Raw genomic sequence first — 144179 nt, 5'->3', positions numbered from 1 at the left:
AATCACTCAAAAATATATGTTAAAATTCAAGTTATGTCTGATTATATGTGAAAATTTCATACAAATCGGTCGATAAATAACTGAGATCTAGCTTACCAGAGTTGGTCATTTTGTATGGAAAACCGTAAAAGTTGCATATGTTTTGTCCAATACTGTATATATGAAACATGTGAAAAAATATATACATACAGTATTGAACAAAACATTTGCAACTTTTTCGATTTTCCATACAAAATGATCAACTTTGGTAAGCTATATATCAGTTATTTATGGACCGATTCGTCATAATCATATCATCGCCAAAGAAAACTTTTTAACAAATGATGTTCCTCCGTTTGGGATGACATTGGGCCAAAAGGGTGACTTTGGATCACAACTTTCACAGCGAAATAATATCAGAAAAAATGCTTTGAATCTTTTGTAAATGTAATTCTAAAATAATGATTATATCCAACTTATTATCAGTGAGGCTAAAAGTTGGGCTAGATTATTTAGTAAATCGGTTGCCACGATTAATGCGTTATATGTTTAGGTTAAGTTAGGTTAAGTATCTTCAAAGCGTTTTTTTTTCTCTTATAAGCAGGTGAAATCAACTCACCTGTAAAAAATCTGAACTGCTACGGCAAATGGAATGTAATATGTTGTTAACGAAATGTTAATAAAATCTTAAATTTGTTTTACCAAATTAGGATGATAGTGTTGTCTAATAACACAGAACACCTAGATATAAGAAATGAATGTAATGTTTGGAATGATACTAATAAAGAAATTTAAAAAAAGTAAATCGAGAATTTTTACGGGTAGAATCTCATATCACATCTAACTTGAGCTTGAGCTACTTGAGCTTGAGATACTAATAAAGAAATTAAAAAAAAAGTAAATCGTGAATTTTTACGGGTAGAATCTCATATCACATCTAACTGTAGACTTACTTTAAAACTAAATCATATCATGACAATTTCAACCTCTAATATGGTACTATGTGCAGTCTGTGAGGAACTTTTCGGCCTGTCCATTTTCATGGTTTAATTGTCCATAGTGTCTATATTTTTATTGGGTAATAGCGCTTTTCTCATACAAAAGCTGTTCTTTCAAATTATGTCATAAGAACAAATAGCATTGTTCCAACTGATAAACAAATCCAATTCCAATTAGAGCTACTCCAATTTTTATAGAGAAACACCTTTCTTTTGAACATTTACCTTTCTTTCGGATTATGCCGATAGAAAAATGTTTGGCAAGAACGCTGCTAATATTAAACATCATAAATTTTCCCTTCCTTCAAACAAAGGTTATACTGTTGAACTATTAGAAAAAATCTGTTGCGTCATCGCAAATATTTGACATATTTGAACAACTCCCACCTTGTCAATTTTGTAATGCCGAAGACGCTTCCCACAACTCCATCCCAAACTTTGCACTGTGTTTTATTTTCTCGATTTCATGCGCTTTTTGAATAGCGCCCAAACCGTTGATTTTAGCGATATAGTTTGTTCGGAGAAGTTTCTTGGTATATTAAAATGCAACTTTTGACGAAAAAAGTTTTGTGATCAATCCACCTAGCAGTGAGATAGAAAAACTATTTTTTCAAAACATTTAGATAGACATATGGTGTCTTCGGCAAAGTTGTAGCATTGGCAATTTGAAACAATTTTGTCGAAGACACGATTTTTCTATCTCTTATACTTTTTGAGATATATGCCGTTGTATGTGAATGGCCCCTAGAAATCATATTTTTTATCATAACTTTTTTCCAAGATTTTTAACATTTTTTGTGCGTTCTACAAAGTTGTTTGTCATAAAAAAACCCGTGTTTTTGCTGAACATATCATCACCCTATCTTTTGAAGTAACAAAGTTATTCATGAATTACTCTTTTTTCAAGGAGTAGTTTAAGCCTCTATAACTGGCTTCGGCGCAAAATGGCGCAGACAACTCTTACAAATCATGAAAGTACCATATCTCCCCTTTCGACAGTTGATAACAACTTTTGTCTATAAGCGTCTTTGCATGGGTTTTTACTATCCAACAAATAAGCCTTATTAAAACGAATTCGACTGATAATTATTTTACTTTAAGAGTTAGAGGGGTACAATGTTCAGCAAAAACACGCGTTTTAAGATGTTTAACAACTTTGTAGGAGACATGAAAAATGTTAAAAATTTAAGTAAAAAGTTATAAACAAAAATGATTTTAAACGACTTTTCCCATACAAATTTGTGTACTTTATGTTAAAAAATTCGTAACTCTTTTACAAGATTTTTAACATTTTCCATATCTTCAACAAAGTTGTTCAACATCCTAAAACGCGTGTTTTTGCAGAACATCGCACCTCTCTATCTCTTAAAATAAAAGATTTATCAGTCGAATTCGTTTTAATAAAGCTTATTTATTTGTTAGTAAAAACCCATGCAAAGACGCTTATAGACAAAAGTTGTTATCAACTGCCGAAAGGGAAGATATGGTACTTCCATGATTTGTAAGCGTTGTCTGCGCCATTTTGCGCCGAAGCCAGTTATAGAGGCCTAAACTACCCCTTGAAATGATAGTAATTCATTAATAACTTTGTTGCTTCAAAAGATAGGGTGATGATATGTTCAGCAAAAACACGGGTTTTTCTATGACAAACAACTTTGTAGAACACACAAAAAATGTTAAAAATCTTGGAAAAAAGTTATGATAAGAAATATGATTTTTAGGGGCCATTCACATACAATGGCATATATCTCAAAAAGTATAAGTGATAGAAAAATCGTGTCTTCGACAAAGTTGTTTCAAATTGCCAATTCTACAACTTTGCAGAAGACACCATATTTCTATCTAAATGTTTTGAAAAAATAGTTTTTCTATCTCACTGCTAGGTGGATTGATCACAAAACTTTTTTCGTCAAAAGTTGCGCTTTAATATACCAAGAAACTTCTCCAAACAAACTATACCGCTAAAATCAACGGTTTGGGCGTTATTCAAAAAGCGCATGAATTCGAGAAAATAAAACACAGTGCTTTGGAATGGTATCATCTTCTTCTTTTTCTTTCTGGCATGGCGTTCTAACAAGGATTGAGTCTGCTTCTCGGCTCAATGTTCATATTAGTACTACCACAGTGATTAACTGAAAATGTTATTCGCCAATTGACAAAGAAACTCTATGTCCTCGAAAGTATAAGAATTTTCCTACCCGGAAAGATTCTCGATCGTCAGGATTGGTACCCCCGACAATTATCTGTGGTCATGCTGAATAATTGCGCGATAATCTCTACAAAAATTACACTCAGGCAAATGGACTATCGAAATACATACAAACCCCTTATAAAAATACGCCACGAGAAATTGGATTCAAATTCATACATTTGCCTAATGAAACCAAAATTTAAAAACAAAAAAGGTTTTCGCGGTAACCTGAAATCGAACCAAGAGCCTTACGATCGACAGGTCCGTGCGTACATCACTCACTTTTCACCGCTTTAATATAGAGCTATGTGTTAGCATACATAAAGCATTCTTATTTCAATAATCATTCCATCTTTCATAAGGCAAAATGTATGAATTTCGATAGTCCAGTTAGCTGAGTGTAGGCCTCTTGTAAGCTGTTCAGTTCTGACATTCACATCGCAAAAAATATCCGCGAATGTTAATTTTTGGTATTGCTGTTTGCATTTGAGATGCAAATGTTGAGTAAACGTCCACCAAATGCGGTAACACAAAATAATCAAAGGACACCTAGCAACGATTACATAAATCACCGCCGCCCTAGCAAGAGAAATCTATCTTTGACATCGCATTTCTTATGTAAAATCTTACCGCGTTTGGTGTTCCCGCATTTGATATTTGCATTTCAAACCCACACAGCAATACATTCCGGGAAGTGGCATTCCGGGAAATGTCATAGAATCCAATTTTCACAGGCAGCATTTAAAACGCCTCAAGGAAAAATACAAAACTATATTATTTGTTGCAGAAAATATTGTGATTCTCGTTATCAAAGTCGTTCCCATACTTTCTGGGACACTCTATAGAAGCTCAAACTATATATATAAAGAAATTATTATTATTATGATTATTATTTTTTTTGATCGTTTTGGACGCATGAATGAATTTGCCGCTTTGTCTCAAATTCCGAACAGACTCATACTCAGAAAACTTCACTGAAATATGTCATCATACTGCCAGGAGATGGCAGTCATTTGGAATTCAATTTAAACGTCTTTTAATCTAATTTATACTTTGGAAATTGTAATGATTCGCTAGTACGAGGTCAGTTAAAATAGCTCAGATAAATTTATTTACGAAATTGTTCATTTGAATGCGATTTGTTCATGCTGTTCGCAATATTTGCTTTTCACTGAGACAGAATAAACACAGTGTTCGGCATTCGAATCAAAATGTTATTACAAACTTTTACGTAAAAACGGTACTAAATCTAATTAAATCAAAATTATTACCGACACACCCTACTACCACTACTAGCTAACAGTTAAAATTTGCAAAGAAATTGAAATTTTCACAGATATCTGCTAATTTTTGCCAATCATCTGCATTTGAAGTCACGGTTGGCCTTAAATGTTCGGAATATGATTCAAAATGATACCTCTCTATGTGAATGTATTCTTCTAAACATGAAATGTTTCATTCATATTTTCTGCGCAAAACAGGTGCTTTTCCCCTACTGTGTTAAATGTTTTAATTACGCTTTGGCCAGTGATTTCAAACTGATGATTAAAAAAATTGTATTACAAATATCTTTAGCTCTTACATATGGCGCTTTTAATGCCACTTTTTAGAACAGTGACAAAAATACAACATTTGGCAGTATATCCTATAGAATACATAAGCTGAAGATTGAATACAGGCAATTTCATCACTTTGTACCATTTTTCGATACCATCGACTGGTGCTAAAATTTATTTCCAAGATATAAGTAATCGTACCGCATGATAAGGTGAGTCGCACCCACGGCCCTAATATTCTTCTTCTTGGCATTACGTCCCCACTGGGACTAAACCAACTTCTTAGCTTAGTTTTCACTTCGTGTGGCAGGTACGATGATACGTTGTTTCTAGCGAATTCAAGAAAATTTCCATTACGGAAAGATCCTAAACCGACCAAGAATCGAACCCAGACACCGCATGGCTTTGCTATATGACCGTTGACGCTACCACTTGGCAAAGAAAGCCTCGTTATGCATTGTCTGATTTAATTAGGATATTTTGTCAGAAAGCGGTAGTGTAATTTGAGTGCACGAAGGTACGGTGCTGCCATCTGGGAAAAGTTTGCTCGATGCGTGAAGTGTCGAAAATTTTACCCGGCAAGGTATAGGAAGCGAAATTTCAAATGCTCATATAAAATTAACTACAATAGTTATTTAAAATCTTTTCAGTATATGTTGATATACTTTTGATGGGCTACATTATAGGCATATAATTTTGAGTTTTATATTTTTTCTCAATATGCTGCTGATTCTATAGTTGATCAATAGTCTAACCCCGTACACTTAACAGAATTTAATTAAAAAGTGTTTTGAATTTTTTAGAAGCATTTGAAAATTGACTTCCTATGCTTTGCCATGTAAAATAATCGGAGCTTCACGCATAGGGTCAACTGTGGTAATTACCTTCGTAGACGCGAATGGTTTCCAATGTACATATCACAGTTGATTCTGGTAAAGCTCTTTAAAAAAAAACCTGACTATATAAGCACGACTCAGATGAAGATGCAAAGAAGCGAAAGCTTCGCTGACAAAAAGCTTGGCGACCAGAAGCTTTTTGCTATGCAATCTGAAGTCAAGAAGATAAACTATTTAAAGGCGCACGAAATGACAATGGGCCGGGATCCAAAACTAAGATTGGGGGATAAAGGTCATAATGAACACACACTGCGAAATGAATACCCTCTTATTCTCTGAGAATGTATTTGAAATCTGTATATGAATTGTTAGACGATATAAGCGTTTTTGTTTGCTCCAAGTGCTTTTGAGTTTTGACTTTAACTTTTTCTCAGCCTCAAATTAGAATATAAGCAAGGAGGCGAGAGCATTTTCGAGCGAATTAATGGACCAAGAAAAGCAGGTTTATAGAGATGATCGGTTTTCGAGTTTTCGAACAGGGTTCGGGTTGGGCTTGGGTTTGAAAATTTAAAATTTTTCGGATTCGGGTTCGCATAGGATCGGACTTGGTGAGAATTGTGAACAGAGTGTCAACCTGAAGGCATCCCTATGCATCAGAAACGTTGATTTTATCATCTCTTCGAACACGAGATTTACCGTTTTGCTTCGAATTGCCGGACGCTTCGAAAGCCGGACACTATGATTTTTTTTACATTTTTACATAACATAAAATTAAATTTTCTTGTAACACTTATGCACTAAATTATTCTTTACCTTCAATTGTATGTTATAGATCTTGATGTTTCTTTGTAGGCATCAAGATATTAATAACAAAAATAAAAGAACGAAATGCGTATCGATTCTCACACATTTCAGCACGTGTTGGACTGCATCTTATAGTTGCCATGAAGTGGAGAGTAGCAATTTTGCCATAATTGTTTTTACCTTTCTAGTAGCTTCAGAGTTATTTACGACTTGAAACTTTTGTGATTACGTGTAGTGAACTGTTCAAAATCCTGAAATATATAGTTGGTGAGTTGATTTTTTACAAAATATTCAATAATTTCGTCAAAAAAGGTGTCCGGAATTCGAAGCAAAAGTGTCCGGATTTCGAATCAACCTTATATGAGTGTCCGGATTTCGAAGCAAGACACATCTCTTGTTTTCGCATATTTAAACGTTTTTTGAATAAATAATCGATATTTTTATTACACTTTGCCAAATAATAAACATTTAACAACGTTTTATTTTTACGTACATTATGGAAATAATTATCATTAATTTTAAAAATTATGTTTGAAGTTAATACGGTGCTTAGGTGTCCGGATTTCGAGTCATAACGGTATTCAGGATTTTCTTAGAAAACTTTTTCGGGTTCGCGTTTGAACAGCGATTTTTTTTCGGGTCCGGGTCGGGTCCGGGTTCGCTTATCAATTATTGTGTCGGGTTCGGGATTGAAGAAATAAAATAAGTCGTGTGCGAGTCAGGTTCGGGGTTGAAAAATGTGAAACCCGATCATCTCAGCTAGTTTGGTTGAGGAGGTGCCCTTTGCATATCAGAATGATTGACACTACATTTTCACCAGGCTTGGTTTCCACCAATTTGCAATTTCGTTTTTCCAACAAATGAAATGATTATTATTATCATCATAAATTAATGCAGCCCATGGTCCTCAAATAAGCATTATTGGTACTTAAATTGACATAATACAAAAATCGTGAGCAAAATAAACAGTTTTGGAAATTTTATTCGAATTTCCGAAAATATATCAAAAAATAAATTAATGCAACCCATGGTCTTAAAATGAGCATTCGATTAATGTTCCCAGTATGACCTATTTTTAATTTTGTTTTCTCAACCTTAACTTATCTTGGTTATTTAGTAGGCTCGTGTGCTTTCTCGACTTACTAGGACATTATCTTTGTACCACACGATATACACATGCAAAAATGGTGAATAAGCAAAGAAAGTTCTCAGTTCATAACTGTGGAAGTCCTCAAATGAACAAGCTTTGAAGCCATAACTGTGGAAGTCCTCAAATGAACAAACTGAGAAGCAGGCTTTGGCCCAGTTGGGACGTAACTCTAATAAAAAAAAGATTTATAAAACAAAGATTGATAAGCTACTTGAATTACTAAGCTAATGGAACTTGATGGAACAGGTTGTGCAGAACCGTAACGGAACTGCATAACTCAAACGTAAACTTACATTGAAAATAACAAAAGCTGTATTAGCGGCCACTTTGTTTTCTGCAGCGTAACAGTTTCGTAGAATCATTTCGTAGATAATCTTGTATGTCGTTCCAGCCTATCGCATCTTCGATAAAACGCATGAAAAAAATATGTTTCAATGATCTTTCTCAATAGGAAATGAAATTATTTTGATTACAAAATACTAGGTGCAATATAACAATGGGTTAGATGAATGCCCTGATTCGCTACTCGCCACATAGTAACGCACATGCGCTAGTGTCTATGCACGAAAAATCGCTAAAAGTAAACGCGAAAAACATTTGTATGGCGAAATGCATCCAACGAATTATTTCTCAAAATTGGGAACTTTTTGCTAAAAAAATATTTGGTACCGGTTGTACGTGTTGGAAATGACTATCACGCCTACCAAATATTTTTTCGCTTAATGGTTTCATTTACGAGAAATTTGAAGTTAGATGCCTTTCCCCATACAAAATGAAACGGGAAAACTTCTGCTGGTCAATTGTGGACAAGAGCAAAGCAGGTAATCCATTGTTTGTTTCTAACTAGGAGGTTGACTTTTATTACGAAGCAGGATAGATTCATGTTAAGAAATTGTTTCGTATCAAAAAACTACGAATGATTTCGTAGTTCAATTTAAAGATTTCATTTTATAAAAAGAAATACATTTTAAATTCTTATATGAAAGCAGACTATGGAAAATTTAATCATTGACACACGAGCCATGATTTCATCCCATTTATCTGCCTGCATTCATACATTATGCATGACATTTGTCGTTCGTGAAAAATAACGAGCCATGAACGAAAACAAGACAGACACACCACCCACTGTTTGGCGCCGATCACTGTGTTTCAACACTTGTAACATCCGCTGACCCACTCTCATTCTGATCAAGATACAGAGGTGAATATTTTCCATATTTTGGGGGGGCCCAGATAGCCGTAGCGGTAAACGCGCAGCTATTCAGCATGACCATGCTGAGGGTCGTGGGTTCGAATCCCGCTGGTCAAGGGTCTTTTCGTAAAGGAAATTTTCTCGATTCCCAGGGCATAGAGTATCTTCGTACCTGCCACACGATATACACATGCAAAAAATGGTCAATCGGCAAAGAAAGCTCTCAGTTAATAACTGTGGAAGTGCTCATAAGAACACTAATCTGAGAAGCAGGCTTTGTCCCAGTTGGGACGTAACGCCAGAAAGAAGAAGAAGATTTTCCATTTTCTGTGCTATGTTTGCAACCCAAGAAGGCGTTTAATGGTAATTGCGATGTGCCACGATCTGTTATGGTTCACTAGGGACGTTCCGATATTGAGAAGTATCGATATTTGATTCGATACGATTATCGAATCAAAGTATCGATACCATCGATATATTGATTTAAAATATCGATATATCGGAATATCATATGATATACGTATGCGAATGGAACAAAATTCCTATATCGCTCAATGATCGGCCGTTTCTTGAGATTTGTAAACAATTCTTTGAACATTTAAAGTGCCCGGTCCCTACCAGAATCACATAACAAGAATATAACACATTTTTACCAACACCAGTTAAACATAACAGTAGTTTACATATTTTTGTTATCAACAAGACTTTATTATAAACTTTTTATACTTTTCTGTTTGACAGAAAAGTCACCAAAAATACCATTAGAAAACTTGGAAACAGTAGAACATTTCAACATACTAAACTCAAACCAACCAAAATATCACTTATCCCTTTTTGCGTTTTTTTATTTCATTTGTAACTTGTTGTAAAAATATCCAAAGTTATGAACAGTAACATAATTTGCAATAAATCTGCTATTTTTTAACATCCTTCAAAAATGTTTTAATTGTGGTCTAGTTTTAAAAGGATTGATATAGTTTTGCTCTATTTGGTACAAATGTTGTTAGAATTTTTGTTATTAAAACAGATTTTAACTTCTAAAGGTACATGTTTTATAACAACTGGTGATGCAGAAAAAATCATACCAGGGAAACACATTCTGTTACAATATTGTTACTTACGTCTGGTCTGGGTATCTTGACCGATATGGGGATAAATATCTGCTTTAAATATACAAAAAATACAATTATAAATTATTTTTGAAGGATACCCTACAATTAGCATTAGCATTAGCATTGAGCATTTCGCACAAATTCGTAGGTGGTACGGTCCTAGACCATTGTGTGTGTGGTTGCCTCCTTCCTGTCCGTTACCAAAGTCAGACATTTAGGATTAACCTCTAACTTTTAGACAAGATTGACGCATCCTCCACACAAAAAAAAATCCGTTCTTATATCCGTGAACAGCAGTCGTGAACTCGTCAACAAGCAAAAATACACCGTGAACTAGATCATGTATACTTATATGAACGCGTTGCCTAGTTCCGAGAACGTTCATGTAAACATGAAGGTAGTTCACGGGGTATTTTTGACAGTTCACGTTTTCCAGAAAGCTGGGGAACGGGAAAGGATGATTGATTGAACAACTACTTAGGAAGATGCAGAGAACTCTAAGACCTCTCATAGGTGTTACGGGATGTTGATGAAAAGGGTAGTGCCATAAGATACATTCGGTAGACGTTCCGACAAATGGTTAACATTTACGCATTGTGATCATGCTCACCAAATTCCTTTTTCGAAACTCTTCCGTTCATAGTTGAAGGAAACCATACAATTGTTATACGATATATCGGAAGAAAATATCGATATCACCGATATATCGAGTAGGAAATATCGATACAAAAATATCGAATATCAAAAGCAAAATATCGATATTCCGATATATCGGAAGTATCTGAACGTCCCTATGGTTCACGAACTGTTACATTCTACAAACACTTTATGAAAGCCATGGTGCCCAAAGGCACTACTTTTATAATTCTTCTCATTTCCGCCTATGCCGTCATTCTACATACATGATATAACCCACTCTTCAATCATCCTCTAGCAACTTGTATACAAGTTTGCAACTTGTATACAAGACATCAAGCATTACAGACATATGGATGTTTGTCTATGATGACAGATCACGGATTTTCATCTTCTTATTACACTGTTCGACAAAAAAATTTTTTTGGATGGATCAGGGACGCGTTTATATGGGTCTTGAAGTGCAAGAAAAATATAGAAAGAGGCCGTTTTCAAATGATTTGCAGCACCCCTGGATTATTTTTTGATAAAGCTTGAAAATTTGGCATTTTTAATCACAAAAAGTGTAAAAAGCAAAATATCAATATCTTTTAAAATTCAATTATACAACCATTGAATTTGTCAAATCAATATTTTTTAGCACTGGATGACTTCAGGGACTACTTTTTTTTTCTATTTCACACATCTGGCTCATTATATAATAATTATTATAGGTTCAAGAAGAATCTTGATTAGGATTTTATTCTTTGCTCCATTAGATAAAGCAATGAGCAATGCAATCCAGTAACATTTGATTTCAACAAGGATACGACGACTACGGAAAATTTATGTGTCTGTTATATTTATATGGGCTGGTTGGTCTAATAAACTCTTAGCAGTAATACAAAATTAGGTTAGACACTGACATGTAAGTGGTCTTACATAAGCTAGTCGGTTTATCAGGAACCGATGGCGAAGTCTATGAAAAATGTGACAATATTGTTATTTGCGATTTCCAAAGATTTTGATACGTACTCATTAAAAATAGATTACCTATCGTGAGGTCCATTTGTTATCAGAATATCCCTAAAAATTACAGACTAACGTTAAATAGCAACCAACAATTCAGTAATCAACAATTTCACCTTTGTTGTGACACCATCCGACAGCCACTCAGGCAGGCATGAGCTCTTTTTGATTCAGTTTGTGCACAATACTAATAATTTGTGAAAACTGGTTAAGTGGTAACATGGCAGCTTCTTACTTGTAATATGAAAAAAAAATCTGGCTAAACCATTTCCAAATCTTTTTTTTTTTTTTTGGTTCTACATTTTACATATTTTCGGCAATTTTAATCAAACTTTCAAATGGAGCGTTAGTTTCTTGTTCAATGGGATGTTTTCTTCAAATGGGTTTAGTTGTAAGCATATTGGAAACATAAAGAAGTCGACCATTAAAATTAATTTTAAGCTCGTTTCCCTTATGAGGAAAAACGTGTCCATTTATGAACCCCCATTCCCATATCCTCTAAATGAGTTAAAAATGATTTTCGATTAACTGAAGAAACAATTTATCAATACATTTATGATAAACAATTTTGCGAAACTTCACGTACTGTCTGTTTTTCTTTCTTTAAACAGGAATACATATAAAAAAAGTGTTTTTTATTCATTTAGATTATATCACAATTTTTTTGAGAAATTTATTCTAAATCTGAAAACTGAAAGTTTGATTAAAATTGCCAAAAAATATGTGAAATGTAGAATCAAAAAATAAAAATAAATCGGAAATGGTTTGAACAGAAATTGTTTCATCTTACAAGTAAGAAGCAGGCATGTTACCACTAAATCAGTTTTCACAAATGATCAGCATTGTGCACAAACCGAATCATAAAGAGCTCATGCCTGCCTGAGCGGCTTTTGCAGAAAAAATGTGAAAATGTGATTACTAAATTATTGTTTGCTATTTTCTGTTATTCTGTAATTTTTGTAGGGATATTCTGATGAAAATTAATCTCACGATAAGTAAACAATTTTTAATGAGAACCTATCGAAATATTTAGAAATCGCAAATAACAATGTTATCACATTTTTTACAGACATCGTTTCCTGATAAACCAGCTAGCGCATGTAAGACCACTAACATGTCAGTGTCCAACCTATATAAATTTTGTATTACTGCTGAGAGTTTATTAGACCAACCAGCCCATATAAATATAACAGACACATAAATTTTCCGTAGTATCTTTGTTGAAATCAAATGTTACTGGATTCCATTGCTCATTGCTTTATCTAATGGAGCAAAGAATCAAATCCTAATCAAGCTTCTTCTTGAACCTATAATAATTATTATATAATGAACCAGATGTGTGAAATAGAAAAAAGTAGTATTTATATGGTGCACATCCTCACGTACTTGCTTGATGATCGTTAACATTCCAAATTCATATACAAAATATATGCCAATATTCTTCTGAAATGGTGCAGGTTTCCCTGAAGTCATCCAGTGCTAAAAAATATTGATTTGACAAATTCAATGGTTGTATAATTGAATTTTAAAAGATATTGATATTCTGCTTATTACACTTTTTGTGATTAAAAATGCCAAATTTTCAAGCTTTATCAAAAAATAATCCAGGGGTGCTGCAAATCATTTGAAAACGGCCTCTTTGTATACTTTTCTTCCACTTCAAGACCCATATAAACGCGTACCTGATCCATCCAAAATTTTTTTTTTGTCGAACAGTGTTATTGCTTAGTTTTCAATGAGCACTTCCTCAGCTTAGTTTTCAATTAGCACTTCTACAGTTATTATCTGAGAGCTTTCTTTGTCAAAGTTGCCGTTTTCGCATTCGTATGTCGTGTGACAGGTACAATGATTTTTTCTCTGCCCAGGGAAGTCAAGGGAATTCCAATTACGAAAAGATCCTGGACCGACCGGGAATCGAACCCAGACACTTTCAGCATGGCTTTGCCTTGTAGCCGCGGGCTCTAACCACTCATCTAAGGAAGTAATTATACATATCAATAATACTCGTGCTTGTAAGAATGCAAGGATGCACTAATGGTGGTAAGCTCCATCGAAGTTAATTCGCCAATCGCGTATTAACTTCAATGGAGCTTACCGCCATAAGAGTTTTAACTTGAAAGCTCAAGCGTGTTACGAGAAAATGTCATCATAATAAAATATTAACGTTGTTACCCTTTTCAACCACCAATCATTACCCATATTAGCATCAATTTATTCATTCTTATTAGCAAGCTCGTAATCTTTTACGAAAAAAGTTTACCGCAACAAAATCGTAGAACCGAACACTGGACCACCGTAGGATATTCCCGTTTCGTAATACGACGGCACGCTGTAGATCGTCGGTGATGAATAATAGTAAGTAGGTGTGTAATAAGGAATTGCTCCGAAACCGAAGCCAAACCGTGGACCAAAACGATGAGGTTCTGGAGCAGGACCCGGTGCCGGCGCAGGAGCTGGTACAGGAGCAGGTGCCGCAGAAATAACCACAAACATTGCGAACAGGAACAGCAATTTCAGTGGGACCGCCATAGTTGTTGAATTTAGATGTTGATCTTTTGAAACGTACACTTTATAACTGGAGATTCGTTGATTTAAGCCTGCTTTTAAATCGATTGAACGATATCAATCGAACACTACCGGGGTTCATCGTGATCTTGAGAGTTTTTACGTTTCTCGCGCGCTAATTGGTTTGGAGATGTATTGCTACATCTGAGTAGTATCTAGTGGCCAAGTGCTAATTACATTATCTGATAAACTTCTACGCATCGATTACTATTTGTCATCTTTCTGGAATTTAATTTTCAGAAAAGAATCTATTAATGCCGCAATAAAATCGTATTCGATGCTATACCGTAGTGAATCAATACCCGGACACTTAAGTGGGCACAAATGATTGAACCCCATTTTCAACGGGTATTCTTGGTAATTGGTTGAAGTCTTTTTACCCAATGAACAGTTCAATGCCAGATCTTAGTTGTGCTGAATTTTTTTCTGATAAAAATATGATTATACCATGAAAATTGATAAAACAGAGTGTGTTGTCTTGTCCTCAAATCCGGACACCTGCAGCAAGTCGTGTCTCTAAATCCGGACACTTTGGAATCAAAATACGGACAGCTACATTTCTACATAGAATTAGGAAAATCAATCAAATATACGTTTTGAAATCAATCGAGTTTAACACACTTCTATCAGCTAGTAAAATGCATATTAGTTGTAATAGTTTAAACAATGAAATGTAATAAAATATTGTGATTTTGTTACTTGAACTTAAACGCCTGCGGCTAGAACTGCAGTCATCACTGATTTGTTCAATTTTACTACAGTAAATGATGCATCGCATTATTCTGAACAGTATTTTGGCACTTTTTGGTAATAACTGAGCATTTGTCTTGATTTTCTTTGAAATTAATGTCCTTACACCAAAACAATATAATATTTGAATTCCATGTTCGGATTTATAAGCAATTGGATCTAAAACCGGACAGGCATTTGTCACTTCTTTAAACAGGTATTAACTGCATATTTCTGCAATGCGGTGGCGCTAAACTCTAGAACTACCACTTTGTAATCAATTATGTTAAAAACACTTCATTGAAACCACAATTTTGATACATAATTTTAAACTAAACGATGTGAATGTGCTTGTCGATGCTACTACCGAAATCATTTGCACCGCGAAGAAAATGCATTCAACTGAAGCAACTTATTTGTTTTCGTTAATATTATTTATTTTGCAATGGTAACTAGATTACAAATGAATGTACAATAATCAGCTATGTTCGTAGTAAAAATGTGTAATCTAAAATTAACACGTTACACTTAATTTTATCTTTAATTGATGAATATCACTTAAGTGTTCGATACCGTCTGGATTTCGATTCACCACGGTATACTAGAGAGAAAAATTGATAGGACAACACCCACGAAAGTGAGGAATCGTTGACCTGGGTAGGGTTACGGGATGTAATTTGTACAAACACCAGCTGATTGATAAGACATAAAAGTAAAATGTTCTTCTTATTATTATTTTCCATTGCATATCATCCCCAGTGGAACAAAGAATAATTCCCAGCAGTTTCAAAAAATCTTCCACAATTGTTAACATAGAGCTTTCTTTGCCAAACTTACAATTTTTGCATTCGTATATCGGGTATCAGGTGCGATGATACTTTATGCACAAAGCTAAGGTATCAGACTAACAATTTCTAATACAACGGTTGCCAAGTTTTGCATATTCCTTGACAAGGTACAAAGTTAAATAAATATTGAACAATTTTATCCCTTCGAGGCTGCAGACGACAAGCCATGCTGAAAGGTTTTTGATTCTCGTTACAATCCTGAATCTTTTAGAAAGTTCAGTAGTTTAACTTGACTGTTCTAAGTATAAAGTATAATCGTGCCTATAGAGAAAACATAAACATTGGAATGGTGCTTTTAGAGCACTCGATTGACACTATTCAAAACAGGAAAATTTGATTCAAATACAGTCTACTATCTAATTCCCGATTCGCGTTATAAAACTATATGAAATAGTAGTTTACGGAACAAGTTGCAGAATGATGATTTTTACAGCACGAGGCTTACCGAGTAGGATAATTACGATGAGTGGTCTAAAAATCGATTTCTGCAACGAGTTACGTACAAAATTTTTTGCAATTTCGTAGAAGACCACTTGAGGGTATCAGAAATTTTATAGGAATACAATCACCATTATTTTACAATTTCTGAAAAAAAAATTGTGTTATGATTCATTATGCAACTCAAAACAGTTGCGTAATGAGAATGCGTTGCGTAATGAATCATTACAGCACTGGCTTCAGTTGCGTAATAATTATTCCCGCACTGCAAACTTCAGTGCAGGAAAGTAGGCCGCTTCATGACATATTGGCGTGATTAAAAACAGCCTATTATGATGAGAAATTGCAAAATAGTAGTATTTTTAATTTTCTCATCGTGATAGGCTGTTTTTCATCACGCCAATATGTCATGAAACGGCCTACTTTTCTACACTGAAGTATACAGTGCGGGAATAGTCATTACGTAACTGAAACCAGTGCTGTAATGATTCATTACGCAACTGTTTTGAGTTGCATAATGAATCATTACACAACATTTTTTCAGAAATTTAAAAATAATGGTGAATACATTCCTATATAATTTCTGATACCCTCAAGTGGTCTTCTACGAAATTGCAAAAAATGTAGTACGTAACTCGTTGCAGAACTCGGTTTTTACAGCATTAGTCGAAATTATGCTGCTCGGCAAGCCTCGTAGGATAAACTTACAACTGCTGTAAAAATCATTCTGCAACTTGTTCCGTAAACTGCTATTTTGTAAATTCGTAGAAGACTACTTGAGGGGATCAGAAAATATAAAGGAATGCATTCATCATTATTTTTCAATTTCTGAAAAATTGTTGTGTAATGATTAATTACGCAACTCAAAACAGTTGCGTAATGAGATAGTATTGCATAGTGAATCATTACAGCACTGGTTTTAGTTGCGTAATGAGTAATAAGCAAACGGGGTAACTTTGATAGTTTTTTCGAAAAAAAACTTCAATATATATGCATTCTGTTTCAAAAAATTACAATTTTTTTTTTTTTAAACAAGTACAGGTCGGACTCGATTATCCGGAGACTCGATTATCCGGGATTCGATTATCCGGAATTTTAGACTCGATTATCCGGAATTTGATTTTTGATGTTCTTTTTATTCAATTTTTATGCATTAATCTGAGAAAATTTGGTATTGCAATACACAACATGAATGTTTTTGCAATTTTGAACGTATTTAAGAACAGGGGGGGTTTAAAAAGTGGTTTTTGTGTACACTGGTAAAAAAAAAATTTCATGAAAATACCCCTACTGTTCCTAGAAACAATTGCTGGCTTCGCCACCGCATCATATAAATAAAACAACAAAAAAAGATAATATTTATGTTCTTTTATCGAAGATTTCAACTTTTTCTTAGTGATTCGATTATCCGGAAGATTCGATTATCCGGAGTGAAAAAAAAATCGAATCTGACCTGTACTGGCATCCTAGCACATCCAATTGCACACGATAGATTGCCAAAAGGTTTATTCTGAATGGATATATTATTTTTCATACAATCGAAAGCTGGTTTTCTGTTTTAGGGTAACTTTGATAATGGAGTATAATTCGAACAAAATTGAATGAATTACGGAAAATTTATAGGACATTGCATACCTCTAGGCGTTGAACGCTATATGGAAATTTCTGACTTGGATTACAAAAATGGTCCCAGTTTGTAAAAATGATTTTCGCTAAGAGATTTGATACCGAATCCTTGTTCTACTATAACTAGACTTTCTACTATAGGGTGTCCCAGAATGCAGATAAAAATCTGATTTTCACACATTTTATTCTTTCACTTATCAAGACTAGATTTTGAGTTTTCAGCGATTCTTTTCGCTATCTGCTTGTCAATGGCGTTATATTTCTGGAAGCTCTTCTTATCAGTTTTGCACAAATCGCGTTATTTCTGAGCAACTTTGTTGTACGAAATTTGTACTGTGCCATAAAGTTCGTGCAATAAACATCCAAAAAAATATATTTATCTTTGCCGATTACAGGTAGAATCTAGTTCTAACAGACCCAAACACTTTTTCTAGTATAAATAATAAATCAATGCGATGTTCTCTTCAAGTCGAGCACTCGACATTGAAGAAGTCTGTAAGTCGCAGACGAAAAAAAAAGACAATTTACACCGTCTTCAGCCATAGGCTGCTCAGACTGAACAGAGCAAACATTAGACAACGGACACACGGAACGACCAAGTAGAATTTTTCGTTTGTTGAAAAGTTTTCTCCGACTGGGGCGGGAATCTAACCCACACTCCGTAGCACAATACGCCTAAACGACTGACGCCGCTAACCGCACGGCTACGAAGCCCACATAATAGGCCTATCTGTCAAGATAAGCAACATATTAGAGTTTAAAGGTATTTGCTCGCCTTTCTAGGGATTGTAGTTTTTTTTTTTTTTTTTGCAAAAAGTGAAGTGTTAAAGTTCAATTAGTAGTTTTAAACATACCCTAATAATCCATGCCCTAAATTTAATAGAAAAGTGCAGATTTTTTGGAATTTTACCATTTTGTCAAAACATAATAAAACCAAATATATTTTTTATACAAAAATTCTTGTGGAACCTCTTAGTTACAATGTACTTGAACTCACGACATCGAAGGATTTTGAAAAAATCATTCATTACTAGTTAAGTTCCAACAAAACACAAAAGTAGGATCTGTGCAGGCTAGATAAGAATTGATTTTCTGTAATTTAAAATTTAATTTAGAAATTTATTTATTCAAACAAAATTATCGCAAGCAGCATTTAAAATACCCCCAAAAAATATAAAACTATTTATTTGTTTATATAAATCTTGTGATTCTCGTTATCAATGTCGTACCCATACTTTCTAGGATACCTATACTACCTATATATACTCTTTAAAACAAAAAAATAGAGCATTCAGAATGGAATTTTGTTAATTTCACGATAAACAAGAAGCTTGATAAAGATTGAAAAACGATTTGGACAAACAAGTAGATTGTCAACCTTTTGCTTCAATTCCTAACGTGACTTTTCCAACTGTAACGAAAGCTCTCTCAACGAAGTCTTAGGTTCGAATGGAATTCATTTATCTGCAGATCAAGTAATAGGAGTTAATTATTTAAATATTTATTTTTAAATGACTCTAACGATCACACTGTAAGGCTCGTAGTTACCCAGCCAACAAATTTGTTCACACAGCAGAGTTTCAACTTAGAAATGTGAACACTTATTCGGAAATAATAAATTGTTTAAAATGCATAGATTCCCTCTATGTGAACAAATCTGGAGGCCATATGCGTACATTCCTGAAAATTCAGTGTGGTAAATACAATTTCAGACGAATGTGTTTGATGCTTTGTATAACATATGAATATGAAAGTGTTTTGCATTTTATGTAACTATGTTTTTACAAACAAACAAAACATGAAAAAGGTAAAACATGTAGGTGTAAGCCTCCATGCAATGATCTTCATATTGCTAATCAAACAAGCTACTACTGTGCCGTTGAGTCAATATTGAATGACAGGGAAATTTGGCAAACATAAATCAAACAATATAGTTCATCTGCACTTATTCTATTAATAAAGAATACAAGATAATTTTTCATAGGAATATGTCATAATTACATCAATTATCCCCAAGTATTACACAATTCAAACATGTTATGAAGCAATCGATTTGTTCTTCATTTGGCGAAGACTCAATAAAACGATCATTTATTCGGTAAAAACAAATTGTTGAAAATGCATGAATACCCACGATTCACATAAATATGGAGGCCATATATGTCATACATTTTAGCCTATGTATTATGGTCAATACAATTCCAGACAAGTTTATTTGGCGTTTACTATAACTTCGTGTATGACTGTATGTTGCAGTTTATATAACTTAATTTTTACAAAAAAAAAAAAGGAACACCAGTAGGAGATCGCGAGACAAGCTGGAAATTTCTGACCGTCGGGTATCTATTTAAAACAATAAAAGTTGTTACAATTTGCCAGTGAAACGGATAGGTGAAAGTTCCTTTTCCTGCGTGATTTAATATTTTCATCGAATAAATGTAAGTATGCAATCTGTGACAGCACTGTAAGACTGGGGAACAAATTGGGAACGATTTGTGACCCCAGTCGCCCCTCCTCAAAGTGAAGTGAAGTGATTATTGAAAAATATACAGAAATGCTTATACAAAGTGATGTTATTATGTTTCTATAATGCTTTGATTTTTTTTCTATCCCCTTTGTTGGTTTCATTCATGAACATCACTTTTTTCTAGTTCTGCCTGGTTTTGAGATGCATCCGGCGATTTGTAATCTTCCCCTGTATGATATTATATTTAGATCAGATGAACTCATATCTATTCTAACATTGAAGATTTTAATATAAGCAAATCAAGTAAAACACAAATCGTAAAAAAAAATGACAGTTCGATGTTGCATATTATGTCAAATGAAATTTGTATTAGATAAGATGCAAATTCAAATCAGATCATATTACTGGCTCCATAAACAATTTCAATCGATTCAATTTTGCATCGTGTCCGATACCAACGTACATTGTACATTTATACAATTTGAAATTAACATCCTTGTATAATCTCTGGTTTGCTGGGTAGTTATATGCCTTGAAAATAGGAGCTTTAGAGACCGAAAACTAATCAAACAGGAAACAGAAATACAAAACGTTATCTTATAGGAACCAAAAGATAAGAGTTTGATTCTTCATCATAGAATCAGGTAAGATTTTTTTTGTAATTCCTCGTGATTACTGCTCGTATTATTGTCTTCGTGAAAATTTAGGTATTTTCCTAAAGATTCATAGATTGCTCCGAAGATTTCTCCAAGAGTTTTTTAAATTATTATTTCGTGTGGAATTATTCCAAGAATTTTCCTAAGGAATGCCTACAATAACAAAAGATTTTCGTAAATTCTTTTAGACATTTCACAAGGAAGTCCTTAGGTCTACAGGATTCAATCCGGTGATTCTTCAATTTATTTGCTAAATATATCCTCCAAGATTTACGTTTAGAAAATCTTCAAAAAATCTTTGTAAGATCTCCTAGAGTAACAACTGGTGAATTCGGTTGAATGATTAGTAAAAAATAATACCTGGAGAAACTATACTTGTTGGAAAAAAAATCGAAGTTATCCCTGAGGAAACTGGAGGTAGTATCGTTGGTGTGCTCAAGGATTTCTTGAAGAAAATTCTGGGGAAAATCCTCTAGAAGAAGACCTGCTACCAGCCTTACACAAATTTCTTCAAATCAAAACTGATAAATAAATCTGTATATTCAACAACTCGAATATCAAAACATCTTCTTCTTCTTCTTTCTGGCATTACGTCCCAACTGGGACAGAGCCTGCTTCTCAGATTAGTGTTCTTATGAGCACTTCCACAGTTATTAACTGAGAGCTTTCTTTGCCGATTGACCATTTTTGCATGTGTATATCGTGTGGCAGGTACGAAGATACTCTATGCCCTGGGAATCGAGAAAATTTCCTTTACGAAAAGATACTCGACCAGCGGGATTCGAACCCACGACCCTCAGCATGGTCATGCTGAAAAGCTGCGCGTTTACCGCTACGACTATCTGGGCCCCTCAAACATAGAATAATCATAATGTGAATTAAGGAACAAACACGAAGGGAATTATGAATTAAAGGCTTCAAAAATTAGATGTTATTAGTTTCTTTTATGTTCGCTCTTTCTGTGTTTGATATTTTGTTTTCTTATTATAATTTGAGGCTGCTGTTACTTTGATATTTGTCAAATATATGTATGTCAATTGATTAATATTAAGTTACAGTCTGTACTGCACAAGCGGAAGACAGTGAAGTAAATAAATGAATAAATTTTATTGTTGACAAATAAGCACCAAAAATCATTGAACGTTACCTGTAAACAAATAAAATTTTCAAACATTTATTAAAATTTTAAAGAAAATATTATTACAATTAATTGAAATCTAAAATTGGCTTATGTTCTATAGGGATCAAAAGTATTTTTGAACCTTATAAAATAGTTTGACTGCTGATAATGAAAACATTACAAAGGACATTAACAAACATCTAGTCTATTCTAAAGTATCAAAATATTTCTCTGGAAAAAGGGCCCCCACAAGACAATGGTCCCCGGGCCCACACTTTTGTAAAAACGACCCTGACTACCGGTCTTATGAGCGTTTTGTACATGGTATGTTTGTTGCGGAGTGCAACATCTTGTGAATGCCATGAGCATCCATATTTCACGGCTAACGTTTTTATCAGCCGCCAACAAGGATCCAAGGTAGACGAACTCGTCGACCATCACGAACATATCCCCATATACATATTGCTTCCTATGCGAGCCCTGACGCATTCACCTCGTTCAGTAAGGTGACAGACGACGGAAGATGATCTGCGAAAACAGTTTGTAGGCCGTATTTAGGAACTTGTCGCCTTTCTTGTAGATGGGGCATGTTATCTTTTCGACATCTGTACTTTTTTTCCAGAATGTGCCTATCGACCGACGCAGACAAATGGCCACCCTTTCCAGGCACATCTTTATAAGTTTAGCTCCGATCCTTACCAACAGCTTTATTGTTGTTGAGCTGATTGATTACTTGATTTCCCTCAAAAAGAGGGCTGGTTGGTTTTCATCGTCCGCAGTAATAACGAAGGCATTTCCTCCGTTGTCTGAACCTTCATTGCCTGCGGTCTCAGCGCTATTCAGGTGTTAGTCGAAGTGCTGTTTCCACCTTTCGATCACCTCACGTTCGTTCATCATGATGCTCCCATCCTTATCCCTGCACATCTCGGCTCGACGCACGAAGCCTTTGCAGGATACGTTGAGCTTCTGGTAGAATGTCTGCGTTTCTTGAAACCAGGACAGCTGTTCCATCTCATCGCATTCCTTCTCCTCAGTGCGGTGTTTCTTCTTCCAAAAGAGGCGGATTTGATGTTGCCGTTTTCGTCTATAACGTTCCACGTTCTGCCAGATCCCTTGCTGCCACATGACCAGCCGCGCTAGATTCTTCTACTTCAGAATTTGCCTACATTCCTCTTCGAACCAAACGATCCGTCGACTTAGTCCCATATACCTGACGTTCCTCTCAGATTCATCGTTGATGGCTTCATCCGGCTCATCCTCTTTCGATAATGCATCCTCGAAGTGCTGACGTATGCCGTTGCGACATCGGTATGACCTAGAGCGGCTGCTAGGTAGTACCGAGGTGGTCGTCGAAACCGAACACTGTTGATGACGGTTAGTTTTGGACGCAGTTTTACCAGGTAGTAATCATAGCCAATCTTAATATTAAAACCCAAATCAAAAACTACTTTCATCAATTCAGTTTCATTCATTTATTATAAATAAATTATCACAATCTCATTCAGTAATGTGGCCCAAGAAGACACACCGGTAACTTATCCATGGTGGTGATGATGATGGTGACGGTGGCCGTATCCGTATCCTCCATATCCTCCATATCCTCCATAGCCACCATATCTGTATCCACCATAACCGCCATAACCACCATATCCTCCATGGCCATAGCCTCCATATCCGGGGTATCCTCCATAGAATCCTGGACCACCGAATCCACCACCACCGCCAATAAGTCCTACACCAACGCCAACTCCGACTCCACCGAAGCCGAACTGACGCTTGGCGCGGACGGATTCCTGTTCACCGGTGACCTCCGACGGCTGATCATTGGCCTCGGCAAGCTGAACTGGATCGACGGCTAGTGCAGCAACGGGAACCTCATTTTGCTGTTCGGCGACGGCTTCCTGTGGTGCAACTGGAGCATCCTGCTGCAGTTTTTCAGGGGCGGGTTCTTGTGGACGTTGCAGTAGGATAGTGCCATCCTGAGGTTGGGGCACCGGTTCCAGAGCCTGGGGGAAGGCAATGGCCGAACCGATCAGAGCCACTAATAGCACTGCACAGGTTGCTTTCATTCTGGAATGGTAAGAATATGGGTTGTAGAAATTGACTTTACGAGGTTCATTCACGAGTGATTATGGTAGTAGATATTGATGGTAGAGATAAGTGACCGTGTCGAAATTATTGGTTCAATATTTTTGGCTTGAGTATGTATGAATTTTGTATGATTCACATGTTATGAATGAACATTTTACGCCAAGCTCATTGTTCTGTTTTCTCAATCACATTTTCTAACGAAGCTTTGAATATTTTCAATCTAATTAACAAACATTTCGACGTTTCGTATATTATGTGGCAGGTACGATTATACTCTATGCCCAGGGAAGTCAAGGAAATTTCCATTACGAAAAGATCCTGGACCGACCGGGAATCGACAAGACTACCACGAGCAAATAGTTTATTACCGCTTTACACTGATCGACTTCCCCTGGCAAGAAGACATATGTGACATTACCGGTGCTGGGAATGGTAATAGTAGTGGGCTTGAATTTCGAGAAAGTCACATGGCTCTTCCCAGTACAGTAGTTCAAAAACGTGAATCTCATCAAGTAGCCTATATTGGGTGCATGAGTTTCCTAAATCATTAGTATCATTGAAGGCTTCAAATGCGAGAAATGCAGCGGGAAATACCGTTTTGTCTCAAATTCCGAACAGACTCATATTCCGAACACTCGGTTTTTGTATGGCGGTTTGGTTGAAATGTTTCGCTGAAATATGTCACCAAATAACAAGGAAATGGCAATCAATTGCAATTCAATTTTAACGTCTTCAATATAATTTATACCGCGGGAGTAGTTATGATTCTTTAGTTTGAGACCAGTAGAACAAGCTCAGATAAATTTATCTGCGAAATTATTCATTTGAATACGATTTATTCGTGCTGTTCGGAATTTGAATCAAGGTGTTCGGAATATGAGACAGAATGATCACAGTGTTCGGCATTTGAGTCAAAATGTTGTTCCATACTTTTAGGTAAAAACAATACTAAAACTAATTAAATCAAAATTATTATTGGTACACCCAACGACTAACAGTTAGACTTTGCGAATAAATTAAAATTTTCACAAATATTAGCCAATTTATGCCAACCACATGCAGTTGAAGTTACTGTTGGCCTTAAATGTTCGGAATATGAGTCAAAACGGTAGAACATATTTCTACAGTAATTTTTGGGTTGCCCTTAACTTACAGCAGGGATGAGCGTGAATTTCATTGGCTTCGCTGACTGTGATTTGCTCTGCTTGGCTACTGTGGAAAGAATTTCAAGATTTTTCCTAACCCTGGACATTACGTTCCTATAGGGGCACAAGCTGTTTTCGGCTTACTGAGCTATGAGCCATTCTACAGTAGCTTATGGAGTGCTTTCTATGACAAACTTGTCAGTCTTACATTCCTACTGTGATGCAACTTAAAAACATTACACAAAAAATCATTATTATCAAAAAAGCTAGAAAAAAAAAACATTTCAGGAAATTCATTATCATAAAGCAATTTAAGTAATCTTCAACATAATATTGTACAGTGGCACTACTTTACCAACCATGGAGAGACCCCATAATGAAAAAAATGAGAGGGAGTTCAGAGTACTTGCTAAAGAATTGTGAACTGTTCTACATTAAGAAAAATATACTTTTCCTTGAATTATTACTTAACTACTTGGCAAGAATACTGGAAACAACAGATCCTCATTCTAAAATTAAGTAAAACTCTCTTGTCACAATGTTTTGAGTACATCTTTCAAATGTCTCATCTATTTCTCAAACATCCAATGCAAAATTTTGCCGCATGCGCGCCTGCGAACTTTTGCCTCGAAGCCAAGGTAGAAAAAAAGTATTTTACTAGAGGCACTTGAATTTTCACATCAGATCAAATCACCCTACAATCAATCATAACATAACACTCAGAAAGTTACTAGAATTTCTAAGATTTTTTTTCGAATTTTTAATATACAAAATACTTATTGATCAGTTTTTAAATACTCGTCCAGAACGACTCAAAACACAATTTCTTTTGTAGTATTTGAACAATTTAAGTTTGAATCTGTGAAAAGCTGACATAATAAGGTTTCAAACCCATACAGTGTTATCAGGGTTTTGCTCGTGTGCTAAAAAAGCCACTGTGAACTTTTGCCACGAATTACTCTAAGAAAAATGCTTACAGAAGCTGATGAGGGAAGCTACAAATTATAACTAGGGCAATTGGGTGTAAATAAATTCGATATCTCCAAAAATTTTAATGCCTCTTTCGGAAAAACAATTCCTAATTTTTACACTGAATAAAGAAAAAAAATCAAAATCGATTTCGGCCATCTTGGATAATGACGTAAATGACGTAGAGTAAAATGCGGCACACTTAATAAATACTCGGAAACCACCGGTAAAATTCAAATTCTGCCACCAAAATCCAAGTTTAAACGGATCTAAAACAGCAAATTACCTGCTACATATGTAAAAATTTGATTTCTTAGGTATGATTGCCCTAGTCCAATAACTGTTTTAACTAATTGTAAGTTTATTTATGTGGTTTCCATGTAAACCCAATTATAATAACGTTTTCTGCGAAATTCACAGATAAAATTGAGATTTTCGTTAAGGGGTAATATGTGCCCTCTCCTCTTCCCTCACGAACACACCACATCTAAATTGGTAGCATCGTCAAACTGATGCCACCCGATTTTTCTTTTACATACGGGATATCAATTACATCCACAATACAAAGATAGCAGGGCAATTGGGTCCTAAAACTTTCAATGAATTCTTGTTTTTTATGGAATAATACGAAAGAGCGTGTTCTTGCAACAGCTTTAGCAATTTCACCTCAAATAACGACTATAACATAAATATTTAAACTTTAATTTTACAAATGGTTTCAAATATGAACCTTGACACTTTGGATCAAGTTTAACGTTCACTTCGCCGACAAAAATGCCACAGGGGTTTTTGTTTTTACACTGGGAGTGTTCCTATCTGACATTTCGGAAGGGACACGAAATAGAAAATACAGTCTACTCTCCACATCTCGATGTTCTACATCTCGATATCTCTCCCTATGTCGATGATTTCATAAGTCCCTTCAGTCTGCACACATTTTCACTCTCCATATCTTGATATCCTCCTTATCTCGATATCTCCATATCTCGATGTGTTTCTGTTGATTTTTCGTTCTCAATTTTCTCTCCGTATGTCGATATGACCAATATCGAAAGTCACTAGACCAAAGTTTTGGGATTCAAAACAAATTAGGAGCGCAAAATGACGTCTGTTTGTGTATTACTTTCTTGGCAACGGAGTATTTTTCAATCTAGTATTCATCCAAAATTTGTTCTTTGTCTCGATCTCTCCCTATCTCGATGGTCCCTTCGATATCGAGATGTGGAGAGGCGACTGTATACCCAAAATTTGAATTTAAACTAAGAGATGCAACAAAATCTCAAAAAGCGTTTAAAAAAATTGTTGGACTTAAGCCAACGAAAATCATTTAAAAATTTTAGTAAACATATGTTTCTGGCCTAAACTTAACCGTTTGGTACTAAAATTGGGGGAGGGTTTTAGGACCCTATTGCCTAGAATATTCTAGAAGTTGATTAAACGGTAAGCCTATAGTACAGGCAAACAGACATAACACTATGGGAGGTTCATTTATTTCGTAAGGCAATTTTGATAAGATTGTTTCTATGAAAATAAAAAAAAATGTATTGCGCTTAAGAAAAAAAATCTTGTCACGAAAAGTTCATAATTTGTCTTATATGAGCAGGCACGTCGGTGGTAGTATTAAAGTAAACACAATTGCTTTTGTTTACACCCTCAATATTAAAAGCAGTTTAAAAAAAAACTATTTAAAAGTACAGTTAATTCTCCCTTACTCGATATTGAAGGGACCATCGAGTTAGGGAGGTATCGAGATACAGAACACATATTTTTCAAATTTTAAACATTTAATTATTTTGACAAAACACATTCAAAATAGTAATTTAAATGTGAAATTTAATACAATTTTACCACATACCACTCCACTTCCTAAACAGAATACACATTTGAAACACTCAAACCTAAACTTGCTTGAAATAGACTACATCATATATCGTATATTGCACACAATAGTCTTAAAATTGTAAAAAAAATTGGAAATATTTTTTGATGAGAAACAATTTCTGGACAGGGAACATTTAAGAAATTCACTTATTCAGTTAGAATTTCTTTGAAGAAATTAAAGAATCACTGGCATTCCTATTTATCTTAATGTGAATATTTTATATTTGTCACTTGATGTCATGTGCTAAAGTATTTAAAAAAGTTGCTTTCTTTGGATTCACTGCTAGGAATTTTTGTGGAATATTTTTGTATCCAGAATTTTGGTTTCGGTCTCTAATAAAAAAAAATAGTATATGGAAAATATTCATTTTTGCAATAAAATGAACTGAATCAGGAAGTAAGTATGAACAATATTAGGTTTAGGTCTTTACTCCAAGTTATATGTGTAAAAGATCAAAAAGTAATACATAATCTCAACCGCATTTTAAATTCTTCATATCGACTTTTTCATGTGCCTCAACAAATTACCACTCAGCGCCTTTTTCACAACCACGCATGTTTTCTAACAACAAATCACTTATCACATTCCAGCAAAATCACATATCTTCAGCCAAAGCTCCTCCAAGTGATAAATTCGTCGCCTTACCTTACTCGTCCGATCACAAACCACGTTATTCAATATTCGCGCGCTAACTGACCACTTGACTCGTCCGAATCTGTTGATAAACTACTCTGCTCTCGGCCACCCGGCAATCATTTATATACATAAGAATTAAGAGCAAAGTCAAGATTCCGCCCGACGGACTCCCGAAGCGTAAGAATCGCTTCTTAACGTATCGTCCACTCACAACCAGGACCACCCCTGTCGCTAAACCACCCTACCCCGCCCTTACGCGACGGTTTTCTTCGACCCCCAACAGAAATTGTTTGAAACGGCAGAACGGAAAACCATTGAGACATGCGTCATGTCGCGTCGCACCTCTTTTTTGTTGGCGAACGAAGCGAACTTGAAAACTATTCACTAGGATGGCCTATTTTTCTGTAGAAAAAAATCCACTGCTATTAACTGAGAGTTTTCTTTGTCAAAGTTGCCATTTTCGCATTCACACATCGTTTGGCAGGCACGATGATACTTTATGCCCAGGGAAGTCAAGGAAATTTCCATTCCAGATCCTGAACCCACCGGGAATCGAACCCAGACACCTTCAGCATGTCATTGCTTTTTTGTAGTTCATTAGAGTTTCAAGAATGGGTGCAATCATTTAAAATAGTATTTTCACTATAGAATATGTTTTCCTCTTAACGATAAGATTAACGGTTCGTTGCCGTCTCCTACATATTTATGGAATAATTTTCAAATCACGCTAAAAATATCGACTCCAAAATTGTAGTTGGAATAGTGTTTCCCATATACTTGATCGATTTTTTCCATACAAAATCCCTTGCTTGCATGACCCCCTCTGAAATGAACTCCGCTCAAATTTGCACAGTGGCCTATAGGGCTCCAAATGAAAAAAAAAAAATGTGAGGTGCAATTTATGATTTTCGTAATTTGATCATTATGGACTACCCTACTATTCATCTTCGAAGCCCGTGAGGTTGACACGTGTAAGGGGGGGGCACCCACTGAAGGGGGATGATGCCTTTTGTTGCTTGATTTTCGAGACTTTTATTATCGTAAGCCTGTCGACCGGTTATAGTTGTTAGTAGCTTGGTAAATAGCATGTGAAACTGATGGCGTTCTTCCGTTTTTGAGCTGTTTACTACCGAATGGCAACATGTCAACAGCAACACAAAGAAACGGTATTTGGCGACGCGGGCCCGTTGCGCATCGTCGTGACGTCGCGACGTTTGACTCACGATCCGGTTAGTAGGTGGGCGCTAGCCGGCTTTTGCGCTAAGTGAGAGGATACCATGAGATGACAAACTATTATTCATGCTCTTCTCTATTGAGGCGTAATGGCATCAAAATGTTTTTATTAGCGAACAGGTTTTAGAGACGGGGCTTCCCCGAAGCCGGTGGATGCGTTCGTGCGTAAATATGTAAGAAAAAAGGGCGAGCTGTGCCACTTGCGAGGGATGATTGTCATCAAATGAGGAAGTAGTCAACTATAGTGTTCTGATTAGTCTTTTTATTATTTAAATGTGATATGGTAAGCAATCAAAACAGATATTCATTTGTTTGTGTAAATTACGAGAACAGATTGAGTTCATTAAAAGTCCTTGTATGTTTGATGTTCGGATGTCACCTAAAGATTTTAGTTTTATGTGATCCTCAAATGACTTTCATTGTGCCTTCAAAAGCCGCCGCCGATGTTTCTTACTTAAATACGCTGATGTCAGATAAGATATCGGCGGAGTGCCATCACCGTACAGCATCATGCCTCCAATTTACAATTTTCACGCCGATAACAAACCAAGCTAACAAACAAAATATTAATTATACATACTATTTCAGAATAACAAATAGGGTAAATGATGGCTTCGGCGCCCTGATGGTATTTTCGGCAACACTACGGAACATGAGTTACCTTCAATGTGCTCAACATATTCCATGAACTACAGTCTTCCATGTAAATCTCATCCTTCACAAAAATATTATGTAACATGGGTTTTATCATTAAATGAAATAAATGCTTCCGAAATTATCGTCATTCGTGAGCTGCCATTCTCTTTTCTCTTTCGTAATTTCTTCCGCTTTGTCGCAATTCGGAAATTCAAGTGATTCGATAATCGCGTTCCGTTGATTTTTCTTGCAGAGCACAATATTACGAACCATTTAACAATGGTTGGTTGGATTCGCACCTGCTGCAAGTTTATAACCACGACATGGCAATTTTTACAGCCGAAATGCTGCCATAGTGAAATTGATACAAAAAATATTCGATGAAATAAATTAAAACGAAATTAAGCAGCGTCCATTTATGACGTAACGCTAAAATGTACAATTTTCGAACCCCTTCTCCCTTCCGTAACGGTATTTATGTGAACACAAAAATTATATAATAAATTATAAAAAACAAATTTTGTGTATGAGCCGCAACGTTTTAATCTACTCGCCCTCCCCCTAGATCGTTACGTAGTCTGTGAACGGCACCTTAGTCTACACAAATTAAGTGGCGTTGTGTATTCAATTTGACTCTCTGTTATTGTATTTATATCTGCAACGCTGTCCTCAGTGTAGTATGTATGTTTGTGCATTGGCCCTTTCAACGAGTAGAACATAATGAGTGGTGTTACATTTCAGGCATTGTTACCAAATACGCAATGTTACCAATATATAAACTAGTTTTTGCGCAGTTATGGATTGCCGAAGAGAACATTTAAGTTGACAACAATAGTTAACAGCATTGCCGACAAATGAACAAGAGCCTCATGACTTTGGTGAGGAAAAATAGACGATTTGGAGAACAAAACAGTGTTTTGTGTATAATAACCAATAAATGAAAAATGCTCAAGTTTATTTAAGGTGTCTCCTGCTAATTGTGGCTTTATTGTTATGTATAATTGCCTTTTTAAAAGTTCAGCTGCTTTGACTGCCGAGAATACGCAAGTTCCCCTATCTCAATTCTATTTTTTACACTTTAAGAATGCAAAAAAGCAACCGAAAGTCTAGACATTGCATAGATATACTTTGCAATTAGATGATTGAATGGACAAATTGAAGTGACATGTGTGTTACATGTTTTCCCTGTGAGAATCGAGCTCACGACTCTCAATTTGCTGGACACGCGCGTTACTGACTATGTCACGAGAAAACCCATTAAAACAAAAGGTAACCGGAGTTAGTTTTGAAGTCAATCTCACGTGGAATGGAATAACATTTCGTAAGCCCTATTAAGAATTTCAAATTGTCGTCTTTCTTGTAGATGAGGCTTATAATCCCCTTCGTCAACTTTTCCGGTAACTTTTCTGTTTCCCACATTGTGCCTATCGGTCGGTGCAGACAACTAGCCAGCTTCTCCGGGTCCACCTTGATAAGTTCAGCTTCGATACCATCCTTACCAGCAGCTTCATTGTTCTTGAGCTGTTAAATGGCATCCCTAACATTCCTCAAAATTGGTTGGTTTCCATCGTTCGCAATACTGATGTAGACATTTCCTCCGTTATTTCTTTACCCTCGTTGCCTGCGCTCTGAACATGATTCAGATGTTCGTTGAAGTGCTGCTTCCGCCTTTCCATCATCTAACGTTTGGCCATTAAGATGCTCTAGCCTTATCCCTGCATATCTCAGCTCGCGAAAGTGCCACGATAGGTCCTGACGTCGATAATGTCGGAAATCTGCCGTTCATAAATCAGAACGTGGTCGATTTGATATTTTGTCTACTGTGGGTATCTTCATGTGTATCGATTTATCCATGTATAGCTGCTATAATTATTCCAATTTAATTCTCGGTTTTTATAGATTCATCATTTAATTTTTCCAGAAATTGTTTGAAGATTTCCTAATAAAGAAAATGATCCTAAATAGCCATAGTAATAAACAGTTAGCTATTGAACAAGGCAATTCTAAGGATTGTGAGTTCAAATCCCACCGGTTCTCTGGCTTTTAAAAGGTGCTAATTTCTATTGACATAAGAGGCCCTTCGAATGGTCCTCGAACCGGAGGCACATTACTCGTATATAGAAAAGTTAAATAGCATAAGTAAGAAGCACTCGCAAGAATTTGCGACTTTGGTCAATAGTTATACTTATTATTAGACAGGTTTAAATCTTATAATCTTGTTCTTATCAACTGGTTCTATCTCATGTGATACATGAAAAATCAATCATCAAATCCAAAGTTTTCAATTGCACTTATCGAACCTTTATTTCATTCAGCCATTTTTCATTTCTCGTAGGTTACACTCACTGTTAAACACTGGTGCCCATGTTAAATCCTCTTCAGAATGCTCGTCTGTACAAATTCGATGGAACGAATCCTCTCGAGCCGATTGCGCTGTATGGATCGTTAGCGAACTGGCTATAACCTCCATAACCGTTGTATCCCAGTCCACTGCCTCCATACAGACCACCGCCATAGCCTCCAGCTCCGTACAATCCACCGCCATACACTCCGGCACCGTAAGATCCAGCTCCGTATGCTCCTGCTCCATACGCTCCAGCTCCATATCCTCCAGTTCCATACGATCCAGCTGCATATGGACCGCCGCCATACAACGCAGCGCTGTACTGCCCGCTATTGAAGCCGAGTCCGGTAGTGGGATAGCCAGAATATCCAGAGTATGCCGATATACCAGTGCCAACTGGGTAAGGATAAGCTCCCTGCGTTAGTCCACCGCTATATGGATATGCCGTACCTATGGAAGAATCACACAACGGATCTCCTGAACATCTTGTCTCAATATATTACACACAATCTTCCAACCTTCACGCAACCCTTCCTGGACTTACCGAATAGCTGCCTTGATTTTCGGCTCAATTCGAATAGCCTGTCTTGCGCCTGAGGTTGATTCTGACCATTAACCACATCAGCCTGCTGATCGTCGGCGGATTCGCCAAGAGCCACTCCCACAACCGCACAAATCACAACCACGACAAACTTCATTTTCACTAGAAGATTCTTTGGATCTGCTGTTGCTCTTGGGAACTGTGTCTATTGCTGGATTGCAACACTACTGATTTACTAACGTCAACCCACGCACTTTATATAGGTCCTCCAAAACCCTCCAAAAACTTAACAGGTGTAAATTTTTAGCAAACTTACCCAGCCCAGCAACATCCAGCCTCTGCGCTACGGTCCATTGAAAGGATGTAATTGTTTAGAAGTATTTCATCCATGTTTGGAACCAACTCGCAAAAGCTGGTAGCTTGCCTGGTGACAATCACGCATGCTGGCCAAGTGCATTGTCTTAGCAAAGAAGGTCGCCGCGGGTTTGGAGGAAACCAATTTACAACCAAGTGTTAGAATTACTCCGGCTACTCAATTGAAGTCAAGGGTATGGAGTAACGTTATTTGACCAACGAAATGAATCAGTTAATGGTACCTACCATAAAATAAATTCGTTTTAAAAGGGGTGAATGAACTTCGGAGTTAAGTTGGCAAATTACCAAGTTTTGCTAATAAATTAATTGAAAAACTTTCAGAATGTGTTTTTGCTATGTGGCATTTCAATGAGTAACGAACTTTTAACTTTTTTTTTAAAGCAATTACTAATAACACTGTGGAACACGTGTTTGTCTCAAGAATAAAAACAAAACATTACTTACTCAATTTAGGATTGCTTAACGTGAAGATGAATCGAAGCCAAATTTCAAGTTTTCAAGAGCACAAATCTGGAGAACCGAACACCCGTTTGAGCTGAAAACTTAATCGATTAGTCACACCCAGCAAGTGACCAATCGATTAAGTTTTCAGCTTAAATGGATGTTCGGTTCTCCAAATTCGTGCTCTTGAAAATTTGAGGTTTGGCTTCGTTTCATCTTCACCTTAAGTCATTGCCGTTTTCGAAAATATCGTAGCAACTAGACGTGCTATGATAATGAGATATTGGCTGTTGAAAATGAAAAATCTGTCGATTTCAGTGAACTTGCATGCAATTTTGTCGGCTTGTATAGCAATTGATTTGCTTAATTTGACACAGAATTCAAACTCATGAGTTAAACAATGCTTATCAGCAAAGTTCATATTATGTTCGATGCTCAAAAGTTATTTTTGATGGTTTAGAATAGTTTTTATTTTGAAATATGAAGAGTTTTATATGGAGACTCCAACATGTTAAAAAAGTCGATTTAAGTTTCATTGTGCAATTCAAATCAAATTATATCTTCAATGAAAGTTGAAGTCCTATATTGCATGCTTGGTTGATTAGATCACAAAAACGTTCGATAAATCATACTTTTATTTCATGTTAACACCAATTAAATAAGTGTTTTATATAACTTTGACGACCAGTAGTTAAAAGTTATGATGTGTTGGAACATTTCTGAGAACGGCATCAGATTCAGTAACTTTAAAAGTACTAGAGACACATAATTTGAGACACGCAAAAATGTCTTTTTTGCTACGCTGTGTAATGGTTTCAAAATTTTCGGATAGGAATCAAATATGTACTAGGGAATTCGAGAACGTGAGAAACGAGTCATTTCAAAGAGAACAATAACATGTCCTTCCCATTTGAATTATTACAAATGTTCATCGCGAAACAAGTTTGATGATTTTGGCTTTGTTCCATGTTGGGATCCTGTCATCTTCCTATTTTCATTGACTGACATCTTATTACAAACCTTCTTTAGGGCCTTCCTTAGCCGAGCGGCTACAAAGCACAGCTACGCTGAAAGTGTTCGATTTCCAGTCGGTCCAGGATCTTTCCGCGATGGAAATTTCCTTGACTTCCCTGGGCATAGAGTATAATCGTACCTGCCAAACGATATACGAATGCGAAAATGGCAACTTTGGCAAAGAAAGCTCTCAGTTAATAACGGTGGATGTGCCACTAACACAGCGCAACAAAAATGACATTTTTGCGTGTCTCAACGATCAAATTATGTGTCTCTAGTAGATTTTGGGATGCTGAATCTGATGCCGTTCTCAGAAATTTCCCAGCACGTCACAATTTTTAGCTACAGGTCGCCAAAGTTGTATAAAACATTAGTTTTATTGATGTTTACCTAAAATTTGAAGTATATTTTATCAAACTTTTTTGTGATCTTATCCACCAAGCATGCAAAAGAAGGCTAAAACTTTCGTTTTAGATATATTTTGCTTTAAATTTCACGATTAAATTTAGAGTAAACCGATCTTTTTCAACATGCTTGCAGTCTCCATACAAAATTATTCGTTTCTCTTATATGGCAAAATGCAATACTTTTCTAAACCATCAAAAAACAACTTTTCCGCTTCAAAAATATTATATACTTCGATGATAAGTATTGTTATACACATAAAGTTTTAATTCTGTGGCAAATTAGGCAAATAAACTGCCTTACAAGCTGGCAAACTTGCATGCAAGTTGGCTGAAATAGTCAATTTTTGCATTTTCAACAACCAATATCTCAAAAACTAGACGTGCTATGATATTTCTGTAAACGGCAATGGATTCAGCAACCCTTAATTAAGTAAATAGAGGTATTTTGATGCTGGAGACAAAAACGTGTTCCGCAGTGTAATCTGAGACGCAGGCTCAATCCCAGTGAGGACGTAATTCCAAGAAGAAAAAGAAGAAGAAAAAGAGCCCCACCATGGTGGGGTAAGTGAATCACCACTAAAAAAAATCTGTTCTCAAAGCATATATGGTGCAATTATGCATACTAATAATGATATTGCTCTCGTTCTTGTCATAATTGCTAGTTATGTTATGTTTTGATACTTTAAAAATTAAAAAGTGTCTTTAATTTATCAAAATATTATGAAAAATATTTTTTACATTAGTTTACACTAATTCGAACAAAAAATAACATTGTAGCTACAGCTATTTGGAGAAAATTATTCTATATAATTACATAAGTTATACTGTAGTATTGTAGGATTATTCCTACATGTTTTCAAAAAACACCCGTAGTTTAAAAATATTAGTTACATTTATTTTTGTTTAACAAACTGAAATTTTATTCTATTTATGCATGTATTTGTATCATCTGTCTAGAACAAGTTATATGGTCAAATAAGGTACAATAATATGTTTTCAATTCGAAAGTTTGTATGTTTTGCTCTTTTGCAACTCAGCTTTAATAAACCACGGATTTTTTTTTAAATTTTGCAATATTCATTTTTTTATATTTTCTTATACCGGAAAGATTAAAATAAATTTTAGGTGGATTATTTTAAATTTTCTATAGTCAATTCGACAGATTTAAGCTAGTAATGAGAAAAAGTAAAAACAAAACAGTATTTGCGAGTATTTAAAGTTATTCAAATTATCGTAAGCAGTCTGCCAATAAATGATAATAATACTTGATCCACTTACCCCACCCCATCAAAAAATGGCGGTAAGTGTACCATGTCCAATATATCTGTATTTATTTATAAAAATCACATATTATTCATTGTGATTAACTCAATTAGAACTGAAATGTTCACCATGCGTTGAAAAAACTAGTAGAAAGCAATGGATGTTTGATTGACGGAAAACAATTTTGGAATTAATTGATTTTTGCAGTCAACAAGTTTGATCATGTTAGTGTACGTGTAGTACCAGTTTTGCATTAGTATCAGTGTGGACGTAAGAACATAACCTAAAACGAAGCAATGGTGCGAAAACATTCAACATATTTAAGTATTTATGCTCAACATGGACAAATGATCCAGTTACCCCACTGATACACTTCCCCCACTGTACCTTACTTAATATTTCAAAATCATGTACGGAGATATACTGAAAAACATCCTTAATCTTCTAGTTCTAAACAAGGATTTGAACATGGTATAAACCTGAAAGTTTATGAGGAAGCTTAAGATATAACCTCAAACCAGATTTCATCATCGAAACTCGTACCAATTTGCTCAATCGGTTGATATATTTGAATTTCTGTTAGATATCAGGGAATTCCTTAGAAAATTGCATACATTTAAGCGTTTTCCACGTAATTCTTGAAATTTAACTATTCATTATTGCTATAAATATTGTATTGTTAAAAACTTAGCAAGCAGGTTGCAGGTTTGATAAGTTTACGAAACTACGAAGTGTTGTTTTGTTTCAAAACATTGTACAATCCAAACACCACCATATTTATTTTTGAAAGTAGTACCATTAAGAAGTCAGCGTGGCAAGAAGTTTCAAATCCCCCGTCATAGAACACCACAATACGGGAGCTCATTTTTTGTAAGAGGCATACATTTCTGGAATGAACTACCTTCTAGTATCCAAATCATTAATTACACATGGGGTTTCAAAAGGGCGTGTCTTGAGCATTTTAATTAGTAAGTTGGAAGTTTTAATGTGTTTCTCAGCGATTTTTTTAATAAACGTTGTAGTTGCTACTTATAGTGTCACTATTGTTGAACAGTGAAGCAGGCTTTGGAAAATTTAACGATCATTGACACACGAATCAAAATTTCATCCCATTTATCCACCCGTATTCACACAACACGCATGACATTTATCGTTCGTGGAAGATAACGAGCCACGGAAGAAAAAATACAGGCATACACCATCCACTGTTTAAAGTCGATCACTTTGTGTCAATTATTTACGAGCCGACTGGAATACATATGAAAAATTTATCGATAGTAATCTTGATATTAAGATTTCTTTGCAAACAAAACTTGATACTCACAATGCTCTCGAAACTATAACTTATTCCATTGTTGAAGCAAAGGGCATTGAAACACCAAAATGTGAAGTAAAATATTTCGTGATTATAGAAGATGATCTCAAATAATGTTATTAAAATAGTGGGCCTCGTGGCTGTGGGGTTAGTGTCGTCAGGCATTTAAGCACATCGTGTCACGAGGTGTGGGTTCGATTCCCTCTTCAGCCATTGAATCTTTTCGTCAGCAATGTTTCTCTAAGTTACAGTCTGTGCAGCTAAATGGCTGAAGATGGTGTCCGTGTCTTTTAAATTTCTCAATCGGATCATGGCTCTAAGCCCTTCAGGAAATTACCTGAAATTGAAAAAAAAAATCCCAGCAGCCAATTCTTACATTGAAAGAGAAAAACAAATAAAAAAAACTCAAAAATTTGCTATGCAATTTAGAGGCCAGCACAACTTTAAATTAGGACGCTCAAGTCTAATTGAAATTCAAGTTACTCAGGATTTTTAATTCTCAATAGAGAGGTTGTTTTCGAAAAGCTCTGGAGGATTGATTAGGAAAAAGCGAGAACTATTTAAAAAAAAACAAAACTTTGAAAGCCATGAGCAATGATGATTTTTTTTTTTAAATATTCATCAAGAAACTTCCAAAGACTAGCTGATTATTCTTGGTTGAAATATTTAACAAATGTTTTCCTAACAAATGGAAAAATTCCAAAGTTCTAGCAATTTCAAAACCGGAAAAAATCTTGCAGGAGCTTTTAGTTATCGTGCAATCAGTTTGCTTTCCTCCATCAGTAAACTTTTTGAAAAGGTCATTTTGAACAGAATGGCGGTCCACGTCAACGAAAATTCAACTTTTGCCAATTAACAGTTCGGATTCCGACATGGATATTCGACCACTCACCAACTTTTACATGTAACAAATTTGATTCGTTCCAAAAATTCCAAAGGCCATTCTACTGGTCTTGCTCTTTTAGACATAGAAAAAGCATTCGACAGTGTTTGGCATAAAGGCTTGTTTATAAAATAAAAAAAAGAACATAGGGAGTCAGATCCTATTCTTGGCACTTTTGATTCACTTCGGCAGTGAGGTTTTTCGAAAGCTACTGAGCTCATATTTGGTCACAATTTGCGTCATATCAAAGTGCTTCTTATGGCAAAGTTTCAGACAATTCGGCAGAAAAAAAAATTCCATGCCATAGTGAATCATGGAAGTGCCCAAGTAGCATTGCACCCTACATAGTTAGAATAATCCAAAGTTATCTGTCAAACCGTACACTTCAGTTTAATTATCAGAACTCCAAGTCTGAAAAACTTCTTGTAAGGGATGGTGTTCCTCAAGGCAGCGTATTGGGACCAATATTTTACAATGTTTCCACATCTGACTTACCTGAGTTATGTCAGTAACGAAGCACGATTTACTGATACTCGGCTTTTATTTTGTTTGTCGACTACTCAGCTGTACAATTCTTGGTTAAAATTAGCCGAGATTCAGCATTCTAAATTAAAATTGTGTAGCTAAATTTGGCCACTTCTACCATTTGTCGCGCTTTTATAAGAATTTTCTAGAGATTTTGGAGCATAACTTGATTTGTACAAGATTTATAAAGGAACTGAGAAGAAAATAGAAAAAATATAAAACTACATATGTGTTACTATAAAAAAAAACTATTTGCTTGAATACGCTATAAATAAAAACAGAAGAAATTCAAGGTGTACAAATAAACGAAGCTCAGGTTAAATTAGAGGTTGTTCTCGAAATCCCAGAAAAAATATTCATTTTGACTATTTTAAGAAGTTTAAGTGAGTTCTTGCTTGAATTCATTGTAATTTTAATTTCCTGGCAAAACAAATCTTTTTTTCTCCAAATTTAAAATCATGTCTTTAACTTTGCCTCCCTTTCCTACGATTTTTAAATAATAAATAATTTAATTTTAAATAATAGAATAAACTTGTTTTTCGCTTGTTTGAATACCCTGCATACAACCTTGCACACTTTTCGGTCTAAACATTTGGTATGGTGTACGTATTTTATGACACCACTTAACTTTTAAATACGAGGAATGCGAAAAACATTTTATACTTTTTCTATTCATTAAATGTCTGAAAGGGGCTACTATTTACTGAGTTCCGTAGCCACCCCAGATTCGCGTCAACGAAAATAGGTACTTAACTTTGATTTATTTCAAATTGTCTCAGATTCCGTGTGCTTATTTTCACGGAAGAAGGCTAATAACACCATTAAACAGCTACTCATGTATGTAAATATGTAAGCATTCCAAGTCTGTTCCAGAAACTATCATTGTAAATAGTCGCAAAACGTCTAGTGCTTGTCTCAGCCTAGGTCTCAGCACAAAGCGTGTAAATTTCTTCAGTACTACAAAAAGCATCTCATCCTCTGACAACAGTGAATCTTAATACAATTTGTCATGTTTCTGTCTGCCTACATACCGTTTTGATTCATATTACGGACACTTAAGGCTTCAGTGAACTTCAACTTATCGAAACATATATAAATTGAATCGTTCCCTATACAACTTTAGCGTAATCAGGCCTTGCAAACACTTAAATTTCGAATGCTGGGTGAAGATTTGGATTCCACAGCGTTAATTCACTTTAATCAACAAAAATGTTCGGCCTCTTCATGATTTTTATTCCGGACACAACCACACTTTTGCTTCATATTCCGGACACATTGATTCGAATTCCGGACAGCTCATGAAAAACACAATTAGAATAGTCGAATCATTAACTAAATGCACTAATACGTTAGAAAGACGTCAAAACTAGTTGAACATTGTAAATATTCATGGATTGCTATGTAACATGTTTATAAAAATCATCTTTCAAATTGGGAACTTTTTGACGGCCCATTTTGAAACATTTCGAGTGAAATCTTTCCCATACAAAGTAGAGTGTCCGGAATTTGAAGCTGTCCGGGATTCGAATCAAAACGGTACCAGCTTGATGGATTGCGACGGGGGCTCAAGAAAGATCATCTTCGTCGTCTGGCAGCATTCACAATGCGAAAAAAAAACTCCCTCCCGCGTTTTTTGTCTGCGATGCTGTCCAACGGTTCTTTTTGGCCAAAATTAAACAACTTTATGTTGATGCTTTTAGAAGGGCGTAACGGTAGTGATTGCTATTTTATAGTTTCCAGTTCTAGAATCAATCTAAGAATATAATTTCCAGGTAACAAAAGACTTCAAATTACCATTCAATATAAACATTTGAGTAATCTTCAATGCTAAAGTTACGCCTTCATGATTAAAAGCGCAAACCACGGTAAATTGATAGCATCGTTTACGCTTCAAATATTCAAAGACTCAGGTTCGCTGTTTGCGCGTCCGTTGAAGTCTTTAATCTATCGCTGCGATGCGTTGCACATTGGCGCCAAAGCGGAAAATAACCTTTTATTTTATAAACTTTTTTGTATATTTATTTGGTATTCAAATAAGTTACTTCAAATTTCATGAACTTTGGATTAAAATTGAATTATTTACAATATTTCTATGCACATGACGTATTGTATCATGTTTTTTCTCGTTCGTAAAATATATGGCTATAAACATATTTACATGTAAGAAAACATTTAAGCCTACGTTTAATTTTGAAGATCTTTCAGCCATCTTTTAGAAAATCCAACTCTTACTCTAACTCCAACTAAAGAAAGAAGTTACCTTAAAATGTATTAACTATGCGACAGTGAGTAATATATCAAAAAGTTCCTTTTACTGGTCAATCAAAGTAAGGAAACATAACTGGAATACAAGAAGTTACCGTTTTGATTCATATTACGGACAGCTTCAAATTCTGGACACTCTAATTTGTATGGGAAACATTTCACACGAATTGTTTCAATTTTTGCCGTTCAAAAGTTCTCACTTTCGAAACTCGTTTTAATGAGTTTTTTCCATAAATATCTATGCAAATTTATGACGCCCAACTACCTTAGACGTCTCTTTAGTGGTTTGACGATTTCAATTGATGATTTGGCTGTTCTATTAATGATTATCATGAGCTGACCGGAATTCGAATCAAAGTATCCGGAATATGAGACAAAAGTGAGGAAGCGTCCGGCATAAGAATCGTGAAGTGGCCTTTTCACATTTTGATTTATTTAAAATTATTCAAGTTGCGGAAGTGTATTCTTTACCCACCATTCGAAAGTTAAGGGTATCCGACGCTTGATAACGCTAAGGAATCATAAGAATGATTTATTTTGTACGCTCTATACAGGTTATACTTCACTGAGACCTTAAGTGTCCGTAATATGAATCAAAACGGTAATTTCAAGACTTTTTCCAACATCTGTATGAGAAAGAATCACTGTGCGACGGGCTTCAACGTCAGAACCCGTGTGTGTTTTCTGGTCCCCGGTCAAACAGACGTTGAATATTAGCCGAATAAATAAAAGTACCTACGATCATCGTTTAATAATTTTGTTTTGTCATCGCACGGGAATCCCCAATCGAGTTACCACCATTTGATTGAATTTTGAAATGCAATTAGCGCCTATTCGACAATTTCGCATCCGATCCGAAGATCCGAAGGGGTAGATATTGCGATTCGGGAAAGTACTGTGGTGGCTCACTTCCGGATCCAATCCAGAGCAGACGCAAGAAGCTGACGCTTGTCTCGGATCCGCAGAAATACCGGTTTCGTGGCCTATACAGTTTTCAATGTCATCAATGTAAACAACGAAAAAGAGTAGAGCCTGCGTTGCCGCGGTTTCATGCTTTTGAAGTGGTGGGGTCAGCGGAGCGTTATGATGTGAATAAACTCTGAACCTGTTGGGGCTCACGTTGCCGATTTTGGCGTGCAGGCAAGATAGATTGATTTGGGTTTGCATCATCGTTGCATAATGACTGCGGGAAGTGGTTTGAGAGTGGGTGTTTTTGAAGTCAGCACGTGACAGTACATGTCAAAACACAATGTGACAATATATAAAAATAAATAATTTTGATTAATAGAATTTTGAATCTTTTTGATATACACATTTATGTTACTCATTGAACCAAGGTTAAGATACAAAATGTTTTATAATATTCACATTAGAAGAAATTTGTAATTTGTTCCAATACTCTTCTTACAACTAAACCTTAATGAATTTTAAACATCAAATCATGAAAATAAGTCTTAATGTAGTTAAGCCTAAAATCAAAATTTGAACATTCATTCAGATTCCTTCTTTTTAAGTTTGGCGTGATCTTTCCACAGGTCCCAACAAATGTTCAAAAATTTTCGTAAACATATAAATCATACACACATTTGATGTTTAATCTAAAGAACAAATTCGATATTTAATCTTTGGCTGCTTTATGAGTATGTTGCGTGTTTCGAATCAAATGGACAGAATTGTTGTCGATTGTTATATTATTTCCGCAACTATAAGGTCATGGTATGCAAATCAGTTCTGAACAGCTACTTATATGATCCGATCTATTCTGGTTCGAATTCGGATACATGATTCAGTTTCAGGTTTCATGGATGATTGTTATGTTAAAACAACCTAAGTCTATAACGCATTTATCGTGACAAAAAAAATTGCAACGAATTTTGTCTAAAACTTTTAATAATTTTATTCAACATTTGTTCCAAAGTTTCAACATTGGATATTCTACGTAACTTATTAGCACCATTTTATTTTGAAACCTCTGCAAAGAACTACCATCATGTTTACGGATAAACATGATCTAGTTCACGGTGTATTTTTGCTTGTTGACGAGTTCACGTCTGCTCTTCACGGATACGAGAACGGATTTTTTTTCTGTGTAGTTCATATTGGTACAGCATACAACATGGCTGGCCAGACAATTAGATTGAAGCTTAAGTTCTCCAGACAAAGTTTTGATTTTCTGTTAATCAGTGGGTACAGACTGTTGACGCGTCAACCGTGGCCAACTCCGGTCGGGTTGGGTGGACTAACTTTACGAGCAAGAGATTTGTGTATTTAACTAGCGCATACGCGTTCTAGAATGTTCTAACATGTTAGCGCTACACGTGTTCTGGATGCGCGTGAAATGTTCGCAACGCGCTAGCACTCAATATGATGCTGTTCTGGTGAGTTTCAAGTTAGTACCGTGATGATGATGGCAGTGACGGCGGCGATCACTCACGGGCACTCACTGTTGATACTCACGCCAGCTAATGGAACTCGCTATGTCAATGGTGTAGGCAGGCTGTCTAATGTTGTTTTGTGGTTGGGTTGTTACGCGTGTTACTTTCGCTCGTTCCTTACGGAACGGACACTTTATATATATTTTTTTACATTTGGCTGGAATGCCCTCAATGTGATTTTTGAAAGTTATTTTTTTATTTAGCATAAGACATAGATACTTAATTTCATCTGACCAATGTATTGGAACCCCTCTCATCGTGCCAACATGTCTACTTTAAACGTTTCAAATAGCGAGCTTTAAGTTTATGCGGGAATATTATAAGTTGAGCTTTGAATGCATTAAGAAAAACCTTCCATTTATGTCAGTATAACGAGAAAATATTTTTTTTTTTTTTGCAATCTACCTAGCAAACAGCAGTGGTTTGGCATCCCTGAGGTAACTCATGTAAGTCAGATGTAAAATAAGAATAATACCGGTCTTAAAATGAAAAAAAGAATATGGCCATCCGTAGCACCTACTTCCAGAATAGACTTCCATACCGATACACCTGGAGATCACCACAGCAGACAGAATCACAAATCGACTACGTTCTGATTGATGGACGGCACCTCTCCGACATTATCGACGTCAGGACCTATCGTGGCGCTAACATCGACTCTGACCTTTATCTGGTGATGGTTAAACTGCGCCCAAACGTTCTCCGTCGTTAACAACGTACGGTACCGACGGCCGCCCCGGTACGACCTAGAGCGGCTCAAGCAACCGGATGTCGCAGCGGCATACGCGCAGCACCTCGAGGCTGCATTACCGGAAGAGGGTGAGCTGGATGAAGCCCCTCTTGAGGAGTGCTGGAGAACAATGAAGGCAGCCATCTACAATTCAGCTGATAGCAACGTCGGGTACGTGGGACGGAGTCGATGGAACGATTGGTTCGACGAGGAATGTAGGCAGATTCTGGAGGTGAAGAATGCAGCGCGTGCGGTCATGCTGCAGTAAGGGATCCGGCAGAACGTGGAGCATTATAGACGGAACCGGCAACTGCAGACTCGCCTCTTTCAGGAGAAAAAACGCCGCATGGAGGGACGGTGTGTGAGAAGATGGAACAGCTGTGCCGGTCTCAAGATACACGAAGGTTCTATCAGAAGCTCAACGCATCCCGCAACGGCTTCGTGCCGTGAGCCGAGATGTGCAGGGATAAGGATGGGAGCATTTTGACGGACGAGCGTTAGGTGATCGAAAGGTGAAAGCAGCACTTCGACGAGCACCTGAAATGGCGCTGAAAGCACAGGCAATGAAGGACGGGACAACGGAGGAAATGCCTTCGTCAGTACTGCGGAAGATGGAAACCAACCAGCCCCCAGGGAAGTTAAGGATGCCATTCACCAGCTCAAGAACAATAAAGCTGCTAGTAAGGGTGGTATCAGAGCTGAACTCATAAAGATGGGCCCGGAGAGTCTGGCCATTTGTCTGCACCAGCTGATAGGCACAATCTGGAAAACAGAACAGCTACCGGAGGAGTTGAAGAAAGGGTTAATATGCCCCATCTACAAGAAAGGCGACAAGTTAGATTGTGAGAACTTTCGAGCGATCACCATTCTAAATTCTTCCAACAAAGTATTATCCCAGATCATCTTCCTTCGTCTGTCACCTATAGTAAGTGAGTTCATGGGAAGTTGTCAAGCCGGCTTCGTTGACGGCCGATCGACAACGGACCAGATCTTTACTGTACGGCAAATCCTCCAAAAATGTCGTGAATACCAGGTCCAAACGCATCACCTTTTCATCGATTTCAAGGCGGCATACGACAGTATCGACCGCGTAGATCTATTCAAAATCATGGACGAGAACAGCTTTCCCGGGAAGCTCACGAGACTGACAAGAGCGACGATGGAAGGTGTGCAAAATTGTGTGAAGGTTTCAGGCGGACATTCCAGTTCGTTTGGATCCCGCCGAGAACTACGACAAGGTGATGGACTTTCGTGCCTGTTGTTCAATATAGCGCTAGAAAGTGTTATGCGGAGAGCCGGGGTACGATTTTTACGAGATCCAGTCAATTTGTTTGCTTCGCGGATACTATGAACATTGTCGGCCGAACATTTGAAAAGATGGCAGACCTGCACACCTGCCTGGAACGCGAGGCAGCGCAAGTTGGACTGGTGGTGAATGCGTCCAAGACAAAGTACATGCTAGCTGGTGCGGCCGAGTGCGACAGGGCTCGTCTAGGTAGCAGTGTTACGATAGACGGGGATACTTTCGAGGTGTTCGACGAGTTCGTCTACCTTGGATCCTTGATGACAGCTGACAATAACGTTAGCCGTGACATACGGAGGCGCATCATTAGTGGAAGTCGGGCCTACTATGGCCTCCACAGAAAGCTGCGGTCAAAAAAGATTCACGCCCGCACCAAATGTACCATGTACAAAACGCTCATAAGGCCGGTAGTCCTCTACGGGCATGAAACGTGGAAGCTGCTCGAGGAGGACTTGCAAGCACTTGGGAGTCTTCGAATGTTGGATGCTTAGGACGATCTTTGGCGGTGTGCAGGAAAACGGTGTGTAGCGGCGAAGGATGCCCAAGTCAACGGCGAACCCAGTATCCAGAAGGTGGCCAAAGCTGGAAGGATACGATGGGCAGGGCATGTTGCAAGAATGCCGGATAGCAACCCTGCAAAGATGGTGTTCGCTTCGTATCCGGTCGGTACAAGAAGGCGTGGAGCGCAGCGAGCTAGGTGGGCGGATCAAGTGCGTATCGATTTGGCGAGCGTGGGGCAGAACCGAAGATGGAGAGATGCGGCCATGAACCGAGTATTGTGGCGTGAAATTATTGATTCAGTGTCATTTGTTTAGATGATAACTAAATGAATGAACGGTCTCAAAATGCTACCATGATGAACTCTTACATGAAGTCTTCCAGACTTGGAGCTCTAATAATTCACGTGAAGTGTTCGATTTGACAGATGATTTTGGATTATCCTAACAATGTGTGTTGGAAAATTAAAGTTTTTTAATTTTACATTCAAACCTCCATATCAAACACTGTTGAAGGCTTTTTTCTTTATCTAGAAGAGCAAGACCAGTAGCCTTCAGATTTGTTAGAACGAATCAAATTTATCACGCGTAAAAGGTGATGAGTGGTCGAATGTCCATTTCGGAATGCGGGCTATTCATCAGCAAAAATTGAATTTTTGTTGTTGTAGACCAGCATTCTGTTCAAAATTACTTTACTGATGCACGCTACAGCAGGATTTTTGTTCGGTTTTCAAATTGCTATAACTTTGTCATTTTTCCATTTGTCAGAAAAATATGCCAACTGAAAACATTTGTTAAATATATTAATCAATAGTGATGAACTAACTACTCTCTGGAAGTTTCTTGATGAGGATGTAAAAATTCCGTCAAAGCCATAGGGATTTTTTTAATATTAGTTCTCACTTCTTCCAAATCAGCCTAGCATGTTTTTAAGATGGATCATGAGTTTAAGATCACCGTCTATAATCACGATACCGAATTTTACTTCACATTTTGGTATGTCAATGCCTCTTGCTTCAACAATAAAATTATTTAAATTTTCGAGAGTATTGTCAAAATCAAGTTTTGTTTGCAAAGAAATGTTAACATCAAGATTACTATCAATGTATGTTTCATATGTATTCCAGTCGGCACTTCATGGGATAGTTGTAACAGGGATATGATCAGAATCAAAATCAGCATTCGGTTAAAACCCGAAAGAGACAGGCGAAGACGAAAAATATTAACGTCATGTGCAGCCCAGATTCCGCAGTCGTATTCAAAATAAAGTGTCATTGAAAACCTCAGTCGGCGGAGCAGTTTTTCCAAAGTTGCTGATAAATCTAAACACAAGATAAATTATTTCTAATGTCAGCTATATTTGCTGGCATAAAATTTCACTCAAAAGGCTATTTATGATTCGGCGTGATGAAACATTTTTTGCTGAGAGGTTCATGTGAGGGTTTGAACGGCTTGCGCATGATTGGTATAAACACAAAGTGAAATAAGAAAAAACTCAGCAATCACAGAAAATGAAGACCGTCTTCGCGAGTCTCGTCTCAGGTTAAAACCAAATCAGTCATAGAAGGGTTTCTAGAAGAGGAAAAACAAGTAAGGCTATCAGGGTATAGCATTGAGAAATATCCTGAAGAGCACTCATCAAATAAAGTTCTGGCCTGGGATTGCTTTGCAAATTATTCCATGAGCGAACTTGCGAATCAAGTTTCGCAAGTCAGTTTGATGTAAATGATCTTGAGCTTTGTGTGTTCCATCGGTTTCTTAAAGGGTATGAAGCGGTATTTTTCCGAAGAAAGGTCCTTTGCATAATGACAAAGATTGATATTGTGCTCTGCAAGATAAATCCACGTAATGCGATTATCTGAAAATGTCGATATTCCGTCGCAGTGATAATGAAAATCACCAAATGTTTCAGATTTAGCAAATTTGAAACATTTGTGTCCTTGAAGAACGAAAAAATCCAAGCCTACTTGAATTTTGACGTTGCGATTGAATTGCGCGCATATCTTCTGCGCGTTACCGCCGCCGCAGGATGTGGATTTAATATAAGCGCCGCAATAATTGAATAAAAAAGAGACAACTTCATTATCGCTCAACAGTATTGGAGCAAAATTACATGCACTGAACAAAGGGTACGGGTATACCACAAAAAATCAGAAAACTGCTAGTAGTGGTGCATTCTAAACAAAAACAGAAGCGCACATGAACGTGATCAAAACAAGCGCTAAAATAAAATCTGATTAAAATGTATAACCCTACAAAACCAGTTCCGAAAGGGTAAATAGTAACCATTCCCTTCCGCAAGGTCAACTCGTCAGAAAATAGGGCAAATAAACTTGCTCGAACACCGGTAGCGACTACCTCATTCTTATTATACAATGTGGGATTACCCACCAAAACATGCCGGTCATGAGTCGAATGATTCTTGAAAAAATTAATCACGTGAATGCTACTGCCGAAAACAATTCTGCCCACTATAGAAAACAGGTTCAATTATTATCCAACCACGCTAAGCATTGTATTTACCGATCGAGCTCACTCAGCGTCTGATGCCGCCGTTCGGTCTCTCTACGATATCAGTTGTTCAAGGATAACAATACCGAACCAGAAACTGACTGGATGATTGATCTCCGCCTCTTTTTCTTAATATTGTTTTGGTTTATGGGGGCCTATTGGAGCAATCTTGTTCTTCCAAGGATGAGTTTTGATTCAAGTGCATTGCACTTTCATGGTTACATGGGAAAAAGGAGTGCAGGAAGTGTATGACTCGCGGAGAGTTGTCATCAAACTGGCAGTTAGCGTGTTCATTAAATTAGATTTCTGCATGGAAGGTTGATTTATTCACCTTTTCAATGAATGTCATACAACACTGTCAAGAATTAATAGTTTTATCACAGACAAATAGACGTAACACTGCAGAATTCTCAATCGTCCACTCATTTAACGGCCATTTCAAATTTGCTATGCTTCAAAGTTAACGAACAGAGGTCGCGCGACGTTTTTCTTCGTGTTTGACGTTTCACACTACCGACATCTGCAGACTTGCTGTACAAAACAGTATTTCATGCAACATGCTCATCAGATGATGATTGTGTAAACTAGGCGTTGAATTTTATTGGAATTTGTTCTAAGTTTTACGTCAGTTTGTCTGTGGTTTTATCATAAATCCGCCAATCTCCCTCACGCGCTACTTCCCATGTCGGTGGTGGTGATGATGTCGGTCGTCATCATCTTTTCGTCTTTCATCCCGCACAATGATGCACGGTCCATTATTTCGGCGATCATTAGGTCGCCGTCCATCGTAGCCACCGTATCCGCGTTCTCGATTGTCCCATTCATTGCTCCCACGGCCATTGTTGTTATTCTTCCCGAACAGTCCTTCCAGCACGCCACGTACTTCCACATTCTTCCCCATTTTGTCCCCCGTTCCGACACCATCCACGTCGAGCACTTCTATCTGGTCGGACTCTTCGTTTTCCTCCGACGAAGCCGAGAGCTGCTTCTGAGCACCACTGCAAAGTGTCGCCAGTTGGACCGCCACACAAAAGAGTAATATAAATTTCAAATTTGAACCGGTGCTTCCGATTACACGGAGTTTTTGATTGGCCATTGTTCGTACTGCTGATGAGGGCTTTTGGACTTTGGAATCACAATTCTGGCTTGTTTTTATAGAGACCACCGGTCGAGTTTAATGACACTATGTTTGAAATAATCGCAATAATTGTCGTTATCGCCTAGATCTGGATGCTGTGAAATTAACCAAACGGGGGTTTCCGTTATTTTTGGCAAAAATAAATCAACGAAAGTTATCCACTAACATGCCTTCAATATTCGAATTTGGAAGCCTATTTAATGCACAAAAAGATAAGTGGAAATGCTCCATAGACTATCGCTTACATATTAAAGGAAGTTAAGTGTTCACCATTAGCGGAATTTGGGGCAAGTGTGTCATATGGGCAAGTAGAGTACTCTCAATTTTTATACTGAGTATTTTTTTTCTCTTTGAGTTTAACATCATATTCCCTTACAAGTCTGAATACAATATAAAAATTATTATGAATATTGTATTTTTTTTTCTAATTGTTTTTATCGTTTTTTTAATAAACGGCCAAATATCAGTAGATTTCTATAATGTTGGCTGCTTTAATCCTTTGTCTGTTTTCTGGGGTCAATATGACCCCAGAGAAATTTGGAGAGCTGTCACTTTTTTGTTAGTCAATCGATTTGTGATTTTTTTTCACACATTGGTGCGTATCCACGAATTATTTGTTTTACACATGATTTTTTTTCAAGTACCATGACCCCACAGTTATGGATCAAATAGTGTGGAGTCCAACCTATAAAATTTAATAAAACGACATGGAAAACGTAAAATTGTAATTTAAAAGCACGAATTGAATCGTTTCAAATTGGAACTTTGGTTAGTAAACTGTTTTGAGTGTAATATTTACATAGGATTGCATAAGAATTAAAAATTGTATCGGTTTCTGAAAACCATATTATGGATCAATTTTCATATTATGGATCAAATTGTGACATATTACGGATTAGTGCGCAAAATCGAGGGATTTTCAACTCATTGCATCTGTATATACAATGCAGTATCACCAAAATAGGGCATTTTACCCTTGTTTCCAGCTTTAACACTGCTATTTTTTGCAGTAATATGTGACACATTGTTAACTTTCGCCAAATCATGCAGATTTGGCGAAAGTTAACAATGTGTCTGTCACATATGACTGCAAAAAATAGCAGTGTTAGAGCTGGAAACAAGGGTAAAATGCCCTATTTTGGTGATACTGCATTGTAGTAACTGATACATGAACTGTTTTCGCTCCACACCAAGTTTTCCACCCATTTTTGTCTGCTAAAAAAACAATATTGACAAATCTTGATGTTTTATTAGTTATATCCTGGTAAACGATCATTTCCTGGTCCATATTATGGATCACTAGTTAGACGTGCCAATATTCGGTATTTAGAATCAACAATCAAGAAAAATGTTTTCCAAAGATGAATTCATACTAAATCGAAGCAAATGAGCATGTTTTATGCTATAACATTTGAATTTTACCACCTATGGAAGCTTTTGAATGCTGACGGCACTTCTTACAGAAAATGACCATATAATGATAGCTGTGTGGTACCATCTAAACATTTGTCAAAAACACCGTTATTTAGCGGTTGAATGTTGTGCTTAACATTACAAATGGTAGAAGACAAATAGTATAACATGGGAAAAATATGTTTTACGTCAACGTTTATGTTTTGAGCGAGTTATCCGATGTTAAACGCCAAAGTGATCCGTCACTGTGGGTGATCCGTAACTGTGTGGGCATGGTATCTTTGAAAATAAAATTATAAAACCAATTTGAAAAAAGGTTTCTAAAATTAATTATAAATTGCGGTGGAATTCCCAACTAATCAATGTGAAATATAATAGCCCTGCCCTAGTTGCAATGCTTCATCAAAGAAGGTATAGTTTTATTTTAACCCCTCTACCGGCAGCTTCATTTTTTCCCGAAAAATTCAAATTCAAATCGTTATAACTTTTTTGTTTTTCAATATTTTTGCACCATTTTTTCACAAGTTCTCAAAAAACTCTCCTAGTTTTAGGATCTGTGTCGATATTGATCATTGGTCATCTGGTTTTGAAGATATTCCAAAATTCCTTGGGGGACCGACCCGTAACTAGAACCTCCCGTTAATTTCTCAGGCTACAGAATTTTAATCGTATTCGGATATTCACTCTTCGAAACAATACATTAATGAGAGTATGTTGTGAAAAAATGAAGCAATTTGGTGCAGCCGTCTTTAAGTAATGACCATTTAGGTTTCTAGAACCACGCTGGCCAAATAAAGATCTTAAAAACTTCGAAAAACATCAAATCGTCATTTTCAGATATCTCCAAGAATACTGAACCGATTTATATGATTTTTTCAGAGAAGCTCCTTATTACCTGGCATTATGTAGCCCATATTTTATTTTTTTGATAAATTGTTCAAAAACAAAATGACCGCCAAGGACATTTTATATGGAAAATGTCGGTCCCCCAAGGAACATCGGGATAACTTTAAAACCAGATCACCAATAATGAATATCGACACGGATTCCCAAACTAGAAGAGTTGTTTGAGAACTTGTGAAAAAATGGAGCAAAAATATTGAAAAACAAAAAAGTTATAACAATTTGAATTTGAATTTTGCGGTAAAAAATGAAGCTGCCGGTAGAGGGGTTAAACTGTTTCTGAGATACAAGCGTCCGAAGTTTCCAAATTTCACGTTTTTTTAGCTTTATTCACAATAACCCCTCCTCGCCAAAACCCCCTGTCTTGTGAATTTTTTTATATTTTTAGGTAAAACTAAGTTAAATATTCTTTCCAAAATGTGAAGTTATTACGATTACGACATTTAGATTTGAATTTGAGGTCAACTTTATTGATTATCGGTCATCTGGTTTTTAAGATATTCCGATATTTCATAGGGAACCGACATACTCCATGTAAAATTTCTTTGGCCGCCATTTGGTATTTAGTCAATTTATCAGAAAAACAAAATATTGGCTATGTAATATAAGTTAATAAGAAGCTTCTCTGAAAAAATCATACATATCGGTTGAACTTTCTCCATGATATAACAAAATTACAGTATTACATTTTTTAAGTTTTCAAGATCCTCTTACGGTCAGAGTTGTACCACAAACATAATTGCTCGTATCTCGAAAAACGGTTGCACCACATTGCTTCACTTCTTCACAATAGACTCTCATCAAAGTATTGTTTCGAAAAGTCAATAACCGAACATGAAAAAAATCTGTAGCCTAAGATGTTAAAGTTAGCTATGGCTACGCGTTGGTCCCCAAGGAATTTCGGAATATCTCCGGTAGATATGGGCAACTCACCCACAAATCATTCAAAAGAGCCGACTCTAGAAAATAAGTAAGCGAATCACGATTCATCTGCACCGGAAATTTTGTAAGTTTGTTTAAAAATCATAAGGGATAATATTTTCGAGTTGGACTTGGTGAAGAGATGAATCGATGCCCTAACTCAAATTTTTATGAGCACAAATCCGGAGAACCGAACATCCATTTGAGCTGAAACTTAATCGATTGGTCACCACCAGCAAGTGACCAATCCTACAAGTTTTCTCGAGATTTGTGCTCTTGAAAATTTTAGGTTTGGCTTCGATCCATTTTCAGTTTATCAAAGCAAAACACTCGGACTTGTATGAATAGTTAAACAAGTTGTACACAAATACTTTCATTCAAAAATTGTCATATTTCTCGTTCTCTTTTTTTTCTCTTTCCATTTTTGTTTTTTATAAAATGAGTCACTGATTCGAACAAAAGAGTCGATTTTTTTGTGACTCTATCTCTAAATAAAAGCAACAAATATCCTAAAAATAGAAGAGTTGTTTGAGAACTTGTAAAAAAGTGGTGCAAACGTATTAAAAAAGAAATGATCACGATGTTAATATTTTTTGTTGTAAAAAAAATAAAACTGCTAGAGGAGAGGTTAAGCTGTCTAGAGTAAATTCTCAATATATAGTTTAATGTTTATGATGTAAAATTTGTAAAATGTAAATGCATCGAGGAACGTTTAAGTGTGTGAGTTGTTGTGGCATTCGATAGAAAAAAATATTTAGTTCAACAAACAAAATTTGATGAATTATGTACTTTTAGGAGCAGGTGTGTCATCTGTTTGGTGATAAAAATGCGTTCAAGTAAAACTTATGAAAATGTAAATTTGAGCAAAGGAATGGTACTAGTAAACCAAGAAGAGGCATCTGTAATAGACTTTGCGGTGGAGAAGGAGATTGTCTGATCTTCATAATCACAAAGCACTTTTTTAAATAGTTTATATTGACATGTTTTTGTTGTGTTGTGTCCTTTTTGACGTAGAAGTACGTCTTTCTTCTCTATACAGGAGTGAAATTGGAATTTCAAAACCAAGAGCGTTACGCTGGCATGAAATATTTTAAACGTTTATAACTTTTCGCTGGCTTAACGAAATTTCTTGATTAGCACCTCAATCGAAAGATAAGACATCAAAGCTTCATGTCGTTTACTTACTGAATCCCACATATCTGTCCAAATAGTTTAATAACTGTTTTAAAGGAGAACGTTGATTTCAAGCAAATCTATAAATAGGGGTGGCTAGAGAAAATTTGACGTCATTTGCTTTTCACTCTCCGATTGGCTCGCATCTCAGCAGGCGACAGATCGGCTTGCTCTGACCGGGCGTGCTTCTCAGGCACAGACATCGATAGCGAGGGCCCCCCCGTTTGTCTTGCTTCGTTCAAATCAAACTGTCGAGCGAGCGAGAGAAGATGCAGTCCGAAGCTAAAGCCATCACCGCTGCCGCCGCCTAGAAGAAGAAGAGGAAGCAGTCCACAGGTGAATTTGCGGTCGAACTGTGAACACGGTCGGGCGAGTCATTCTCGCTTTGTGGTTCACCGCTTGTTTGCGTTCGCCCAGCCATCGTCATCGCCGCCGCAAATTATCGGCTGAGGAGCTGTTGACCCGCGCATCAAAATTTCGACTCGTGATGAAATCATCATTGGTGGTCAAGAAGCAATCCCGATAGGAGCAAATACCAGAAGCCCCCTGAGATTTGCTGGTCCGAGCAGTGTTATTTATCCGTAACAACATCGAAGCTAACAAAGCCATCGGTTCTTTTCAGAGCCATCAAATTTGTGGAAAAGAGTTAAAAGAGAAATATTTCCGACTTTATATATGACTTCTAATATTCCTAAATCAATTTCACACGGCTTCATACAAAATTTCATTTGTCATGAATAATTTATGACTCAACCATTTGAGATTGTACTCGCGGACGCTGCTGCAGTGCCGTCGGGGTGAGTGCTCAACGATTGTAAAATAGAGTGGCTTTTCCGAAAGCGCCTTTTATGTTCCATATTTTATGGGAACACTTTGATTAGGAAAATTATCCCATGTAACAAAATTGCGACATGTTTAGAATGCTTTTGAAAATACATTCTCATTGAACAATTGTAATAATTTTGGCACCCATGAATCAGAAATTTACCGTCATAATAAAGAAAACTATTTATTATCAATAGCTCGTATTGAATATTTAGGGAATGCCAATCATTCCAACAATTCATGTTCGACCAATTTCTCACGTATTAGTATTCTCCACAATTTTCAAGTAATTCCAAGCCCAACACATTATTGGCACATACCCATTTCCCAGACTGGGCGATCAGAAAGAGCACAAAAGGGAGGAGCATCATCTGCTATTCCAAGGTTATAAAACATGCTGCCTTCGTTGGATTCAGTTTCATTCCATTTCCGCTTTCGAGCTGGTAAGAGCTCCTCCGAACTTGCTTAGCAAAAAGTACCTCGCTGCTAGAAGCCTGCTGAGCTGTTAATCCAGAATCCGGTTTGTGAAATCGCTCACTATTGAGCTACGTTTCCAGATTTCAACTAAATCCCTGTGATCCGCTATCCTGTTGCTGTTGTGCACCCATGAAATATTTAGCTGGTTTATCGAATAAACTGAGAACTTATTCACATCTTCTTATTCTTCTTCTTTTTTTGACGTTGGATAACGTTCTTCGGCAACATATAGGGGTACAATTCAGAAAAACGAAAAATTGAGCATGTAACGAAAAATGGTCAGGTTTTGACCGCTAATAACTCAGCCATTTGTCGATAGATTTTCAATATTTATACATCAATCGATCGGAAATTTATCTACGCGTCGACTCAAATGGAGGACACTATTGATTATTGACAACAAACTATTGAAAAATCGTAAAATGTTGACCCCTTTCTTATCTAACCAATCACGTTCAAGCACATTTTTGGGTTCCGCTTCTCACTATAAAAGCGCACCGATCCTGCTTCTTCCCTCAGTCTTCTTTTTGCCATCAGACTGTGAACACGGTCGGGCGAGTTATTTTAGCTTTGCCTTTGCACCCGCTTCACAGTTCAATTTGTGTCGTCGGAAGAGGAAGACGCAAGGTTGATTTGCGGCGGTGATGACGATGGCTGGGGCGCTTCTCCGAGCGGCGAACTACTGCCGCTCGGAAAAGCGTCCAAGCCGTCGTCATCGCCGCCGCAAATTTATCCGCGCTTGCAGACTTCGACTTTGAATTCAGCATCGGTGGTCAAGAAGCAAGCCCGCTAGGAACGAAATACCACAGGCCCTCTGAGTTGCTTCTAATCGAGCGTCGGACTTGTGAAATCGCTCAAGATTTTAAAAGTGAGCATCGTTTGCAGATTTCGACTTATGCCCGGTAATCAACAATCCATTGCTCTTGTGCGGCATCCACGTCACGTCATTTGACTGGTTCGTCGTATAAGCAAATCGGCGCTTTTCAGGGCCATCAAATGTGTTGAAAAGAGTTGAAAGAATAATATTTTCGACCTTATTACATCTTATATCTCTCAATCAATCTCACAGCTTCATACAAAATTTAATTTGTCAGGAATAATTGATGGCACGACAATTTGATACTGTATTCGTGGACGCTGCTGCAGTGCCGTCACAACATTTCACAACGATTGTAAAATAGAGTGGCATTTCCAACAGCTTCTTAGACTTGCCATATTTTATGAGAACATATGTAACAAAATTGCGACATATTTAGAATGCTTCTGAAAAGAAATTCCCATTGAACAATTTTCATCATTTTGGCACCCATGGATCAGAAATTTTCCTTCATACAAAAGATAACTATTGATTATCAATAGCTAACCATTGCATATTGGAAATCTTTCTACGAATCGACTCCAATAATTAAAACTATTGATTTTCATGAATAAACTATTAAAAAATCGATAAATATCAAGGCATGTCTTATTTTCCATAGAAAAGCACATTTTTCTTGTGTATTCCTAGCACAAACATCATTGCTCGATATCTTAGCCACTTTCGTCATGCAAAGGGAAACGCCCCTTTTGGCCTTCTTCTTACTCCTCTTTATTCTATCGTGTTCAGTCGAAGCCAACCAAGCTTCAATAAGCCCCGCGCATATCAGTCAATCGTCGACCAGCAACCGGAGCAGGACTCCTATCGGAATAAATTTTACACATTCGTCGCTGCCGCTGCTTCTGCTGTTGTTTATTCCCAACCCAAGCTGAATGCTGCAGGTTCCGTGAAATCGCTCATCATGGCCATGGGCATCCAGCTACACCATCAAATTCGTGGAGAACTCGTCTAGAAACCTTGAAAATTGCCGTCGGAAGAGTGAGCAAACCAACGAAAACAACGAAGAACAAAATTACCGACTGCATTTCGATTTAATCGTTTTCGGTAATCTTTTGGTGTGTTTCTGTCTAACAATGGATTGACAACCCAGTTCGATCGACGGTGACTAGCCCCAACCGTCCTTTTCAGGACGACCATTTCATGTTGAAAGAGTTGTGAGAATTTTCTACCGTTAAGAGTGACATTACTGGTGATTGGATGTGATTGATTCAGATTTTGGTCAGTAATTTGCATGCAATCATTTATCACGGCTAAATAATGCTTCTCGAGAATCACAGTGTCAAGAAATAAAATTCCCATTTTGCGCGCGCGGTCAGGTAATTCGCGAACGGCACTTGAATTAAGAATCCATCACGGTTTGCCTCGCATTTTGTGATGATTGAATGATGCCGTTGTCGTCGTCGCATGCTAGAGCGATCAGTATCAACTTGGCGAACAAAGAGCCAAAACTTATCAGCAACAGCTTTGTTGACGTTTTGATTTGGTAAGAAATTGTCGATCGAATCGAAATACACACACAGAGAAGACTGCAAAAATGTTACCGCAGTCCGACCCGAGCGACGGGAACCTAGATAAAACTTTGTTTGCCATTTATCTCCGTTGAAAACTTATCATTTGAAATTACAATTGATAACTAAATATTAATTATTCAATTGTGGCCCTGTAAAGGGTTGTTGTTTGAAATTGTGCTTCAATGCAATTTAAGCGCCTTCGGCATGATGGTGACACGATTGGCGTGGATCGCGTACAGGTTGGTATCCTCAAACAAACCAACCAGTTAGGCCACGCTCGCTTCCTTCAGGGCCATGACGGTCGCGCTCTGGAATCGCAGATCGGTCTTAAGGTGACACGGGAGACCGTGTTATGCCATTCATCGTGACAGGTAACTTCAACATCGATTTGAGCAAAGAGGAGTACACAGAGTTAATGGACTTCATGGACAAGAGCCTCAACCTCAAACTGGCTTCGGAATCCACTAAAGCAACCAATCTTAGTGGATCATTAATGGACCTAACGTTCAACCGGTATATTTTTTTGGAGAGCAAAAGATACCGCTCATGCTTCATCTTCCATCGACCGGTTCTATCGGTGTTGAAGTGTTAACCGAACCAACCAAATAATAACACTCAATGTCCATAATAGATCAGAATTGACATGCAACAAATAGTTTGAAAATTGATCAGATTTTTTGTCAGTAACTAGAAATCTTTCATAAGTTCGTGACGGTCCTAAATCAGGAAATAGAAGAAGCTAACGTTATCCAACGTCAACTTGGCGGTCGTATCTCGGAAACAACCTCTTACTTTTTCTTCTTGGCATTAACGTCCTCACTGGGACAGAGCCTGCTTCTCAGCTTAGTGTTCTTATGATACTTCCACAGTTATTAACTGAGAGCTTTCTTTGCCAAAGTTTCCATTTTTGCAATCGTATATCATGTGGCAGGTACAATTATACTCTATGCCCAGAGAAAGTCAAGAAAATTTCCATTACGAAAAGATCCTGAACCGACCGGGAATCGAACCCAGACATCTTCAGCATGGCTTTGCTTTGTAGCCGCGGACTCTAACCACTCGGCTAAGGAAGGCCCCAACTTATTCACATGCATTTGCAACTTTTTCGATTTTCCATACAAAACGATTAACTGTGGTAAGTTAGATCTCAGTTATTTATGGAAATATTGTCGAATGAAACATTCACAGAACATCATATGTAACTTGAGTTTAAACATATATTTTTGAATAATTTTTCCAATTACAAGATTTTAAGTAATAACGGTTTGACTAAACTATAATTTTCGACGAAAAAATCCAAACTTTTTATCTTAAATTTTGGTAGCTTTACACAAAAACTGTCTTCAGCAAACTTATTCATCTCGTCAAAATCTACAACTTTGCTGTTTAGTTATGTCAATTATAAAAAATCGTCAAAAAATTCACTTTAGTCAAACCGTTACTGCTTTTCAACGTGTGATTGGAAAAATCACTCAAAATATATGTTAAAATTTAAGTTATGTCTGATATTCTGTGAAAATTTCATTCAAATCGGTTCATAAATAACTGAGATATGGTTTATTGAAGTTGGTTATTTTGCATGAAAAATCAAAAGAGTTGCAGTTTTGTTTCTCAGCGAAGAATCATCAACGAAAATAGCGCGAAAGCAATAACCAATCGCGTGCGAGTAGCGAACGGAGTGACGAAACAACTAAGCGAGAACCCCACCACTCGCCATCGGTGAAAGAAGCTCGAGCAAATAAAACCACTGGTTGTTCTGCTCCCAGCTCATTCACAAATCGAACGGCATAACGAACGGATCAAGCAGCGGAGCAGCAAAGAAGAGCGCGTGAAAGCCACAGCAGTGTGCGAGTAGTGAACGGAACCAGAGAGCAACGAAGCGAAAGCAACAACTGAAAATCATTCAGTGGTCGGATTAGTAGTCAGCGCCAACCGGCGACCTGTTGGAAAGTAACGCCAGCGAAATATACACCATCTGCCTCTCCTTACCATTCATATTCTTTTACTTGATGAATTCAATGAAATGGTTTGGTTTGGCGATGGAGCAAAGAGTTATTTAGGATGATTTAACTTAACAAAGAGTTGTTGATAAATATTCCAATCAATAAGAGTTGTTTTGAAAAAGTTCACTTTTAGCAGACTTTTCCTCGGAAAATGTATGCTTTACCAAAGAGTTGTTAATGAAATTCTTGCAGCGAAGGGTCGAGTTTCTCCCCACGAATATTTCCAGCCAGGACCAGTCATGGCCCCCGCTTCCAAAAATCTCGAGTACGGAAATTGGAAAATGTATTAAAATTGCGACAAATTTTAAATACTTTTGGTTTATCACGAGAAGTTCTTACTAGCTCGAAAGTGTAAATGAAATGAACCGAATCCAGTTGTTACAGAGGGATTTTAATCCGAAGGTCATTCGTCCCTTAAATGAACCGAATCTGTCGAAGATAGTATGTTTTACATAATTTGAATTGCAGACGATGCTCCTCCCTTTCGTATTCTTCGCCTTCTTCTGATTGACCAATCTTGGATAAGATACATGAAGTTGATGTCGTGGTTAGGGATTTACATACCTTGGAAAATTCACATGCGCGTTCGTATGGACAGTAAAAATATCAACATTATTTTAATAGCTTACAATTAATTAAAATCACACATGTTTTGGTTTCGTGCAAATTTTAAATATTTCTGATCAATGTTCAATGTGTTCTGATTTATATACTATGACATTTGCAATAGACTAACATGTAGAAAAGTTTCAGATCAATAGTTGCTCATTACAATGGGTCAGGAAACAGTTTGTTGAACAGTATTTAAAATCTGTCGCAATTTTAATGCATTTTCCAATATCCATACTCGAGAATTTAGGAAGTGTTCCCCCATTATATAATAAATCAACGATGCTGTATTTCTACCATACAATGCTGAGTAGTATTCATGTAATTATGTGGGGTAAATTATGTGAACCAAATTGTAGTATACCGCGATATTTAGATCATTATAGATAAATCAGTAAATATCATCCAATAAACCCTTTTATGAATTTTGTATGTAGCTGTGAAATTGATTTAGGAATATAAGAAGTCATATATAATGTCGGAAATATTTCTCTTTTAACTCTTTTCCACTAATTTAATGGCCCTGAAAAGGGCCGATGGCTTTGTTAGCTTTGATGCTCTTACAGATAAATAACACTGCGGGATGTTATCAGTTGATTGCCATGGTCAAACGGGGAATCCTCAACTCAAATGTATAAATTTGAGCATATTTGCTTATACGACGAACCGAAAGTTTCGTGGCGTGGATGGCGCACAACAGTAACAGGTAGTGGATCACCGGGCTTAAGTCGAAATCTGATGATGGCGGCAATGACGATGGCTGGGTGAACGCAAACAAGCGGTGAAGCACAAAGCGAGAATGACTTGCCCGACCGTGTTCACAGTTCGACCGCAAATTCACCTGTGGACTGCTTCCTCTTCTTCTTCTTCTTCTTCTTGGCGGTGGCAGCGGTGATGACTTTGGCTTTGGACGGCATCTTCTCTCGCTCGCTCGACAGTTTGATTTGAGCGAAGCAAGACAAACGGGGAGGTCCTTCGCTATCGATGTCTGTGCCTGAGAAGCACGCCCGGTCAGAGCAAGCCGATCTGTCGCCTGCTGAGATGCGATCCAAGCGGAGAATGGAAAGCAACTGACGTCAAATTTTCTCTAGCACCCCTCTTTATAAATTTGCTTGAAATCAACGTTCTATTTTAAAACAGTAATTAAACTATTGGGACAGGTATGTGGGATTCAGTAAGTAGACGACATGACCCTTTGATGTCTTGTCTTTCGATTGCGGTGCCATTCAAGAAATTTCGTTAAACCAGCAAACAGTTATAAGAGTTCAAAATATTTCATGCCAACGTAAGGCTCTTGGTTTTGAAATTCCAATTTCACTCCTGTATAGAGAATTTTTATTTTACTTTCAAACTGTGCGGCATAATCAACTGCAAACGCATTCAGTTCACAATGGTTAGTGCCTGTGCTTTTACTGTTCATAAGTCGCAAGGTGGAACTTTCCCCGAGGTCGTGTACGACTATGACACAAGCCAGGATCAGCAATTGGTATATGTTTGTTTGTCGCGGGTTACTTCACTGCAAGGACTATTTTTGACAAACTCTTCCAATATGTTTAAGTTCCATCATGCCAAAGGCAGCAATTCTCCCAAGAGGGTTGACTTGAGGAATGAGCTGCAGCGCTTAGGCAATCATCGATTAGTGACGCTTTGAGACGAACTGCGTGAAATACTGGATCATAGCGGCCAAGCCTGCATATTGATGAGTATCAATGTACAGAGCCTAAATGCTCATGCAATGGATATTGCTACAAACCAAAGCACTGGACCGATTCTATCGATTCTAACGATCGAAGCACCCGAGCTATCAAACATCTAATCTACTGGAGGAGTTTGGCGAACTACAGCTGGAGCCAGAAACCGATCACCCAACCAAGCAACACAAGGAAGCAACGACCAAACAAACAAATTCAATCATCTGGCATTATTCCTGGAACACCAAACACTGGTTCTCGGAACCACAGAACGACAAATGGTTCTTTTAGGACTACCAAAATGAGTCCAAAAAGAGTTAACTTCTGAAAACTTCATCCGATCAATAACAACACAAAACTTGTACACTTACAAATTCATACACATGACAAATCAAATTATTAATCATCGTAGTTCTACGTCAACCCCGCGGTAATGTAAAAGACATTACCCACCCCAAATTTTTTTCAAGGAAATTCTTCAGCACATGAGATGCATGTGCATTTCATTCCCTGTCTACAAACATTTTTCGTTATTCTAATTCGTAAATTCAAATAAATTCCCTGAACAAAAGTTCGTAACCAATATGGATGCAGCTTTCTTAATTTTGAGAAATGAACAAAGCGAAATATTTACCTTTAAAAGTAATTTGGTGCTGATCTGATAGAACATTACATGCGATGTAAGCGGATAGCCAAATTTTGATGAAATTGAGATAAAAATAATAATTTGAACCATGATTTGTCGTTCAGACGTCATATCAAAGCCAATTTATTAATATAATAACAGACAAAAAAATTCAAGATAAGCAATAATCGGGTATAATTAACCAATTAAAAATAAAATGGCATTTATGTATATCATTTAGTCGTAAAATTCGAAAATCGTCATTAAAAACTCATATATTTTTCAAGAATTTTCTGAAAATTAGCACTAAAATTTTAAAATTTTCTAATGAAACAGCTATGCTTTTATGAGCAGTAAATAAAATATTAAAAAAATGTATATCATATAACAAATTCAAAATTCCTCAATGTCTGCTTCTCATCCTCAGCTCAGTATTACATGAGCATCTTGACAGATGCCAATAGTAGTATGGTTCGATAAAACATATATGACTGTTTGGGCAAAACTTTATGAATCAAATGCAACATATTTTGCGCCAATACTTATATTGACCAAGACAAGAAAAGAAAATCTCCAATAGGGTCCTAAAATGTTGAATGAAACCTTGTTTTTATTTAATAACACGAAAGAGCATGTTACTGCAACTACTTTAGCAATTTTTCCCGCTCAAATAACGGCTATATCATATTTAAACTTTAATTTAAAAATTGGGTCCATAAATGAACCTTGACACTTAAGATCAAGTTTGACGTTCGCTTAGTCGACAAAAACACCACAGGGCTTTTAGTTTTAACACTGGGGATGTTCCTGCCTGACATTTCGGAGGGGACACGGAAAACAAAATACACCCAAAATTTGAGTTTAAGCCAAGGGGTGTGACAAAATCTAAAGAAACATAAAAACATGTTTTTTGGACTTAAACAAACGAGAAGCATTAAAAAATTGAGAAAACATGTGTTTTTGGCCTAAACTTAAGCATTTGGCGCTGAAATTGGGATAGGACTTAAGGACCCTATTGAAGTTTTTCACCTACAATCCCAATAACTAATAGATCAGTTAGACTAAGGACTTTTCATTTTATGAAGTAGACACCTTGTACATGCAATATATGTTTAATTTATCAATGAAATCGCAAACAGTTTTCTGTACATCGTTCGACTTATATTGTACAATGTTGTGATAATAAAAAAGTCACCAAAATAATTAAATTTCATACTAAAAATGCACAACGTTTAGAACGTTCGATTTTTGGAGTTTATCAAAATCAATGATTATCAGAAATTGGCTGTAAAATTTGACAATCTATATTTATAATCTATATTTATATTTATTTATAATAATGGGCCCAGATAGCCGTAGCGGTAAACGCGCAGCTATTCAGCAAGACCAAGCTGAGGGTCGTGGCTTCGAATCCCACCGGTCGAGGATCTTTTCGGTTTGGAAATTTTCTCGACTTCCCAGGGCATAGAGTATCTTCGTACCTGCCACACGATATACGCATGCAAAAATGGTCATTGGCATAGTAAGCTCTCAGTTAATAACTGTGGAAGTGCTCATAAGAACACTAAGCTGAGAAGCAGGCTCTGTCCCAGTGGGGACGTAACGCCAGAAAGAAGAAGAAAAGGCTTGTCATTCGAAAGTATCATCAATCAGAAGCCTGCTGGAAAATATCAAGTTATTTTTTGGAGATACAATTTTCCAGATATAATGAAATCATTTCTTAATCGTTTTTATCAGAGAAAAATATTTTAAATTTAAATGGAACTGATAGGAGTAGAATTTTTAAGTTTAAAGTACATCCTGATGGAAGTACTACTATAGTATTAATATGAAGAATAACTTCCGCCATCATAGAGTTGCGTATTAAGTCCCCATGTAATATTTTATGCACACTAGAAAAACAAATGCTTTATTTTCAGAAGACCTCTCAAAGCACAATGACAATCATCAAAATCGGGAGCAAAATAAAATACAATTCATTTTCCGTGCATTATTATCATAATGTGTTATTCTCAGATCAAAATATTCGGAGGAAAACGCTAACAATTTGCTGTAGATCGATAAACATTCGTAAATGATTTTAAAAGTATGAGGTTTTTTCATAAAACTACCATAAAGAGTAAAATTTATGCCTAAACATCCAGTTAAAGCTCACGATTTAGCTTTCTATTATACAACTATAGTTGTTTTAGTAATCAGAGCCAATTTTCAACACGCTTTTGACTTTACTTTTTTGCTGAGAGTAAAAGGATGGTGTATCAGTAAATTTGGCCATAAGGGATAAATCACTAGAGTAACCAGGAGTAATCTAGAGTCAGAGAATGGTGGAATTTTATTGATTTTTTTTTAAGCTCTACTTTAAATAGGAAATTAAAGAATACCAACATACAATTTGTTCATAAGAATGAGAATATTTGTTGATCGAAAAATAATGCTTAACTCTGACGAACAGTTTATCTTACAAGTTTTTGGAAAACTATGTAGTATTTCAACCAACAGCATTTTTTAAGATTTTAACATTGTAAAATAATAGTTGAACGGTGCAGAGGAATTACGATTATATCAATAAATAAAAAAGATGTAGCATTAATAAAGTGTCTTCTTTATTAAATGAACAGTCCTTAGAAAGACCCGTAATAATTCTGACGACTCTGTATCAGTAAGCAACAAGCTTTGATGTACAGGAAAGTATAGATCTGATGTGAAGATTAGCTGTTAAATTTGTTTCACTTCAAAATTGTGAAGTCTACGATCAAGACTACCAAAAGTGACATACCGTTTAGTCTCAAATTCAGAACATGACTATTCCGAACAGTGGAGGTACCCCCGCTAATTTGAACGGTAACGCATACAAAACCATCGGAGTTCATTTTTTACCCTAAGAACTACAGAAAATCGTTTTTTTTTTTTATTACCTCTTTCGCTGTTTTGCTTTGATTCTGCGTTTTGTTCCACAGAATTCCATTTCACTCTAAACTTTACAAATCAGCGGGCTTCAAAATAAAAAGTTTCCAGATTAAATTTGGTCAAACCAACGGGAGTACTCAGTACAGTAGAGTTCTATTATAGATAAAGTCCCATCAAATGACATTTCGATTCGAAATAAAATACTCGCAGTCTATGCCGATTTTCATCATATAAAACATCTACCGTGCACCCCCGCTAATTTGAACGGCACCTCATGCAAACCATCGAGGTTCATTTTTAATTTGAACATCTAGTCACCCTAGAAACGTGTTTCTGGTTGCCTCTTTCACTGTTTTGTTTTGATTCTGCGTTCCGTTCCACAGCGTTCCATCTCACTTCACTCCGTTCCATGAGCTAAATGACGTTTGAACCATTTTTAATCTGAACGATGTGCAAATTAGCGGGGTACAGATTAAAAAGTGTTCGGATTAAATGTGGTCAAACCATCGGGGGTACCCGGTACACCATAAACATAATGGTTGGTAAATGGCTGGGCATGGCGTACCATTGGTACCTCGCGTACCTGAAGGAATAAAATAGACCCCTCTGTGCGGTCCTTAGCCTCTTGCCCAGCAACTCCTATCCCTACTTCCTCGCGGTACTGGCCGGGGTACGAGTAACCTTAGGGAAGATCGGGTAACCAACCACCGGTGGGAACTTTGGTCGTATGCTGACAGGGAAGGGGGGGTTTGCTTTTGCTTTTGCTACTGCAAACCTTGAGCGTCTGTACTCCATGTTAGGAGCGGCTCACAACAGCGTCTGTTCCCCATGTCAGGGGCGGCTGATCATCGTCCGAGTGCCAGAGAAGGACTCTAAGCTAAACTGTGCACTATGGTCCTCCGAACATTAAGGGGGAATGGTCCTCCGGAAATCTAGGGGGTTGGTGTCAGGCCTTGCAAGCCAGCCGTAAAAAAATCAAGCAACGAATAATCAACGAAATAATACGAACCGGGACAATCGGCGAAGACCACAGCGACGTAAAGGGACTAGCGATTGGAAGCTCTGTACGTGGAACTATAAATCTCTCAGCTTCATCGGGAGCACACGCATACTCGCCGACGTGTTGAAGGACCGCAGGTTCGGCATCGTAGCGTTGCAGGAAGTGTGTTGGAAGGGATCAATGGTGCGAACGTTTAGAGGTAACCATACCATCTACCAGAGCTGCGGCAATATACATGAGCTAGGAACAGCTTTTATAGTGATGGGTGATATGCAGAGGCGCGTGATCGGGTGGTGGCCGATCAATGAGAGAATGTGCAAGTTGAGGATCAAAGGCCGGTTCTTCAACTTCAGCATAATAAACGTGCGCAGCCCTCACTCCTGAAGCACTGATGATGATAAAGACGCTTTTTTACGCGCAGCTCGAATGCGAGTACGATAGCTGCCCAAGCCACGACGTCAAAATCATCATAGGAGAGCTAAACGCTCAGGTTGGCCAGGAATAGGAATTCAGACCGACGATTGGAAAGTTCAGCGTCCACCGGCTGACGAACGAAAACAGCCTACGACTAATTGATTTTGCCGCCTCCAAGAATATGGCCATTCGTAGCACCTACTTCCAGCACAGCCTTCCATACCGATACACCTGGAGATCACCACAGCAGACAGAATCGCAAATCGACCACGTTCTGATTGATGGACGGCACCTCTCCGACATTATCGACGTCAGGACCTATGGTGGCACTAACATCGACTCTTACCACTATCTGGTGATGGTTAAACTGCGCCCAAAACTCTCCGTCGTTAACAACGTACGGTACCGACGGCCGCCCCGGTACGACCTAGAGCGGCTCAAGTCACCGGATGTCGCAGCAGCATACGCGCAGCACCTAGAGGCTGCATTACCGGCAGGGCTGGCATCAACTCGCACAATGCGCGCAAAGAGCAGAATTAAGCCACTGCACAAAAAGGAGACAGACGCGCGCAATGTGTAACAACACGAACACAATGAGGGCACGCAGTAGGAAAGAGAGTGTAAGCGATTACGCAAAGAGTAATGCTGACGGAGTGTGTTGGCAAAACATGCTCAAAGTGTACACAATTTGGCTCTTTTTACCTTATAACATGGGTATTTTTAAAACGAGACCAACGAATAGATGTCGGATATCGATGTCCGTAGTTGTTTTGGAATTCAAGTTGGCGGCTTCCGGTTTTTTGAAAAGCGTTTCAAACCCATGCAATATGGGTATTTTTGGAACGGGGCCGATGATACATGACGGAAATCGATGTCCGGTGTCGTTTTGGAATCCAAGATGGCGACTTCCGGTTTGTGAAAATCACTTTGAACCCATGCAATATGGGTATTTTTGAAACGGGGCCGACGACTGGATGACGGAAATCGATGTCCGACGTCATTTTGGAATCCAAGATGGCGACTTCCGGTTTGTGAAAAGCGCTTCAAACCCATGCAATATGGGTATTTTTAGAACGGGGCCGACGAGTAGATGACGGAAATCGATGTCTGACGCCATTTTGGAATCCAAGATTTGTGAAAATCACTTTAAACCGGATTTCGCCATCTTGGATTTCAAAATGGTGGCAGACATTGATTTCCGCCATCTACTCGTCGGTCCCGTTCCAAAAATACTTATATTGCATGGGTTTGAAGCGCTTTTCACAAACCGGAAGTCGCCAAAATGGCGTCGGACAACGATTTCCGTCATCTACTCGTCGGTCCCGTTCCAAAAATACCCATATTTCATGGGTTCAAAGTGATTTTCACAAACCGGAAGTCGCCATCTTGGATTCCAAAACGACACCGGATATCAATTTCCGGCATCTACTCGTCGGTCCCGTTCCAAAAATACCCATATTGCATGGGCTCAAAGTGATTTTCACAAACCGGAAGTCGCCATCTTGGATTCCAAATTGGTGCCAGACATCGATTTCCGTCATCTACTCGTCGGCCCCGTTCCAAAAATACCCATATTGCATGGGCTCAAAGTGATTTTCACAAACCGGAAGTCGCCATCTTGGATTCCAAAATGGCGTCAGACATCGATTTCCGTCATCTACTCGTCGGCCCCGTTCTAAAAATACCCATATTGCATGGGTTTAAAGTGATTTTTACAAACCGGAAGTCGCCATCTTGGATTCCAAAACGACACCGGACATCGATTTCCGGCATCTACTCGTCGGCCCCGTTCCAAAAATACCCATATTGCATGGATTTAAAGTGATTTTCACAAACCGGAAGTCGCCATCTTGGATTGCTAAACGACAACGGATATCGATTTCCGGCATCTACTCGTCGGCCCCGTTCCAAAAATACCCATATTGCATGGGTTTAAAGTGATTTTCACAAACCGGAAGTCGCCATCTTGGATTCCAAAATAACAACGGATATCGATTTCCGGCATCTACTCGTCGGCCCCGTTCCAAAAATACCCATATTGCAGGGGTTTGAAGGGATTTCTGTAAACCGGAAGTCGCCATCTTGGATTCCAAAATGACATCGGACATCGATTTCCGTTACCTACTCGTCAGTCCCGTTCCAACAATTCTCCCATATATTCCAATAGAAGCTCCTATAGAAGCATTCGGTAGGTACTCAATGAGCCACACAAAGAGTGTGTGTTCACCATTTTCCATCAACACTTTGTGTCGAAGGATGCATTGCAGCGAGAGCAGAAACACAAAGAGGCGTCAAAGAGGTAAGAACCAGTGAGAAAGTGAAGCTGTCGCACTGCACTCAAATTCATGACCAACACAAAGTGCGCGCTCTTTGTGTTTTTCTGTTTTCACTGAGGAGATGCCAGCCCTGATTACCGGAAGAGGGTGAGCTGGACGAAGCCCCTCTTGAGGACTGCTGGAGAACAGTAAAAGCAGCCATCAACGATGCAGCTGAGAGCAACGTCGGGTACGTGGGACGGAGTCGACGGAACGATTGGTTCGACGAGGAGTGCCAGGAGGTTTTGGAGGAGAAGAATGCAGCGCGGGCGGTCATGCTGCAGTAAGGGACCCGGCAGAACGTGGAACGCTATAAACGGAAACGGCAACAGCAGACTTGCCTCTTTCGGGAGAAAAAACTCCGCCTGGAGGAGACGGAGTGCGAGGAGATGGAGCAGCTGTGCCAGCCTCAATAAACGCGTAAGTTCTATCAGAAGCTCAACGCATCCCGCAACGGCTTCGTGCCGCGAGCCGAGATGTGCAGGGATAAGGATGGGAGCATTCTGACGGACGAGCGTGAGGTGATCGAAAGGTGGAAGCAGCACTTCGACGAGCACCTGAATGGCGCTGAGAGCACAGGCAATGAAGAATGGGACAACGGAGGAAATGCCTTCGTCAGTACTGCGGAAGATGGAAACCAACCAGCCCCCACTTTGAGGGAGGTTAAGGATGCCATTCACCAGCTCAAGAACAATAAAGCTGCTGGTAAGGATGGTATCGGAGCTGAACTCATAAATATCGGTCCGGAGAGGCTGGCCATTTGTCTGCACCGGCTGATAGGCACAATCTGGGAAACAGAACAGCTACCGGAGGAGTGGAAGGAAGGGGTAATATGCCCCATCTACAAGAAAGGCGACAAGTTAGATTGAGAGAACTTTCGAGCGATCACCATTCTAAATGCGGTCTACAAAGTATTATCCCAGATCATCTTCCGCCGTCTGTCACCTGTAGTAAACGAGTTCGTGGGAAGTTATCAAGCCGGCTTTGTTGACAGCCGATCGACGACGGACCAGATCTTTACTGTACGGCAAATTCTCCAAAAATGTCGTGAATACCAGGCCTCCAGAAGAAGCTGCGGTCAAAAAAGATTCACGCCCGCACCAAATGTACCATGTACAAAACGCTCATAAGGCCGGTAGTCATCTACGGGCATGAAACGTGGACGATGCTCGAGGAGTACTTGAAGTCTTCGAACGTCGGGTGCTTAGGACGATCTTCGGCGGTGTGCAGGAGAACGGTGTGTGGTGGCGAAGGATGAACCACGAGCTCGCCCAACTCTACGGCGAACCCAGTATCCAGAAGGTGGCCAAATCTGGAAGGATACGATGGGCAGGACATGTTGCAAGAATGCCGGACAGCAACCCTGCAAAGATGGTGTTCGCTGCGGATCCGGTTGGTACAAGAAGGCGTGGAGCGCAGCGAGCTAGGTGGGCGGATCAAGTGCGTATCGATTTGGCGAGCGTGGGGCAGAACCAAGGATGGAGAGATACGGCCACGAACCGAGTATTGTGGCGTGAAATTGTTGATTCAGTGTTATCTGTGCAGATGTTAACTAAATAAATGAATGAACCATAAACATAATAGAATGTATTCTCCCCAGAAAATACAATATATACTCTTTTAGATTTTACCAAAAATTTACTTTTAGATTTTACCAAATTACACCTACACATCAAAAACGTTCTATAAATAATATCATTTTTTACCATAAACTACTCCATTTGCAACTGTTTCTTTGACTGTTAAGCAACGATACCTTTTTCTTATATATGTAATATAAGTGTCATGTCTAAACAGAATGTAATCTATCATATGGTCTTTGTTAAGCAGACAGGACTGCGTGATACTTTGAGCTTGTAAAGATAAGCAAAGGATCTTGCGACAATCAAAAGGATGTGCGACGCTCGATATAATTTTTGAAATAAAATTTCAATCATTCTAGCGATAGGTGATGTCGAAAAAGTATACTAACTCCTTTTTTGTGGAAGATTACAGAGATTGAGAATGCCTTCAGGCAACCAGAACCAGATAAAATGTGTTATGCAATACTTAAACAAAATTAATTTCGAATGCCGGCTTATTTCAATCGAGATTTGAACAGCCTAATGTTCAGCAAACAAATTTAATGAGAACTATGGAAATAAAACCTCAATACCAATAAAAAGTGCTTCGTTACCAAACAACCTAGCATATTGTTAGCTGAATCTTGGTTAAAATTCAAAATATGTATATAAATGTACAAGGTTTCCGTATAAGATGTCAGGCACAAAAGTAGAATCGACATAAGTGTACATGTATTTAGAAATTATTTAGTGGTACAATTTTCCACTTTCCATTAGAAATGTTGTGGTTTCATCAGTGCCACTGATGTTATTTATGAAGCAATTTCATTTGTTTGTTGAATATGATACAAATTGTAATGGTGGATAAATTAATTTATCATAGACCATTTTCATTTCCTTATAGGGATGGTGTCGCAAACACATTTTGCCTCCAAATTTCATTCCGCACTGGTTTTGCGTTTAATCAACGTGTTTTTTAAGCGTTTATATATGCAATCTAGATTGAACCGTCATCAACATAAAGTTTGTTTTTTGTTCAACACTACAAGGTGTTGGGGATTTCCCACGCCATCGCATAGGTGGTTTTAAACATTGGGTTCTGTCTTCCTGCATTGTAGGATTGGATGCGAACAACTCTGATCGCAACTTTACCAATCATACAGAGCGACATTCTTCAGAGTAGCATCGCGTGTAAAGTCGTTTGGACATCCGTTTCCGAGTGAGCTTTTGCTTTTGGTTTTCTTTGTTACATTTAAAAATGAATGGATAAATGGTTTAACCCAATCATATGGTGTTATTGACCGATTTCAAGATTGATCGTAAACTATACCTCACGGAACTGGTATTATAATGAACAGAGATTCAGTCAATGAGAGATCAATAGATGGATCACATTCTACAAGAAACCCCAATAGTTGGATGAAATAGTCTTTTGTGTTGGGGAACTGTGGGTAAAATGAACAGGGGGGGGGGGGCACGGTGTGCCAGAAACCGTTATTAACAGAAAAAAATGTCCAAGAATTTGGCACCCACCATTCGAAAGATATAGTATTCAAGCATCTTCTCCGTGAATTTGAAAATATTCTAACGAGGGAATCGAAAGTTATCGTGATTTGAAAGTTTTGATCTATTTTGCATGGGATATTCACATGCTGATAAATATTCCTCAACGGTGCATCATTATAACCTTATAAACCACCAGCTTTGCATTAAGCATTCAAAACATGTGATATCCAAGCATTTTCCCTGTAAATTTGAAATCATTTCGTCGAGAAAATCAGAAGTTACAGTGATTTGTATATTTACCATTATTTCCAATTAGAGCTTTTTTATGGCTTTGTTATATTATTGCACAGATTTTATAAATAAAAATGTCCATACGACTGACACTCGGCATTCAAAAGATGTATTATTCTTGCATCTTCGCAGCTAGTTCGAGAATACTTTATCTAGAGACAACATAACTAAAGTACTTTGAAGTTTTGGAAGTATATTTTGATTATTAAATTGCCATGTTCAATGCTTTTACCACTACTAATTGCAACAAATTTTTATGTGATTTAATAGCGTGATTGACCGCCTACTGTTGCTTCTCCGTTATTACAGAAGCAATACATGCACAAGGGACCAACGGATGCTCCTTAGGATTAAGGTGATTATAAAACGAAGCCAAACTTTGAATTTTCAAGTGCACAAGACTGGTGAATCTGACAACAGTTCGCGTTGATAATCAATCAAATTACTGGCTTTTTGTGGTGACCAAAGAGATAAATTTTCTACGCAGAGCGCTGTTTGGTTGTCAAGTATTGTGCGCTTGAAAATTTGAGTTCTGGCTTCGTTCTATAATCACCTTAACCGCAGCACTCTTATTATGTAAGTAATGGAGTTCTCATTCCTTGTACTAAGCAATACCGCGTCCTGCTGCGTCCGAATACAGGTCAATTGGGGTTATGGAATAAATATTTACGTGTTACTATCTTTGAGGAAGTCGTTGGAAACCTCTGCACTTCCACGAGAAGTCAATGGGAGTTTGGAAAATTGGAAGGGGTTATATTACAGATTCGTCTTGGTAAACAAAACACTTAATTACAGTATAGTCCTAGGGATCATCACATCATTTTCACTGGTTATATCTTGTTATACCTCCCTCAAAACAAGATGATTCAAGGAACTAAACAAAATGTAAGGCTTGTTGCATTCACATGTTTTGCAAAACGTGAAACAATGTTAATTTATACAATAAAATCCTACTGACTATTAACCCCTCTACCGGCAGCTTCATTTTTTCACCACAAAAAAATATTCAAACAGCGATAACTTTTTCGTTTTTCAATGCTTTTGCACCATTTTTTCTCAAGCACTCAAAAAATTCTTCTATATTGAGAATCTGTGTCGATATTGATCATAAGTCATCTAGATCCTGAGATATTCCGAAATTCCTTGGGGGACCGACTTTTTTCTATAATCTACGTAAATAGCTCAGGCTACAGTTGTTTTGTCATGTTCGGTCATCCGCTGTTCGAAACAATACTTCAATGGAAGTTTGTTGTGAAAAAATGAAGCAAATTGGGGCAACCGTTTTGGAGTAATGAACATTTATGTGTCTGGTACCAATCTGGCCGTATGAAGATCTAAAAAACTTCAAAAAAACATCTTTTTGTAATTTTCAGATTTCTTGAAGACTACTCAACCGATTTGTATGATTTTTTCAGTGAAGCTCCTTATAACCTGATATTGTATAGCCCTCATTTTAGTTTTTTGATAAATAGATTAAAAACAAAATGGCGCCCAAAGGATTTTTGTATGGGAAATGTCGGTCCCCCAAGGAACTTCTGAATATCTTCAAAACGATATAACCAATGATCAATATTGATTCAGACTCTTAAAATAGAAGAAATTTTTGAAAGCTTGTGAAAAAATGGTGCAAAAATATCGAAAAACAAAAAAGTTATCGCTGTTTGAATATTTTTTTGTGGTGAAAAAATGAAGCTGCCGGTAGAGGGGTTAATTAAACAAACACGTATATAAACGTATCCCCTTCGCTGTCATGATTATTATGTGAATCATCATATTAGGCTTATTCAAAATACTAGCCTATAACGATCTCACCAGTTGATAATCCAAACTCGACTGAGCAACAAGGTGCCACTTTCAAATTATTCAGTTTCACCAATATGCTTATTTGGGCCATAACGAAACACTGCCCCGCAAAACGCGCGTAAATGAAACAAAATTTACAAAAACGAATCCATTTGCTCGTGATTTAACGAAGCACTGGATTTCTTCAATGAAAGATACAAGTTGAATGCAAATCTGTTAAGTTAATTTGTGTCGCAATTATTAAATGCGTGTTGCAAACACTATTTTAGACGATTATAAAAAAAAATCTCTATGACTCCAAAACTTCAAAATACTCTAGTTATGTTGTCTTTTTATAAAATATTTTCAAACTAACTGCGGAGAAAATTGACTAATGTATCATTTGGATGCCGAGGGTCAGTCGTATAGACATTTCTATTTGTAAATTATGTACAATTTCATAACAAGCTCAAATTTAAGGTGAAGATGAATCGAAGCCGAACCTCAAAATTTCAAGAGCACAAATCTGGAGAACCAAAAATCCGTAATAGCTGGTGGTAACCAATCTATTAGGTTTTCAGCTCAAACGAGTGCTTGGTTTTCCAGATTTGTGGTCTTGAAAATTTGAAGTTTGACTTCGATTCATATTCACCTTAAACTTCATATAAATAATCATAAAAATACAAATCACTGTAACTTCAGATTTTCTCGACCAAATGATTTCAAATTTGTAGAGAAGGTGCTTGGATATCACATGTTTTGAATGTTTAATGCAAAGCTGGTGATAACTTGGCTGGTTTATAAGTTAATAATGATGCACCGTTGGAAAATGCTTATAAGCATGTGAATTTCCCTTTCAAAATATCTCAAAACTTTCAAATCACGATAACTTTCGATTCCCTCGTTAGAATATTTTCAAATTCACGGAGAAGATGCTTGAGTGATATATCTTCCGAATGGTGGGTGCCAAATTTTTGGACATTTTTTTCTGTTAATAATGGTTTCTGGTACACCGTGGGGGGGGTAAAATGAACAGGTTTGTGTTTTACGGTAATTATGCTATAAATCTATGCAAAACATAGCACCATCCTTAATCTTCAGACTAAGGAGCTATTTCGACAACTCAAGTGCGATCTTGAACTGACAAAAGTTGGAAAAGTAAACAAAAACAAAGTACGCCTCTCTGTTTTCTCATATGATGTAAATTTTCACTCGTGGAATTTAAGGTTTTTATGAATAAAATCATGAAAAATCTATTAAACTGCGTAGCACATCATATCTTTAAAGTATTTATGATAGGTAGACGGAAATTGAAAGTATTTTTATCTTCTAAAATCTTAGAACAAATGATAGGAATATTTTGTTTCTTTGGGGGTAATATGAACACCATGGCAGGATGAATACTACTGGATTTTATTTCAGATGTCAAGAGTTTTCCGGAGGAAATATAAAGACAGACATGAACAGCCATCCAAATGGTCGCGGCTAAACGTTCCATCGATGCCGGAATGTCTGTGAGATATGCATTAATCATGTACCAGAAGCCGAGAATCATGCCGCAACCCGTTCAATTTGAGTGGTGTTCATTTTACCCCCACTACATGTTCATTTTACCCCCAGCATGTGTTCATATTACCCACATTGTATGTTCATTTTACCCCCAAGTATATGTTCATATTAGCCCCGTTACATGTTCATTTTACCCACATGTTTGAAGCATTGACTCTGTGAAAAGAAATTTTCGAAATTATAATAATGTTGATAAAATACTATTTCCATCACAGTATTTCAACTTAATACATTGCATAAACATCCTTTTTCAATTCTGAGCAATTGAAGAAGAATCTGATAGCTTCATAAGCAAGAAAACATGAAAATTGTTTAGGGTGTTCATTTTACCCCCAGTTCCCCTAGTAAAGTTCTGCAACGAAACAGTTTCCTAGCATGTACATAATAATTTGAGGTCTTCTGTGTAAAGTTTTCGTTGATTTTCATTCGCATGATAACAAGGTACTAGCAAAACTTTCAAAATCAATTTTTATCAATTGCTTTCTTCTTGCTTGTAACTGACACCGAAAAATACTGCAAGTGGTAGTCCAAATACGCGTATCTGTCAAAATATGAGCAATTAGGGCAGAATTAAAGTTACAACAATACTTTTTGATTATCTCAACAAGATTAAGGTGAAGATGAATCGAAGCCAAACCTCAAATTTTTAAAAGCACAAATCTGGAGAACCAAACATCCGTTTATGCTGAAAACTTAATCGATTGGTCACTAGCTGGTGGTGACCAATCGATTAAGTTTTCGGCTCGAACGGGTGTTCGGTTCTCCAGATTTGTGCTCTTGTAAAATTTAATTTTGGCTTCGATTCATATTCACCTTAATTCGTGAAGAAAAAATCGAATCCTGAACCTAAAATGTTACTTTTTTGAACATTTGTATTTGATAGCTTACAGATTCAAACGTTGACGCGGCTTTAATTCCATAATTTAAAATGTTTTAAAAATAAAAGGCAACTGTTTAATTATGATAAGTAAATGTTACACAGAAAGAATTAAATTTTAATGTGAAACCGGTTTCTCTGCACATCATTTTTGTCTTGAATTATGCATAAAATTACATTAGTTTAATGTATATTAAAGAGGTTGATTTTCATTGTTTCGCGTAGTTTATTTTTCACAATATTCACGTGAGTAATGTACAACAAAATCGACTAGATATTACAATTAATTTGTTGCTGTGTACAAAACAACATGTTGTTCATATCTTCAGTTCCTACTTCGCTATCATCCATCATCTATCTAAGCCAATTTCATGCTATGGTGAAGCACGGTAAATTCAACAAAACTATATCCACAACATCGAGCAAATTTCCAACAGATCCAAACTATTCCCAGTCTCTAAAGCATCAGCATGCTCACAAAATCATTCGTTCTGCTGTTAACAATTATTTTCTCTTTTGGAAGCTGTTTCCCTCCACCGGCAGCCATGTTCATGTCCATGAGTCCCCAACAACGACAGAAGCTCGTGCAAATCATCGATGATGCCCTGGCTAAATCGGAACTCCGAAGCGACCCGCAAGTTAAGACCCTTAGAACCATGATGGGACGCTTCAGTGGGGACATCAATGCCAAAAATGTGGATCTCAACAGCCTATTGCGCCTGCTGGGCATCGGGCTGAACCTCGGAGGGGTAAACGTGGGATTTTCCGGACCGGAGGTCAGTGTCAATTCTCCACTCGGCCGAATTGGGTGTGGATTTTTGCGCGAACCATCACCTGCTGCTGGGAATAATTGGCAGAAGCCGGAGACGTTTACTGTTGGTAATACCAATGGTGAAGATGAGGTGGACGATTTGAAGCGTCTAGTTTAACAATCGATGAGGAGTTTGTGTACATTTGAAACATGAAGAATTTTCATTGGATTGTGGTGCTGAAATAAAACAGAAAAATGTGAATTGAATATAATTCACAAATCACACGCGACGACGACTTACATGGAAGTGATCATTTCCCAATTTCAATTCAATTGAACAATCCGCTCCCGACCATCCAATATACGAAAAGATGGATTTACAAGGATGCTGACTGGGGAAAATTTGAAACAATAGTGGCTAATAAAATCCCTCCAAACACCGTCACCTCTATAGAAGAAATTACACAGGCCATTCACGAAGCAGCATTGGAGTCCATTCCCAGAACTAAAGGTATGCCCGGGAAGAAACGACAAATTTGGTGGAACGATGAAGTTAAGCAAGTTGTGAAAAACCGAAGAAAAGCCCTGCGAAAACTGCGAAAGCTGAAAGACGACAGTCCTGGTAAAGAAGCAGCCAAACAACAGTTCAACGAGGCTAAGCGGGAAGCGAGAAGAATGATCGAGGAAGCCAAAACGAATTCCTGGACAAGTTTTCAGGAAATATTCACAACTAAGTCTAGTACTTCACAGCTATGGCAAAGCTTTAACAAACTCAGTGGTAAGAGGCGCACTAATAAACTAGGAATGATAATCAACGGAGAACACAATAGCAACCCTACTGCTATAGCCGACTTTCTTGTAGAATTTTTCGCTTCTACGTCGGCTAATGAAGGATACTCCGAGGAGTTCTTGCGGAAGAAACTGTTAAGAGAAGGTACCCCACTTAATCTGATTTCAAACGACGTCTCTCCTATGGACCAAAAGTTCTCCATTCAAGAACTTTTTCAAGCTCTTGAAAGCGCAAATGGAACTTCAACGGGCGTGGACAACATAGGTTATCCCATGATAAAACATCTGCCTTTTCACTGTAAACTAACCCTCCTCGAAGCCTTCAACCATATCTGGATGACTGGGGATATCCCATTGACATGGAAGGAGAGCATTATTATTCCAATTCCAAAACCGGGAGAATCTGCAAATGGTGCTAATGGTTTTCGCCCCATTTCACTGACTAGTTGCATGGCCAAGACAATGGAAAGGATGGTAAACCGCCGCTTGATGGATTTCTTTGAGTTCAACAAAAGACTCCACCCGCGTCAGTTCGCGTTCCGCAAAGGAAAAGGCACTAGGGAAAGTGTACCAGTTATGGCCATAGTGGTTCCCTATTTGGCCATATGTAAAATTTCGATAACTTTTACATTTTTTATACTTTTGAATGTTTTAACACCTTGATACATCCTTTATCTTACTGCTAAAACACACAAAACTTTTCAAAATTTGAAGAAATTTAAGTTAACACGTATGGCGAAATAGGGAACCACTATGGCCATAACTGGTACACTTACCCTACTTGCTATTTCGCCGAACTAGATGAATTCATCACGGAAGCGGCGAAGAAAGGAGAACACTGCGAAGTCGTCACCCTTGACATTAAGAAGGCTTACGATAAAGTTTGGCACAGAAACATCTTAGATACTATCATCGAGAACAATCTTGGAACAAACATGAACAAATTCCTCAACAATTTTCTTCAGCACCGATCAGCCAGGGTTAGTTTTGCAGGCGCCCTATCAAAGTCTAAACACCTGGAAAATGGAGTTCCTCAAGGGTCTGTATTATCAGTTTCCCTGTTCTTATTGGCTATGAACTCGGTGTTTTCTATCGTTCCAAAGAATGTGCAAGTCTTTCTGTACGCAGACGATATAATCCTAGTGGCTGCAGGAAAACGCGTCAGTTGCCTGAGAAAACGACTCCAAAAAGCGGTTAATCTAGTAGACAAATGGGCTACAGATATCGGGTTCGACTTATCTTCTTCTAAATCATCCACAATGCACTGCTGCAAACTAAAGCGTCACCGTAGATGGCATCTTGAGGGCGCCAAAATCATTCTAAACGACAATGAGCTAGATAAACCGAAGGTAACAAGAATCCTTGGAGTGCTCTTTGACCGGAAATGCACCTTCAATGCATATACGAAGCACGTAAAAGAAGAATGCGGAAGTCGACTAAACCTACTCAAAGCTATATCGAAAGGTGCGGATCGGAAAACATTGCTGTATATTGGAAACTCGATTGTAATTTCGAAACTTTTTTACGGAATGGAACTATTAGGAAATGTAAATATAGAAAAACTTTCTCCCGTATACAATCAAGTTGTCAGAACAGCATCTGGTGCTCTAAAAACATCTCCAATACTTTCTCTGATGGTGGAAAGTGGATGCCTCCCATTTCAGCACGCAGCAACACTGACAATCATCAAAAAAGCGTGTGCAACTCTTGAAAAATCTGCAAGCGGAACTAGCAATCTATGGGTCAAAGCCGATACTTTATTCCAGACGCTAACAGGAAAACCATTGCCAAAATTAAGTAAACTGCATACAATGTTCCACAGAGCGTGGAACAAGAAAAAACCTTTTATAGACTGGACTGTAAAATCAAAAATCAGAGCTGGACAAACACCTCATCTGGCACAGGATATTTTCCGCCGACTAGTTTCGGAAAATTATAAAAACTTTGACCATTGGTACACAGATGGATCACTTGCAGAAGGAAAAGTGGGGTATGGAGTTATTGGACCTGGCATTAGAATTGAACAAAGTCTTCCTGAACAATGTTCAGTGTTCACGGCGGAAGCTGCAGCTTTGGCCCATGCAGCTCATCGTGCTAAAACCAGGTCTGTAATTTTCAGTGACTCAGCCAGCTCCCTTCAAGCGTTGGAGTCAGGGAAATCAAGAAATTCGTACATACAAAAAATCGAAAAAGTTATTGAAGACAAAGACTTGAGGTTCTGCTGGATACCGGGTCACTCTAGGATTCCAGGAAATGAAGAAGCGGACAGTGCAGCACACTGCGGCAGACACAAACCAGTTGGAGAAGAAGATGTACCAGCGCAAGACATAAAAGTATGGGTTACACGAGAAATCTGGCGTGCACATCAATCAGCCTGGGACCAAGCGCCTCGGAATAATTTGAAGATAGTTAAACCGAATGTTGGAAGATGGATTGACCGATCAAACCGCAAGGAGCAAATAGTCTTGACTAGACTTCGTATTGGTCACGCCTGGTTCACGAAACGCTACCTCTTTGAGAAAAATCCTCGTGAAAAATGCACTCTCTGTGACCGCTACCTGTCCGTTCATCATGTATTGGCATCATGCCAGTCGTACAACGCGGCGCGTCGAGAACTAGGAATTAGTAACGAGCTACGAAGAATTCTTCAGAACGAAAAAACGACCGAAACCAAACTCATTAGCTTTACGAAAAAGATAGGAATTTTCAAGTGCATATAATATGTAACAGTTACTAATGTTTATTTTTCAAATAAAGTATTCAATAGAGACGAATGCCCCTTCTGGGTAAAGTCTCTCTAAACAAAAAAAAAAAAAAAAAAAAAAATTAAAGACGGTTTTTATAAATGAACAAAATCTCAAAAAGTATCCAAAATAGAGGATCATGATGTTCAACAAAATTTTTCAGTAGATAAAGGGCTAATATGCAGTGGGCATTGAAATGCGGAATTTCACCACTAGGCGGCGCTAGTGGGCATCGAAAGTTTGTTTTGAAGATATCTCTGGATCCTGACCACTTAGAAAGATGGCGTCTTCGGCAAAGTTGTTCAGTAGTTCAAGCACTATCATTGAGTCATGAAATTCAAGAATTGACCCCAGGCGGCGCTATTGATCACGAAACTTGTATTTTGTGGTTATCTCAGGATCCTGACCACTTAGAAATATGGCAAAGATGATCCCATGTGCTTTGGGGTAATCGAGTTCAGTTCGCCTTCGAACGTCGGGGTCTCTCAAGGGGCTCCGCAGCTTGTAGGTTGAAGCGCCCATCTAGCAAATAGAGAGTCGTGGTTTCGATCCCTACCGGAGCACGTGGTTTCTTTTCGCAGTTTCAATTTCAATTTGTATATTTGACACGTGTTTCTTCGTGTACATGTAAACTTTAAAACGTCTAAACCATGAAACTTTTGTTTTGCAGATATCTCCGAATCCTGACCACTTATAAAGATGGCGTATTCGACAAAGTTGTTGAGTAGCTCAAGGACTATCATAGTTTGAGTCATGAAATTTGAGATTTTGCTGCCAAGTGGCGCTAGTGAGCATTGAACTTTTATTTTGCGGTTATCTGAGGATCATGACCACTTATAAAAATGGCATCTGCGACAAAACTGATAAGATCCTCAAAGACTATTATTGTTTGAGCCATCCCTCTTTTTGTACCCCCCTTTTCTAGCATGCATTGGTACTATCTTATGTTAACCCCTCTACCGGCAGCTTCATATTTTACCTGGAGATAATTTTTAACATTTCAAATACACCACAATAAGCGTAAATCGCTAACGCACCGTTGTATGACCGCAAATTGCATAATCGCGATAGGAAGTGTTTTACTAAATTGCACATAACTTTTGTTGAAAAATATATACACCTCTATTTTTTTTCTTCATATTCTATGTAAAACTAGCTCAGCTCTCCAATGATGCAAAAACTTTTAAAATCAGTGGTTGCGAACACCATGAAAATTCAGTTTTTGAAACCAAATGCAGTTTCTTTACTTTTCTTACCTACTTGACAGGAGCTTTGAAATGAGCATAAGTTTGAGCATATTGAAAGACAAAGTGTAAATAGTGGGCCGGTCTTAGCGAGATTTACTCAATGCACTGTGATTTATTTCGTCGATTTCATGCGTTTTTTAAATAGCGCCCAAACCGTTGATTTTAGCAATATAGTTTGTTCGGAGAAGTTTCTTGGTATATTAAAGCGCATCTCCTGATGAAAATGGTTTTGTGATAAATCCACATAGCAGTGAGATAGAAAAACTATTTTTTCAAAACATTTAGATAGACATGTGGTGTCTTCGGCAAAGTTGTAGAATTGGCAATTTGAAACTTTTTTCTAGGGTAGGTGTACCAATTATGGATGCAATATGTCAACAGTAGTGATAAAAATCAAGTTGTAACCGCGTTTCTAAAACGCAAGCATGACTTGTTGGTGTCAATTACTAGTTTAAAGCCTTGCGAATCTGTAGATTTAAATAGTTTTAGTACTAAATTAACTTTAAGCTTCTAAAAATGGATTTTAAAAAGCGTTGTCTTTGTACCAATTATGGCAACCCAACTAACATTCACTCATTTAACAAACACCATTATGGCAGTTTTATCCAGCATCATGTTTTTTAACATTTTAATAATTTCCATGGCCAACCTTTGTTAAAGCATTGTTCACACAAATTTGGAGAAACTTTAAAGCATTTGGTTGAATACCAACTTTATTTTTCAGCTTTAAAAACGTTTTACAAGCATTTAGTTCAGTTTTTATATGGCTGGTCTAAAAATAATTAAAGACTAATAAAAACAAAAAAATATTTTTCTAGGCACTTTTATAAATGTAGTGTGCACTATTATTATGATAGTATAACAATCTTACTTAAAAATCGCCTGTATACTGGATTCGAACTCGAGACCTTCCAATCGTCGGCGGTTTGCCTTGCCATCTGCGCCATCCTAGAATTGATGATTTTACCGTCCAGTGCAAAATATAAACTTTTCATAGCTGAATATTGACCATGTTCGAGCTTCTATTCAACAACGTCTAATCAACACATGGCACGCTAATCTACAACTGAACAAGCATATTATTCAGCTGCTGTTTAGTGCTGATCCAAGCTGAGTTCAGTCGGCTATTTTTAGCGCACAGTGAGAAAATTTATGTCGATGTTGGTCAAAATAATGTTTATTTACACATAGTAAAAACAGTCTTAAATGACAAATCTAATTTCAAAATAAGTTTTAGTTTGTTCAAAACTGATTAAGTAACTTAAATAATTTTATAAATTATAGTTTGATTATTTTTTTATTTGTATTTTTCATAAACCTATTACATATGCGTTGAAGTAAAAGTTCTCTGTATGAATATATTTGAATCATTTGAAGGGTTAGTCCTCAGAACCCACCTGAATAGAAAAATATTCGAATATCTTGATGCGATTTTTATTTTCAAAAATGGCCAAAATCGTTTTTCTTAGAGCGCAGTATTTATTCAGTTGTGAAGAAATGTCATTTCAAATGTAGCTGGCTATTAAAATTTATTTAATCAATTCTGTCAAAGAAATTTCCATTTTTCTTGTACGGAAAAACATTCCGAGCAGGAGAGAAAAGCTTAGCAATAGAAAATATAATATGGATAGCTAAAAGTGATATTAACTTGATAGATATATGATATAAAATATCTGGAAATGATATCTAAAATAAACTACTAGAACAAAATTGGCATGTCATATTTAGATTCTGCAAGATTTTACCAATAGCTGCGAGCTATTCATTAGATCTGCGTACATCAAATTTTTCATAGGTTTAGAAGTTCCAGGAACAAAATTTTGATATTGTCTTCAGATATTTTATCTCTTATCTCAATCAAGTCAATGTCACGCTTTGTTTGTCAGTACTTTGCTCCTACTCGGAATACTTAGCTTAAATGTTTATTTTTGTTTTTCACAATAATTCTGCATTTCTGGAGACTGACCATGTTTATTTTCTGAACAGCTATTTCAAAAGTTATAAGAAAGCATAATTTATGAGCTTTGAAATGCATTCGGAACTCAACACGAATTTCGGATATTTTGTCCATTTTATGAAATTTAGCTATAGTGTGATCGCTTTTACAAGGCTTATTTATTACTGAACAATGTGTTTGTTAATCGTCATTCTGGCCTCTATTGCATCAACTGTTCTTATAATATACTGAAGCTGAATTAGGATACTTATTCAGCTCTTATTCATGCTTATGTTAAACATGTGGGAATAGCTGAAGTGCGACGCAAGTAAAACGTTAGTTCGTCTTCTGAATATCCTTTTATACATATACATTTGTTTAGTGGAATATTGGCTTTATAATTGGAGGAAACATGTCTTGTTCAGCTCATTTGTAGAACAATCTTGACTAGTCGAATGAGAATCTTTGGAAACGTTTAATAAGTGGCGATTCAACTTTTGTTCATTCTAATGCATAACGTTGAACATTGATCTAAGTTTGTGTTAAAAAAGCACCTTCTCAGCTCTTTATAGAGCAAATGTTTTATTCAGCTGCCATTACCATTATTGAACAATAATTAAACATGCATGCTTGTTTGTGGCTCTGAATTGTTAGTTGGGAATAGCGTTCCTAGCATTCGACATAAAAGTGTACCAATTATGGACTATCGAATATTTGCACGAAATGAACTCAAACACAATGAAGAGCGAATGATAATGCAACGCTAATATGTAATGAAGATATCGCTCATAAAATTTTCCAAAAATTTTGGGTTAAATAGATGTTAAATCAATTTTTTGCAATGGGTTCATGGGAGAAAATTAATTTTCGAAAAAGAAGTCAAAATGTAGTGTAAATGCAAATTATGATACAAAACAGCATTAATGATCTTACATTACCTTTTTAGTGCCAATTTTTAACGAGAAAAGAGGGAAAATTCAAAAATCGAGTATCGCTGAAAACCCCTCTCTACTATGAAATTAGCATCTTCCGCTCGCGAACGTTTTCGAAGGTGTGATTGAAAAATCTTAGTAATTGAGTACAAAACATGAAATAATGCCTTACCGAACCGTCCCGTCGTGGAAGTCACCCGCAAAATAGCTTTACTTCTTTTATTTCACTGATTAAAAAATGTAAACAAACCGCCTCCAGAGTATTGCCATAATTGGGCTCTCATACATTCTTTGTACCAGTTATCGCCATAGTGGAAATAACACGATTTCCAACTTTAAACAGTAGAATTGATTGCATACCAGCTAAATTTATTCATTTGTTCTCACTAGGCAACATACATTCATCGGTTGAAACAGTTTATCAGGATGAAAACATACATTTCGTAACGGAGGTCCCTTAGCCAACTGCTAAGAAGGTGACATATATGTGAGGCAAAATTTTCAAATGTTAATTTTTCGAAGTTTATTGCACGAATGTTCTTTTCAAGGTTAAGTTACCATCAAAAACAAATAGTTTAATCATTCCTGTGGATATAAGCCATTATAGTCTAGTGAAACAATAAGAAAAATCTCTTGTTGTTCCCACTATTGCCATAATTGGTACTATAGCCATAATTGGTACTTCTACCCTATCTCTTTTACTCTTTGAGATATATGTCGTTGTATGTGAATGGCCTCTAAAAATCATTTTGACATTTTTCATGTCTTCTACAGTTGTTAGATATTTTAAAACGCGTATTTTTGCTGAACATCGCACCTCTCTATCTCTTAAAGTAAAGAACAGTGTTCGGTCGACTATATGGCATGCAACACTTCCTTCAACTTTGTTGAACATTCGGTAGCGTTATCTTTTAAATGTATTAATATGTGCATATCACACCTCCATATAATTGGCTCTTTTGATAACAATCGAGCAGTGTTGCCATCTTTTACCAAAATACAAAAACTAGAATGGCCATTTTGTAAAGTTCTTTATCCATGCTTCAACTTTGCCGAATATCTCGGGTCAGTATTTCCACAACTAGACGTTGCATTTTTCAAAAACATAATTATAACCCAGATATTTTTACGACCGATTTTATGACACCCCGATAACGGCCGTAAAAAGAGGTTGAGTGTATTTCATCACATTACCACTTTTAAATTTATATTATAGCCTATTTCAAGCGCTATTATTCAATTTTATGTTTGTATTTTAATCTCTCTGGCATAAAAAAATTAAAGAATGATTTTTTTTTTCCAAATTTAAACAAAACTTTTTGTGTTTTATCTATGCTGAGTTGTAAAAGAGCAAAATATACAAATTTTCCACTTGAAAGCATATTTCGTACCTTTTTTGACCATATAAAATGTTTTAGACTGATATATTCATAAATAGAATAAATAGATTTCAGTTTGTTAAACAAAAGTAAATGTAACTAATATGTTTAAACTACGATTTCATTCTTACTATACATAATTACATTACATTTGTTTTGAGAACAGATCTTTTTTTATTAGTGATCCAATTACACCACCATGGTGGGGCAAGTGGATCATTTGGTGCAAATTTTTAATTCCTACATACTCAATACATAAAATCAAAATAAATGACGATTTGAAGTATTATTAGTCCCTCATTGGTTATCCTCAGAAAAAACTTTAATCACATTATTCATGTTAGCTGTACATAACAATGAAGTTGACTCTTGATTTTTCTGTATCCACTTACCCCACGATACCTTATTAAAATTTTAGAATACTATAAAAATAATGATTTTTTCCAGCGATTCACCTACTCACCAATTCTTCCAGAAACTTATCTAAGAACTACGCTGAATTGCAATTATTCTAGAAATAATAATTCAACGGAAACAACCCAATTAGCGCATATGTTATTTTTAAGGTATAACGGTATTTTATGCATTTTGGACAGAGCTTTACGCGTATATAATTTGGCCACTTCCAATTGATTATGCCGTAAATGGCCAAATTATATACGCGTAACTGTCCAAAATACTTTGATCACCCTCTTTTATGACCAGATCTGGATAAGTCAGTTGATATGCCTTAATTGTGTCATGTGTTGCTACACTCACTCTGTTTTTAGGAATTATAGGTATGGTAAATAATTGGGGTAGCCTCCACGAACTGCTTTTAGAATTTTTGCATTAGTTCGTTTCATGATATCAGACCTTTTTCTAATAACGTTGGTTGGATGGACCTTTGGGTAATTATGTTACCGAAACTGGAGTATTCAGGGATATTTTGAGATTACCCAAGCAATAAAAAACTCAGATTAAAGGGTAAAAGATGCCATCTCACTTTTTAAGTGATTAACCACACCTTAGTTCACATACAGTTCATTTAAAATGCTTATAGAGAGTGCTGTTTACCATATAAAAGGAACAAGTTCGATTCGATTTTGTTCTGAACATTATAGTTGTTGATAAGTTGAGCTACTTTTTCTAGATTTAATTTAAGTTCTGTTAGTACCCTTTGTGTAATCTTAATCTGTATAGGCGTGAGTGAGAGAAAAAAACTAAACTAAAAAAGTAAAACTCTCACCGCTCAGCGAAAGTACTTAACGTTTTATCAGTACACTTGTACATATATCTAATTTGTAAGGATCTCGGGAATGTTCACGTGGCCGGACCTATTCCGATAGGTCACTGTGTCTGGTCGTTTGAAAAGGGTGCTGTGCTTTAGTACCCCTCAAAGTAGTCAAATTTTAAGGTACAAACAATTTCCTGAATGGATTATAATGTGGCCACTATATCGAAGTATGTTAAGAAAAACGCATCAGTGTGAACCTTTCGAAAAACAATTGATATGGATTACCAAACCATGGTTCGTGCATTTGATTAATTCTATAAATAACTGTTTTCGGTTCTCCGGGACGCCGCAAACGGGATAAATTTGATAGCTTTTTGAGAGAAAATCTGATTATTTCTGCTTTATGTTTTAAAGTTTTTAATTTTATATTTTTAAAACAAGTAATGATACCATGATTATCGATTGCAGTTGAAAGATAACAAACAATTCCTTTTGAATGCATTTATATTTTTTCATGTATCCGAAAGTCGATTTTTGGTTAACCGTGGCCACATTTGGTGCATTCTAAATTGGACCGTTTAGAATAACTCTAAATCTATGATGTTTAATAGCAGATTTTAGCATTAGCATTAAGCATTCCGCACAAATTCGTAGGTGGTACAGTTCTAGACCATTGTATGAGGATTGCCTCCTTCCCGTCCGTGACCAAAGTCAGAAATTTGGGACTAACCTTTAACTTAGTCGAGAGCTGTCCTAGCCATGTCCTTGCGAAAGCTGAGGAATGGGAAAGGATGATTGGCTGAACACCTACTTAAGAAAGATGCAGAGAATTCTACGACCTAACTTAGCACTGCCTTTCAAAATGCACGTTAAATCGACAAAAAACTGTTCATAATCCATCCCGAACCGATCATCCACGAACAACATTCAATTTTTTAATCAACACGCTTAACACACACAGGTGATAAAAAAGAACTAGTCAATAGTCAAAGTCACGATAAAAAAATCGCACGAAACGAATTTAATTGGAGATATCACAGATCATTTTCGAGCAAAACGCAAGCAAATCGAATAATAGTAAAACAAACATCAGAAATCATCTTCAAATTCTTCAACTACTTCAAACACATCCTCATCAAACACTACCTCAGCACCTACACTACCATGCCTGACTCTATCTCTACCTGCAACCATGTACTTCGTTTTGGTAGCATTAATGGTCAGGCCTATCCTCGCTGTCTTCCTCTTCAGAGGCACGAAGGCCTCTTCCACTGACCTGCGATCGATTTCAATTAGGTCTATATCGTCCGCAAAGCCAAGAATCATGTGCGACCTTGTGATAATAGTGCCATTTCTATGCACGCCAGATCTCCTAATATCACCCTCGAGCGTAGCACGTATCAGCCTAATTAGTTTCGCCGGAAAACCATATTCAGACATAATCTGTCAAAGCTCATTCCTTTTCACTGAGTCGTACGCCGCCTTGAAATCAATAAACATATGGTGAGTCTGCAAGTTATACTCCCGGAATCCCGGACTTTCGGAAGTTACACAAACTTGAAGAACACACCAACCACTTACAGCTCACCGTTTTTTAATCAAATCGAAAAATCTCTCGTATACTTACTTTTCTCTTTGACCAACCCTCTGAAACTCATCGGAAAATGATTGAAATTCTTGGGCTAATTCTACGAGTGGCGTGAGGTGATGATTGTCGGTGTCGTATAGCGAGGTGACAATTCTCGACTCGAGTGAAGTGACTCGCTGTGTAAATCAAATGCACAGTCACTTCACTCGAGTCGAGAATTGTCACCTCGCTATACGACACCGACAGTTGTCACCTCACGCCACTCGTAGAATTAACCCATCTGTGAGCTCAATATATGTACACAAAACATCAGGTTACTTGTAGTTCGTCATCCAAATTTCAGCAAATTCGACCTAGCAGAAGCTTAGATACAGATCTCCAAACTTGGGCATTTTGTATGGAAAAACAGAATTGGGTTACTAACTTTTGTCACCGACTGTATATAATTAGAATTATGTTGCACAGGTTTAAGAGCTGGAATTACAATAAAACAACTGGTTGAATAATAATTTTCATAGTAATATCGGTTTTATTGTCGCATACTAAATACAGAAAAAAAATTCCTAAATTGTAGCGCCTAAAACAAAACTGGGACAGGATTTGTAAGATTTCGGTACATAATTTAGATCGTGGTGAACAATTTTACTCCAAATGATGAATAATTGGCTTCGAATTATATTAAGACATCTAAACTCGTTTCTAGTTGCAGACTACACATTTCTGCTCGGCGCAGTATTTTAAGTAGTACGATGTGGTTTGGTTTTCAGTTATATCTATGTACAAATTAAAAAAAGAAAATCCTCACACTAACGCCCTAATGAGGTTTGACTTCTAGTATTCAGTTGGGAGGGTTATTCCTTAAGTAGATACTTTGTGTTTTTCCCTTACGGTCGTATTCTAAGCTTTGACTCGGACACTCTCGGGAACAATCGCCACTCAAGTTATTCGTTTGTTCGTTGATTGCGAGAGTGTCAAAAGCCATCCAGCTGATTCGAAACTACCCCTCGTTGCAGTAGGTACGTATTTTGTAGCGTTGAGAGGGAGTTCTTACGCTACGACTGCAAGAAACGCTTATTTATGAAGATGAGTGGATGACATGCGAGCGGGATGCGGAAACGGGATTTAGTTCTTGCCCGCTGCAATCTGCTTCATGCGGTTCAGCGCACTGCCAGCCTTGAACCAGGCGATTTGCTGCTCGTTGAACGAGTGGTTCAGCTTGATTTTGTCAACCTTGCCATCGGTCTTGATTTCGCAGTCGACCTGCTTGCCTGGGGCCATCTTGTCCAGGCCGAGCAGCGAGATCTTGGAGTGGGGCTGAACCTGTGGGTTTGTAAGAAAAAAGACAGTTATAGAACTTATACAATGCAGTGATTGAGATCACGGTTTACCTTATCGTAATCAGCGGGGTTGGCGAAGGTCAGCGGCAACAGACCCTGCTTCTTCAGATTGGTTTCGTGGATACGAGCGAAAGACTTGGTGATGATGGCACGTCCTCCCAGATGACGGGGTTCCAGAGCAGCGTGTTCGCGAGACGAACCCTCGCCGTAGTTTTCATCACCGACAGCAACCCAGCGGATTCCCTTGGCCTTGTAGAAGCGAGCCACATCCGGAACTCCCGCCCATTCACCAGTGACCTGGTTCTTGATCTTGTTCATCTCGTTGTTTTCGATATTGGTGGCGCTGAACGTTGAGAGAAAACATAAGTTAAGCTTCACGAGTCACTAATAAATCAAGCATGTGCTAGAATAAGTGCGTAAGTATCATGATCGATTTTTCCTCATCGATCTTCTCAGGGAATATCGAATAATAGTTTTCACACAACTTTTCCAATACTTTTCGAAAATTGAGGAAATTTGTAGTTCATCACAGAAAAAATTAAAAGAATCGGTTGCGAAACAGCGGAGATATAGCTCTCTACAGTTGACCATTTTGTATGGGAAAACGGCTTTGGTGCATTTTATATGTCCGATACTGTATGTACAAAAGAAGGGGAAACCATTTTTTTAATATTAATGAATTTTATAAGATATATATTATGAATCAATCAGGAAAAAAGGAAGTCGAAAATATTTTCTAAATATTGATTTTCCTTTTTTATGAACACGAGCTATTCTTTATACATTTTAAGCAATATTATAATTCAATATAATCTGTCAGAATGCAAACATTGAAAACAAAACAAGGGATTCTACGAGTTCCTGGTTAAGTTCCTGTCTGGCTCATTTCTAATTTTTTGAAGTAATGTCCAACGAAACTACTAAACAAATGTCATCAACCTTCGATACAAAATATTGGAAGGGGGTGACATTGGGACAAACAAACTAGAATTGATACGCAATAAGAACAAATGAAGAGAATAATCTTCCGCTCAAGTTTTCTAGAGCTTCCCAATAACAATTGATATGATGGACATGTGTGTGAGATTTCAAGATAGTATTCATCCATCTAAAAGTGATGTTTTTATGAAACCTTAAAAGTGACAATTTAAAAATACCTTTTTTAGACTTTTTTCAGTGATTTATTAGAAATAGTAGCTCCATGAATATTATATTTTGATGATAGCTGTAGATAACTGCAAGGAATACTACAATAATATTTTATACTAATGTTTCCAATACTTGCTGAGATATTTCAGGTTATGCTATGGCCTAAAGTCATCCCCTAGGCCCAATGCCAATAGTGCCAATGAACTTGTGTAAGTCACGGATTTCAACTAAACTTAGTTCAAATAAATCGGCAAAAAAATAAAGCTACGAAACGGTATCTGATTTTTTTTTCAGGAATTTCACCATAAATTTTCACATATCAGACATTTTGCCAAATTATCCAAACAGTTCGTCTATTTTTGATTCTTTGATTTTGAGATCAGGAAAAAGTTTCTGTTATGAATATTTAAATTCTATTAAACCTTACTGGTTTGCTGTTTAAATTTTGAAAGTTAATCCAAGGTATATTTTTCATCCTCAGGCCAGTGATTTTTGTGACTTTTTTTTGCGAGTAGTGACTTATTAGTATCCAGGTCAAAAATAGTGACCAAGTCACTAAAAAGTGACTCGCCACCAGCCTTAGCCAGAAACTTACAGGGCGTCTGAGACCTTAGGAATTTACAAGGAATCGGACAGATTTTGCTCGAAGTCTAAAGCAGTAGATTCAAGATTTCGCTGAAAATTCCCAGCAGCTCACTATAAAAACATAGAATCCCGTAAGGATTCTCCAGAATACAGCTAGAAAACTCCTAGACCTTGCTAAGGATCACCAGGATATCATTAGGAACATTTTGATCCATCTGATCCACAAGTTTAATTAAAATCTTGATATGACGCACATTATACTCCAGCCTGAGCAACACAGGATCTTTTCTTCAAATGTCTAACATTATACAGAGTCTCTATCGTACACGCAGCGAACTGGACTATCGAATTTCATACATTTTGCCTTATGAAAGGTGGAACGAATATTGCAATACGAACGCTTTATGTATCGTTTGAGCATCACTCCACATCAAGGCGTCGATAGGCAAGGTTCTTGGTTCGATTCCAGGTTAACGTGCAAACGTTTTTTGTTTTCACATTCTGGTTTCATAAGGCAAATTTATGAATTTCAATCCGATTTCTTGTGGCGAATTTTCATAAGGGGTTCCTGTGTTTATCGATAGTCCATTTGCCTGAGTGTATTCATCGCACGCTTCAATTGCCTTATTGAAAATAAAGTGTAATTTTGACTGTGTTTGCATTGGCTTGGTGGCGAAACAGCTTATAGAAGCAGCTTGTGAGTCATTTATTTATCTAGGTATTGTCAAAAAAAAATCTATAAAAAGCTAAGAGACCCGACGATGCTTTTACATACGCTATGCATGTAATTCCGCAATAAAAAGAACAGTGAGCTGAAGAGGCGACACGATCTTTATGATAGAAACTTATACTTTTTGCTTATACTATACTCTTGTGCCTATGTTTGTGCTGTGTTCAAAAGAGCTTTTCCAAATTCGAAGAAGAATGTGTATCACCTACCGGTATACTCAAGTGGGCTGGTCATACAGCGTAAATGACTGAGAAAAGATACTGGAACTCTAGTTGAGATACTCATAGATTAATGACTTCATGAAACGTTGCAAACACACAACCTTTTAGAAGTAAATAGGCGCATACGGTTATGCTAGCAGTTGGTGCAATTTGAGGAAATATCAACGAAAATTGAATGCGAGAAGCGTGAAGCTGACTTGCTTTTCAAATGACTAATACAAAATACATACAGATATTTACAAAAGTTTACAAATTTTAATGGTTTTCAAAAATGTTGCCAAAAACATGCACGCATGCCAAAAACGGATTCCCACTGAATAAAAATGCTTATAATTATAATGTTTTCAATTGATATGAAAAATGTCCAAGAAGAAGATAATGACCATTCAAGTTTTTTTTTGCAATTATAAAAATTAAAGTAAAAGAAAAGGGGTGTTGTGAGAAGAAATATATAAAAAATAAATAAATCTATATAAATAAAAATGGAATGGTGTTTGTATGTCACGAAATAACTTACGAACGGGTCAACGGATTTGAATGATTCTTTCTCCGTTTTGTTCTTCAATGGTTCCGACGTGTTTGTGTATATGCAAATCCCAGGATATTCACCGGAAAACTTGAAAAAACGATAGTGCACGGAACTGTCATTTTGTATGGGACGATCTATAGCGTTTTTCAAAAGCCTGCTTGATGGCAAAACGAAGTTTGCCGGGACCACTAGTAATAAATAAGAGTTTATGCCGGCACTCACAGTGACGAACCATCCATAGTTTGTTGAAAAATCATATTTACCTTCGTCCCACCGTTGCATTATATGTGCAGCCATACATAATTACAGATTTGAAATAAAATTATGAAACGAGCTCACCAATTATTGGTCCTTTATCCATGACTGAGCAGCCACTTAACGCATACAGACTAGGTAACTGAGAAAGAAATCACTCTAGAGACGCGAGAAAAATATCACTTTCGCACAGATGACACAGACCAAAAACACGAATGCTTGAGCTTCCACGAAGCACTCTGCACTGCCCAGCAAAACGCGAAAACCTAAAAACAAACAAATATTCACTCCGGTGGTGAAAAGCGAAACCGGGTTTCCGAAGTGCACTGCCTTGCACATTGTCTTGAATTTAAGTTATTGTAAAATCGTGTTAAAACGATATGGAAGATAGAAGCTTAATAGATTGATTTAATAGTTTACTTTTATGTTTTTGATTGGACAAAAGTTGTTTAAAATAGACTTAATAATTTAAAATTGTTTGAACAATTTTTACTTAAATTCAATGAGCGGATTTTTTAATCATTATTGAGTTAATCGTACCAACACAATTCAGCCAAAATTTGTCGAAAATCGGCCCGTTTAGCAAAAAAAGAAGAGTACCGTAAAAAGGGGTGAATAGAAAAAGTGGGGCGAATAGAAACAAAGTGACGTACAGGTAGAAATGCGTCTTTTATGTAAAGATAAACTTAAAAAACCTACAGAAATATTTTTTTTTTCCATTAGTTCAATAGTAACAGAGTATTGACAGACTATTTTCAAATCATAAATTTTGCCACACTTTGCTAAAACAAAATAAGAAGAAAATATTGAAATCTCAACCATTTTTGATAGCTTGAAACATCCGCCATTTTTGACAATTTGTAACATGATCAAAAATTGAAATTGTTTTTAATAATTTCATTTTTTTTTCTTTACTAGGTGAATTCGTTATGATATTTCTTTAAGATGCACTCGAACAAGTGTTTATTTTTCCATTTAAATGAAAAAAGTATTGATATTTACTGAACAGTGTTTCATTCGCCCCATTGCGGGGTGAATAGAAACATACCACATTTTTACAAATATTTGTACGAAATATTTTTTGTTTTTTAATGGCAATTTGGGTCTCAGCTAAGGAAGACGGGACCCATATTTAAGAGTAATAAAAATGGTTTTTATCTACACATTCAAACATGTCGGAGAGTGTTTCTATTCGCCCCATTTTATGGTAGATAAATTTTGGAGACAAACAAGAGTACGTCTGGTAATCATAACTTTGAAAGATTCATAAATCAAATCCACTTGTAATTTCAACATTAGTAATAGTATAAGTAGGTACTAATAATAGTTGAAAAGGATATGTAGCGCAACGCAATTTTTTGTAGGTGCTTGTAATATTTGGACTTGTACCATTCAGCTAATATTATTAGGCTGATTATGCGACAGGACGCATGGCAGCAATTCAATCTTGGAAAGAGCAACAAACTCACATCTTTGTTCAATGGAGATAGAAAATAGATCATGTTATATTATACGCCCTTATTGTAGCACCCCCTATAATCTGCAACCAAACCTACCCAATGAACATGTTGTTGGAGATGTTATCCAAATGGCCACGGTACTTCAGCCATGGTCCAGCGGCGGAAATGTGATCGGTGGTGCACTTGCCCTTGACCTTGATCAACACAGTCATCTCAGTTAGATCCTTGCCATCCCAAACGTCGAAGGGCTCCAGCAGCTGCAGACGCTGGCTCTTGGGGTCGACATCAACCTTGACTTTGCTGCCGTCCTGAAAGATGCAAAAATGACGGTATACAATCTTGTAAACAAATCAATCACAACAAATCGGACTTTGTTATTATGTAAGCAGAAAATAGCGATGCATCCGTTTTGCGAAACATTTCCTACCACATACTAACTGGAGCTGTGCCCGGTTATCGCGTAATTAAAAACAACTTGAAAGTAGGGAGACCTACATTAAAATGAACCAAATCTCCCGGAGCAACGTCCAATCTAATCACGCTAAACAATTGAACATAAACTCTTCACAATCCTACCGTTCGGAGAGCTGATAAGATAAGCGTTACAAAGCGTCACTGTGAGAACAAAACTTGTGGCCACGTGCCTTTTTTACTACCCAACGGAACAACCACTTACCGATGGAGGGGCCTCGTAGGTATCCATGCCGGGGTCGAATCCCTTCTGGGGCAACTCATCACCAAACGGAGCATCCAGCTTGAACTTCTTACCATCGGCACCGGTCAGGTCGTCAGTCAAGGGGTTGAAGTCCAAACGGCCAGCAATCGACAGAGCAGTCACCAGTTCGGGGCTATATGAGAAAGAAATCAATTCACCCGTCAATTACGTCAATCAAGATAACGCAGAAAAGCTCCACTCACCTGGTAACGAAGCAGTGCGTCGCGGGGTTGGCATCGTTACGTCCGGTGAAGTTTCGGTTGTACGACGTCACAATGGTGTTCTTTTCGCCCTTCTTCACATCCTTACGGTCCCACTGGCCAATGCATGGTCCACAAGCGTTGGCCAAAACGGTACCTCCGAATTCCTTGAAAGTCTTGGCAATTCCGTCACGTTCAATGGTGGCACGAATCTGTTCCGAACCGGGAGTCACATTGAATGGAATCTTCGATTTGAGACCGTGCTTCATGGCGTTCTTGGCAATCGAGGCGCAACGTCCCATATCTTCGTAGGAAGAGTTGGTGCAAGAACCGATCAAGCCGACACGGATGTCCATTGGGTATCCGTTCTTCTTGGAGTTGTCTCCCAACTTGCTGATTGGGTGGGCAAGATCCGGGGTGAATGGACCGTTGACATGGGGTTCCAGGGTATCCAAGTTGATTTCAATCACCTGGTCGTATTTAGCACCAGAATCAGCAGTCAGTACGGATTGCTGGTATTTCTTAGCTTCTCCGGCAATAGCTGAGCGTCCAGTTGAGGCAAGGTAATCAGCCATGCGTTGGTTGAAGGGGAAGGTTGAAGTGGTGGCACCAATTTCAGCACCCATGTTGCAGATCGTGGCCATGCCAGTGCAGGAAATCGAGTCGACGCCCTTGCCATAGTACTCCACAATAGCTCCAGTACCACCCTTAACGGTGAGGATATCGGCGACCTTCAGGATAACATCCTTTGGCGAAGTCCAGCCGCTGATCTTTCCAGTCAAGTGAACTCCGATAACATTGGGGCACTTCAGTTCCCATGGAATGTTGGCCATTACATCGACGGCATCAGCACCGCCAACACCAATGCACAATCCACCCAAACCACCTCCGTTCGGCGTGTGAGAGTCAGTACCGATCATCAACAAGCCGGGGAAAGCGTAGTTCTCCAGGATGATCTGATGGATAATACCGGATCCTGGCTTCCAGAAACCAACACCATACTTGGCACCAGCAGTGGACAAGAACTTGTACACTTCAGCGTTCAGATCCTTGGCACGAGCCAAATCCTTCTCGCCACCGACTTGAGCTTCGATCAAGTGATCACAATGGATGGTCGATGGGACGGCAACTCTTGGCAATCCGGAGGAAATGAACTGCAACATGGCCATCTGAGCGGTGGCATCCTGCATAGCCACACGATCCGGGCGCAATCGCAGGTAAGACGTGCCACGCTGGATGTCCTGGTTGGCGGGATCGTCCAGATGACCGTACAGAATCTTTTCGCTGAGGGTCAACGGGCGGTTCAACCGCTTCTTGACTACCTCGAGGTTCTTCTGGAGCTTCTCGTACGGCAGGTACACATCCTGATCAAAACGGGACAGCGCAACTTTGGCTGCGGAAGCGCACGACGCATGGAAGTAACGCTGCTGCGACTCAACCGCGTACAGAGCGGCACGCTTGGCCTGGTAGAGAAAAAAAAGAATAAAAATGATCAGATAAAATAAAAAAGAACAGAAATTCTACATCGATTAGGTAGCTCGAACAAGCGCGATCATCGAGTGCATCGATGAAACACGTGACACCCACCGCAATCGAGTATGTATTCTGTACCGGCGCGCGGGTGGAGTAAAAATAAAAATAAAAAAAACACCGCCCTGCACACATGATCGGTTGCGGGTGACCTTCATCGAACGACTTCAGGCGTTTAGTTTAGGCGCGACAAGATAGAAAAAAAAGTTCAATAGGGTAGGGACTAAATTGTTACTTACCGGGATCAGACAATTGACTACTGATGCAAAATTATACATCGATTTACATTCTTGCTTATGTGTTGAAACACGGGAATTCATTGACGTAGCTAAGGAAGGGCTAGCGAAGTCTAAGCCAAATTGAGGTACGCACTTTGTTAAGGATTTTTTTATTCTATTAATCTAGAGGGTTTAGAGCAAAAGTAATGCTAATGAATAAATTGCAAGCAAAATGTACAATACTCAAAAATGTACTTTTTGATCCTCTTTATTGAGATTCTGGTCAGAGGGTTCGAATACGTAATAGAATTAATTTTCTATATAAGTAAAATCTTTCTATAATAATTCGATCAGTAAATTTTCTTTTCTTTTCTAAACTTCAAGCAAGAAGAAAGATGTATTTAAAAACAGAAAAATTTCACATTGAGGCAAAAAATCTATTAAAACAATGTATATCTGCTGTCCCGATCAAGCTTGTTTTGTCACGCTGTAGGCTATTTAAAAATGCTATATTAGTTAAGATTATAACCATTTAAAAATCTATCTAATCAATCTGTGTGACCCGATGAAAACCGAATGACCATTGGATCACATGTGTAAGATTTAGGCGTCTATGCCAAATGATTAATGGTTATTGCAACACTCATACTGAATATTGCAACACCTAAAAAAGTTTAGCATCACCTTAAATGAATATTATCTCGTAATTCTGAGGTGATAGATCAATTTTTTTTGAGGTCGTCTTTAAAAATAAAGTTTGGACTCGCGAAAAATGCGACACTCTGTTTTGGGAGTAACTTTTTATCGCGTGGTTAAAAATTAATGAAATTTTGGGTAATACTAGTTTAGAGTGTCATGTTTATGTGTGCAAAATTTGAATCTGTCAAGTCTCGATTACTTTTTCAAATCGACGTAAATAACTTTTTTACGGTTTTGAGAAAATTAATTAGGAAAAATCACAATCTATCTTCTAAAACTGTTTTAAAATGAATCACCTTTTTAACATTTTTTTTACGTGTACTTCGCTCAAATTTTGCATACACTCAGCTCACGTTCAAAAACAAGGTAGTTTCTATTATTTCCCACAAAAATAATTATCAGAATATGATAAGTCGTTTCATTCAGTTACTTTCGACGTTTTTCTACCAGTGTAAAATCGGCTCAAGTACACGCAGAGAATTAACAGCTATTCAAAATAATAAATATTTGTGTTGTTTTCAATAAACATTTTTAATTTATTGCAAACAAAAAAATGCGCTGAAACAACAAACATTTTTTTCAGAATAAATCAAAAATATTGTTGAATTTAATGGGACCAATCCTAACTAGAAATTTGTTGAAACAACAAAAGAAAATCTTTAAGTCAAATGGAAGTTTCATTTGCTTCGATTTCCTTCATTGTTGATTCAATAAATCATGCGTATAGTATAAAAACTGTCCCGCCATTTTGGTTTTCGTTTGAAACGGCAAAAAGTTGTAATGTTCATTCGGTGCGTTGCATTTAAATTAGAGTGAAAGACGCGCAGACAATTTATGTTTAAGGAGTTCAGCTAGGTCATCACTTTTTCATTACAGTTTCGGAGTATTCATAAATCATGATCGAAGCTATTTTTGGTAAGTTTTGGCCGTTCTTTCTGAATTTTTATTTTTACTAGAGCGTTTTAAAATATTGCAGGTCGTGTAGGAGAGATTTCATTCTTTTTTGTCGTGGAGCGGATAAAGTTTATTCGTCGGTTAAACGGATTATGGAGCAAGTGTCATATAATTTTAATGTACGTGGAAATAAAGTAGACTATTCACAACGATTATCATTGTTTATTTTATAAAAAGAAGAAGAAAAACAAAGGGTTCAGCGGGACTGGGACCAACAAAAATTAGTTTTATTTCAAACCAAAACATTATCACATCAAAAAACAGTGTAATTTTGTTTTAAAAATGTTAGGTTTTGTTTTAATGCAGGAAGTTGTTGTTTCAAAAGAAAAAAAGTTGAAACAAAAATTAATTTTTTTGCACTACATTTACCCTAGCTGTCAAATTCAACAATAAATATTTTTAAACCAAATTACGAGTTGTTATTGAAACAATGAAAGGTAATTATAAGCCGGCAAATAATACAGATATATTGTTGAAATGATACATAATATATTCAACATTAAAATTGTTTTCTCTGCGTGTAGTGTTTTGTTTTGATTCGTGGTTAAGTCACTTTGTCTCTCCATACAGCGGGGCGGCGAAAGTAGTGGTTAGGTTCCGAAAGTTGAAAATGTTACTTTCGTCGTTTTGTAAATCCGGAAATTAAACGTTCTAAAAGTGAAAAGTTGAGTTGGTACAGAGCGGTACGCGTAGAATTCCGCCTGCTTAACACGTAGGATCGATAAAGTAAGTTTGTATACTTTTTTGACTTGAGTCTGCATGAATAAGTTTTCGAGAAGTAGTTTTCATGATGCATTCGAAACAAGAGATCTACCCCAGCAAATATTGGGCGCAGTGATCGATAATCCTGGTCAGTCGCACAGAAGTGTCGGAAAAAGGCTTGGAATCCACCGTTTCACTGTGTCCCGCATTGTTAAGATGTGCCAGGAGACGAAGATCATCGAGCGGCATGGAAGTGGCCAAAAACCGAAAACGGAATACCCAGAGAAGGCGCGGGAGATAAGGCAGTACTTTAAGAATAACCCGAAGCTTTCCACCCGAGACGTGGCCAAAAAAGTCAATTCGTCGAAGTGGTTCGTCCAGCAGGGCTGGTCTACGTGTTTTTAAGGTCAGGAAGGCGCCAAACCGGAGTTAAAAGCAAAACACGGTGGCCAAATTGCGTGCGCGGAAGCTGTGCCGTGAGTGGCTGGTCAAACCAGGCTGCCTCGCCATGGACGACGAGATATACATCAAGGCGGACAAAAAACAAATCCCCGGCCTTGAAGTTTTGTCGGTACGTTCCGCATGGAGGTTCTGGAAAAGTTCCGGAAGAGAAAGATGAACAAATTCGCGAAGAAGTACCTGTTGTGGCAGGCGATCCGCGAGTGCGGAAACCAAGCCTGTAATGGATTGGACGCCAAGCCTGTAATAGATTAGTACGAAACGAAGGACGTAATATGGTCCCGAAGGAGGCGAACCCGCCAAATACACCAGAACTTCGTCCGATCGAAATTTTTTGGGCGATAATGAAAAATAAGTTGAAGAAAAGCAGAGAAACATTCAAAACCGATGAAGCTTTGAAGAAAAACTGGGAGAAATTGTGTAAGAAAGATGGGCAAAACCTCGCCCAAGATCTCATGAGAAGTGTTGAGAGAAATGTACAAGCATTCAGCCCTGGGGGGGGGGGGGGGGAATTCAATAAATGAATTACAGTCGCCTCTCCACATCTCGATATCGAAGGGACCATCGAGATAGGGAGAGATCGAGACAAAGAACACATTTTTGATGAATACTAGATTGATAATCACTCCGTTACCAGGAAAATCAACAACAAACAGACGTCATCTTGCGTCCCCAAATTGTTCTGAATCACTGAAATCTAGTCTAGTCACCTTTGATTATGGTCATATCGACATACGGAGAGAAAATTGGGAACAAAATATCAACAGGATCACATCGAGATATGGAGATATCGAGATAAAGAGGATATCGAGATATGGAGAGAGAAAATGTATGCAGAATGAAGGGACCGAACAAATCATCGACATAGGGAGAGATATCGAGATGTAGAACATCGAAATGTGGAGAGTCGACTGTATGCCAAAATATAGTTAATATATAGTTCTCTTTTTTATTTTCGACTTTTGCAGTCAGCTATTTTTACTTTTAGGGTAAAGGTATTCAATATCGGCAGTGTAATTGTGGTAACATTGTGCTAAAAGATAAAAAAGATAGGACTTGAAGTCACAATTTCCATTCTGTACACGGACGCATTACCAATTATACTACAGCTACGCCACGGTAAACTGAAGTATTTGGCCAATGACCTTTGTAGCATCCCCAAGCCCCACAATCCTACTAGTCCAATATACCACACTTATCCCTCACCATATCTAATAGTTATTAATATATAGTTATTTATTCCCTGGTAATTTGAGAAGTATTCGATTTAAAATAAATTGTTGGTGATCATTATTGTGAGTCTCATTTTTTCCGAGTCCATTTTTACCTCTTTGAACCCCTGCGATTCATTTTTATTGAAAATTCTTTTATCACTGGATTTTGGGTGATGCTAAACTTAAAATTGCTGCTATACTCGGTAGTGCAACGATTCCATACTTTTGGTGGATAGTGTATATCCTGATGCAAAGCCATGCTGAAGGTTTCTGTGTTCGAATCCCGGTCGGTCCAGGATCTTTTCGAAATGGACATTTCCTTGACTTCCCTGGGCATAGAGTATCATCGTACCTGCCAAACAATATACGAATGCAAAAATGGCAAAGAAAGTTCTACAACTATGGAAGTGCTCATAGAACACTAAGCTGAGAAGTAGGCTCCGTCCAAGTAAGGACGTAATGGACACGTCTTTGATTCACAGTTAAGTGCTAATGACCCATTGACGTGACAAGATCACACATCCAAGAGGCAAAAAAAAACAAATAAACTATGAACAAATCATTTCAAATTTCCGGTCAAAGCAAAGTAAAAATGTTAGATCACATCTTCTTACAGCAAGATTTGCAGTAGGTTTATAATAACAATAACATTTAAATGTAATGAGTTTTTCCTATTTTGGGTTTCTTATAAATATTGCCAAACGCACAACTTGACAAACAAAGCTCTCAATTAAATACTGTGGTTTAGCTCATTAGCTGAGAAGAATGCTTACGCAACGTTTAACACTTCAGTCGCCGCGCTGTTGTATTTTGTACAACACTGTTGAATAAACCTCGCTTTTCGTTCACAACAGCAGCGTGGTGGTTCTGACGGCGACAAACCGCGCGACGACTGGAAGGTTAAAGAACCTATCTAACTTTGAGAGGCTCTCTTTGTTAAATTTCTCTTTAATCAATAACTGAGTCACATTAACCTTTTCTTTTGCGTTTTTTTGTATGAAACGCTAGTCAAGGAAATCACCTTTCGATCTATAGTGAAAAACTTCCCAAAAGCTTTAGTATTCCACTGTTATAATCGAAAGAGAGCGAGAGAGAAGAGAATCTCTCATTTGTACATAGGTCCTTTAGTAATGTTCAGCGAGAATACTCTGTCCTAGTTGGGCCGTCAGAAGATTTTGAAAATCCCACCACATGACGAAGTCAATACAATACAATACATACGTCTCCGTACCCATGGGAATGATGGGAATACCGATCCAAGGGGGGTAGAAGTTAGAAAATTTGCAAGCTCATGGGTGATAATTTGATACTTTCTTCAAATGGCATGCAACACCCGTTTATCAGCATATGTTTATATTAACGAACGAATTTTGGTGATTAGGACTTCCCATTGAGCATCAACAATCAGAAATAAACAGTTCGACAGAAATAAAGAATACACGAAGCATATTGTTGCAGAATATAGGCTACTGAGCTTGAAAAAATCCGCGGTGAATTTATAAAGCAAATTTTAGAGTAATCTCAGATGAAACTTGTAAAGAAAAAACATTCGAATCGCTAAATAATGTCCTGACAAGATGTTTAAAATAATTCTCATAAAATGCAACATTTGGACAATTAAAAAAAATCGCCGTAGTATCATTTAAACATTTTCTTTAAAAATCCTGAAATGAATATCTATGGAAGAACTCCTATAATATCTGTAGGAAATCTCCTAAAGGTAAAAAATGGTTCCCCATCGGTGAAAGAACCAGGGAAAAAACATCTGAAGAAAATGCTGGGATAATCACTAGGATTTTTTCCAGAATAGTATCTGTCAAAATTACTGGAGGTCGTACCGTTAGAAGGATTTTATGGACTAAATTCTTAAGAAATTCTCCTAAGCATCCCTTGGGAAATCACTGGTAGCATCCCAGGAGAAACTCCTGAAAGCATTTTTGAAGGAATCTCTGGAGAAATCACTAAACACCTGAAGCATTCGTCAGGAGCTAAAAAAATATTTAGAACTTGTGGAATAGTCGCGTAATAGTCTCTGAAGGTTTGTCTGAGGCTCTACAATTTTGAACTAGGATTCATTGCCAGCAGAATAAGACCAAAATAAATTAAAGAGAATTTTGATCAAATTAGAGACTCTAAACTTTTTAAGGACTTGCAATAAAATGGTGACCAAGGCTCTAAAAAAGAGACCTGTTTACCCGAGAAGTGTACTGTTTTTCGTACCTATTGTATTTTTTGCTCTTTTCCTACAAACTTTATTAAAACATTTTTGAAAAAAAAATGGAATGTTCTCAACCAAATTTCATATGCTCATGGACGGCAAGTAGACAACTGGATCTGGAAACTGTACTTGTATTTAGCTTGGCAATCTTAAGTTCTTTTTCATTGCTTAAATGCTTGCCGTGATGCTAGTGCTACTATAGGAACAGAAATTAGAAATAGTGCTACTATAGGCACATGTATTCCTAAAGTGGCACACGCGATAATAAATACAAGCATTTGAGTTTTCGTAGGTTTTATACTTTTCCCACAAAACCAAGATAAAAAGCTATCAGATGATGTAAAAATAATGACGCTAGCATTATTTTTCGATTTTATATAAATTTTTGTTCTTAGCTATGCGGCTATTGGTACATCGACCCTATTTTATAATCAATTCAAAATTATTTTCAATGTGTTGCCAAAATCGGGGATAAACAAAATCGGGAAGGCCCTAAAGTATTGATAATGCTGAACCAACTTCAATTTTTATTTTTTATTTTATGCCTCGCCTACTCCTCTATCTGGAGCACATCTAGTGGGGAAAACCAGATTAATTCTTGTGGAAATTATTGGGAGTAGTAGCGATGAAATGCTTTGTCTCGAACAAAATTTAGAGATATTTTCCTAAATATTCCTTAAAGTTCAAGGATCCGTCATCGTCATCATCGAAACTTCAACCGCAGTTTTTCTTTTCGAAACTGAAATTTATTCAACAAAAATTAGTTCACTGTGTTCCTGTTGGAGGATAGAATACAATGAACACATTTTCATGATTTTGAAAGAAAAACTCATTTTAAAAGCTCTTAAATTGATGACGGAACCTGCCCCCTTAAACAAACACTGAAGCTGGAAAGAATTTCTGGACGAGTCGATGACCTATCTTATTCTTATTATATTTACTTATTTCAGAAGAGAAAAAAATCCTGAAGCATTTTCTAGAGTAATCTCAGAAGAAATTTGTGAAAAACATGTGGTCGTATAGAGAATCTACTCCTAAGCTTCCTCTAGAATGTTGCACCGGAGTTCACTAAAATAGAGACTTTTTGGAGGCTTGCATTATAATCGTTTCAAAGTCTTTAAAAAGAGACCCTGAGAGTCCTGAAATGAATAGGATCTGTCTCCAGAACTAAATTAGAGACAGAAGGATACATATTCCTAAACAACATTATATAATCATGCAGAAAAAGCTGAATCATTTGCAAAACGTAATTACCTAGACAAACTTTGTTCAAGTGAAACCTTACTTTTGAAATGCCTATTGGTGCAAAGATACCCAAAACCAGCAATCTGTATCGAATGGGTTCAAGACACCAGACAAAAATAAGAACCCGATCAACCAACACATCTTTTAATTGGACCGGCATAATACGCCTCCCATACAAAATCCCCCTTTCGTGGGACACTTTTATAAGGGGGAAGCAGACACACACAACGAGCCGAATGCCGACAAACACTAAGAAGACGACGTCAGAAGGAAAATAAGAAGATTCGATATATTTTCACAGGAGGAGTGTTATCTAACCAATATGCTAGAACTTTTCCTCGCGAGGATTTGTCCATCAGTGGACCAAGTCTTATCCGATTGAATCCACGGGATTACGTCACGGAAAATCTTCCTTATCAATCTTTGCAACTTATCACGCGCAAAGGACGTCAAAACGACTTGTCGGGACCTTGTCCCCGTTACTCTTTTCTTTTCTCCCCCTTCACATCTTATTACGCCGGAACAAAATGAAGGGCCTCCAAATGGAAACAGAACCTTTTCCAGCATCTTTCCCCCCTTACCTGCACATTCATCAAACGGGCGTAATGCACCATCTTTCCGGCTTATCCGGTTCGTAAGTTCGAATTACTGGTTCAATTTCACGTTCACCGCAGCACTGATCTTCAGCCTTCTCAGCTGGAAGATTTTTCTCTTTAGCACTTTATTAAGAAGCACCCGCGCCAGCGACGGAAAAAAATTACCTAACACTCCGCGATCCGGTCGAGGAATGAAAAACTTTACTCCGCCGTCGACCGAAGTTTGACTTTTTGTACACGACGTCAGCGAAAAGGAGATGGATTCTAATTCGGAAAGCTTTTCGTCGATTTACGCGGGAGCTTTTGAGGGTAGTTTTTGAGGAGAACGTAACACCACTTTGTATATTCACTGAGAACAGCGTTGCGGTTGAAACTATTATGTATCCGGTAGAAATCGAGACCAACATTTATTTATAATTATTGTTTTCTCGGGCCCCGTGCGTCGCAGCTAATATGTGAATAGTGCGCTGTGTTCATAAAAATCGTAAGAATGCAGCGCCATACTAAAAAACTGATTTCAAAATCGCGCGAGTTGAGGCGCGTCGCGAGTCTCACTGGCGCGATCCGATTTGGTGCGACAATACTATATCAGAGGGTTAAATTAAATACACAACGCCACTTGATTTGTGCAGACTAAATTCGCATTTATTTAGAGTATTTTGTGCATTCAATTTTACCATGGCACCATTTGTATAGTAAAAATTACTATGTCATGGTTAAAAACTTGCAGCAGACCAGAATCGAACCGAGGATCTGGCGATGGTCAAGCGCGAACGCTAGCCGCTCGGCTATCGACGCGGTTGGATTGAGAGGGAACAAAACGCTAATAAAAAGCGTTCATTATAGCTCAATCGTGGTTGGAATAGTAAATTTGAAAACACGTTCATGGTTCTCATTACTGCAACGCTTGTTTCAGTGTTGTGATGCAGCATCAAAATGATTATCAAAAACTAACAGTGCACTATGTCAAATATTTGGTTTAAAGTGATATACAGAACAAAACAAATCGATACTGTTCCTCTATAAAGGCTTATCTGACTTCATCGATCCTCTATTTCTTTAATATTGTGCATTTAGATTGAATATTGACCGAAGTTCATAAGTGAAATGATATATCACCAATGGGGCTGTCCATTAATTATGTAAGGGTTTATGGGGGGAGGGGGGGTTTGAGATTTCTTACGTGCCATACAATTTATTTTTAATTTTCATACAAAAAATCTTACCATGGGGGAAGGGGGGGTTGAAAAACCCCGAAAATTGTCTTACGTAATTAATGGATCGCCCCAATGGACCAATGCACGAGTTCACTTATAGGTTCCTAAAGCCATGTCCCAATTTTAGTGCCAAACGCTTAAGTGTAGGCCAATAACACATGTTTACTCAATTTTCTAATGTTTTCCGTTGGTTTGAACCCAAAAAAAATTTTTTAGATTTTGTCACACCCCTTGGCTTAAACTCAAATTTTGGATGTATTTTGTTCTCCGTGTCCCTTCCGAAATGTCAGATAGGAACAACCCCAGTGTTAAAACTAAAACCCCTGTGGTGATTTTGTCGACTAAGCGAACGTCAAACATGATCTTAAGTGTCAAGGTTCATTTATGGACCCAATTTTTAAATTAAAGTTTAAGCATGATATTGCCGTTATTTGAGCGGGGAAAAATGCTTAAGTAGTTGCAGTAAGACGCTCTTTCGTGTTATTGAATAAAAACAAGGTTTCATTAAAAATTTTAGGACCCAATTTGACGTTTGAGCGGTGCCGAATTCACTGGTTTCCATGATCACATAAATAACACGGTACCGCTTAAACGTAAAATAGTGAACCCGTGCATAGGCATCGGCAATGTTTCGGAACTGAAAGGGCTCATTCACAAATTTCATAACGCTGAAGGGGGTGGGTGGGTGTTATCATGTTGTTACGGCTCATACAAAATTTGTAAAGTGTTACGAGGGGGTGGGTGGGTGTCCAAAATGGCCATTTTTGGCGTTATGAAATATGTGAATAAACCCAAAGAAGAGATCCGAAAAAGCCGCGCAGAATCATATTCGGTCTCCAGATCCTTGGAAAACCAAATCATCGAGACCTGTCATGCGGTGTACCAGAAAACATTTACGCTGCTTTAAGAAACGATACGGAAAAAAATGACAAGGGCGCCTCAAAGCTTCAATTTTTTTTATCAATGGACCGATGCACGTGTTCACTAATTTGACGTTTGAGCGGTGCCAAATTCACTCGTTGCCATGGTCACGTAAATAATACGGCACCGCTCAACCGTCAACGAGTGAACGCTTACATTGGTCCATATATAACTTTACTTTGACATCATTCGTTACACGTTTTTCGATGAATATTCATGAAGATGACTAAAGCCCATTCGATAAAAGATGATCGAACGAAATTTAGTATCATTTCTTTAAAGATCCATATTGTATGCTTGATAAAGAAAGATACTCATAAGGTTTTATAGATTTATGAAGATACTTGAGTATACGTAACGAAATGAACAGTAGAGAACAAGTGACAGAAATATTTATTATAGGATAAAGATATTTAAAGTAGTTCATAGGATGGTTGACTGGGTAGAATGAGGCAAGCAATACAGAACGGACTGAATGAGTGCAAAATCTGTATGAGTCGCACTCATTCTGTGAGTTGCTGACGAGTTGACCATTGGCTGCGCGCGGATCGATGGGAACGAAACTGTCAGTCATTTGTCATCTCCCGCTAGGCAGCAAACAGTTGGTCATTGGTAGGATGAGGACTTTCTCGAGATTTTTTCCATCTGTGTTCCATATGCGCGTGGAACATTCTCGATCTCAATGACGGCTGGAACTCACTGATGGTTGAACTCACTCGGTCTCTCACGGTGTTCTTGGAACTTATTCGCTCACTGTGGGAACTCTCGACCACAGAGGCGTCGGCAGGATGGGTCGTGTTGGGTGCTGCACTCGGGTGAGTGCCACGAGTCGGGAATCGAGAGTGGCGTGTGATTTGCGACGAACTGGAAACGGCGTGGATGATTTCAGTCTTACTCTTTTACGGCTTGTTCCGTACGAAACAAGATATATCAATCATTGCAAGTAAGCTTTCTAAAAAATACACAAAATCGTGCTTTTCTAGTGCAGTGTTACCAAAGACGTCCCTTGCAGTTACCAAAAAATTAAGGGTACATAAGGTAAAAGAGCAAAATCTAGAATGCCGTGAAAAGTGTACTGTGATCTGTCAAACTTGCAGTACCAAGGGACCATATGTAGTACTAGAAGTGGTACCCAATCTGAGCCTTAGTGGGATGGATCAGGTGTTACCACATTTCTATACGTACCGAAGACTCTTTTTTATCTGTAACAGAGATTTTATAAACCTGTACCACACTCAACATAAACAATTGTTGTTGAAAGAAACTCTCAAAAACATTTTATTTAACAACTACCGAAAAACTTTTCGTAGCTTTAGCGTAACGTAGCGGTAACTTTTCGGTAGTTATTGAACTTCCACTTGGCTGGTTAGCCGTAAACCACGATTCATAATTAAAAACATGTACATTTTATTTATTTAACACAGAAATACCCGCATAAATCCAAACAATAACAGAACGTTAAAAAATTCGGTTTATGTTCCATTTTTTACCATTCCGCAATTGATACTTTTGGCTGTAAGTGAACCATTTCTCAGGCACATGGCAAGGGATGACCTAGCGTAGTCAACATCTTGTTGTGTTTACCCATTTTCGGGTAAATTGAATTGAGAGTGTAATCATAATGCGAAGTTTAGTTTGATGTTTATGATCCGTAATCGTACAAGCGTCGCAATGAACTAAGGGCCCATTCAAAAAGTTCATAACGCTCTATGGGGTGGGTGGGTGTCCTTGCGGTGTTACAGCTCATACAAAATTAGTTGAATATTCACACAGAGAGCGTTACGAGGGGGTTGGTGGGTGTCACGAATGACCATTTTTGGCGTTACGAAATTTATGAATAAACCCTAATTGACTGCATGCTTAGAATATTGTGTATTGATATATGATTGTCTATGGCCTGCCATTTCTGAATATAGTTCTAACATTAACGGCTATTGTTTTCAGCGCTTCGACCATACCAACAACGGATTGTTAAGAATGTTTACCGATCCAAAACCTGATTTTCCTCATACATTTTTTTTGCCTAGAATAAGAAGCGGCGTCGATCTGTATAATTTACGATCTCTACCGTTTTCGCAATTATTTTTTATTCTTTCCGCATATAATAAACGAAGATTGATGAATGTGAAACTAAAGCAATGAAAGTTAGGAGATTTCAGCTGAACCCAACATGAAAATTTTCCAATGTAAGGCACACGCGATGCGGCGAAGTTGGTCAAAAATCGAACTGCGCACGTTGGTTCATCCATTTTTAGTCGTTAAGCAGTGTATTATTCATATTGACCTCAACGGCTCGTGAAATGGCTCTTCCGCCAGCTGATGATGGTCGCGGTTTTTTGATTCCAACTATTTTTTCACCCATTAATGAGTCAAAATTGACTTGTTTTTGCACTGTAAGCGAGTTAAAAAAATGAGTATTGTTTTACTCATTTCAAGCGTGTGCTAGAATAAGGGCTTAAGTCGCATGATCGATTTCTCTTCATGGACCCTCTCTTCCGACAACGACAAGACGCAAGTTTGTCAGCAGTTTTTCACCTCAGGAGGCAAGATTGCATTACTGCCTAGCGTCCTGAAGTAAAAAAATGCCAACAAACCCGCATCTTGTCACCTTTATTCACAGAAGAGAGGATCGACGAAGAGAAATCGATCATGCTACTTACGCTTTTATTCTAGCACACGCTTGATTTAATGATTTTTAAGTTTCCCCATTTTATGACAGATCTTCTTCTTCTTCTTCTTCTTCTTGGCATATACGTCCTCATTGGGACAGAGCCTGCTTCTCAGCGTATGGTGTTCTTATGAGCACTTCCACAATGAGAGCTTCCTTGCCAAAGTTGACATTTTCGCATTCGCATATCGTATTGCAGGTACGATGATACTCTATGCACAGAGAAGTCAAGGAAATTTCCTTTACGAAAAGATCCTGGACCGACCGGGATTCGCACCCAGACACCTTCAGCATGGCTTTGCTTTGTGGCCGCGGACTCTAACCACTCGGCTAAGGAAGGCCCCATTTATGACAGATATAATTGCTGTTTGATAATATTATACAGTAATACCTCGATATAACGTAACTCGATTTTTATTTTCGTTACGTTATATCGAAATTACGTTATATCGAAGCAAAATATTTTGTTTTCTAAATTTCGTTCAACATGTATTGTTTGATGATAAAATGGGTCTTAAATTTATATTATTGACCTAGCAGTTATTTTCAGTCTTTCCTACACATTTTTTTTCGATATTTTTCCATTTTTTTTCGTATTTTTCTTCATATATTCTTTTTTTTTTATTTTTACGTCTCTATTGCAGTAATCCTTAAAGAAATGTATTCAGGTAAAATCTTTGAAGGAATCTTTGAACACTTTGAGAAATTCTAAAAGAATTAATTTCATTTATTATAGAGGCTTTCAGCCTTAGGCGGGTTCACCTCTGCAATTCTAAAAGAATTTAATAATTGAGATCTTAAAAAAAATATTGTTGAACAGTCTATGAACAATTCATGCAGGCAATTGTGGAACTCCAAGATTTTTTTTTCCATTTTGTTTGTTTAAGCTCATGGTAAACTCTTAAAATAAATCCTTTTGTAATTTCTTGACAGAATTATAAAATGAATGTCCCAAGAATTCTTGGAAATTTTTTATTCAGAATTAATTAAGAAATCACAAGAAAACTACTTTAAAAACTAAAACTATCCTTGAGGGATTTTCTATGGAAATGTTTTTGAACGAGTACGTGGTGGATTATCGGCAGTATGCTAAGAGAGTTCTATGGGGGATCTGAGAAATTTTCTCAGTCATCCCTGAATATATTTTTGTAATACAGAAACATAGACAAATTTATAGACGATAACATCAAGATTAATCCTAGAATCTGGATTTTATTGGGAACAGTTCTTGGACATATTCTGTAGAAACTCATAAAGAAATATTTTAACTGTTTCTTGGTGGAATTCAATGAGAATTTTTTAATGCAATTTCTCAAACAATAATTTAGACGGGTATTCGTTAAGACAATACTTATCAAATGTTCTCAGAATCTCTTGGACGAATCTCCAAAATCGATTCGTGAAAAAAAATCTGGTTTCATTTCAGAAGAAAATCTCTAAGGTTTTTAATCATGAATACCTTTCTGATATTAACTAGTGGAATTCCTGAGAGATGCCAGTTGGAATTATTTCAAGGATATGTTTTATAATTTGCACATGAATATTAGAAGAGTTTAATATGAGCCCGTGAAGAAATTATTGGAGGAGTCGCTGGAGGCATCCTCCGAATGATTCTTCAACTAGAATCCATGGAAAAATTCCAGGAGAAATAACGAATTCTTGGAGAAATCATTTGAAGAATATTTGTTAGAATTCCTGAAGCAATAACTAAATTTACAAATTTTAGTTTGATCTTATCTTTTTAAACACTAAGTCTAAATCAATAATAATTAAAGTTTTCATAAAAAATGAAGTGATTAGCAGGCTTGGTTCCAGTGACAGCGTTAATGTAACAAAAATAAATTAGAATGATGTATACAAATGTACAGCAATGACAAAATGTTGTTTTAACATTGAGCTTATAGCTCACTCGATATCGATTTATGACTGTATTCAGTTATAGTAAACCTTTGCATTGCTTTGATTTCGTATTTGTTGTAGTTTAAATCTTGAAGAATATTTATTGTAGTTCATAAATCATGTTTTTAATGAAAATTGGACAAATAAATGGGAGCCAAAAAAAAAGTTACGTTATATCGAGGTAAAAATTACGTTATATCGAGTTACGTTATAAAGAGGCTACGTTATATCGAGGTTACGTTATATCGAAGTATTACTGTATCATAATGGTTATATTTTTACCAGGCTATCGACATGATGGAGACACCATCTTCTATGGTGACAGAGGGCTCGATTGGCTTGTCAGATGGATCGAGCCCGAGACATCCTGTCTACTGCGAATCGCTGCAGTTGATATAGAGCATGACAATAGCCTGATTTTTACCCATTAAGGAGGCAGGATCCGTCATTGATTTCGGAGCAGTTTTTTCGTTCACAATCAAGAAAATTTACAGGAAAATGCGTTCACTGTATTCTATCCTCTAACCGAAACACGGTGAACACATTTTCATCAAATAATTTTAAGTTTTGAACAGAAAAACTGCTTTTGAAGTTTCGATGATGACGATGATTATGATGACGGAGCGTTGAACGTTAAGGGGTATTCGCAAACCACCGTTAACGATAAAGTTCAATCTAGGAAAACCAGCCCATCGCCATTATTGGTTTAGACCAGGGAGGGAGGCACCGATACTACACACGAAATATGACACTTTTTTTTCAAACTGCAAGAAAACTCCAGCTTGCCAACGACAATCAAGGCAGACTTGATGAAAATCGCTAGTTTTCTTTTGTTGTGTACTTTCGAACTTTTCGGACAAACATGAAAAAGGGCCAAAGTTTTCTATGCATTTTATTTTCGTTTTTATTAGAAAAAGTAAAATTATGCGTATTTGAATACTTAATATTCAATCAGAATAAAAGGTGCTATCGTGACATTACTTTTGAATGGGCATGAATAGCTTATCAATCGATTTTTTGTCACATTTGATGAAATGCAAAAATATGTTTTGATCAATTACGCGCTTTTTCCATGTTTGTCCGTTGTTTAAGATCCGGGCTCACAGTGACAGTCCGTGACAGCAGAATCTCGGCTCACTATGACGTACAGAAATTTCGTATCGGTTTCTCCCTCCCAGGTTTAGACATTTTCAAAAGGTAATCGAGAAAAGAAGCTTTTCCGATTAAACATTATTTTTAATATCGCCTCGCATCTTTCAATCGACGAAACACTGACAGCTTAAGCAGCTGTCAGCCTAATGTCAACTTTTAAAGCATCCGCGGATGATTTTGTTTGGCGAATCGCAAAAATACAGTGTTCTTTTGGTGCATTGCCGATTAATTTTGAGAAATTGAAGCGATTAATCGGTGCAAAAAGTTCAAACCAATTGTCGGAGGGAGGGAGCCTTCATTTTAGTCATCAGCAATGGTGAATGTAATGAAAGGAGTTCTCGTTGAGTGGTAAGTTTAGTGCATTATTATTGTTTCCCATTTTCCTCTACTCTAGATAGTCAAGATCCGATGGGATTTGAAACTGTTTGTCGATGAGACTTTCCTGGATGTTGAAGCGATTCTTGCACCACGACTTTATCGAGAATAAGTTGTCCGTCCAGCGGTTGGCCGCATCGTGGAGGTCCTATTAGAGATGATTAGATGCTAGTTGCTTGGACTTAGTTGGAATTAATATGTGCTACTCACCGGAAGATTTCTGTTCATCTTTTCTACAGAGTTCTGATCAGATTGCTCCAATTTTGCTTTATCCAGTTTCGAAGAGAGTTGTTTCTGTTTTTCTTTGAGAGTATTTAGCTTTTCAAATATTTCTGAACTTCTTGAAGATTCTCCTTGTGATTCCTAAAGTAATATGAGTTGAAAGAGTTGCCAGTGACCTGAATACAAATTTTCATACCTTAATCGTTCCTATTCGCTTCTGCAGTTCAGCGATTTTGTCGTTCGATTGTTCCACTTCTTGTTTTAATTGTTCGAATGCTTGCTGCTTAAGTTTCCGCTTCTTGGCAGGAAAAGACCAGTAGTACTGTGACGAACCAATTTTATCTGTTTCCACTTGGCCTTCGTCGACAAGATTTTGGAGAATTTCCTTCACGACTTGCTCTCTCAGTCCTTTGTCCTTGACAGCAATCTTTTCCACATCCTTGAGCTGGTAAAAATCTTTGGATTGGTGGAATATTTCGAGTATCAGTGACTTCTTCTCGTCCGCTGAAATGCCTTTCTTCCTTTTTGACATCTTCTGGATTGTACAATGTATATTTATACAGAGTTGTATTATTTCCTTTGTTAGCATCATTTTCAAACATTAGGTAGGGTAGGTGTACCAGTTATGGCCATATTTGTTCTCTATTTCGCCATACGTGATAACTTGAATCTTTTCACATTTTGAAAAGTTTTGAGTGTCTTATGAGTAAGAAAAAGAATGTATCTTGATATTGAAACGTTCAAAAATATTGGAAATGTGAAACCTATCGAATTTTCACATATGGCCAAATTGGGAACCACTATGGCCATAACTGGTACACTTTCCCTATATGTATTAATTTCTTACATCTAGGTTTTGTGTGTTATGCAACACTATCATCATTATTTGTGTAAAACTCAATTAGGCTACTATTACCAACATACATATTCATATTTCATTTCATTTGCCGTAGCAGTTCAGATTTTTTACAAGAGAATTTATATAAGTTTCAATATTTTGATTCGACAATTTTTCCATTGTTTCTACATTGGATAAACTCATTAGTTCTATATCTAGAGATGAACCAGCCTTTGGCTGAAAATCTCTTTAATAAAATTAAAACTAAAAAAAATAGTTCTATATCAGGAAGAAACATAAAGGACAGTTATTTAAATTTTATTTTGAATCCTTTGCAGGAAGCTTTTTGCTTCCTGGTATTTCAACAGCTAGTCCATACCTATTGGTACAGCATACAACATGGCTGGCCTGAAGATTTGTTTGAGGATCAAAAGTTTGTTCTTAAGCCAAAGTTTCGATCTTCTGTTAGTAAGTGGATACAGACATTTCATATATTTGTTTTTTTTTATATATATTTGGCTTGAATGTCCTCAATGTGATTTTTGAAAGTTATTTTTTATCTAGCATAAGCCTTAGATACTTATCTTCATCTGACCAATTTATTGGAATGCCTCTCATCGTAACAACATGTCTACCTGAAGGTTTCAAATAATCGGAATCCGAACTGTTCATTGGTGAAAATTTAATTTTCGTTGATGTGAGCCATCATTCTGTTCAAAATGACCTTATCAAAAAGTTTTCTGATGCAGGAAAGCAAACTGATTGTAGCTAGAAGCTTCTGCAAGATTTTTGTCTGGTTTCAAAATTGGTACAACCTTAGCCGCCTGAAAACATTTATTAAATATACAGTCTACTCTCCCTTACTCGATATTGAAGGGACCATCGAGTTACAGAACACAAAACCAATGCAACTGCGATCCAAGGGACCATCGAGTGAGCCATGAAAACCAACTTTTACTATGGTTCTCTTACTCGATATCGAGATACGGAATATCGAGTAAGGGAGAGTTAACGTATCAACTAAGAATAATAAGGTATTTTCTGGAAGTTTCTTGATGAGAATGGAGATAATTCCATCATCGCCAGGAGCTTTCATATTTTTGAATTTTTTCATAATAATTCTCACTTTTTCCAAATCAGTCTCCCAGGAATTTTCGAAAACGTTCTCTTGATTGAGAATATTTTCGAAGTCCTTAATAACTTGATTTTGGATTCTACTAGTAAGTCCTAAACTAAAATTGTGCGCGCTTTCAAACTGCATAGCAAGTTTTTGAGCTTTTTCGCAATTAGTTAGTAATAATTTGTTTTCCTCTTTCAATGCAGGTATTTGCTTCTAAGTTTTATTATTTTCAAAATTTTAGATAATTTTCAAAAAGGGCTTAGAGCCAGGGTCTAATTGAGAAATTTTATTTTCAAAATTTGTGTTTCTTAATGGATCATTGTAGGTAGTTTATGCAAGTGCTCACCGCATCAAAACAAAGGCGCCATTTTATATGGGATTTAACATTGTGACAGCATTGCTGTTCTGTTAAACAGAAAAGGCTACGGTGGCGCTATCTATGGTTTCCATAGCGGCCGTTTTGGTTATTTTCAGGGTTCTGAATTTTCGTATCAATGATGCGAAATCTACGATTTTTCGCACGTAAGGAGAATGCTTTTTTCGCTTCCTCGCGTGAACATCTTTTATCGCTCACACTAATTTTCCCTGGAGCTACGATGGAGGATAACCGAAAATCACTCCACTCTGTGGACAATTTGTTTTTCACTCCATCATATTTTCGCTCACCAACTGCTCCCGAGAATTATAACTATGTGGATAAACAAAAACTAGTGCCGCCGACGGGATTCGAACCTAGAACATTGCTAAAAACAACCGCGATTCGTGCACGCTAACCATGCTACCACACCAACTTGACGAAAGGAGTGGTTAATTTGGCGCATAAAAGCAACTGCTGCTCGTGGCGATGGATACAGGAAAAATTCTCCATGGATCGGAGAAAGAGAAAACAAACTTCTCACAGCTGCGGAAATGTGCAATTATCTATTTTCGCTTTGTTTTGTGGACGGATAAAATCGAAAGGCAGCTGATCGCTGAAAATTGCTGTGAGGGATAAATCCATTATCGTGAGAGTGAGTGAGAATTCGGAAGCTTGGTTATTTTAATGATCCATTGTGGAAATCGTTTATTAATTTCCGTTCTGCAGATCCTGCTATATAATTTTCATAGCAGGATCGCAAGTGCGTTGAAATTACCTTCTCCTCACGTTTCTAAGACGTATCAAGAGTCTATAATCACGGATTCAAATTTTGGAATTGCAATACTCCTCGCTTCAACAATAGAATTTGTTTAAGTTTCAAGAGCATTGTCAATTTCAAGTTTTGTTTGTAAAGAAATTTTAACATCAAGATTATAGTCAAAATATTTTTCATATATATTCCAGTCGAAAATAATTGAAAGTGAAGCTGATAGGATTGAGAATCGCTTCATGAGATATTTGAAATGTAACAGGGACATGATCAAAATCAAAATCAAAATCAGCATGAGTAACTAATTGGCTACAAAGGTGACTAGAGTCGGTTAAGACCAAATCAATCGTAGATGGGTTGGTTTCTAGAAGAGGGAAAACATGTAGGGCTATCAGGGTATTGAATTGAGAAATATCCTGAAGAGCACTCATCAAATAATATTCTGCCGTTGGAATTACTTTGCTAATCATTCCATGACCGATAAAAAAAAATAGTACTGAAAAGAATCTGTTTTTAGCACTGAGAAGTACTGCTTTAAAAAACTAGGAGTATTGCTTTAAAAAACTTCCAATAGCAGAGAGAATTCGTGTACGCACAGCACGAAGGTACGATAAGCACTGAACTAATTGATGTTGATTCTTTGCAGTGACCCGGCTATGAAACAATTCCTGCTACATCTGGACGAAACTCAATCCCTTGGACGCAAATTTATCATTCAGGACCTGGACGAACGCCACCTGTTTATCTCAACTGATATCATTGAAACTCTTCAGGCCAGGGTGGACGATTTAATGGACCGGATTAGCGTTTCTCTGCACGAAAAGGAAGCCTAAGTTGGTTGCAGTAGAAGCATATCGTACAAATTCTCAACTTTTCAAAACGATTAAAGTACTAGGCATAAGTTAGCATTACGAAAATGGCATCAAGAGAATCCGGTCGAATCCGAGAGGCGGACAAAAAGCGTGTCCTGGATGATGCCTCCCGGAAACGCCGAGCCCGCAAAGCGTTGGAAGCCCTCGAGCAGGACAATTATCACGAAGATCCCCACGCCGATTTGGTCATGTCGAAGAAAATCCCTAAATTCCAAGACAACATGGACGGTGTAAGTAGCAGCAACACCAAAAAGAAAGCTAAACGAAGCAAGGGCGCGGAATACTACCGGGCAAAGTATAGGAAAAATTTCCCCCAGCTGCTGGAGGAGGACAAAATGCAACGACCGGACGGGCCAAACTACTTTACGGCCGCTGCTCAGCCGTCGAAACTGCCCGAGCGCCATTTCTGTGCGGTGTGTGGATTCCCCTCTAGCTACACTTGTACGGCCTGTGGAACGCGGTACTGCTCGGTGCGCTGTTTGGGAACCCATCAGGACACGAGGTGCCTCAAATGGACTGCGTAGTTGTTGCGCGCCGGCTGTATATTATCTTCCAAGTTTTCTTGAATAAAATTGTAAAGTTGCCCACATTAATTGTTTTTGTTTTACTTACATGACCTAGGAACTTTCCAAATTCCTTTCAAGCTCAAGCTTCAAGAAAATAATCGTAAAAATTTAATAAGGCAATCCATGAGACAGCTCCGATCAGCTGGTTTTTTGTTTATCATGAGGTTTTGACGTTTCGCGATCGGAGTGACCGTTCGATTACAAAGGAAAATGTAAAGCTCCGACAACACTCTCATGCTTTGTTTACCCTGCCGTTTCGGTTACATGTACACTTTTAGCTGTCAGTCCTATCGCGAAAAGTCCTCATGGATAGCCTTATTACAAAACTCAGTTTGTTTACCAATAAAGCTGTTTACAAACAAACACGCATGATTCCATAGATACAGTGTGGTCAGATATTTGGATTCTTTAAATATAAATACATGGAGGACGCCAATATTTTATGATAAACAATGATAATGATGAATATGCCAAAAATCAAAAGTTTTCAAATAAAGCATTCCTTATTACAGCTTTTTCTTTTAATGAACTAGGAATCTTGATTTTTAATGTGATACTAATGATTAAATTAATCAGGTTTTAATGTATAAGGAAAATAAAAAAAACCGCAACACTGTTGAAGTGGATTTCTCGTGAAATACCTGCTCACATCTCTTCAACACTCAGGCAAATTAATTAACGAATTTCATATTTTTTTCTTTTGAAGCTTTGATGTATCTATTAACTATTAGAGTCGATTTTAGAGAGCTAATAGCTAATATGGATTTCATTATGAATAGGTGAAGATAATGAAGGTTTACAAATTTTGCGCGCCTTCTGATTTCCCTTGTTCTTATTAGTCATTTCCATTGAGAGGGCAGGATCCCTCATTGATTTCTGAATTTTCAAAAACAGTTATTTTTCGTTCAAAATCAAATAATTTTACACGAAAATGTGTTAGGGTAAACGCTCCCTTAGTGGAGGTAGCTCCAATACTGGAGGTAGTATGTTTTGACATGTTCCATAAATATGTATGTGATATTTTTTAATAATGCACGATGTGAAAATGATACAAAGGGCCCATTCACAAATTTCATAAAGCTGAAGGGGGTGGGTGGGTGTCCTCGTTATGTTACGGCTCATACAAAATTTGGATAATATTCATACAAAACGCGTTACGAGGGGTGGGTGGGTGTCGAAAATGGCCATTTTTGGCGTTATGAAATTTGTGAACAAACCCAAACAATCAAATCTCGCATACTCTGAGATAACGCCCTAAAAGCCATTGGTAGTAAAGTGCGTAGCTCGTTGTTTCTGAGCAAATGAAAGAAATAGCATTCAAACCAACATCACGGGCAGGTAGATATTGATCCGTTCTTCCCCATAGCGTTGTTAGATAACATGAAAATCCATTCAAATGCTTAGAAACAACGAACTACACACTCGGTTACCAATGGCTTTTAGGGCGAGATCACAAGTTATGCGAGAAATTACATCCATAAAATTTAGTCGTTGAACAATTTAAAAGAATTATTTTTCTAACGAATTTTGCCCCACAGACAAACAGACATCACACTCTCATTTATGTCCATCGACCACCTTTTAACGGTTAATTTAAATATATTGTAGGTGGCTTATCCACCACCCGCAGCGCTCGCATCGTTTTTGTTCGTGTTTGACGTTTACACACTATCGCCATCTGTTGGCCCATCGGCCAAACACAAGTATTTTAGCATTGGGCCCAGATAGCCGTAGCGGTAAACGCGCAGCTATTCAGCAAGACCAAGCTGAGGGTCGTGGGTTCGAATCCCACCGGTCGAGGATCTTTTCGGGTTGGAAATTTTCTCGACTTCCCAGGGCATAGAGTATCTTCGTAACTGCCACACGATATACACATGCAAAAAAAAAATGGTCATTGGCACAGTAAGCTCTCAGTTAATAACTGTGGAAGTGCTCATAAGAACACTAAGCTGAGAAGCAGGCTCTGTCCCAGTGGGGACGTAACGCCAGAAAGAAGAAGAAGCGTACATGTCTCCGTGACTATGATTTTGATTGAAATTTGTTCTAAGTGTTACGTCTGTTTGTCTGTGTTTGCCCCTTTGCATAGTAGTACGTCAGTACCCATAGTGGAGGGCCCCATAAGATAAAGTGACCAGACGTCCCGCATTTCAGCCATTTGTCCCGAGTTAAAAAGTGTCCCGCGAAATGCCCCGCATTTCACTCAATTCATCAAAATGTTCGGTATTTGAAAACCTTCCTAATGATGTTCATTGAAAATTATTTGTATTCTCACCAAACAAATAATTAGTTTAACAACATAATGGAGTTTACTAGTGTCAATTGGGTCCTAAAATTTGTAATGAAATCTTGTTTTTATTTAATAACACGAAAAAGCATGTAACTGTAATTACTTTAGCAATTTTTCCCGCTCAAATAATGGCTATATCATGTTTAAACTTCAATTTAAAAATTTGGTCCATAAATGAACCTTGACACTTTTGATCATGTTTGACGTTCGCTTAGTCGACAAAAACACCACAGGGGTTTTAGTTCGACCACTGGGGTTGTTCCTATCTGACATTTCGTAAGGGGCACGGAAAACAAAACACACCCAAAATTTGAGTTTAAGCCAAAGGATGTGACAAAATATAAAAAAAAATGTTTGGGCTTAAACCAACGGAAAACATTAGAAAATTGAGTAAACATGTGTTTTTGGCCTAAACTTAAGCGTTTGGCACTAAAATTGGGACAGGCCTTTAGGACCCAATTAAGAAGATTTTGTATTTATTGTCTTCAAAATGTTCGTTTGAGTTTTACTCACACCTACAGAATTCTTTTTTACATTTTTAACATTTTGCATCACATTTTGTCAAAATACTCAGCGGTCATGCAGTTTCGTATTTATGAGTCTCTGTAAAATGAAACTGATAACAAACGGTGTTGAATCAGCGAAACTCTATCTTTTATCAAAATTTGAGATAGACTATACATTTCTGATATTTTCAACTTTATTTCTGAAGCATTTACCTTCACCGTGATAAAATTCTCTTAGAATACTGCTCTTGATTCTGTAAGATTCCCTTTTAAACATCTGTTATCATCTTGCTATGGATTCTGAGAACAGAGCGTTTCATCAGAATTTTGCTTAGGATCTTGAAAATATCCTGCGAACGATTACGTACGATTTCCGTTCTTAATTAAAAAAAAAATGTTATACGCCGGGATCTGTATCCCAATATCCTGAGAAATTATGCAAAGTACTTTGTTAATCTTGCCTAAAATTTCGAAGACGTAGCCTTGGAATAAATACTATTATTTAAGCTTTGAATTCAATAAAAAGTCATTTAGGATAAGGCGTGCACATTTTCTAGCCGCATTAAAGTTACTCTTAGAACGATACTTAACCGTTTGCTGTAAAAAACTGGATTGCAGGTCAATGCCAAATTAAATTTTCTTATGATTTTATTTAATTCTCATTAAAATACTTAAATATTCATTTCACACTGTTGGACAAAATGGACAAAAAAGGTGACATGTCGGATATCTCATGCTTTGATTAAAAAGCATTGAACCGTATAAATTGGTTGTTACTTGTCCAAAGCCTCAATATTTTGAGCAACCAGATATCGTCAACTTGAATCATTAACACAAATGGTCTTCGATAGCATTACTTGAGTAGTTAAGTTCGCATTTTCATAGGGAAAATGTACTTTAAACAACTTGTTATATTTTTGAAGCTAGTCTATAACGACATTTTCTTGACTACCGATCAGTGATATGTACAAGCATTGCTGGAGGAGGAACCATGCTTAAAACATACCTCCATTAAAGTGTTCCTGTTATTGATGCAAGGATTTTTGCAGCGAAATTTTTAATTAATCGTAGTTTTCTTACATTGAAACCATTCTATAATAAAAGCACAGACAAACAGACGTCACACTCTTATCATTGTTCATCGACCACCTTTTTAACGGTCGATTCAAAAATATTGTAGGTGGCAAATCCGCCACCTGCAGCGCTCGTGTCGTTTTTGTTTGTGTTTGACGTTTACACACTACCGCCATATGTTGGCCTGTCGGCCAAACACACCGATTTTAGCATTGGGCGTATATGTCCTCGTGACTATGATTTTGCTCGGGATTTGTTCTAAGTGTTACGTCTGTTTGTCTGTAATAAAAGGATTTGAAATCTATTGACTGATACGTTAAAATAACATAATTCAAGATTTTATCAGCATATTTGAGATGTTTTCTCTTAAGTGCACCACTAATGGTACATTTGTCCTAACTGAAGGCAATTCTCCAACCGAAATACAGTGAACACATTTTTATCTTTGTATGTTTATCTATTTTGGAGATTCAATGATGATGATAATTGGTAGACTCATACTAAAAATCTCAATCATTGCGTTCTCCTTCGAGAGCAAACTAATTTCAGATCTGCTTCGCAAAACTCACGCAAGAGATTTTGATGCCAACTCACTTCCCTAGTAACCAAATAGCACTTTAATTCACCCTCCGTGCCATTATAGGGCTTTTATAGAGCTGACATGTCTTTTATTTGCCGTATAACAGCCCTATCCTCGCATTTTTTTGCACTCTCACTCGAATCGCTTGAGGATCTGTGTTGAAAATTTTGTGTTCAGTTTTTTTCTTCTCAGGAAAACGAAAAAATCGTCTCTTTTTTCATGACAGAGGAGTTTCTATCAAGCCTGGTTACAAGGAGGTGAGTGGGTGTCAAAATTGTAATGTAGATTTTTCCTTCAACTGGGCAGCTACTGATTGATACCTTAACCCCTCTACCGGCAACTTCATTTTTTACCGCAAAGTTCAAATTCAAAACGTTATAACTTTTTTGTTTTTCAATATTTTTGCACAATTTTTTCACGAGCTATCAAAAATCTCTTCTTATTTTAGGATCTGTGTCGATATTGATCATTGGTCATCTGGTTTTGAAGATATTCCAAAATTCCTTGGGGGACCGACCAGTAACTAGAACCTCCCGTTAGTTTCTCAGGCTACAGAATTTTAATCGTATTTGGAAATTCACACTTCGGAACCATACGTTAATGAGAGTATGTTGTGAAAAAATGAAGCAATTTGGTGCAGCCGTCTTTAATTAATGACCATTTAGATTTCTGGAACCACGCTGGCCAAATAAAGATCTTAAAAACTTCAAAAAACATCATATAATACTGAACCGATTTGTACGATTTTTTCAGAGAAGCTCCTTATTACCTGGCTTTATAAAGCCCACATTTTATTTTTTTGATAATTTGATCAAAAACAAAATGGCCGCCAAAGACATTTTATATGGAAAATGTCGGTCCCCCAAGGAACATCGGAATATCTTTAAACCCAGATCACCAATAATTAATATCGACACGGATTCCTAAACTAAAAGAGTTGTTTGAGAACTTGTGAGAAAATGGTGCAAAAATATTGAAAAACAAAAAAGTTATAACGATTTGAATTTGAACTTTGCGGTAAAAAGTGAAGCTGCCGGTAGAGGGGTTAATCAGCAGCTGCAACTCTCTTTATTCAAATTTACAATTCAACATCCTACACAAATATCATAGGGGAAGTGGTGGAAAAATGAACAGGGGTGGTAAAATGAACACCTTGTCTTGGATTCGTGTCGCTGCTATAGATAACGTCCTTAATTTTGATGTTGTGCGATAGAACTATACAAATTCCTCGTTTTTCTATCAGAAACAAGATGATATCGTTAAGGTGTTCATTTTACCACCCCTTCTCCTACCTCTCTCAACGAACTTTTACCTACGACGACGCATGCTTCTCAACCGCCGATTCTTCTACCTAGGTGACGGATTTCACGCCAACTCGACACGCGATTGGCAGCACCCCTTCGGAATTCAATTAAACTTTCTGGATGTTAAAAGTATGTGAAACATATATGCATATTTTGTATTTTCAAAATCGATCTAGACTAACATTTGAAAAGGGTCAAAGTTTGTTTTTACTTTTTTTATAAACCCGTATAACTCGAAAACGGTAAGACCTACAAAAAAGTGTTGTATGAGGGACTGTCGTGAAATTTCCTGAAGTTTAAGAAAAAAAAAAAATTGAAAAAAAAAACATTTTCTACACCGAAAAAACAATGATTCAAAACTATAAAGTCGATTTAAAAAAAACGGCCATTTCAGATTTTGATCATCCTTAAGCAAAAAGTTTCGTAATTAAATTTACTAAAAGTCGTCCATACATTGCAAATTGGGCATATTTTAGGGAAAAAAGTTTTTCTAACAACGAATTTTTTAAGATGTAGTTTTTCAGCAATGGCTCACCACCGATCGCTGTAATTTAGAAACTATAATAAAGCCTGTTGAAGAATTTGTTACGTATTTCGTGGAGAAAGTTGATAAGCTAATAACTCATGATTTTATTTGCAAAGAACAGTCTTCTTTTCTACGAAACAAAAAAAAAACTCCTTAAAACAAGGTGAAATACTGGTAATTAGCGACTTTTCTGAAAATTATAGTTTTATCATACAAAACGCTGCTCAAGGATATCACTGGAATAATTCCCAAGCAACGATACACCCATTCGAGATTTACCATAAAAAAGATAATAAATTGGAAAACGTTAGTTTTATCATAATATCAGAAGTGTTGACCCATGATACAGTAGCAGTTCAGCTAATTATTTCAAAATTGATAAATTTTGTTAAACAAAAAATAAATTTCTCAAAAGTTATTTTTATGTCAGATGGAGCTGCAGCTCATTATAAAAATAAAAAAAAAATTGCCAGCTTATGTAATTTCAAGAAAATATATGGATTGGAAGCAGAATGGCACTTTTTTGCCACATCCCATGGCAAAGGCCCCTGTGACGCTATTGGTGGCACTCTCAAGCGAATGGCAAAAAGAGCAAGTCTTGCAAAATACTATGGAAACACAATCGCAACTCCGCGAGAACTATTCGATTGGGCAGTGAAACAAACTGATACATGTATCATCAAATTAAATTTCTGTTATATATCTAATGAACAGTATGTTAAAGTGTCAGACGAATTGATGGAATTGTTTGATAAGGTTAAAACTGTCCCTGGTACCCAAAAATATCATTGTTTTATGCCTATTAGTGATACACAAATTGCAGCCAAACGGTATACCAATTCAGAGGATGAACCAAAAATATTCAATTTATTCAGTAAAGCCCAAAAATAATGTAAATATTCATGTGCAGATACTACGTTTTAGGATATATAGCAATAATAAAAATAATGATGCGTGATAAAAAAAACCACGACTTTTTTTATAAGCATAATATTGACCCTTTCCAGACACCTGTTAAGATTGGCTTTGACCAAATAAGAAATAAAATATTATTGTGATATCTTTCCAACCATTAAAAACCCATCGGATTGTTAGACGGAGTTCATTTTCTCATAAGCGGTTTGATGCGAGATCAATTGTATTTAATTAAAAAAAAACTGTATAATTCCGTTTTATTTCTTTTAACTACTCCCAATAAAACAAATATAATCTATTTTGTAATTAAAACTCATTTACGACTTCAAAATATGAGCATACTAGACTATTTAAAGCGAAATAAAAAAATAAAAAAAAAAATTTGGACTTAAAAAATTTGTTGTTAGAAAAACTTTTTTCCCTAAAATATGCCCAATTTGCAATGTATGGACGACTTTTAGTAAATTTAATTACGAAACTTTTTGCTTAAGGATGATCAAAATCTGAAATGGCCGTTTTTTTCTAAATCGACTTTAAAGTTTTGAATAATTGTTTTTTCGGTGTAGAAAATGTTTTTTTATTTTTTCAATATTTTTTTTTCTAAAACTTCAGGAAATTTCACGACAGTCCCTCATACAACACTTTTTTGTAGGTCTTACCGTTTTCGAGTTATACGGGTTTATAAAAAAAGTAAAAACAAACTTTGACCCTTTTCAAATGTTAGTCTAGATCGATTTTGAAAATACAAAATATGCAAAGTATCTTAGTTTCACATACTTTTGACATCCAGAAAGTTTCATTGAATTCTGAAGGGGTGCTGCCAATCGCGTGTCGAGTTGGCGTGAAATCCGTCGGTTATGTTATGTAAAAAATATGAACCTATTTTGTCTTTGGACCACCTTTAAATCACCACCGACAAAGCTGAAAATTTCACAGAACACTATTTTAATGGTAGGAATGGTGAGAAAGATATACAGATTGGATTTTCAACCTTTTTTTTTCAATTTTGAATCGACTTAATGACTAGTCTATTTCATTATTCATACTCAGCACAACTAATTATCTTTTGAGTGCACTGAAATTCATATAGGTACAAGAAAATGGGTCATGGGTAAGTCACTAATCCTCTTAATCTAAATATTTTTGTGGACCTTTTTGAGCTTAAAAATGTTCAGAATAGGTATATTTAATTCATGATCAGTAAAAATAAAAGTTTGAATAATAACAACCGTTATTGGCAACATGACATTTACCTTAACTCGATGATCCATTCAGTATCGAGTTCTGGAGCGTTTACTGTAATCGTAATTTTATATTGCATGAGATATTTGGTCAACATTAATGTTGGACAGTTGGCAATCGCTCTTCGTAAGCGACACACGTTCTTTTACTGTGCTCTGGTTTAACTTTACTGCTCACCACGTCTATACGTTGCATTCGATTTAGAATGACATCGTATAGAAAGAACACCTTGGTGGTAGACTTTAGTGTCCTGCCGAAGCGACCAGATGTGGACCAGGTAGAGGAGTTTCTTCGGGACTTTGTCAAACTTGACATGGCGGACGTTCGTAACGTCCAATTACACAACCTTCAGAATCGTGTGTACATAGAGATGAACGACGCCGGTGTAGCCCCGCGGCTATTCAAACAACATCATCTCCAGCATTGCATCGTGTACAAAGGAGTAACGTACCACATCCCGATTTACGTGGATGGACCTTTAACGACCTTGAGGATCCACGATCTTCCTCCGCAAATGGCAAACACTGCCATCAACGATCACATGGAGCAATACGGTAAAGTGATATCTATTGAAAACGAAGTGTGGAAGAATTATTTCAAGGGTTTACCGAACGGCGTCAGAATTGTACGTATGCGGCTGGATAAAGCGGTACCGTCGCACATTGTGGTCAACGGCCAGCATACATATGTAAGCTGCCAGAAAACTAATGAACCAAAGGCACAGCCGCAAACACTTCCAAAGCCGAAAGAGCAAAACAATAACGACACCAACCAATCCACTACAATAAGCCCATTACCGTCAGCTGAAGCTGAAACAAGCGACGACGACAACGACGACATCATCGATGACGACAACGCAGACGATGGGACGATAGAAACCAGTACGGAGTTGGACTCTGCGAAGAGGCGATTGTCAATCGATAAGGCGGATGGAACGAGAGAAGAACAATCATCGAAAAGAGCATGCAATGAGGATTCGGAATCGGACTGGAAGGTGTATAATACCCGATCAAGAAAAAATAAGATTGTGACAAAAGTTTAGAATAAATATTTTACGACACGAATGAACTCTTTTAGTGTAAAGTGTCGCTAATAAAAAAAAAAAAAAAAAAAAATATGTTGGACCTCTCTCGGTGTCGGTGTATTAGTTGTTTACAATTCAAGAAATATATTAATATATTTCTTGAATTGAAAACAACCAATAGGGAGCCGGATCCTATTCTTGGCACTTTTGATTCACTTCGGCAGAGGGTTTTTTTTTTAAAAGCTACTAACCTCATATTTTGCCACAATATGCGTCGTATTGAAGTGCTTTGTATTGGGGATTTTTTTTAACTATCGTACAAATTAGGCCGAAGGGTATCAGATTTTCATGAAACTTTTTCCACAGGCAGGGCTCATGGATATATGATTAAAAAAAAATTGAGAAAAATTCAGGGTCGCCTATTTTTCCGGAAAACTCAGGTGGAAATTTTTTGTTTTCCCTTGACACTACTTACTTTGAAAAATCATAACTCAAGAACGAAGCATCGTAGAAACAAAATTTTTATATGAAAATTTAAGCAAATTTTCTCAGAAATCCAAAAAAAATATGAACTGCAAAAAGTTTTCCACAAAATTTTCCACCGTTGGGAAAGTTCGTAAAGAAAAGCCGGAAAAACTATGCCCGAACTCGCGGAAAATTTTCAAAAAAATATTTTCGAGAAGGTAATTTTATAAGCTTAAATCACTGAAATTTTTGGAATGCACCTTTTTTTCGTTTTTGAGTTATGGCCAATTTTGTGAAAAATGTCCAGATGTGCCATATAAGACTTTCCTTTGAAAAATCATAACTCAAGAACGAAACATTGTAGACACAAAGTTTTTATATGAAAATTTAAGCAAATTTTCTCAGAAATCCAAAAAAAATGAACTTGAAAAAGTTTTCCACAAAATTTTCCACCGTTAGGGAAATTCATAAAGAAAAGCTGGAAAATCTATACCCGAACTCGCGGAAAATTTTTATTAAAATATTTTTGAGAAGGAAACTTTATAAACTTCAATTCTAGTAACTTTTAGGATGTACTTTTTTTTTGTTCCTGAGTTATGGTCAATTTTGTAAAAAATGACCATATTAGCCTTTTCTATTTCAATCGAAGCATCAGAAAAACAAGGTTTTTTTTTTATCCAGGCAATTGCAAATTTTCTAAAAGATGCTTCGTTCGTCTTTTGGAATAAATGAATGATATTTTTTTGTTCCAGGAATTGGAACAAGGTTAGAAAATCTCTCCTGAAGTAGCCTCTGAATAGTCATTTTCAGTTGCATAGATGAATTCCCAATCTTTTTTAAATTGGTCTTTCACCTTTTGCGACACAGTCCAGTAAAAATATTGTTTGGCGTTATTAATTTCCGCTGACTTTCTAATACTAGCATCTCTAGCCATTCGCTTAATATTGCCACCGATACCATCACATGGACCTTTTCCATGTGAGGTTGGGAAAAAGTGCCATTCTGCTCTAATTTTAAAATCATTTTCATGGTTGCATACATTTTTGAAATTTGATTTATTTTTGTACTGCTCTCCGCAACCATCAGAAAGATAAATGATTTTTTCAAGCTCAGAAAATTTATTTTTCAATCTTGAAATTAGTTTTGTTTGAAAAGCATAAACTGATGTCGTGTTATGCTTTTTTATGTCAGCAATTACAACAAAATTTAAGACTTAAATCGAAGATTTGTCTTTGTAATAAATAACAAATGGATGTATTGTTACTAGAGGTCGTACAAAGTAATTGTGGAAAACTTTTTCCAGTTCATATTTTTTTTGGATTTCTGAGAAAATTTGCTTAAATTTTCATATAAAAACTTTGTTTCTACAATGTTTCGTTCTTGAGTTATGATTTTTCAAAGAAAAGTCTTATATGGCACATCTGGACATTTTTCACAAAATTGGCCATAACTCAAAAACGAAAAAAAGGTGCATTCCAAAAATTTCAGTGATTAAAGCTTATAAAATTACCTTCTCGAAAATATTTTTTTGAAAATTTTCCACGAGTTCGGGTATAGTTTTTCCGGCTTTTCTTTACGAATTTTCCTAGCGGTGGAAAATTTCGTGGAAAACTTTTTCCAGTTCATATTTTTTTTGGATTTCTGAGAAAATTTGCTTAAATTTTCATATAAAAACTTTGTTTCTACAATGTTTCGTTCTTGAGTTATGATTTTTCAAAGAAAAGTCTTATATTGCACATCTGGACATTTTTCACAAAATTGGTCATAACTCAAAAACGAAAAAAAAGTGCATTCCAAAAATTTCAGTGATTAAAGCTTAAAAAATTACCTTCTCGAAAATATTTTTTTGAAAATTTTCCACGGGTTCGGGCATAGTTTTTCCGGCTTTTCTTTACGAATTTTCCCAACGGTGGAAAATTTTGTAGAAAAATTTATGCAGTTCATATTTTTTTTGGATTTTTGAGAAAATTTGCTTAAATTTTCAAATAAAAACTTTGTTTCTACGATGCTTCGTTCTTGAGTTATGATTTTTCAAAGTAAGTAGTGTCAAGGGAAAACAAAAAATTTCCACCTGAGTTTTCCGGAAAAATAGGCGACCCTGAATTTTTCTCAAATTTTTTTTATTCATATATCCATGAGCCCTGCCTGTGGAAAAAGTTTCATGAAAATCTGAGACCCTTCGGCCCAAACCCGTACGGTAATAAAAAAAAATCCCCCTATGCCAAAGTGAATCATGGAAGTGCCCTACACCGCCCTGCCCTGCACTCTACACCGAGAAAGGTATATAAACTAACGAATTTCTGATCAAAATTTTTTTGAGTCTTTCTGAATCCAATCTACGAAAGTTTAATATTTTGCTTTCAGATTGTCTTGAATAAAATTAGAGTTCCCAAATTTCCCGGGATTTGATTTCCCGGGAAACGGGAAATAAAATAACAATTTCCCGGGAAATCCTGGGAAATTCTAAAAAACTTGAAAATAAAGCAAATTTGGTGGAGTTTTCTTTTCCAAATTATTTGGATTTCGTGTACGGTCGGTGTCCCCTATAGTCACACTAGTAACTTTTTACGGTCGTTTGGCTATAAATCATTGCAAAATATTTTTGGTACGTATATCATTGATACACAATTCGATTTTGTTTAAACAAAATGATCGAAATATTTTTTTTTGCTTATAATTTAAGCTCCCTTGCATTTATAGCATGTATTTTGTACCAATAAATTCGTTGGTTATTTCTAGGCTTCAAAACAACAAAGTTTATAGCATTGAGCAAAGGTCCACGTTGAGTTTGTTCTTGATAAATCGTATGAAGTTTAGAGTGAAATCTAACTAGAGTCTTTATATTCAAAATTGGCACTGTTAAATCCATGAAACCTTTTTAAGCCTACTCAATTCAAAGAAAAGATCCCTCGAAAATTCCTTTATTCTATATACCATGTACTCTTTCGTCAAAAATAATATCCATTTTGTGAACAACTATTTCATTACGAAAAACAAAAAATCAGCATCGAAATATAACTAGTGATGTAGTGAGTTCATTGGTTAGAATCATATGAAAAGTAAATTGTGCGATGGTTTTTGTTTGAAAATACATAGTAAATTATTTTTTATGAAGCTACTCGGGAAATATGGAAATCCCGGGAATCAGAAAATCATTTCCCGGGAAACGGGAATCCCTGGAAATTTCAATTCCCGAGAAATGTTCCCCGGAATGGAAACTCTAAATAAAATATCGCCCATTTTTTCAAGCCACATGAAAATTCAACAAATTTTGGATCTACCATATCTTCTGATGTAATTCAAAAAAGTTGATACCTGTTCATCGATTTCTGATTATTCTGACTATCAAGAACATTTTGGGCATTTTGTTGCTATTTGTTGGGGTCCCTCAATATGTGATCCCTCTCGCACCCCCTACGGTAAATACGACTTATGGGTGGTCAGAAGGGACATTTAAGAGAGTAGGTTTCGCTTTCTTTCTTGCAGACAAACATACACAGCAATTCGATTTCTTATCATTGAGAATGTATTTATATATTTTTCAAATTAACTAATACCGCATCGATGATAACAAATAACCTGCCATACTATGTAATACAGTATTGTTCACTAACCAAAACCAACTAAAAAAATTACTCTGTACAAAAGTTCAGTTTCATCTATAAGATATTGAGATTGTTAAAAAGTTTACAACACTACCTGGGTCTGCATTTTTCGATCCTTACCGATTCGGTAAACCTACTTTGCTTATGCACATCATTTTCTCAATACATAGTTTGTAATGAAGATTCTTCCTGTTTTATGGTTACATATATATTTAATTGTAGTTTGGTTCAACTAGTTTACTAAAATTGAATTATATTTTTTCTAGTAAATACCTTTGCTTATACTGATTTTAGACAAAAACATTTTTGTATATTTATTCCTATTAAACATTAATGGTATTCATTACGCAAAACTTAATAATACAATTTGTACATATAATTTACCACATGTATGGCGAATATTTTATTAATAGTTAGCAAAAAATAAACCATTCACGTCTGATTTGACTCCAAAAATGCCGAAGTTATATGTTTTTTGACTTTGCAGAAATTCATGATTTTTAATATCAACTAACATACTTGCTCGGTTTCCCCATGGTTTGATATCATCAAATGCTCAGCCAATATATTTTCCGATTTATATATCGTCTGCTTACTGAGATCCGCATTTTGTCATCAAAACTCATCACCTTTTTTTATTTTACTGAGATCATATCCGGGATTCAGTTTGAAAAATTACTGAGCATATGGTCTTCTGACAAATGTAAGAGACAAATTTGACGGGAATAATCTATTACGACTTCAAGTATACAACATTCAGCGTGTTATTTCCGTCTTTTTTAGTTTTAGTTGAATTATATTCTTCAGACCCGAAACAATTATCATATATTCACTCATTCATTATCAAGTGTACATTTTCATTATTCTGTATATATTCTATGCTGAACGTTTTCCCTAAACAATTTATTATAGCACATATTGAGTTTAAATACACAGTCACAGTTGTTTTACACGTTTTACATTATTTGCTTATCATTACCGATCAGGTTTGCTTTTCATTTTTTTAAACTCAAATTATCAATTTTGTGCGACTCTTTCGCCGACAGCTCGGCTGCCCCGGATTAACCCAACTCCGGGGTATTGTTTTCCCATAACCGCAAACCCGTGATATGTGAGAATGTGTGCCGGTTTTTTCGTATCGTTCATCATTCATCAAATTTCAACTTCATTTAATTTATTTACTCGATGGTGCTTGCGTGAGATAATCGACTACGGATCGCGAACTGACAATCAAAATGTTCCACCTCATGATTTTCCATGGGGTGTTGCTATGGAGCCCGAGGCACATTTATCGCCCCCTTTCGTGAGTGCAAATTTATCTTGTTCGGCTGTCACTGTCAACGGTCTGGAATATTTCCATGTTTAAATTGTTTTTTTTTAATTTATTTATTCTGTAATTTATTCATGTGTCTGCCAGCGATAAATATAAATCTTGTTTCAATTTTTTCATTAATTGAGTAATTGGTCCTATACAGCTCAGAGATTTTTTTGTCTGCTGCATTTCTCTTTAACGATTAAGTTGATGAATGGCTTTTGGCGAGGGCTTGGCTAAATAATCTTATCTAAATATGGAATATGCCTTTTTCATTTAAATAGGTGAACCCTAATTACTTGATGTATATTTTCCTAGAAAATAATTATTCCTAAAACACTACCTTTTGTAACATTTTTAAATGAATAAGCCTTAAAGCAAAGCATTAAAATCTATATGAATTAGATCGAACTGTTGTTTTGAGTTAAGAACTGGTCAACGCATTTGTGAAATTCATTATATTGTAATCTTTGTAAGTTCTCAGACGCATGGTAGAAAAAATAACATGTGGCATGTACAATCACACAGAAAGGGGTTTCCTAGAACAACATAAAAATGGTGTAGCTTTTCTGCATTTTGTACTGAAATTCGGTTGCTTCTTCTCCTTCCTGCATATTTCCAAAGTACGCACACAGACAAACAGGCGTAACACTTAGAACAAATCGCGATCGAAATCATAGTCGCGAGGAAACGTGCGCACAATGTTAAAATTACCAACCGATGGACCAACAGATGGCCGTAGTGTGTAAACGTCAAACGCTAACGAAAACGATGCGAGCGTTGCGGGTGACCACATACACTATAGTTGAAACGAACGTTGAAAAGGTGGTCTATGGACAATTATGAGAGTGTGACGTTTGTTTGTCTGTGGTACACAAATTCTGTATTGGTTCAGAAAAGCACCGTTTTCTGAATCGTGCATTTATATGTGAGAAAGTTGAGTATGAGAGCTAAGTCCACTTCACGAGACGATAAAAGCGTAGACATTTAATTACTTTAACGTGTTAAAGACAGCATTATTTCCATTTCACTTCAAGATAAATAAAAAAACACCGTTCAATTTACTCATAACATCAGAAATAGTGAGCTAAATCACAGAGAACAGATGAGTAAGCCGACTATATTACGGTACTTTGAAACGATCAGTACAAAGCTTTACTAATGCTTAGAATTAAGATGAACTTCTGTTTTTTGTGATAAATTCCCGCTTAATTTATGATCTCACCCAAGAGTGTAGCTTGTTGTTACTGAACAAACAAATGGATTTTCACATTATTTAACAATGCTGCTACAGACAATATGTTCAATTATTTTAGGATTCCATCAAGTTACTAACTTAATCCCATTTACCTCAAGATCATTGTTTTACTACTTCATAGAAACATTGAAATCGAAGTAACTTTTTTGTTTATTTCCAAAATTCCAAGATTCAATGTTAATTTTGAGCACTTCCCAAGTAGTAGAAAAAAAGATGTTGTTGTTAAAGGTATCCAAGCGTGTTGATTGTAAAATAAATCCAACCATTTTTAATCAAACTGCATCACACAGTTACAACACGAGAAAAAAAATGCACCACTAACCGCAAAATATCGAATGTTGTTAATAAGCTTATGCACTTCTCACTTTGCACATAAATAACAATTCGATGTCCTTCCATAGCCACAGGCGTCGTGTTCACATGCCCATTAATTATATTCATTGAAGGAGAACCATGTGAGCTCCTGAACTCGTACAGTGTTGGACAGAACATTTGCAACTTTTTTTTTCGATTTTTCATACTAACTGAGCAACTTTGGTAGGCTAGTTCTCAGCTTTTTAAGAACCGATTTGAACGACATTTTCACAGCACCTTAGACATAACTTAATTTTTGACGCATATGTTTGAGTAAATTTTGCAATCAATGGTTCAAAGGTAATAACGATTTGACTAAAGTGATTTTTAATGAAAAATTATAAACGATCTGAAAATAGAAAAGCTCTGCACAAAAAAATGTCTTTAATAAACTTGTTCATCTTATCATATTCTTCACCTTACTGAAAATTATTTAAAACTATTTCTTTAATTTTATGAATTATGTAAATTATTAAAATTTGTCAAACGAATCACTTGACTTAAATCATTTTTGTGTTTTTGGACTCACGGTTGAAAAAAGCACTCGAAAATATTTAAAAATTCATGGCATGCTAAAAAAACTGTGCAATTTTACTCAAATCGGTATCGGTCTATAAATAACTCAGAACTAACCCTCCAAAGTTGACCATTTTATATAGAACATCAAAAAAGTTTTGTCAAATATTTTGTCCAAAACTGTAGCTATAAGACTATGGAAAACAATAAATGAATGTTGTTTGTAAAAAGTATCCTGTCTTCACTACAACAATAGACCGCCACTAATCTGAACTGAGGTTCGAACAGGCTATCGACATGATGGAGACACCATCTTCTATGGTGACAGAGGGCTCGATTGGCTTGTCAGATAGATCGGGCCCGGGACATCATGTCTACTGCAAATCGCTGCAGTTGATATAGGGCATGTCCATTGCCTGGGTTCGAACGATATATCATAGACAAAAAGACGTAATACTTCACTTCACACAATCATCATGTGTTGACCATGTTGCACAGGTTTATTCACATATTTCATAATGCCAAAATGGCCATGTTTGATACCCACCCATCCTCTCGAAACACTTTTTGTATGAATATTCTAAAAAAATTGTAAGAGCCGTAACATCATGAGGACACCCACCCACCCCCTTCAGCGTTATGAAATTTGTGAATGAGCCCCACGCAATACTATTATGTGCTGCAAGGCTCGCAGATAGGCCTAATGTAAAATGTCAAACATGAAGAAAAACGATACACGTGCCTCTGCGTTGTGAGGCATAGAATAATGGAAATTTTAAGGTGTGTACTTGAAAAAATTCATCATTTTTATCCATGTACAACTTTTTTGTCGGTGGGTAAAAATTGATGAAAATCTGAGTACAACCAGATTGCAGTGTATTGTTTACATGTGCAAAATTTCATAACAATCGGTTGAGTGACTATTGAGATGGCATCGAAACAAGTAGAAAATATCCTGAGAATTTTGCGCGCTGTCATTGAAAATCCGACTGCGAGCATGAGATGGATCGAAAGACAACTGGAAATCACCCATAAAATTGTCTCTCGGCTGGTAAAATCTTTTAAAGTGTCCCAGACGACCGAGCGGCGGATTGGAAGTGGAAGAAAATCGAAGACAGTTGACCCTGTGAAGGCCCGGAATGTGTGATTATTGTGGGAGTTGGCAACACGTCTACCTCCCTTTCATCTAACTACCTTGCTGCTGATCATCCATACTTTTAGCAGTGGGCTATTGCCAACCTAACAGAAACAAAATAAAGCGCACTGAAGTAGCGCGGTGAACTTCCGTTTTTCATTATCAACCTGTACTTTGTAAAGTAAACACGCGAATTAAATAATTAAATATTTTCCTAAATGTAGTGTAGAACTAGCCCTCGTGCGTTAAAATACACTCAAATAAAGATTAAAAAAAAAAAAAAAAAAAAATATTTTCCTAAATCGAACGTGTCTCGTGTTCGTTATTCTCAGCGAAATCCCTTTCGGTTCCTTTTTCCGTTTAGTTCGCTTCGCGTGCAGTGGTTCTGCCCACAGGTAATGGGCCCAGCGTGCGGAAAACCCGGAAAGGATTGAGAATTGTGCGTTTGATTTGGCGTGTGCTCGTCGCGAGTGAAAATCCGGTGAAGTGATTTTTCGCGCGAGTGGCAAAATGGCGGATAGTGCCAAAGTTTCATTCCCGAAGTTGGGCTCGAGCAACTGGGGTTCGTGGAAACAGCGAATGGAGTGGTTGCTCGAGAAAGAAGACTTGTGGGACGTGATCCGGCAGGAAAAGCCAGAAGAAGCCGACGCGGATTGGTTATCTCGCGATCGAAAGGCTCGTGCAAACATTGGGCTTTTCTTGAAAGAGAGCCAATTCAAGATTGTGCAAGTTGCGGAAAGTGCGCGTGGCATGTGGGCTGCTCTCAAGGAGCACCATGAAAAAGCCACTACGTCGACGGTAGTGTTTTACCTGACACAATTGTGTGGTGCGAACATGGCGAAAAGTGATGATATGGACAAACATTTGTCAGCAATGGAAGATTTGTTCGATAAATTGGCCGCCGCGGGCCAGAATTTGGAAGAGTCACTGAAAATCGCGATGATTTTCAAAAGTGTTCCGCAATCGTATCGTGTTTTGGTGCAAACCCTTCAGTGCCGGGCTGATGCTGATTGGACGGTGGTTTCCGTCAAAACTCGGCTGTTGGATGAATTCCGGCAGCGGCAGCAGCAGGGTACGTCGCTTTCGGAGAGTATGAAGGCGATGAAGATGGCCGCGGAAAGCAGTAAAGAAAAGCGGCGGTGCTTTTTCTGTAAACAACCCGGTCATGTGAAGGCGCAGTGCAAAAAGTGGCTCGCGAAGAGCAACAGTGCCAGTAGTGGTGGTTTCGGTAAAAAGCGAGGGCCGAAGGAAGACAATCCGAAAGCGAAGCAAGCGCAGGGGGTAAACAGTGCGGTGTGTTTCATGGCTGGTGATTCGATGTCGGCCAGCTGGGTAATTGACAGTGGCGCTACGGCGCACATGACAAGTGATCGTGCGTTTTTCCACTCGCTGCGCACAAGTGTTGAATCGAAAGTGACTCTAGCCGATGGAAATAAGACAAAAGTGAACGGAATTGGCGATGGTGTTGTTTTTGGTGAAGACGGACGTGGCGGCCGAGTGGAAATTACGCTGAAAAACGTGCTTTTTGTACCCGAGCTGGACGGAGGCCTAATATCAGTGAGTCAGCTAGCAGCGAAAGGTTTCATCGTGGTGTTTGGTGCGTCGGAATGTACCATACGGAACGCCGCTGGTGAGACGGTGGTGGTCGGCGACAAGGTCGGCAGTCTCTATCGGCTGCGTGTTCAGCAGAGATCGCTGAAGGCTGAAGGTGAGCATAGTGACCGGTGCCAGCACACATGGCATCGTCGTGTGGGGCATCGTGACCCAGATGTCTTACGCCGGATGGAAGGAGATGATCTGGTAAGTGGCTTTAAATTATCCGATTGTGGTGTTCGCACTACGTGCGAATGTTGTTTGAAGGGGAAACTAGCAAGGAAACCTTTTCCCCCTGTGACCGAACGGAAAGCGAAACGACCACTAGAATAAATCCATACGGATTTATGTGGACCTATGGAAACTCCTACTCCATCGGGAAACCGGTACATCATGACCTTGATAGACGACTTCAGCCGTTTCACCACCAAGGATGAAGCCATCGGGAAGATTAAGGAGTTCGTGCGTCGCTGTGAGAATCTCTTTGGAAGGAAGCCGGTTGCCTTCCGATCGGACGGAGGTGGCGAGTACATCGGCCGGGAGCTGCGAAGGTTTTATCAGCAAGAGGGAATCAAAGCGGAATACACTACACCGTATACTCCGCAGCAGAATGGGGTGGCCGAGCGTAAGAATCGGTCACTCCAGGAGATGGCGATTTGCATGCTGGCAGATGCCAACATGGGCAAGCAGTATTGGGGCGAAGCCGTGATGACGGCCTCGTATATCCAAAATTGCGTTCCTTCGCGGGTGATTGGCAAAACGCCGTACGAGCTATGGATGGATCGTAAGCCGGACGTAGAGCACCTGAAAGTGTTTGGTTGCTCGGCGTATGTGCGGGTACCAGATGCGTGGCGCTCTAAATTGGATCCCAAGGCTATTCAACTCACATTCGTTGGGTATTCGGAGGAGCATAAGGGGTACCGTTTCCTCGACCCCTCGACGAACCGCATCACTATTAGTCGGGACGCGAAGTTTCTGGAGCTGAATGATGGTTCGGAGATGCAGAAGAAGCCTGATAAGCCTTCCACGGTTGCGGATTTGGATAGTGAAATCGAAATTCCGCTGAGCTCATCGAAGAAGGAGATAGCAGAAGTAAGGCCACACCGGCCAACCTTTGAGGTGCAAGATAACGGTGATATTAGCGGTTCGGAATTCGAAGGTTTCGTCAGTGCTGATGATAGTTCAGAAGAAGATGCTGCAGAAGGCGACAACGGTCACGCTCAGGAGGAGCAGGAATTGCGAAGACAGGATAGGCGAACCAGGGGTGTGCTGCCACAACGTCTGAATGATTTTGTAGTGAGTGTTGCTAAGTGCGCCGCGGACGAGCCGGCAGATTACCGCGAAGCAGTGGAAGTGAAGGAATGGAAGGACGCCATGGATTCCGAGATGCGGTCGCACGAGGAGAACAATACATGGGAACTTGTGTCGCTGCCAAATGGAAAGAAGGCAATAGGTTCACGGTGGGTATTCTCACTTAAGCGGGACGAAAACGGGAACGTCATCAAGCACAAGGCAAGATTGGTAGCGCAGGGTTTCACCCAGCGTTACGGGGTTGACTACCTAGATGTTTTCGCGCCGGTTACGCGTCATGAGACCTTGTTAGCACTCCTGGCCGTAGCGGGAAAGAACAAAATGAGCCTTCAACATTTTGATGTCCGAACGGCTTATTTGCACGGGAAGGTGGAGGAGGAAATTTTCATGCGCCATGCGGTACTAGTCAAGCTTGGATTCCGGCAATGTCAGTCTGACAGTTGCTTGTATACTCGACGTGATGGGCAGACCACAATATTCTTGCTAGTTTACGTCGATGATCTTTTGGTTGGATGCGTTGATCGAGCGAAGATCGACGAGGTCTACGAAACACTGAAGAAAGAGCTGGACATAGTCAACCTTGGAGCGGTAAAGCATTTCCTATGACATTCAGTTCGAGGAAGGAGTGTACAGCTTGCGGCTGAAGAGTTACATTGAGGCACTGGTGAAGCGCTTCAATCTTGAAGACTGCAAGGCATCGAAGACACCGATGGATGCGGGTTACATAAGATCCGAAGGTGACAGTAAACCGTTTGCAGATATAACTTTGTACCGTAGTCTTGTCGGTGCACTCTTATACGTCGCCGTCAATGCCAGACCCGACGTGGCAGTCAGCGTATCACTTCTTGGGCGGAAAGCAAGCTCTCCAACGGATCAGGACTGGAAAGCTGCCAAAAGAGTCGTAAGGTACCTTAAGGGGACCAAAGAGATGAAGTTGAAGTTTGGACCTGGTGATGGCGGATGGAACCTTGTTGGCTACTCGGACGCCGATTGGGCCGGCGATCTGGCAAGCCGACGTTCTACTACGGGATTTGTTTTCTTCTTAGGTTGTGGACCTATAGCCTGGGTCAGCCGTCGGCAATCCTGCGTAAGCCTGTCCTCTATGGAGGCAGAATACATATCACTGAGCGATGCCTGTCAAGAATTGACCTGGCTACGGAGATTAATGGCGGATCTTGGTGAACAACAGCGTGGAGCAACAACGGTCTTCGAGGACAATCAAAGTTGTCTGAGTTTTGTCCATGCGGAGCAGGCAACGAAACGCTCCAAACACATCGATACAAGGCGTCACTTTATCAAGGATTTGAGCGAACGAGGTGAAGTGAAGCTATTGTACTGTCCGTCGGAGCAAATGACAGCAGATGCGCTCACAAAACCGTTGGGCGCCATACGATTCTGGCAACTGCTGGAACAACTCGGAGTGTCGAACTAAGGAGATTCGATATACGTGTTGAGGAGGAGTGTGGGAGTTGGCAACACGTCTACCTCCCTTTCATCTAACTACCTTGCTGCTGATCATCCATACTTTTAGCAGTGGGCTATTGCCTCGTGTTCGTTATTCTCAGTGAAATCCCTTTCGGTTCCTTTTTCCGTTTAGTTCGCTTCGCGTGCAGTGGTTCTGCCCACAATTATTTCAAGCGTAATCCGAACCTTTCGATTCGCGACGCGGTTCTGAAGGCCAAGTGTTCCGCCTGGCTCGTTCAGCAAACCATTAAACGAGGCTTCGTGTATTCAAGGTCCGGAAGGCATCGAACCAGCGTGATCAACAAAACACGGCGGCCAAATCCCGCGCATGGAAGCTGTATCAAGAGTGCTTAACGAAACCGAATTGTATGGTTATGGATGACGAAAACCACATCAAGGTAGACGTAAAGCATATACCGGGGCTGAAGTTCTGCGTTGCCAAATCACGGTTCGATGTTCCGGAAGACATAGTGAAAAAAAAATCGCCAAAACTACTTGCTCTGGCAGGCTATATGCCAATGCGGTAAACTGAGTAAACCGTACATTACAACGGGTACCATGAACAGCGAAATTTACCGAGTGCCTTCAGAAGCGTCGGTTGCCCTTCCTGCGTCTCACGGAGGCAAGACATTATTGTGGCCGGATCTGGCAGCATGCCGCGGTGGACGTTGGATTGGTACAGAGACAATAACGTTGTTTTTGTACCAAAAACCGCTAATCTCCCAAATTCACCAGAAATTCGTCCGGTGGAAAGATTTTGGGCTATAATGAAGGCCGAAATTCGAAAATCGTCCAAGGTGTTTAAAAACGCGATGGAATTGAAGTAAGCATACCCTATTGAAATTTATATGTAATAAGCGCTAGAAATGTTGGAAAGAACGATTGATGAAATATCGGCAACGCAGTCTTTTCTGTTAAAAACGAGTTTTATTATTTAACCCGACGTTTCGACGCTGGTATGGCGTCTTCTTCAGGGGAAAAATAATACGTTCGTTTTGTGTCTAGGGTTATGGCTAACTTTAACTGTCAAGTGTAATAATTTTTGGTACATGACTCAATTGAAATGAACTTTAGGATATTTCAAGCTATTTTTCGAAAAATAGTTTAAGTCAAAAACACATGTTTACTCATTTTGTTTAATGTTTTTCGTTGGTTTTAGTCCAAAAACAATTTTGTTACGTTTTTTTTGGGATTTTGTCACAACCAGAGTTGGGAAAAGTTCTGAAGTTCACACTACAGTAGACAAGCGTAGCAATTCACAGTCAGCGGAGCCAGTGAAACTCACGCGTATCGCTGCTGTAGGCAAAATGCCTTGAAAATAGAAAAACACCCGTTGCTTAGGGCAACCTAAAACTACTGTGAAAAAATGTTCTATTTCCCGCTGCATTT

At 37.5% G+C, this 144179-nt stretch overlaps 6 protein-coding genes across 9 annotated transcripts; 2 read left to right on the top strand and 4 right to left on the bottom strand.

Annotated features, from left to right (window-relative positions):
• Positions 1–23371: 23371 nt before the first annotated feature.
• Positions 23372–28790, bottom strand: LOC5578874 (heterogeneous nuclear ribonucleoprotein A/B). The gene is made up of 2 exons (XM_021846536.1): positions 28647–28790; positions 23372–23984 (listed from the first exon to the last, which is right to left on the bottom strand). Exon 2 carries the CDS (start codon positions 23981–23983, stop codon positions 23450–23452), a length of 534 nt encoding a protein of 177 aa, XP_021702228.1. The 5' UTR covers position 23984; positions 28647–28790; the 3' UTR covers positions 23372–23449.
• Positions 28791–32784: 3994 nt separating this feature from the next.
• Positions 32785–33636, bottom strand: LOC5580314 (prisilkin-39). Its single transcript, XM_001662988.2, has 2 exons — positions 33395–33636; positions 32785–33300 (listed from the first exon to the last, which is right to left on the bottom strand). The coding sequence occupies exons 1-2, from the start codon at positions 33546–33548 to the stop codon at positions 32885–32887; spliced, it is 570 nt and encodes a 189-aa protein (XP_001663038.1). The 5' UTR covers positions 33549–33636; the 3' UTR covers positions 32785–32884.
• A 57188-nt stretch (positions 33637–90824) lies between these two features.
• On the bottom strand, positions 90825–107559 carry LOC5580315 (probable aconitate hydratase, mitochondrial). The gene is made up of 6 exons (XM_001662987.3): positions 107328–107559; positions 97511–98970; positions 97269–97440; positions 96689–96900; positions 91715–92006; positions 90825–91646 (listed from the first exon to the last, which is right to left on the bottom strand). Exons 1-6 carry the CDS (start codon positions 107358–107360, stop codon positions 91449–91451), a joined length of 2367 nt encoding a protein of 788 aa, XP_001663037.1. The 5' UTR covers positions 107361–107559; the 3' UTR covers positions 90825–91448.
• Positions 107560–115372: 7813 nt separating this feature from the next.
• Positions 115373–120346, top strand: LOC5580320 (zinc finger HIT domain-containing protein 1). Its single transcript, XM_021846533.1, has 2 exons — positions 115373–115547; positions 119528–120346. Exon 2 carries the CDS (start codon positions 119798–119800, stop codon positions 120275–120277), a length of 480 nt encoding a protein of 159 aa, XP_021702225.1. The 5' UTR covers positions 115373–115547; positions 119528–119797; the 3' UTR covers positions 120278–120346.
• Positions 115383–120044, top strand: LOC5580319 (general transcription factor IIH subunit 5). The gene is made up of 2 exons (XM_021846535.1): positions 115383–115547; positions 119528–120044. The coding sequence occupies exons 1-2, from the start codon at positions 115513–115515 to the stop codon at positions 119712–119714; spliced, it is 222 nt and encodes a 73-aa protein (XP_021702227.1). The 5' UTR covers positions 115383–115512; the 3' UTR covers positions 119715–120044.
• On the bottom strand, positions 115535–120652 carry LOC5580321 (meiotic nuclear division protein 1 homolog). Of its 4 annotated transcripts, none has more exons than XM_021846530.1 (5): positions 120567–120645; positions 120366–120403; positions 115993–116331; positions 115785–115937; positions 115535–115722 (listed from the first exon to the last, which is right to left on the bottom strand). In XM_021846530.1, the coding sequence occupies exons 3-5, from the start codon at positions 116326–116328 to the stop codon at positions 115585–115587; spliced, it is 627 nt and encodes a 208-aa protein (XP_021702222.1). In that variant the 5' UTR covers positions 116329–116331; positions 120366–120403; positions 120567–120645; the 3' UTR covers positions 115535–115584. The 4 variants fall into 4 exon arrangements, with proteins under 4 accessions (XP_021702222.1, XP_021702224.1, XP_021702223.1 ...); XM_021846532.1 differs by having other exon boundaries at positions 115993–116328; positions 120567–120639; XM_021846531.1 differs by having other exon boundaries at positions 115993–116328; positions 120366–120652.
• Positions 120653–144179: the final 23527 nt, after the last annotated feature.

Source organism: Aedes aegypti, chromosome 2, assembly GCF_002204515.2.
Source record: "Aedes aegypti strain LVP_AGWG chromosome 2, AaegL5.0 Primary Assembly, whole genome shotgun sequence".
Lineage (NCBI taxonomy): Eukaryota > Metazoa > Arthropoda > Insecta > Diptera > Culicidae > Aedes > Aedes aegypti.
The sequence above is the reverse complement of the archived record's forward strand: the minus strand, read 5'-3'. Positions and strand labels throughout refer to the sequence as shown.

Coding starts and splice junctions, on each gene's coding strand:
- LOC5580315 (XM_001662987.3), bottom strand. CDS start 107,360: ATGGTGCATTACGCCCGTTTGATGAATGTGCAG. Junction 97,441..97,510: donor ACGCACTGCTTCGTTACCAG/GTGAGTGGAGCT, acceptor TTTCTCATATAG/CCCCGAACTGGTGACTGCTC. Junction 91,647..91,714: donor ACCCCGCTGATTACGATAAG/GTAAACCGTGAT, acceptor ACAAACCCACAG/GTTCAGCCCCACTCCAAGAT.
- LOC5580321 (XM_021846531.1), bottom strand. CDS start 116,328: ATGTCAAAAAGGAAGAAAGGCATTTCAGCGGACGAGAAGAAGTCACTG. Junction 115,938..115,992: donor AGCGAATAGGAACGATTAAG/GTATGAAAATTT, acceptor ATATTACTTTAG/GAATCACAAGGAGAATCTTC. Junction 115,723..115,784: donor AGATGAACAGAAATCTTCCG/GTGAGTAGCACA, acceptor CATCTCTAATAG/GACCTCCACGATGCGGCCAA.
- LOC5580320 (XM_021846533.1), top strand. CDS start 119,798: ATGGCATCAAGAGAATCCGGTCGAATCCGAGAGGCGGACAAAAAGCGT.
- LOC5580314 (XM_001662988.2), bottom strand. CDS start 33,548: ATGAAGTTTGTCGTGGTTGTGATTTGTGCGGTTGTGGGAGTGGCTCTT. Junction 33,301..33,394: donor AAAATCAAGGCAGCTATTCG/GTAAGTCCAGGA, acceptor ATTCTTCCATAG/GTACGGCATATCCATATAGC.
- LOC5580319 (XM_021846535.1), top strand. CDS start 115,513: ATGGTGAATGTAATGAAAGGAGTTCTCGTTGAGTG. Junction 115,548..119,527: donor AAAGGAGTTCTCGTTGAGTG/GTAAGTTTAGTG, acceptor GATTCTTTGCAG/TGACCCGGCTATGAAACAAT.
- LOC5578874 (XM_021846536.1), bottom strand. CDS start 23,983: ATGAAAGCAACCTGTGCAGTGCTATTAGTGGCTCTGATCGGTTCGGCC.